Source organism: Rousettus aegyptiacus, unplaced genomic scaffold (genome assembly GCF_014176215.1).
Source record: "Rousettus aegyptiacus isolate mRouAeg1 unplaced genomic scaffold, mRouAeg1.p scaffold_m13_p_18, whole genome shotgun sequence".
NCBI classification, from domain to species: Eukaryota; Metazoa; Chordata; class Mammalia; order Chiroptera; family Pteropodidae; genus Rousettus; species Rousettus aegyptiacus.
The window spans coordinates 3859198-4002661 of NW_023416293.1; the positions used below are offsets into that span (position 1 = coordinate 3859198).

At 44.6% G+C, this 143464-nt stretch overlaps 3 protein-coding genes, 1 long non-coding RNA gene and 2 pseudogenes across 5 annotated transcripts; 3 read left to right on the forward strand and 3 right to left on the reverse strand.

The window, feature by feature from the left end:
- Positions 1-12248: 12248 nt before the first annotated feature.
- LOC118613493 lies at positions 12249-12414 on the reverse strand (annotated as a pseudogene).
- Positions 12415-17352: 4938 nt separating this feature from the next.
- LOC107517081 lies at positions 17353-25012 on the forward strand. Its single transcript, XR_001598440.2, has 3 exons — positions 17353-17805; positions 17883-17986; positions 23099-25012. It is a non-coding gene; the product is annotated as an uncharacterized LOC107517081 (long non-coding RNA).
- A 5557-nt stretch (positions 25013-30569) lies between these two features.
- PARP1 (poly(ADP-ribose) polymerase 1) lies at positions 30570-66868 on the forward strand. The gene is made up of 23 exons (XM_016157465.2): positions 30570-30868; positions 35206-35371; positions 39563-39678; positions 40999-41213; positions 42870-42969; positions 44693-44809; positions 45412-45588; positions 48273-48417; positions 49476-49616; positions 50318-50557; positions 50896-50964; positions 51209-51341; positions 53934-54129; positions 57794-57922; positions 59104-59187; positions 60622-60744; positions 61285-61413; positions 62819-62917; positions 63369-63521; positions 64490-64617; positions 65314-65375; positions 65907-66021; positions 66288-66868. Exons 1-23 carry the CDS (start codon positions 30749-30751, stop codon positions 66367-66369), a joined length of 3039 nt encoding a protein of 1012 aa, XP_016012951.2. The 5' UTR covers positions 30570-30748; the 3' UTR covers positions 66370-66868.
- A 24860-nt stretch (positions 66869-91728) lies between these two features.
- Positions 91729-137649, forward strand: LIN9 (lin-9 DREAM MuvB core complex component). Of its 2 annotated transcripts, XM_016157469.2 has the most exons (16): positions 91746-91866; positions 94205-94331; positions 98176-98208; positions 99624-99718; positions 101274-101378; positions 108878-109011; positions 110252-110377; positions 115181-115338; positions 118545-118678; positions 120138-120257; positions 120535-120636; positions 123137-123217; positions 133977-134102; positions 135234-135413; positions 135569-135666; positions 136125-137649. In XM_016157469.2, the coding sequence occupies exons 2-16, from the start codon at positions 94298-94300 to the stop codon at positions 136228-136230; spliced, it is 1632 nt and encodes a 543-aa protein (XP_016012955.2). In that variant the 5' UTR covers positions 91746-91866; positions 94205-94297; the 3' UTR covers positions 136231-137649. The 2 variants fall into 2 exon arrangements, with proteins under 2 accessions (XP_016012954.2, XP_016012955.2); XM_016157468.2 differs by lacking the exon at positions 94205-94331 and having other exon boundaries at positions 91729-91866.
- LOC118613404 lies at positions 101574-101692 on the reverse strand (annotated as a pseudogene).
- Positions 137650-140735: 3086 nt separating the features above from the next.
- MIXL1 (Mix paired-like homeobox) lies at positions 140736-143090 on the reverse strand. The gene is made up of 2 exons (XM_016157419.2): positions 142468-143090; positions 140736-141437 (listed from the first exon to the last, which is right to left on the reverse strand). The coding sequence occupies exons 1-2, from the start codon at positions 142873-142875 to the stop codon at positions 141132-141134; spliced, it is 714 nt and encodes a 237-aa protein (XP_016012905.2). The 5' UTR covers positions 142876-143090; the 3' UTR covers positions 140736-141131.
- Between the last annotated feature and the right edge of the window lie 374 nt (positions 143091-143464).

Consider the following 143464-nt stretch of genomic DNA (forward strand, 5'->3'; position numbering starts at 1 on the left):
AGAGCAGGAAGCTGCAGAGGGGACCGGGGCTTGAGCAAGTATTCCTGGAGAATCCATTCCCACTTTCTTGACCACAGCTTAAATATACAAAAGAGAAAAGTGTGGCATCTCAGAGTGGAATGCTGTCTTCTGTTTGAATTGGCACGTCCCACAGCCTAGTATGACCTCACAGTGGATTTTGTGATGTCGACTGTGCCTGAGACCCCCACATCCCATCAAGTGGAGCCCATCTCGCACCCACGCTCAATAGAACTGTGTGAATGTCCCCCTGGCCTCAACCCCTTTCTGGCTTTGGCTAGGGCCAGGGCTGAAAGTCACACTCTGAAGGTTGGGGACCACTGCTACCACTCCCTCCTCATCTTTTCTTTCCGCTGAAAGTCCCTGGATCTAGATATTCAGTCCAGCCACAGACTCAGAAAGAACAGAAGTCATGTTCCCTCAGGATATTCTGCGTAGAAGGAGGGGTTCAGCAGTATTTGCTGGCAATAGAATAAGAAAGTATATCTCAACAACCACGCTGTCCAATACAGCAGTCACGAGCCATAATGTCTATTTTAGTGAATTAAAATGAGGTACAATTTAAAATTTAATACTCATACTGGCCACATTTCTAGCACTAGGGAGCCACGTGTGGCTCCTGGCCACTGCATTGGCTAGGCAGAACATGAAATCGAACATTTCCATCGTCACAGAAAGTTCTAGTGGCCAGCAAGTCCACTCCTATGTTTATACCCTAGAGAAAGTTTCACACCTATGTTACAAAGAAACTAGAAGGATCCTTATAGCAAAATAATTTGTAATAACAAAACTCCGGAAACAGCCTAAATGTCCATCAGATGCATAGTGTATGGGCTACAGCAGAGATGAACAGCAGTTCTATATATTGGCAGGGACAAGATTCACATAATGTTAAATTTTTAAAAAGCTAGTCTCCATCAACAGACAACTGGACAAACGAAATGTGTTATATCTATACCATGAAATGTCATTCAGCGATAAAGAGGAATGCGGTACCAATATGTGCTACGACGCGTATGAACCTTGAAAATAGTCCACGAAGTGAAAGAAGTCAATCGCGAAAGACCATATATTGTCTCATTCTACTCAAATGAAAGGCGCGAATAGGCAAATTCTGTTGATTCCATCCTAGAGACAGAAAGTAAATTAGTGGTTGCTTAGGGCTGGGTAGAGGCTAAGGCTGGGGAGAGTGATAATTAGAGTTTGTTTCTGAGGTGATGAAAACGCTCTAAAAGTGACCGTGGTGATGGATGCACATATCCGTGAATGTACTAAAAAGCATTAAAATGTGCACTTTAAAGGGGTGAATTGTATGGTATGTGAATTCTATCTCAATAAAGCTGTTTTAAAATAAAATAAAATACTGATAAAGCAAATCGCAGAATAACATATGATATACAGTTGACCTTTGAACAACACAAGAGTTAAGGGCACTGACTAATACCCACCCCCCCCCACCCGTGTAGTCAAACATCCATGTAGAAATTTTAACTCTCCCCCCCCCCAATTTAACTACTAATAGCCTACTGTTGACTAGAAGCCTTACTGAGAACATAAACAGTCAATTCACACATTTTGTATATGTATTATACATTGTGTTCTTACGATAAGTAAGCTAGAGGGAAAAAAAAACATTAAGAAAATCATAAGGAAGAAAAAATACATTTACAACATGTATTTTAAAAAATCCACATATAAGTGGACCCATGCAGTTCGCACCCATATTGTTCAAGGGTCAACTGTAGTTCCGTTTATGGAGCAGTTGAAACAAAAACAAGACCAAATGACGTATTGTGTAGGATATATTATTTGGCAAAACTGTAGGGAAAACAAGGGCATGATAAACACAAAATCCATGAGAATGGCTGCCTCTGGGGCAGATGTAGTCATGGAAGTGGACGCAGAAGCCTTCGACCGTGCTGGGAATTACTGTTTCTTAAGCGAAGTGCCAGGTCACAGGTGTTTGATGACTCTGACTTCAGAACGTCAGCCAGCGGCAGTGATAACGTAGTTGTCGTTGCCTGAAAAATACCTTCACCGAGTTTTCGACTTTTATTTTCCTTTCGGTGTGTGCAAAAATTTCACGTGACATAAATCTAAGTCTGAAAGACCTCTTTCGATAAGTACAAAATAAAATAAAATAAAATAAAATAAAATAAAATAAAATAAAATAAAATAAAGTAAAATAAAATAAAATAAAATAAAACAAAATAAAATAAAAAGTCTAGGTGGCCAGAAGACTACAAAAGAGAGAGAAGAGAGACGCAAAAGCCAGCCGAGCCGAGTGAGACCGGAGATTTGGGAGGGGGTGATGAGGGCGGCCTTCCAGAGAATGCCGGGGATGGAATTAGGAAGGCATGAAAGGGGTGACCAGAAGGACAGCTGGGAATTATACTCGGATGCTCCTCAATGCCCTTCAAGAGATTCGAGGACATGGTGCAGTAATTACTCTTCCACTATTTACTCTCCGGTTTGTTTTTTGTTTAAGTGCTTCTTCAGACGTGACCCAGCTCCAAGGTCAGAACTGTGTTGTTGAGGCTTCTCCAGGGTTGCCTTGGGCAAGTGGCTTTTATTTAATATTGATTAATTTCTATCTGCCTCTTAGGAAAAAAATAATAATAATAAAGGACCTAAAGTGAAGCAAGTCCATTTAATCCCTCTGAATCTCATTGTCTTCATCTAACAAATTGGGCTCCTAAGGGCGAATGTCCAGGTGACCAGGTAACCAGATGAGGAGGCCGTGAAGATGAAATGAGAACCCAGGTCAAGCACCCGGGACCAAGCAAAGCCCCAGAGATGTGGGTTCCCGTCCTCCATAAATACCTGTCATTGTTTAGTGGAATCAATCAACATAACTGTTTAAAGGGAGATAATAGAGGTCGAAGTACCCTGAAAGCAAAAGCCCTCTGTAAGGGCTCGAGTTCTCCCTGTCTTTGTGATTGCTTTGACATGCTTTGCAGACATGAAGTTGACAAAGGAAATAACCACTCATACTAACAGCTTGTCCAAGAAATTTCAGGTATTTTATGCCTTTCCTGAAGCTCTAAAGGCTGGGAGAAAAGGAGAGTAGGAGGGAGGCATTTTAAGTCCCTGTCCCTTAAAGGTGGTGGCAGGGAGAGGGAGGGATGACTCATTGTTCTCTACCTCTACCTGAAAGGCCCAGGCTCAGGGAGGAGGGACCAGCAGGGTTCCCGTGGGCGGGACCTCAGCCCACCTATTTGGACTCAGGGAAGTTGAGGGCTCTCGGCGCCACTCAGCGCATCCTGACAGTCAGGACACCGAAGCTGTAATTACCAGCGTTTACTGTTAATAGTAAAGCAAGCCCATGGTCAAGGCTGCCAGGGTCCTGCCCCTCCATCTGCAGGCTGCTCTGTCAAATGGGGAACCAGGCAGAACCTGATGGCACCCTCACCATTGACCCAACAATGAACTTTCCTGGGAAAACGTCTCAACCCAGCTGACTGTCCAGTTGCGGTTCATCGAGCCGGTTGTGAAAACCGTCAGAGGCCCCTGGAGAGACACAGGTACCCGCCACCCCTTAACTGCCCTTTCTTTAGGGCCCAGGGTCCAAGACGCGTGTGAAATGAGGTCTCAAGTTGATCCGCACCCGGTGTGCATACGACTGGTGTAGTTCTGCACAGGCTTTAAGAGGCACTTCTATGTCTTCCCACCTACCCTCAAATCTCGCCCTCCCTCCGGGCCTAAGAAAAGCATGCTTTTGTCCCACGTGCCTGACAGCCTTTTGTGAATCCCGAGCCCGAATTCCCAAGTCACCTGAGGGGAGCGCAGCCTCGTTTGAACCTGTCACTGTTTCTTGCTCAATCGCCTCCCTAGCCACCTACACGTACCTGCTTTTAAAAATGCACTTAAGAAATTTCTCATTTTCTCCAGCGATTTCCTCTACTCCTTCTAATTGGACTTAATTTATATGACTTTTCTTAAGAGTCTGATGGGCCCAGAGTCAGGGTCTGGCCCAGGCCTGGCTCATCAGCACTCCGAGCTGCCCTTTTCCTGCCCGCGCGAGTCCGCGTTGCCCATGTCTGTGGTGGAGAATGGTGGCAGGCGGCAGGTGGGCCAGTGGGCAGCCCTGCCCTGACCCCACGCGCTCTCTTTCCACCAGCTGGGGGGGCGAGGGGGGCGGGGAGCAGAGCGGGGGAGAGGGCGGCGGGGGGCGGGGCGGGGCGGGGCGGACCTCGCTGATGCTCTCAGGGTGGGCGCTGCACAGCCAGCGTCTCATACTACACGCTCCCAGAACAGATAACATCATCTAACGAAACCCAAAGCTGAAATCGCCCAAGCCTTCCCCTGGAGCTCAGGGCATGGAAGAAAGATACCTCCCAGCTTGTTAAGCTGCCGTGCGTCAGCCGGAAGGGCCTGCGCGGGGCCTGAGTCGAGAGTTCCAGGGCAGAGCCTGCCCTGCCTGGGCCCATGGTCACACATCTTCCCTCTCCCGACCCCCGACCCCACCCTCGGGTTCAACGCGCTGCTGCGCCGCAGAAGCGCCGGCTCTGAGCCCCTGGAGAGGCTTCCGCGAGGATAACCATGATTGTCAAAATGAGATGATGGATGTGAGGCCGCTGAGAAGAAAATCGCCCGGCACAGGCGAGCTGCTGCTGTTAGGGGTGTCACTGCCATCATGAAGGTAAAATGCTCTGCAGGCCTGGAAGCTAGCAAGGGAGAAGTAAAAACAGCCCTAAGGTGCGCCATCCTCCTCCTGCAGCCCTAACACCGTCGGAAACGGAGAAGGCGGTTTTAGAGCTGGAATCTATACGTCCCTTTCCTGGTGCGGTCTGCTGTCCACAGTTCGCCCTCTGTACGCACGTGAGAGCTGATGGTGTCCTGGGCAGAGGAGTGCTGCTAACGAGCTCAGGCAGACGCCCTAGCCCAGGCCTCTGCTGAGAGCAGGGCACGGTCAAGGCCAGGAGGCTACTTTCTGCTTTGCAGAATCTTCCCTCCGCCCCTCAGATCCTTCTGTAAAACGGCTGCCTGCTGTACATGGACTCTCTGCCTCCCTCCTTGTAGGGCCTCTGGATAGCTCAGTAATCCCGTTCAGCCAGCGCCACCTGATGTGGCACCGTGGCCCAGTCCTCACCCTTCATGCCTCAGATCTGAAATGACAACTGCTCCCCCTTCCTCCAAGGCCTCCTGCCTTGAAGGCCAACAGGACAGGTGTTCTCAATGCCTCCGGCTCTGCTGAGAGACATCTGCAAAGAGCCGTCAAAACTGGCACGTTCAGGCTGTCCTCGGCCAGCTGTGTAGGAGCAGGTGTGGGAGTCAGAGCCTCGCCTCGGCCCCAGGAAAGCTGGAGGAGGCCACGGTCTGCTGCCCGCCTCCCAGGAGGGCGGGGGTGGGCACCGGCAGCCAGTGGGCATCCTTCGCTCTCTCCAGGAAGCGTTGCTGAAGTTCAGAGACCCTCCTCTTCATCCCCTCACTCAGCACAGTGGACATGATTTGGCCCCCCTCAGCTGAGGCAAAGCGGTGGGCCTGGCGAAGGCCAACCCTCGTTAGTCACTGTCCTTGATGTAATTAGTGGAAACCGACCAGAGGTAGACTTTTCAAATTACATTTGTTTCAGGATTGTTCGGCACAACCAAGATTATCCAGTCTACAATTTCTAAACTAACTTTTTTATTTAAAACAAACATGGTTTTTTGGAGTTGAGGTTAAAGGCCATGCATACCTTAACCTCTACGTAGGGGTCTAAGACAGTTCCTTAGTCACCTTGCAAAATGGACATTCTCTCCCCCTAGGAGCTGCTCAGCCCAACCCGTGGGTTGGATCCATTATGAAGACTTTCATCAGAGACTATGAGTTATATGCAAGATAGCACACTCGGTTACAGTGATCCCAGATGTGACAGCTGGATGTGCTGGCTCTGTCACTCCCACCTACCTGGTCGAAGGTTTTGTGGACATGCAAATTAGCCAGCCAAATACACTAATGCCGATAGGATGGCTTCATTAGGATGCAGGCAGCTTTCGTGTTGGTTTTGAGTCGTGATTCGTGCACTCTATACAGATATACCTTAGTCTCCCTTAGAACAGAACCAAAATTCTAAGGGCAGTTCTATTTCTTCTAGTTCTCAAACTGACTCTTCCCGACAAGCCCTTTAGTGAGTGGGGAATGAAACCAGACCTGAATCAGTTTTCCCCCCGGCTGAAGACGGATCTTATAAACATCTGGAGTGCAGGGAGCACATCTGTCTGGCTCCTGCACGCCTAGTGTCACATCCCCCGCAAACAACTGCACAGGGACGCAAAACGATTGGGGATTCTAACGGAAGTACGTGTCTTCTACCAGAATCCCATATGGTCTGGGCAAAGCTGGCCTAGAATGGACGGATCGTTGTAGCTTCTCCTCCTGCATCGTGATTGGTTTTCAAAAGGACACGTGACCCGATGGGAGCCAAACGTAGGCTTCCCTGGGGTTAATGTATGAACGCCGGGGGAGACGCTCCTTCACCTGGAGCGGCCACGCCGGGAGGATGTGAGTGCAGGGCAGCGATCCGCTCTAGTGCCTGAATGCAAATAATGCCAGCAGGGAAGAGCTGGGCCGGAGGGAAAGGGAGAGACAGATCATGAGAACCTTGTTGGAGCAACCGGCTGGATCTGGCTGTGCCTAAAGCGACAGCTACCCTGTCCTATAAGCACAGAGAATTTCTGTGTACGAGACACTTTGGTTTTTCTGTCAAACTCGGAAGTCCCGATAATATGATGATTGTGTATTCATGCTATATTTTCATATCTCCTTATGGTGTTCACAGAGACAGTGATTAATAAGTGAGCACTGGCCTGCTAATGAGGGATGCCGTACAGTAGCTGAAGTCTTTCCATGTTCACGTTGCCCACACAAGGCAGCTAAGCTAATTGCTGTGGAGCCACAGGACTGAGTTTCGTGGACTATAGGTTACCGCAGCTCCCACCCCTCTCTCTTGAAGAGAATACCTAGAAAATGTCCAAATGTCTCCTAGACAGTCTTATCACCTGTTCACTTAGCCATTGACACCTTGGTCAACCAGGTTTGTGTAGTCAGATAAAAAATAGAAAATTTTTTTTTGAATTAATCCACTCAGCTTGTTATCACAGTTACTATCACCTAGATACAATAGTCACAGTCATGATCATAATAATATTACATATTTATACTTAGCTACGTATTTTAATGTATTATCTGGTTATTCAGTTCGGGAGGTCCATATGTCCTTAATCCACCAGGAGTGACCAGGCCTTGGCAAACTGAATTAACTGAAGTTCCAAAGAAATTACTCAAGGAAACGGAATGATTATTTACTAATTTAGAATGAGAAATATGGCATTTAATATTTAATTGACAAGAAGATCAGAGAACTCACATTGTCCATTCTGAACATTACATTAAGAAGGTCATTGGTAAATTCGAAATGAAACTAATGGTCTTAGATAGTCACATTGTTTATTTTCATCAGACTGGAATAACCAGATGACTCATGCTTGTCCAGCGGTCAGATGGTCATTTCCACAGGTCAGAGCACCGTCTCCAACAGGCAGAACCACAGACTTGATAAAGAAATCCTTACATAGTCACATAGCAATTCCCTTCTCCACCTCCTTCTCTGCATATGCAAATTGTTTTCGTTGTTCAAGGCCAATTTCGACAAAAGACTAAGAATAGGGTCACCAAGAATGAGCCAGATCTAGAACCCATCTGTGGTGGAGACTGCTGATTGTTCACCCGACACCTGACAGAACTCTAATTTAGTTTGGTTGTCACGCTCTACCCTCGCAGGACCACATGCTTCAGGGGAAGTTGAACCTCTACCAGCATTAGGAGTAGCTCTGATTAATTTCAGGAATACTCTCATAGCCTTTGAAGTGATGGATTCCAGAAAGGGTATGTGACCTAACGTAAGCCCACCAGGCGCACGGCCTCTGGGAAGTTTGCTTCACATTTTTCCTGTGAACATTCTCCTGCTGGACCAGGAAGCTGAATTTGGGCTACTGTAATCTTGCACGAGGCTGAAGACAAAGCCAAGCACCCAGACAAAGGCTGAGAGAAACAGCCAGAGTTTCTGGAGGATGTCCACCCAGACATTCGCCCCACCCTAGGACCTGAGCAAGCAGGAAGATAGCTGTCTTTACGGTTTAAGTGAGCCGAGCTATGTTTATTGCTTGTAGCCACAGGCAACCTGGCTGAAACCTCCCCTCCTTTGAGAAATATTTGGAGAGACAGGCGTGTTTGTTTGGTATCCAAGGACAGAGCATAATAAGCTCATCTTCTTTAACAAAGTTATTTGATTAGACTCCAAACCAACCAAAACCCTCGCAACGAAATTCCTAATTAGCTAACTCATAAACTTTATTTCCTCCCATTTATAAAGGCTTTCTGAACTCAAGAGACAGAGAAAGGAGGATAAGGCGAGGTCATGAGACGAGTTTGTTTGAGAGTTTACATAGGGCAGCTTAGCCATTGGGTTGGACTATCACGCCAGCCTACGGGTGGCTCACAAATGACAGATTCGGGGAGCTCAAGGATGGGGCGGGTCTTCTCCAGGCCTGGGCTGGGGTTCTGCTGCTCTGTACAGGGTGAAATGAGGGGAGGTGGCAAAAATTACATTGTTCTAAAAAACTGGCCTAAGCCAGCCCCCATGGCACCCAGAGCCTCATCTCCCTGTCTCCCCAGATAAGACTGGTTCAACCTTTCTCGGAAACACAGAATCAGTCATAAGATATGAAAATTCCCCCAAAATACCTTTAAAATACTGTAATGCAGAATACAACTGAGAAACAGACGGGGTAAAACAAAGCCGGCTCCACAGTATATAGAAGCCAACTCTGGAAAGAAACTTTTGTTTCATTTCTTAAAAACATTACATGAGACTTTCTAGGACATTCAGCCAGAAGCTTCCCCCGATTCTACCATGACATGTGGCCTGGAAAAGAGAAGACAGAGAGGACACATTTGAACAGTGGCCTTGTAGACCAATTGCCGATTTGCTGTGTGGCCCCAGTGGGTAGGACTAAGCCCAGGACAGGATCCTCCCAAGCTTTCTTCTCTCAGCCTCTGCCATCTCCCCCAGACCACCTCCCAACACTCTGGCTGGGAAAACAGCTCCTTTGTGATTGGTATTCAGCAGGCAAAGTTATTGGTTCACACAACCATGGTAGATAGTAAAAATGGATTCCAGAGCAAAGTCTGAGGTGAGTCTTTGCCTGTGCCTTCCCGCCATCAAGGGAAAGGAGTTTACCTAATCGAGCAGAAGGTTCTTAAAGAGAGAGAGAAAGCAAGTGTGTTTATTCTTCAACGGTGAGAGGCAGCTTACCGAAGATTAGGGCCTTGGGTGAAGTGGATTCTCCTGCCTTGGGAACAGCCTCAGACAGGTGTAGACGCCACCATAATCCCTTTCTGCAACCTTCGTGGCCAGGTTGCGAGCTCTCCAGCGCTCCTCAGGCCCTGGCTGAGCCCCATCGACGGCCGCAGATGCACCGTGGCCACCAGAACAGCCCGCCTGGACCAGGGACAGTCCAGCTTTGGTTTGCAGGGGGGCAGGGGTTCTTGCTTGGTTTTGCTTTTGTTTCTAAAAGCCATTTTTCCTCCTTGTTCTTCTTGAAGACTAACGATTTCTTCTTTTAATTAAAACGTATACATGTTCGACTTTATTTTTCAACGCCAAGCAAGGAAAAATGGCAAAAAAAAAAAAAAAAAAAAAAAAAAGGAATTCTACCACCTGCCAACAACTAGAAATGAATGTAACAAGAATTGGGCCAGACCCTAAAACATAGTGAAGGACGTAAAGAAAGGCCGGGACCCGTGAAGTATTATGTCATGTCCTTGGATAGAAAGACTCATAACAATGAAAAATGCCGATTCTCCAAAATTTAATTTATAAATCTGATTTCATCCAATAAAAACATCACTCTTTTCTTTACCAGACAAGCTGACTATAAAGTTTCTATGGAAAAAAAAAAATCAATGAGAATATCTAGGAAAATACCGCAAAAGAAAACCAATGATGGGTGACCAGGCCTACCAGCTATTAAAACACGTCATAAAGTTTCAATAATTAAAACGACCTGAACAGACAGACCACTGGAACAGAAAAGAAAAATTTAAATAGGTCCCAAAATATAAGAATGTTGTATATGGTAAAAGAGGCCCTCGGATTGATGGGGAGAGAAGATGAACCATTTAATATGTAGAGCTGGGGAAACTAGGTTGTCACCTAGACTGGGAGTCATGCCTCACACAACGTGGCAGTGTAGACCAGGATGAATTCCAAACAGAGTCGATATTGAAATGTTTAAAGGAAAGAAAGTAAAGAGAAGAGAAGAAACCACAAAATTACATATCCCGGGCCCAGTTCATCCCCCACTCCCCCGCCCCCTGCTCCAGGCTCTCCCACACCTCCCCCCAACCCCCGGCCCCCGCCCCTGCCCCTCTCCCGGGCCTGGGCTCTTGCTTCATGAACAACACTGGCCGCTGGTGCCATGGCCTTGTTCCCTAAGAATGCCACTGTCTCCATTTCCAGGGTAAGGACTAGGCTCTGGCGACACGGTGACCCCACAGTAGGAGACAGCACTATGCCAAATAAGGACAACTCAGCCCAACACACGGAGCTTCTGATTCCTTCCTTGGTTCCAGATTTAGATAATCATGTAGGGTGTGAGATTCGACTGGCCAGAGAGACTAACACAACCCAGAAGTCCAGATCAACCACGTCGCTGGGGACCACCTTGGACTCGTGAGAGAAGAGAGATGGGAAAGGGCAGAGAGATCATGCCTCTCCCTTCCTCCCACAGGGGGCTTTTGGAGCGTGGTGGTAAAGGCCCTTTGGAGGTAAACTGCTCTATTTCTTTTGAAGCTGCAGCCAGCTTGACCACCTGGTACCTTGCATGTGCCTTCCTGCCTCCCCTTCCTCATAACCCTTTACCCGCCCTCTTGCTGTCCTGGGATTGCATCTCCCTAAAAACATTTTATAGCTTTGCCCCATACTGTGTTCTCTAAAGAATCTGAGCTAAGACATGAGAGAAGAAAGCAGGTAGACTCCCTTTATAATCTTGAAGCAAGACAGCCCTTTTATCTACAACTGAAATTCTAAGAGTCATAGAAAAGATTGACAAATTCATACACACACACACACACACACACACACACACAATCTTCTGCATGGCAAAGAATACTATAAGCTAAGTCAAAGGCAAAAAAAAGTAGGGGAAGTAATTGCAATTCCTATTTCAGACAGAGGGTCAGTCTTCCTAATATTTCAAGACCTAGAAATTAATAAAACAAAGACACAACTCAACAGAAAAGTGGGCAAAGGATATTAATAGACGGTTCACAGAAAAGGAAGTACAGATGGCTCTTGAGCATGTAAAAGATGATCAACCGCATACATAACAAAAATGCAAATTAAATCCTCAGCAAGAAATGCATTAAAAACGCTCATGACGATATTAGGAAGACAAATAACTCAATAAAAAATGAGAAAGAGATTTGAAAAGACACTTAAGGAAAGATTACAAATGGCCAATAAGCACATGAAAAGATACTCAATATCATTAATCACCAAGGAAATGCAAATGAAATCTACAATTAGATACCACTATATACCCACTAGAAGGGCTAAAATTTAAAAGACAGTAAGAAGTGGTGATGAAAATGCGTGAAGCTTTAAAAAAAGGAAAATGTGAAGCCGTTAGAACTGTTTGCTGATGGAAGCATGAAAAGACACAATGACTTTGGAAAGCAATTGGTTTGTTTCTTACGTAGTTAAACATATGTGTTTTATATTACTCAGAAACTTCACTTCTTAATAATTACTAATAAAAAAATTTTTTAAATGTGATCACAAAGAGGTGTATTTGTACATGAATGTGTAGAGCTGCTTTATCCATAATAGTCCCAAACTGTAAACATATGAATGTTTTTTCAACATATGAATAAGATACAAAACATCTGTTTAATGTAGTACCATCTTGCAATAAAAAGGAATGAGCTGTTGGTACAGGCAACGTCATGGATGAATCTCGAAATCATGCTGAGCAAAAGAAGCCAGTCACAAAAGTGTACATATTGCATGATTTCATTTCTATGAAATTCTAGAACAGGCAAACTGATAAATAATGATAAATATCGGAAGAGTGGTTTCCTGGGACAGGATGGGGAGGGTATTGATTAGCAAGGAGCAGAAGTGAGCCTTTTGGGGTGATGAAAATATTCTGTGTATTGATCGGGAGTGTTAGTTGCACAGATATATACCTTTGTCAAAACTGTTTGAAGTGTACAATGAATATGAGCTCATTTTATCAGATGAAAATTATAGCTCAATAAAGAAGATTTTAAAATCACATTGAGATACACTTTACCTATCAGACTGACAACATTCTGCACTTGATCTTAGCCAAAAGGCCGAGAAGCGATCAAAATTCTGAATTTTGTGTGTACGTGTCTGAGTATGTTTCAAAGAACAATCTTTTATTATTACCAGCAGGTGCAGCCTGCATGGGGTGGTGAGTACACAGGATTCAAGGTGCATGTGGTCTTTGAGGAGAAGGTGAGGATGGAAGGCTGGAAGGAGGGGCTGGGTGTGGAGGCCAGCTCCAAGCACTCTGCAGATGCACTTCTGGGAACGGGTAGAGGAATCATCCCAAGCAATTACCCTGTGCCAATAAGATTAAGAAATTCTTGGAACTCTAGCTGCCCATTACAGTTGATGTCCAATTTCTTCATCAGGCAGTCAAGGACACCAGCGTCCTTCCGGTTCTTTGTGAAGGCAGCCCAGTCCTGTATTCAAGAAGGTTAGGAACCACCTCTTGGAGAGATCGTATTTGTTATGGCCCTTTCCAGCAGACTTCTGGAAAACAGTGATCAGAGACTCCACATGGCCCTGTTGCGTTTCTGCAGGGCAGGACACTTTGGCTGTGTTAGATTGGGGTGAGGCGTGGAATGGCACGTTCTTAAAATTTCGAACATTTGATAACAAATTCTGTTGACAAAACTGCAGGGAAAAGGCACTCTTGGCTGTTCCTGGTGGTATTAGAAGTTAGTACAACATTTACGGAGGGCGGTTGGACAAATCAATCAAAATTACAACTTCACATACCCTTGGCCCCAGCAATGACACTTCTAAGGATTCGTCTTGCAGAAATACTGGTACATATGCAAAACAATGTGTGTGTGAGGATTTCGACTGCAACATCATTTGGAATGGCAAAACCTAAAGGCCCATCAGTAGGAGACTGTTTTTTAAAATTGCAGTATTATGACATTCAACATCAAGGACAGCTATAGTTGACCCTTGAACAATGTGGGGTTAGGGCCCCCCACTCCCCACTGCACAGTTGAAAATCCGAGTATAATGCTGATTCTCCCAAAATTTAACTGCTAATAGCCTGCGATTGACCAGAAGTCTTACCTACAATATAAATAATCGCTTAACACATATTTTGTATGTCGTATGTATTGTATACTATAGTCTTACAATAAAATAAGCTAGAAAAAAGAAAACGTTACTAAAAAAATCATAAGGAAGATAAAATATGTTTACAGTACTGTACACATTTGTTGGAAAAAAAAAAAATCCCCATACGAATGGACCCATGCAGTTCAAACCCATATTGTTCAAGGGTCAGCTGTGTATAAAAAAATGAGGTCATTCTTTGTATTGACAAGAGCTCCGAGATACATTGTTGGGTGAAAGAGGAAGGAACAGAGCAGTGTGTACGTGTAATTAAGCGGAGAAAATTAAAATATTTTTTCCACTTGCTTGTATATGCGTAAAAACTCTAGAAGTACAAGTTGTTATAATACAGGATAAACCAAAAGATATTATAATGAAAAGGGGGATGGGAGGGCTGGAAGGAAACTGGGCAGAAGGTGCTGGAAAGAAGGCTTCATCCTTCTTTACTTTTTCATGTGTTTTTAGGTTTGAGGTATATACTCAGAAAATTCAACAAAACTTATTTTTTTTTTTTTTTTTTATTTAGCAGTATAGAAACTACAAGCAAAAAGGAGGGAAGTTCTGAGTTGGGGGAAGGGGAGATAAAAGTCTCCAGCCTCATGGCACATCCGCTGCAAGGAACAGCGAGCATTCACATTAGGTGACCCCCCCCCCCCCGCCCCCGGGGCACACACCGCGAGAAGGGTTTGGTGGAGCTTCCCCGCCCCCTCGCAGGGAGGGGCGGGGCGGGGGGCGAGCCGGTGCGGTGCGGGCCCTCCCACCCAGCTCTCCCAGGCGGCTGGGGAGCCATCCGAGCGCTTTGGCGCGAAGAAGAGTCAAGCTCTGCTGGCTTGCCCTGTCCCATCTGTTACGCTCGGATGCCAGCCACCTGCAGAAACCCCTGTTATTTCTGCCGTTCCCCAGGGGCGTCTCAAGTCCTGGCTGCCATGTGCCAACTGCCACTCTTCCTCTCCGGGTGCGGGCAGGCTCAGCGACGGCTGCTGCTGGGGCCTTGGCTGACTCCTGACCGCGGTGACAGTGCGTTGTTTCTGCTTCTGGCGCCGTGCATCGCCCCCGCTGACTCTGCTGCTACTGCCCGTGTGTGGCTGAAACTCTGGACCACTCAGGCCGCCCTGGCTAGGTAGGCAGTGGTCTGTGGCCGTACAGGAAAGCCCATCCCCTTCTGGAATGTTTTCTAGAGATGTCCCAAAGCAGGCCTGCCTGTGTGACATCCGAGTTGAATCCCCGATACCCACTCCGCCCCAGCTGAATAGTCTAATCCGGTCCCAGTGATTCCATCCCAATGTCACATCTGGAGCTGCCGACAGTGAGGAGGACACACTAAGAGACGGCAAGAGCCCTGGAGTCAACCAGCTCCGGAGCCTGATCAGCTGTGGCCTTTTCTGTTACATGAAACAATAAAATATATTGTTTAGGTCATTTTGAGTTGAGGTTGTGTTTGAAGCGATCAGAAGTATCCTGATCGAATTTGTTGATTAGAGAATCTTAGTGAATATCGCTATTTCGCCCTCCTTGGTTCATGGAGAGCAGAACCAGTGGACATCCAGATGACACATCTCACACTGGGTGCACAGTCCCTCTCCCCTTGGACACCAGGAGGCCAGCCCAGGAGCACCCCCAGCTCGCAGGCGGATGGGAGGTCAGTTAACTGTGTTCTGGCCCAGTAGCTGCTATTGGGTCATGACCTCAGGTTTCTGAAATGGTGAAAAGGTAAAAGCTTTGGAGTTCTGACCTGCATTCCAATCTTATTTCTGTCATTTGCTGGTTCTAGACCTTCAGCAAATTGTTTGGTCTCCTAAAGCCTCCGTGTCTCACCTATAAAAGTGGAGAGAATATAATATCTATCTCAAAGAGTTTACCCATTCATTCATTCCCTCACTCCCTGAATGTTTTTTGAGCACTGCCTATGTGCCTTTGGCCTAAGCACCAGGATCTATCACTGAAAGTTAGACGAGACTTGGGGAAAAGGTGTGTTCAATGAATGCTGGCTTCTTGTTTTTCATTGAACTCAAGGAGCTGGAACCTCCTGGAGGTCAGCAGGCCACGTATGGGAAATTCAAGCCAGGCGCCCCTGTTCCCACAGGCCCACTGCCCCAACCAACAGCAGTGGGGCGACGCCCAGGAGATGCGGACTCGCTCCAGGGAGACAGATCAGTACCTGGGGGTTGGGGATGGGCGAAGAGACTGACCCACACCATCCTGCGGCCTCCAGACACCAGGGGGCACTGCCAGCCTTTGGCAGGGACAGCCACCAACCTGCAAGGCCCTGAGGGGTGCCAGAGCCAGACCCCATCTCCCCCCAGACCTACATTAGCTCCCTGAACCAGCAGTCCTGGTGGGACAGAGCAAGGTCTGCGAGACCAAAAACCCAACTTCCAGAGGACAAGCATCCTCCAGAGGCAGAAGAATTCTCCAAGACCTCGCACCAGCTCTGTTGTGCTCATAAAAGTGCAAATTCATAAAATTACTAAGAAGGGCCCCACCCGAGACCGCCTTTCTTGAGAATTATGGGAGCGAGGCCTGAGAATGTTCATTTTTACACCTCATCCTCAAGATTCTTCTAGACTCTAAAAATTGAGAATCACTGAAATCAGGCAATGAGTGCGGACAGCACGGGGCTGGACGATGGAATCTTCCCTCTCAGTCCCTCCTTTGCCATGGACTTCGCTTGGCTGGCACCTCTTCCCACCTACAGAGGGATACAGTGCCCAGCCAGCTTACCAAGCGAGGCCCTGAAAGGCCGCACGAGGTCATGTCCGCCGAGCCAGTGTGACCTGGCCCCTCGGGTCACCCTATCCCATGAATGGAACCACAGTCCTCTCACCTCAAGTCCCCACTGAAGAAGTGTTTTTTCCGTTCTCCCCTCCTTCCCATGGATCCTAATCGGGGGTTCACGATGGTCATGGAGGTAGTGACCTGGGTGCCGAGGGTGGGGTCAGGGCAAACCATGTGCCCATCTCCCTCTGTTGGGTTCCCATCCGGGCAAGGCACCTAGTTAATTCCACTTTCCCAAGGACTCAGGCAAAAAGGTAAAGGGCTGGTCCTGATCCTCAGGCCGCCAGCGGTGAGCCACAGGGCTCTCAATCTGGGCTCCATCCGGACCTCTGAGAAGAAACAGGATTCAACTGAGTGCATTCAAAGATCTAATTGGCTTTTTTAAGCAGTTTGTGATGGTGGCAGTATCTCAGCTAGCGACTAGGAGGGTATATAAAAGGGGAGGTTTTTCTCAGAAGTTAAGCAGGGTCAGGCCTGCTTAGTACTTGGATGAGAGACCACCAAGGCACACAGGGTATAGGTACATAAGACTTTTTTTTAAAAGGCGGGAGAGGGAGGTTTTCACAGGAAAAAGGGTGGGGCAAGGGAGCTATTAAGGGAGAGGGAGGTTTTCACAGGAAAAAGGGTGGGGCAAGGGAGCTATTAACAGAAGAAAGGATTATGTCGGGGCTCGGACAGCTTTTCTTTGGGGAAAGAGAAGAAGGGTTTTTTTTTTTAATCATGAGGATTGCCTCTTCTTTATATGGGGTCTGGGGAGGGCCCATGTGACAGATTACCTTACTGGTACCAGAAAATTCCAGCCTGGTTGATTAAGATTATGTTTCCGGGAGAGACTGAAACTGCAATTAGATCAAATATTAAATCTAGGTTTGGTGTCATGGGCTTTCAGATGCCGTTTTGGGCCTTTTTTTTTTTTCTTTTCCTTCAACACCTCGAGCCCCACCGAGCAGCCAGAGAAGAGGAAGGAGCAAAGAACAAGCGTGAGGGATCCCCAGAGAACACTTTACTACCCGTTAAATTAATTTTTCTCGGCAGATGTCTCCTTGAGCCTTATGAAAACCTGTTTGCATTTGATGGAATAGGGCAAATCGTTAAGGGAGGCTGATACTCCTGGGGGGCTTTGCCTCTGAAGGAAGAAGTGTGAGCTGCTCCCCAGGAGGACTCCCTAGCAACCGCCCTGGAGCTTGTGGCCACCGTTTGGTGCTCTGACTAGAGAGATGGGAGTCCCCAGCCCCACCCTTCTCAGTTCTGTGACAGAGCCTGGGGCTTGGCCAGACTTCACCCAGGGTCTCCTCCATCACTCTGAAAGGCTAGTTATTCTTAGCTTCCCCACCTGCCTCAAGGATAAACAATGCAGCCCCCTGCCAAGGGCTCTCCCAGGCTCTGGGCCCCCAGTGTTCCTCCCAGCGACAAGCCCTAAATGACAGAAGAAAAACCCCAGCTCTGTCCTCAGCTCCTGTTTGTCCCTTTGGAAGAAGACCAGAGCCATGAGACTCAGCTTCCTGGCCCAGACGAAGATGAAGATGTTGGGCAGAGTTCACTCCCTGAGCCCGAAGACATGCCCAGCCCCACCAGAGGTAAGCCAACAGTCCCAAACCAAAGCCTGCCCGTCCCTCTGGAAGGATAACCTAATTTGACTTCCATCCTGGTTCAGCACAGTCTCCAGCAAGGGCGGTGCCTTCATTAATACCCTGGAGTCTGGAGCCCACGGCCGCCTGCCAAGCCTCCAGCTAATTGGAAATGGATGATGGCCTCTGGGTAAGAGATAAATAAGCTTTAAAAGCAGCCCGAGGGCCTCGGGTCCTCACCCCAGGCTGTGTCCCCCTGACTCTGTGCCCTCCCGTCATACTGTACCCCTTCCTCTGGGGGTCCTGGTGCCCGAAAGGGGAGCGACCCCAACTCTACCCATCAGGTCCCCACCATCCAACCCCGGTGCAATTCCAGGATGTGCAGGGCAGCGTTAAATTCTTAACCAGAGGATGTGGATGGGCCCCTGCCTCATTTACAGGTGGATTTTTTTGTTTTACTCTCCATTATTTCAACAAATAAACCTTTTAAATACAGTCCAATCAAAGTAGTGATTCAATGTAACAATTAGCCAATCCAAACTTTGGCACATGTGCTGTGAAATGTGTAAGGGCGCCAAGCAAGGGCCATCAAACTCAGTGGTTCTTCTATTAGGGACGTTGCAAAAATCCCCCCAACACACGATTCCCTTTCATGTTGGGATGACCTCTGCCTTTGAAGAGGAATTTTCCACTCAAATGGCTACCCTTGTCATCGGCGCTCTGTTCTGTTTTTGTAAAACATGCTTGCTTGCTGTAATTGGCTCCCTGTCCTGTTTCTGTAAACACGCAGACCCACTCTCCCCTTAGGAATGCTCTGTATAGATAATAGATGTATTGCCTAGATACCGGTTTGAATTACCTGTAACCCGTAGCAACCCCTGGGGTCTGTAAATCAGCCTATGTCAACTATAACAACACGGGTATAAAAACAAAATCACCCCTGAGCTTGAGGCCCGGATTTTCAGAGCACTAGCTCTTCTGAGACCACTGGCGTCGTAAGCCTGAGTTCTCCAACCCTCTGGGTGCTGCTTGATTTCTCGCTAATCTGAGTTTTGCAAATTTTCTGCAACACCGTCCAAAACCAGAACTGGGGACCCCAAAAGGGATTGCTCTGGTGCGTTAGGATGATACCCCTGGTGAGGACCTGTGTTGGAGCATCCGACTGTCTGGTAAGTGGGAAATGCCTGTGGCCCAGGACACAGATGACCAGCGGCCACCCAAGGTGCCATCTATGATGGGGGAACAGAGCCAAGCACACCCGGGGCACCGGTCCCTAGGCCTGGCTCACCATCACCGCGCCTGCCCAGCTCTCCCACCGCACTGCTTGCGAGCTCCCAAGGACGGGGTGGCCATGTGGGCAGAATCTGTGGTCCTAGCTGATGTCCCCACTGGCCATTCCTGCACCAAGGCCCGGATACCCGTTCATGAAGGAGAGAGCCATCTTTCAAGATGGATCCCATTAAGAGCGAGTAGGCCACCCCCACGCTCCCTGCTCTCCCTGTGCCCCACAAGGATCCCCACCCCTCTGTAGTGAGCTGTGACTCCGCAAGGGTCATGATGGCAGCGCCGAGCCCCGCCCCGCCACTCCCCCACTCCCGGATGACAGCCTGGGCCACAGCATTCCCCATCTTGCCCTGTCCTCCACCCAAAGCCAGGGCTGCTGTTGAGGCTGCACTTGGTGGCATATGGAAAAAAATGACTTAGAGCTCCCAGGAACCCCTGCTTGTAAAAGTCCCAATTGTCATTGTCCTCAGGCCTGGGAGACAAGATCCTTATTCCTCAGGAAGGAATAGCCTGGCTCAGGCCCCGCAGGCAGCACCGAAACAGCCCACATTTATCTGACGAAGGGCATGCAGCCCACCTGAGAGGCCTGTACACCCATCACCCCAACCCCCAAGCAGCAGCCTCTGGGGGCAGCCTACCTGTGGTTTCCCCAACCCCTTCCAGTCTCCACACCTCAGACGGGTATCTTTTGTCCCAGCCTTCCAAAGAGGGGACTCACAGGAGGGTGACATGTGCCCCCCGGAACTCCCCCAAAGACTTCCTCCACCCCAGAGGCTTCTCTCAGAGAGAGACAGCCCTTATGAGCTTACGCTCCCCTCCGCTCCGCTCAGTCTCTACCCCACCCTGTGCTCCCTGGCCTCCCCGTCTTTCTGTCTTTCTCTCCAGGGACTGAGAGGGTCTCTGCCTTGGCTCTCGGCTGAATGATTGAACGCTCCAATTTATTTGCCAGGAGATGTCTTTGCAGCTCGGTCCTCAGTAACTGACAGGGCAGCAGCCTGCTGGGAGGCGTCTAATTCAGTGTTGAGAGGGCTCTGGGATGTGCTGCTGGAGATAAAACTGCTGTGAGGCTCGGAGCAGATCAAAGCCGGGAGAGGCCCAGAGGGAGGGAAGCTTCTGCTCCAGCTGGGGGTTGGGGGTGAGGGGGTGGCTAGCTCGGTGCTTCTCTGTGCTGGCTGTGCATTAGAATCATCGGAGGAGCTTTCGAAAATGATGCTTCCTGAGCCCCAGCCCAGACCAATTAAAGAGAGCACCAGGATTTTTAAAGAGCTTCCCCGGTGGTTCTAAAGATCACCCAGAGATGAGGTCGGCAGGATCAGCTACAGCTGCTGGCGGGGGAGAGAGAGGATGGGCGCACCCCGGGGCGAGGGGTGTCAGGCCCACCACACACCTCCCTTTTAAGGCCATGCAAATGTCTGACGCCAGGGGACAAGGCGACAGTTAAGTGTACCTGGCTCTAACGGTGGCCCTGCAAAGACCGGTGTTTCTGGAGGCAGAGTGGGAGCCCGTGCTGCTCAGATGCCCCGGAGAACACCACCACCCTGCCCTGTGTCTGCACCCCCGCCCCCACCCTGCAAATCCTCCCTGTTTACCCTCCAAATCCTCCCTGCTCACCCTCTAAATCCTCCCAGCTCAACTAGCACTGCCTATTAATACATAGCACCTACTGCATGCCAGGCCCTGGTTTCTGGAGTGGAAAGTGAGGGATGGTCCCCACCTGGAGCGTCTTGCAGGCCGAGGGACCTGGGTATCGCGGACAGTACAGAAAGTGCTTTGCGGGGAGAGGAGGGGGCTGACGGGTCTCGGAAATCAGTCAGGGGTCTGCCCAAGAGGGCTCGAGGTTTTCTGGGAGGGCGTGACCCTTGAGCCAAGTTTTAAGGGGCACTAGGTCTTCCCGGATGCTTTCTCAGACCCTCACAGCCTTGACAAGCATCTCCCTTTTCCCTGCGTGACCCCTGCATGCGGCCCCTTTTCTCCACCAGGTGTCGGGTAACGTATGTTTATGTGGCTGCACCTGTGAACAGAGGTGAGGCTTGGGTTTGGAAGATGCTGTTACCCACCTGGGTAACCCCAGGGCCTAGCACATCACCTGGCTCACAGTAGGTACCCAATGAACAGCTATCGAACTAAATATAAGCATGGCTCTCACATTTGTTGGGGAGGGAACAGCAAAGCTAGGGCCTTTCTCGTGGCCATATACTTAGGCCCCTCGGGACCCAGGCCCCACACTTCCCTGATGTCTGGACTTGGATGTGCTCCAAGCACTGATGGTAAGTTGAGATGAAGCAGAAGACGGTGCCTTCAGGGGATGTTCTGGAGCCCAGGCTGCTGGGAAGCCCTGAAGAAAGCCGGCAGCAGGGAGTGAGAAGGGCTGGGATACGCAGCTGTGGGCCTGGGGCCTGCGCGTGGGGTGAGGTAGGGTTCAGAGGCCCGGCCTGCAAGGAGATGAGGAGCCAAGAGCCTGCTAGCTCAGCCTCTCTAGAGGGAGTCTGGAGGACCAGGGCCAACCCCGCAAATGTGCTCCGGGGCTGTGCACAATTTACAGGATGGATAAGGGACAGGAGAGGGATGGGCGGGGCCTACAGGTGTTCTGTGAAGAAAAAAGGGAGAAAGGGGAAAGACAGCGCATATGGTACGTGGCAGATCTACGTGATGAGAGCTTCAAAGTGGAAGAGAGGAACGAGGCCCAAGGCCATTGGAATAACTTGAACGGCCCCTGCGGCCAGCATAAGGCCCAGGTCCCCCTCATGGGACAAGCCTGCCGGGGCTTCTATATTTCTCTCAGCAGGGCGGGAGGTGTTTAAGGATCACCTGGGATTTTTTTCAAAATACACTGGCTCAGACCCAACCGTCCCAGAGATTTTGATCTGGACAGGGAAGGGCTGGAGATATGTATGTGGCGGGGGGGGCGGGGGGATAAAGGAAATCAATACATGTAAAGAGCTTAGGGGGGCTCACATATGCACTCTGTAAATGTTAGCTATTTTATTCATTATTATCCAGAAAGTATATATTATCTACTTTGTGGAGCACCGGAAATATTGATACTGATAAGCCAACACCTCTGCCCTCACAGATTTTATGGTTTGTAGAGGAAGAGGTTTAAACTAGTAGATTCAAAGGGTGCTATCTCCAATCCATCACGGAGGCCTGCCTTCCCCTAAATCCAGCCACTTGTCTCCATCCTCACCGCCTCTCTCTTACCACGATGGCTCAGAGTCTCATTTTCTCTGCCTGGAGCCTTATCACAGAGGGATTGTCGAAAGACACACCTTCCTCCTCTCCTGCCACTTCCCGAATCTCTCCCAGGGCATGCTGCCAGCAGACAAAACAAGACAGCAAAATGGGATGGATTAGATCTCACGGCTTTCTTTCATTGACATCACACCTAGCTGGGTGTTTCCAGTGATGCGTGTGCAGGGTGTGTATGTATGTTGCACACCATCTAGTGGACAACAAGGCAACTTATTTCCAGGCTATGGAGTGAACTCCCAAAGCACTGGGCAAACTTCTTAGTATCCAAGATTTAGTTAGTACATTGTCAGATTTTAAAAGCTAACATCGCTCTTGACCTCGCTTATAAGGTAAAAAAGTGGTAAAGGCAATTTACAGCCTGTAGCTACCCTGTCGATCACTGTACTAGGTATAGAGTTTCAAAAATGAGCCAAATAAATATTGCAATTGTCCTCAGGGATTGTCAAGTTAGACAGGAAAGCCAGCTGCGTGAGCTGATTAGTACAAAACAAGATTCAGCACGCGGCTGAGAAGAGTATGTGAGTTTGGACGAGGCTCTGGGCATCTTTGAGAGAAGGCCTCTTCGGGCATGTCCCCAGGGCACAGTCCCTGGTTCTGGAGAGGGGCCTTGCTCTGCATGCCCTATCTGTGGTATAATCCAGGTGACCAAGCCTTTCTTGGGTGGGCCTGGCTTCTCGAGGCTGAATTGTCACAGACCTGCTCATTGCCACGTCCTCATACCCTGACCCACACTTTCACCTCCTAATTAGAGAATGCCTCTTTGCAGAACGCCAGCCCTGGACTCATAAATTCATCGTGCTCCTGTTGGGACAGCGTGGGGACTGGAACGGCTGTGCTCTGTCCTAATCTGCTGCCCAGCAGCTGGGTGACCTTTGGAACATTTCATGATATCCGGCCTCAGCCAGCAATCCAGGATGTCAGACACAACTCCAAGATCCCTCCCTGTTTGGAAAATCAGGAGGTTTTGTTGCACGTTGTTATATTCCGGGGAATTAAATTCGACGCAATTATTTCTTAAAAAGTCAAATAAGAAACCACACCATAATAGGGTCCTACTGTAATTAAAAAAAAAAGTAAATCTTAAAACATTAAATTGTGTGTATTTAGTTCTAACAAAAAGTCCTGCCTCTGAAATTGTAGAGGAAGGAGAATCACAGGATTTCGATGCTACTTTTTGAAAAAAGTTATTGAGAAATAAATCATAATGGTGGAAAAGTGCCTCTGTGGAAATACGGTTAGGAAATCTGCAGTCTGCTTAGAATTATGTAACGATTTCCAAAACAGCTCTGTGTCATTAACACAAAGATGCCCAACTGGATCATAATGTCACTGTGATTTGGTAAAGCAATTTCCATCTTGAACCGGTGAGCTATCTGTAGCTTTGTTCTCTTCCCTTTCCTCCTGTATGTGTTTTATTAAAAAGAACAAAGGACCAAAATAAGATCAGCCCAGTCACTAAAAGAACAAGGACAAAAAATCTTCAAACCAGAAGCCAGGGAATGAAAGTCTGCGTTTCTCACGGCTTTGCTCGCTCACACTGGAGAAATCAACTCGTCGCCAGCGCCGAAGCTCCCGGGTCAGCCCCAGGTCTTCGGACCAAGCTGCGATCTTGCGAGTGTCTCCAGCCATCATGGCAAAGCCCCGTTCTCGACAGAAAAGCTGCACTCGGGACAATTGCGTGGGTTTCGAAGGGAACAGAATTTTCTGAGGCAATTGTGAGTTTCTTCATGTCAACCTTGTGTCTTAAAATAATCGGGCTTATGGGCTCGGTGAGAAGTGCGTGCAGGAGAAACTGACCTCCGTGGGCAGAATGGTGACAGCAGTGCACGAGGCGGGGACTCAATCCGCACCACCGAGCTGAGCTGACGGCAGTGCAGACTAACGGGCTCTGCTCTCCACTGCGCCCCACTGGACTCGCCCAGCTTTTGAGGGCAAGGCCCAGCTTTTGTGACATATTTTTATAGGCATTCATGCATGCGTGCATTCATTCATTCATTCATTCAACAAACGTGCGTAAGTGCCTACTATGTGCCAGGTACCAGGCTAAGAGTTAAGGACACAAAAGAATTCATGTGCCGAAACTGTCCTAGATTGCTAAGCGGGAGGGCTGTGTTTTTCGTGCGTTCACTCATTCATCCATTCGCAGGGCACAGGGGTGTAAACTGAGTAAAGCTCCCAAGTAGCTAGTGCCAGTGCTCAAAGAATGCCCAGCACGGTAGAAAATGCTGCCATCATGGAGAGGGCCGCGGCAAGGGGCAGCCTTCTATTAATCGGGATGGGGGAAAAAAAGGGAGTTTTACGGAAAGTAACCTTAGAAGGTGATCTGATTGTAAATTCCTGGCTGAGCAGGTCATGGTGGGTGGTCCCACTCCAGGTCTGTAACTTCTTCAGAGCGAGGCTTTAAGCCAGCCCTGCCTGTTGTTCTTGTGCATCTAGGTTAACACACCTCTGAGATGCCACAGGTAATGACCCCTGGAAGCAGGTATTAACCCTCAGGAGAGCATATAATCTGATTAATCTATCCCATAACTCAGTCCTTGCCTTGCTTCCTCCCACCTTCACGCCATCTTCCTTACGTCCCTGCCTTAATTTCAACTGCATAAAAGAAGCTGCAAAACTGTTATTTTCTCCAGAGCAGCTGAGATCTTGCTTCCCGGCATGTGTCATCAGTTTGGCTCAAATAAACCCATAAAAATTCTCTACAGGTTTGGATGTTTCTTACGTCAACATCCAGCTGTTTTTTCTCAACTGCCTGTCCCAGGTGTCCCTTTGGAATAATCTACATTCAAGCATTGTCCATCACTCAAAAAGCTTGGTTACCCCTTTTTAAGATGCAGCCTACAAAAGATGCCCTGCTCAGCACTCCAGAGAACCAAAGAGACTCTTGGGGGGAAAGGGCAGGACCTCGACCTCAGCTTCTGACTGATTATAATGGTTCCATCTGAGGTCCATGGACAACGATGGCCTTGAGGGCCCCAAAGACACCAGGGCTCAGATCCTTGGGGGAGGGGTGCCAGTTCCAGTAAGACTGTGGCATTCCTTCTGAACCAAACAGCTAGAATCTCCTGGTCATACCCTGTCTGCCTCTCTGGCCCTCACAAGGACTGTGTGTTCACGGTGCTCCTTCAGCTCACACCGCACACCTTCCTCTTGCGTGAGGCTTAGGAGGCAGCCCTCCAAGTGAGGAGGGGGCCCTCGAGTCGCCCACGCAGCCATATTTATGCCTGCTCTGGGCATCAGGGGCACAGCACTGAAAAAGAACGAGACACATAGAACCCCGGCCGCTCACTTTCTGGGGTAGTCACCAAAATGTTAATAGAATAAGTCTGCAGGCATCTTTTGTTCTTCCTCAAACTGGAAGTAATATGGTTTGGTTTGCTTTTTACAGGCTGCAGGTATCACTTATATAATCAGGAAAAGAAAATCGAGGCTGCTGTTTATGTTATGTGTGTGTGTTTCAAAGAAAAACAAGAAAAGGAGAGCTAGGCCATGTGTGGTGGAGGCAGCCATGGAAACTGAGCCTTCTCTGCCTCTCACATCTCACAGACCCCAGGCTTCAACCGCCCACCACAGTCTCCCTTAATTATTTCTTCCTTCATTATGCAAGAGCATTTTTTTCTCTAATCTCACTCTGTTAATAAACCAGGCAACATAATGTATGGTAAAGAGCATTTGGAAGTTAAGAGCAAACAGGGAAATAAAGTAAGACATGTTTACAGCAGTAACGAAAAAGAACCTACGAAGCTTAGAATAAACATTGTGGGGAATATTTTTAAATGGGCAAAAAGGTAGTGAAGAAATTCACAGAAGAAGAAATTGAGATAGCCAATGAAATATAAAAACCAACAAATGAAAGTACAATATATATACAAAATCTGAAGATTATGGCCAAAGCTTAATTCGAGATAAAGTGGATAGCCTTAAATACACACTGAAAAATAATAAAAATAAATGACAACTCAAGGAAGGAAGTGGAGGTAGATAAAGAACTGCCATCTTTTGCTCTGTATACTTCGTCTTATCTAAATCATGTCTGCCCAAAAGAAACGTGAGGCAAGACACATATGTAACTTTGAATTTTTATTAGCCGCATTTAAAAAGTCAAAAAAAACCCATAAAAATTAATTTTAATAATATATTTGGTTTAACCCAATATTTAACCCATTTAACCCAAGGTTTCCAAAATAGTATCATTTCAACATAGAATCAATATAAAGAAATTACTAATAAGATATTTAACTTTTTTTCAGGCTAAGTTTTTCAAAATCCAATGTGCATTTATACTTACAGCCCATCTCAATTCAAACTCGTCACTCAGGAGTGCTCAGTGGTCAGATTGCTAGGGAGGGGAGGGGGGGCGGGGAGGGGCGGGGAGGGTGCCTGCCATGCCGCGAGGGAGCCCAGACCACATGGAGAGGCCATGATACACCTATCATGGTGTTGCAGGTGACATACTAGCCAAGAGTCAGCTGCAGCCACTAAGGAAGCCTTTGCGATGACTCCATCCACCTCTGACTGAAACCACCTGAGTGAGAACCACCTACCTGAGCCCAGTCAACTCCCAGAAACACAATGGGTAACATTATAAACGATATTTGTGTTTTTCGCCATATAGTTTTGAGTGATCGGCTATGCAGCAATAGATACCTACGACAGGGAAGTAGCAAGAGGTGGCGGACGGTAACAGAATACCCGTTAAATAAGCAGCCTCCACTCGGCCCCAGCCAATACTTGCCATGTGAGAATGAAAGGGCAAATGTTCCCACGTTTCAACATTTTTCAAGTAAAAACAGACATCCAGAATTATATGAGAAATGTCCAGGTTTTGAAATGTTGGCAAATCGTTCAAAACCATTTTAAACCTGTTCGAGACAGTAATGTGGGTCAAATTGGGTTTTGGAGCCATGGGTAGTCTCTGGTTAGATGAGGTGGAGTGACCCTTGTCTGCCTCCTTCTCTTGGTACCTCCCTCAGCCCCATCTACACGGTCGTAGTGAAGCCCCGTGTTTTTACATGACCGTACCTCTGATAAAACTGGCCCATGAATCAGTTTTATCAGAATTCTTACCTGGAATGTCTTAAGCGAAATTGAAGAAAAAAGACGGCACCTCCCCCCGCCCCCAACCCCGGCCATAGGAGCCATAAGAGATAGAGGTCAAAAAATGACAGACTTTGGGAGAGGACGGGGGAGGCAGATGAAGCAAAGGGGGTCAAAATATAGAGGGGGAGGGGGAGAGTGAAGTCGGTAAAGGGGATCAAATATATGGTGACTGAAGGAAACTGGACTTTGGGTGGTAAACACACAATAGAATATACAGATGTCAAATTCTAATGCACACCTGAAAATTATATATAATTGTATTAACCAATGTTACCCCAATCAACTTAATTAAAAAGTAATTTAAAAGAGAGAAAAAAAATAAAAGAAATGGCAGCCTTGATCCCTGTGGTATATGACACAAGCCAGTGTCCTACGAGACAGAAAGATGTTCCAAACAGAGAGGCAGAGGCAAGCAGCAGAGGGGGTCGCAGAGGCAGCGGAGCCCCTGGACCCCGTCCTCTCTCCAGCCCATCAGTATTTTCGTCCTTTCCATAGTTTGGTCCATTCTTCCTCCTGTTCTATGAGATTCCCCAGTATCCTGCCCCCCCCCCCAACTCCCCTGGGGGCTCATCTTCTTTCAAGCTGAGTTTCTGTCACATGTAACCAAAAACAGAGAGTTTTAAGGAGGGTAGAAATCACGATCAAATTTATATTTTAAAAAGGTAACTTTGGTGGAGGGAGACAGATGGGGTAAAAGGGGTCAAATATGTGGTGACAGAAAGAAATTTAACTATGAGCGGTGAACACAATGCGAGATATATATATATATGCCTTCCTGTTGAAATGTGTACCTGAAAGTTACTGGATTTCATTAACCAATGTCACCATAATAATAAACAAACAAACAAACAAAGTAACTTCGGCAATGGCTGCGTTGGAACAGGCGGAGGAGAATAACACCGAGGGAGAGGAATCCTCAGGCGGAACAGAGGCTTAATGACCGAGGGATGAGCAAGTCACTAGACCTTTCTGGGTTCATGTTCTTATCTGAAAACTGGGATTGAAAAATATCTACCTGGAGACACTCCTGAGGCAAGTGGGAGCTGGCGGGCACTGGGCAACTCTGTGCCTCACTGCGGAAACATAACGAAACACGGCCAAAGGGGACCCTAAGGGGCCGAGAGGTAAAATGTCATCAGTGGCCTTCTGCGTACATTTGCCAGAAGGAGCCCAGGAGGAAGCGTCCAGGTGGTTCAGTCAACTTCTCAGGATGTTCTTCGAAATGCTCTGAAATGTGGAGAGCCTCGTCTGCTAAAAACAAAGGAAGCTGGAGCCACAACAAGAGGGGACAAGGCCCCTGGAAAAGGATAATGATGACGTGCCTCCCTCCTAAAGCAGGAACGAAAAGGAGTCCAGGGATTCCAACGCACCCGAACGACCTCCTTCGGCCTTGTTCTTGTGTTCTTCGTATCACCCGAAAATCAAAGGCGATCCTGGCTTGTCTGCTGGCGAGGAACCGTGAGCAACAGTGCGACAGATGGCAAGCAGCCTGAAAGGAAGGCTGTTCAGCCGAAGGAAAAGTACCAAAAAGATCTTGCTGCATCTTCGGCTAGTGCAAAACTGATGAGGAAGGCGGAAAGAAACCACTGAAGTCAGAACATCAGGATTCAGTGATGGATTGGATATTGCACAGAAGAGCAAAGGAGTCAGGTTGACTCCAGGTGTTTGACTGAAGCAATGCAGAGAACCGTGAACCATTTCCTGACATGGGAAGCGGCAGGGGAGGTTTTGGACGTCACTGGAGAAGCATATGAGACAGTCAAACAGAAATATTGAGAAAGCAATAGGGTATCCCTGGCTCTCCTTAGGGGTCCAGGGCAGGAATTCTTAACCTCTGTGTGCATGCAGTCAGGACCCCCTTATCAGTCCAATGAAGTCTGTGGTCCTCTAATGCAAAGGTAGCTTCCCGTTACACCATCAAGCAAACTCTTCCAGAAGTCACAAAACAGAAAGCCTCCCAGACCAACTTAAGATGCATGAATTACGGGATTTATTTAAATCTGTTTGAAATACCTGCTTTCAACCTCCTGAAGCAAGAAGGAACAACACGGGGTAGAAAACACACACAGGACAGGATAGAGGCGTGGCAGAAGGACCGCACCATCTAAACCCCAAGTTACGCAATGTTCAGATGTTCAGCTCTCCCTGCTGCATCCGCCAGCCGCACTGATAGCAGGGTTACAAACACCAGAGCTGAGGATGCTCAAGGCTACCCGACAGAGAGTACTGGAGCCAACTCACAGCGACCTATCAGAGCGACACAGGGACAAGTACGGCTGGCCACAGATGTAGCTCACTCACCCATCGGCCTGCCGAATAGAAACGCGTTTCTATCTGCAATTTTTGGGCAGACCATATGGGAGCCAGAATGGGATCATAATATTACCACCAGTGAGTGGCCATTTAAGGATGACATAGTTGTCAACCCAGAGGTGGAATGATCATGCGTTTTGATTGGATTACTAAGTAAAATTCTTTCATTTGTTCCACTTACCACATTTACCTTCAACATATGTAACACGTAACTTACTTAGAATTCCTTCCTATATCTCACAACTTAACTGCCTACTCAACAGCCAGCCATGTCTCTTACGCTACTAGCTTTCCTCTGCTCTGTGCTTAACATGTTTGGTGTGTTTCGTTCATTGTTTATTTTTCTTGTCCTCTACAGCGGAACTGTAGTCTCAAATACAGCACGCTCCGTTATAATGTTTTTACGAACAGAATAAAATGTATAGGACGAAAAAGCCGGTTATAAAAATATATAGTTTTACAGTAAATAACAAGATCCAGTAGCGGCAGGTCTTTTAATTACCACAATGGGGCAAGTAGTGATGAGCTTCACGACATTGAGCCCTCTCCACCTGGCCGGCCTCCGAGAAGGGAGGACACGCTTATCAAAAGGGCAAAAGTAGTTGGGAGAGCATGTAAGCCTTCCAGGGGACAAGTGGTTAAAGAGGTGGCGGCTGGCCCCCTCCAGAGCGACTGCCGCCGGGCAGGCCTCGGTGCGAGCAGGCGCTAGAGCCGCAGGCACTGGGGAAGCACCGCCCTCCGCGGCCGGCAGGGGGCGCGCGCGCCGGCGGCCCCGCCCCGCGAACGCGTGCGCCGGGGGCGTTCCCGCCGCCAGGCATCAGCAATCTATCCGGGAGCGGCGGGTGGTCGGCGCGGCGTGCTCGGCGGCTGCTCTGGGCGTTCGGGTGCCTGCGGGGAGCGGACTGACGGACGGACGCACGCACGCGCGGGGCGGCGAGGCGACGGCGGCGGGTCTCCAGGTGGCGGCGTCGGGCTCTCGCAGCTGCAGCGGCACAAGGAGAGTATGGCGGAGTCCTCGGACAAGCTCTACCGAGTGGAGTACGCCAAGAGTGGTCGCGCCTCCTGCAAGAAATGCAGCGAGAGCATCCCCAAGGACTCGCTCCGGATGGCCATCATGGTGCAGGTGCGGGCGGCGGGGCCGCTTTGTGCGCGGCGGGGCTTCCGTGTCCGGCAGGGGTGGGGGGAGGGCTTGCCGAGAGCCGCGGGCCGGGCCGGCCGTTCAGGGTCCGCGCGGGGTCTGTGGCCGCTGCTGCTCCCCGTCCGGCCCGCCGCGTGCACCTTCCGGAAGGTTTTGCTGATTTTGCAGGAAAAGCCCGGGAAATACGGTCTGAAGCTGGTGGTGTCTTCTTCTTTGTAAAAATAAGAAATCACTTCTGTTACCGTTCGCCCCAGGGGAAGATACGTGTGCGTAGTCTTTTGAGGCTCTGCTGATTTTGACCTACCTTTTTCTGGAAGATTTTTGTCCTACATTGATGATGGCGACCGGCATGCGAGAATTTTTTGAAACCTATTTTTGGGTGACACTTCAACACCCGCTCACCCTCATTTTTTTAAAAAAATTACATATGCAAAACAGTGTAATTCGCTATCATTTCCGTTCAGTGCATTCACTTCTTTCCTGATTTGTGGTCTAAAATAACATTCCCCTAAACTTTCCAGATTCATACTCTTTTTTTTCTTGACTCATTTTCAGCTATCCCGTTTGAGCAAGAATGGCTTGAGGGGTGGGGGGCTCCTCATCGGGACTTCTGGACAGATTTGGAGAATCTCCCTTTCGGGTCCCCTGAGGCTTAGAGGATGCCATGGGGGTGTTGGAGTGCTCTGTGAGGTGTGTCCCAAAGCCCCTGCCAGGCGGGCACCTGCCTCTTCCATCTCCTGTGTAATCTTGATTCTCACTTCCCCTGTCTCCCCACCTCCAATATAAAGCTGTCTATTGTCCAAGTTTAGTGCTCTTGGTTAACAGAACTTGATTTTCCTCCCTGCGGTGAGGCAGTACTGTGTTTTAGGAATGACTGGGGAGTCCGCACTGGATTTTCAGTACTTAATGGGGTGGAGGGGAGTGGGTGCCAAGTAGTCAGATTATCTCATTTACTGACAAGGCAGGGACCAGGGCGGTCTTGTTATCCTCAATACCAAGTGCAGAGCGCTTATTCATTCAGTAAACACAGGCACTGTGTTGGGTACTAGGTGCACAAAGACTGCACCCCTGGGAGCTTCCCGTTAAGTTAAAGGGAAAATGAGCGGTGACCATTGCTGTCCAGGGGTACGTGCTACCGTTGGAGCTGTGTCCTAGGCAGTGTGCCGAGGTTGGGAGCTTGGGTTCCGAGTCATCACCGTAGTGGCAGGAAGTCCAGGGTGGAATAGGGGACATGGCCTGCCATCTGAAGGACCTCATCTCCCACTGGGTGTCTTTGAGCTTTCCCCTGGACGTCTGGGCTGCTAATCTTCTTCCAGAACTTCCTCGTCGGGCAGGGGCTGTCACCCGGGGTCCATGGGATGTGGATGGAAGGTCTGTGCGTTGAGATGAGAACAGATTGACATCTGCATTTTCACTGACCTCTAGGTAAAAATCATTATTTTCTCAAATTATGAGTGTAAGCCACAAAGGCATGTTAGCGGTATTTGCAATTTTTGTCATCAATGTTAATTACAGATATTTTCATATGACTTTATATTTGTTGGGAATTTCTCTATCATTTAGGCTCATCACTGCTTCGAAATTACAGTAGTTGTTACAGTAGGTGCTAGATCTTATTTTATGCTTTTAGCTCATGGGTTATTGTATTCCTGTAAGCGTTTTAACTGGTTTCCTTTGTGAGACTGTCTTTTGTCGAGTATTTTTGAATGTTATTCCATGGAAGGTTCTTACCTTAGGCTTCACCAGACAGCCGAAGAGGACCCTGTCCTTTGGAGAAAGGCAGGTTACCTAACAGCCATGAGGCGAGGACAGTGAGGAATAAAGAGGGCTAGGTCTGGGGGTGTCTGGGGTGCCTCCATTGAGGCTTATCCTGAACCAAATAAAGTTTAACATTCTGGGCCCTCTTTTGGCATACTTGATAGTGAAGGAAATTTTTTTTTATTATTAAAAGTGTGTTTTCCTGTCATTGTACTTAGGGAGTAGATTTTTAATTCCGATGGTAGGCTGAGCTGGTGGGGGCCTGAAAGAAAGAAGCCATTCTTTTCCCACTGGGGTTTAAAAACCATTTACATTTGTATGGGAGGATTGTTCTCTAAGTATCAACTACCTGATACTTCAGCTGGTTGTGCCTGGGGGCAGCCTTGAGGGAATGGACTGGGAGGCGGGTGTGGCGGGCCATTGTGTTCTTCTGTCTTGGCAGGGTGAGGGGCCGCACATCCGGTCACCAATCAACTCTCCTTGGGTTGGCTGGGCAATAGAGCGTGGCTGGGTGAGGACCCCGGGGTGGGGTGGTGCTCAGTAAGTGCACAAAGATTCTGCTGCTTGCCTGAGCCATGCAGCTGCCAGAGTCTTGTGACCTCGATCTAGTTCCCTGCCTTGTCATTCTCAGTCTTAAGTTCTAAAGGAAAGCCCTGCTTTGGTCAAGGGCTCCTTTCTCTTTGAGGGATGGGATGAGGGGGGCACTTACAGTCCCCCAAGCTTGTGCTGTGAGTATGCTTTTGGGCAGCACCCCTCAGATGCCTGGCACTGCATGGGTAGCTGGGGACACAGCACCCAGACCAAGGTTGAAGGGGCAGGTGCGAGGCCCTGGCAGAGCCAGGAAGACATGGCACAGCCACGAATTCCATTGTGGGGTGAAGCCACTGAGTCTCATGCTCCCCCCTTTGCATGAGCGGGTCCCGAGCATTGCAGAGGAGGGTAGACGAGGGGTGCCGAGGCAGGGAGAGCCAGGTGGAGGCCTCTGCAGATGTAACAAGATAGCCAGATGCTTCAAGGAGGTGTCTGCTGCCTTGGCTGAAGTTTGAGCCAGAACACGAGTCTGCTCTGGAATGCCGTTTGTCGTCTGGTTTGGGGGGCACCCCTTTTCCATAGCAGGGGCATTCCGCAAACACCCTGAGCGTCCCGTCTGAGTAGATGTTGCCAGGTGCTGGCGAGACAGGCATTGATCAAACAGTCAACCAGATGGGTCATTCTTAACCGGGTAGCTGTGGGGGGCTCTAGGGGGACCTGAGCAAGTGCTGGGGAGTGTTCTGGGCTACGGGAGCAGGTGCCATCAGCCCTGGCTGCTGGATGCCGAGGCGTCCTGGAGGTGCCCCGGCCGGACCTTACGTTTCTATTAAATCTAGAAAGAGGCCTTGACCCTGCTTTTTCAGACTTTCCCCGCCCCACAGCTCCATCCTTCACGTTCTGTGCGGTGTCCACCTCTGATGCCGGCGTCACGGTTTCATTCCATCCGCGCGGCGGCCAGCTTCATGTTCCGTGCACGCAGGTGTTCGGGGCCTCCTGGTCTTCGGCAGAACCGTTCATGTATTTTTTAGTAGCTCTTCCTGCCCAGCAGTGTAGTGGAAGGAATCGTGTTGGAGCTGAGTCACTTGCTGCCGGCGTGGACGTCTCCCACCCGGGCCTCTGTGACAGGGGGGTGCTGCTTCCCACCCAGAAGCAGTCGTGGGTGCCAGGGACCAAGTACATGTCAGTGTTCATCCCACTCCGCCAGTCGCTGTCACCTCCACTCTGTAGAGCCTGGGAGCGCCTGGCTCTGTCACAGTGAAAGGCCTGATGCTGCCAAGTTGGTACCCACTCAAGCGTGAGGCTTCAAAGGAAAGAAAACTGGTGTGGGGGAACCACCTCTCCCACGCAGCCCCGCTGCCCGTGCCGGCTTCGGGAAGTGGCGCCTCCTGAAGGCCGTGAGCAAGCTGTCTAGCCGCAGGCCGGGAGCGGGGCCCTCGCTGGCCTGCCTCCCCCACCCGCGCTCTTTCATCGCCCCGCGTGGCAGTTGGCGCGTTCCGCTCACTCCAGTGTGGCCGCTGGGAGCCTGCCACTGCTTTTCGGCTCATTACCTGGGACTCATTCCTCGTTACCTGAACCGCAGAGGCGCTTCCAGACCCCTCTCTGGGCCTGACTCCCGGCCAGACACTGCGCGGTGAGGACTCAGGACGGGCGTCTGGTGTGCATTTTACTATCTCTGAGGTGGAGCATGTCACCGGAATGTGGTGGCATGTGGCTAAAAGGTACACGGGCAGAACCTGGTTCAAAAACAGTACCGTCCCCGCGAGGGTCCTGTGTCCTGAGGGCACGGGCTCACTCGGCAGCAGCAGGTGGAGCTTCCGCAGCCAGAGGGGCGGGTCCTGAGGCGTGTGTGTGTGTGTGTCCAGGCTGCTGGTTTTCATCCATTCGTGGCCCTCCACAGGCCACGTGGCTCGTCCGTCCTCGCTTCACAGTTAAGGAAACACGGGTTTGGTGCGTTGTTTCGCTGCTGAGCGCTGGGCTCCACGCCGAGTGGGAGGCCGATGCTCATTCACCCCTCTCTCTGATTCGCATCCTAGTCTCCCATGTTCGACGGCAAAGTCCCACACTGGTACCACTTCTCCTGCTTCTGGAAGGTCGGCCACTCCATCTGGCACCCCGACGTTGAGGTGGATGGGTTCTCTGAGCTCCGGTGGGATGACCAGCAGAAAGTTAAGAAGACTGCGGAGGCTGGAGGGGTGACAGGTGCGTACACACAGAGGCGGCACAGGTGTCACCCCTCAACCCCATAGCTTCCAGGGGGCCTTTTCCAAGGGAGCAGAAAACATCCTTCGGCTCACCCCTCCTCGTTTCCGACATGTGCGTACGGACGGCAAGGTGCCCACGTTACGTTAGCCGCACCTCATCCACCCCGCTTCGTCCTGTTGCAGGATTATTTCTCAAGATGCCTGAAACGTGGCCTTTAGATGTGTTGTTGTTGTGATAGACTTTATTTTTTTTTCCAGCAGTTTTAAGTTCACAGCAACAGAGAGGGTTCCCGTGGACCCCCCGCCCCACCCTCAACAGCCCCACCTGACGGTGCATCCATCACAGTCGATAAACCTACATTGGCACATAGTCATCACCCGAAGTCCATAGTGTACATTAGGGTTCACTCACGGCGTCGCACGTTCTGTGGCTTTGAACAAATGCACAGTGACATGGGTCCACCATTATAAAGTATTTTCACTGCCCTGAAATGCTTCCCTGTCCCACCCGTTCATCCTCCTGCTCCTCTGACCCCTGGCCACCGCTGATCTTTACTGACTCCATAGCTTCACCTTTCAGAATGTCATGGAGTTAGAATCACACACTATTTCGCCTTTCCAGATTGTCTTATTCCACTTAGTAACAAGCATATAATGTTCTGGCATGTCTTTTCATGGTTTGATAACTTAATCCTCTTTAGTGCTACATAGTACTTCATTGTCTGGATGTCTCGTGGTTTGTTTATCCATTCACCTGCCAAGGAACGTTTTGGTTGCTTTTGAGTTTGGGCAATTATGAAGAAGCTGATAGAAACATCCACGTTTTCCCCTTATTTGGGTAAATACCAAGGAGCATGACTGCTGGATCTTTTGGTCAGAGTATGTTAAGTTTTGTAAGAAGCCGCCACGCTGTCTTCCAAAGTAGCTGCACCATTCGGCATGCCCGCCAGCAGTGAGCTAGCTCCGTGCTCCGCCTCTCGCCAGCATTCATCCTCAGTGGTTTGGCCCTTCTGATAGGTACGCAGTGGTATCTTGTTTTAATCTGCAGTTCCCTAATGCCATGTGTGGAGCATCCTCCCAGGTGTTTTTGCCTTCCGTGTATCTTCTTTGGTGAGGAGACCGTTCAGATATTTTCCCCATTTTTTAATCAGGTTTTATTGAGTTGTAAGGATTTTTTTGTAAATTTTGGAATCCTTTATCAAATATGTTTTTTGCAGATATAGTCTCCCCAGTCTGTGCCTTTCTTTCTTTCTCTTGACGTTGTCTTTTCACGGTGCAAAAGTTTTCAGTTTCGGTGAAGTCCAGCTTATCGATTATTTTTCCATGGATTTTGTCTGGTGTCGTGTCTGAAAAGTCATCATCATAGCCAAGCTCATCTAGATTTTCTTCTGCATTATCTTCTAGGAGTTTTATACCTTGGGGTTTTGCATTTAAGTCTGTGATCTATTTGAGTTAAATTTTTTTGCATGCAGCTTGATCATTTTTTCCAGCACCACCTGTTGAAAAGGTATCTGTTCTCCATCGTATTGCCTTTGCTCCTTTGAAACGTCAGTTGACTATATTCATGTGGGTATATTTCTGGGCTCTCTTCTCCTCTGTTTATCAATTTGTATATTTCCATTACCACAGTCTTGATTACTGTAACTTCATAGTAAATCTTGAAGTCAGGGAGTGTCAGTCCTCTGACTCTTCAATATTCTGTTGACTCTTCTGGATCTTTTGCTTCTCAATTTCGTCAGTTTGTCAGTATCCACAAACTTACCTTGCTGGGATGCCTTTAAATTTTAAATAGTCAGGTTTTTTTTTTAATCACTCTTTGAAAGACAACTTCCAAGACTGCATTCTCATTTCTCTGCCTTCTTAGATGACCCAGTTTAACCTGTTCTTGTGACTGTAGGCTGTTGATAGGAACAAAGCTATTTGTGCCAGTGTTAAACCGTTTTATCTATCTGCCTGTTCTTTTAACTGTCAGTGTGTTTGTCTCCAGCTGCTTCTGATCTGCTGGAAACTGAGAGATCTGAAACATAGCTCAGAATTGCGAATAAAAACAGTAAATTAGCAAACTAAGGGTCCGAAGAGTGAACATCAGTTACAGCAGAGGGACAATGTAATGATTTTTCTTGTTTTGTGGTTATTTTCCCTTTTGTGTTCAAGATAATGGGGATTATCCTTTTAGGGACCCAGATAGGTTATATCTAGCTATAATTTTATGTATTATATAATTTTATAATATGAAAAGGCATAGTAACTTTGCTGTTAACGTGTTTCCTTTGTGAAGCCATCATAAGTTATAAAGTTACGTTTCTGTCAACTAATTGTCCAAGGATTTTTTTTTTTTGTCCAAAGAGCCTAACAATATATTTAGATACACAAAAGTTGAAATCATCCTAGATCTTGTAAGTCAGAAATAACTATCATTGACATTGTGGGGTGTCTCCGTAGGAAATTATTTTGTATTTGGATATCGATTCATATATGTGTATGTTTTCTTTCCTGAAGAAATGGGACTCTTCCCCGAGTGTTACTTTTTTTTTAAATGCTCAGTTGCTTTTTTGGAGGTAAAATACACGTAACAGCATTTACCGTCTTACCCATTTTTGAGTGCACAGTTCGGTGGCATTAAGTACGTTCACATTGTTGTGATACCATCACCGCCATCCACCCCCAGAACTTTTACGTCTCCTCAAACCGGGACCCTGTCCCCATTCAACAGTAACTCCCCGTTGTTCCAACCCCCACCCCAGTCCCTGGTAACCGCTCTGATTCCTGTCTGTGAACTTGTCTACTCTAGGTAGCGTGTGTACGTGGAATCGTATAATATTTGCCCTTTTGCGTCTGGCCGTTTCATTCAGCATAATGTCTTCAACAAAGCTCACGCGTAGCATGTGTCAGCATTTCCTTTTCAAAGCTGACTAATGTTCCGTTGTACGTGTATGTCACATTTTGTTCTATCCATTCATCAGTGAACGTTTGAGGTCGTTTGTACCTTTTGGCAAACGGTAAATGATGCTGCTGTGAACATTGGTGCACAAAAATCTGTTCCAGACCCTGCTTTCTGTTCTCTTATGTATGTATTGGGAAGCGGAATTGCTGGATCATGTAATTCTGTGTTTAATTTTTTTGTGTGACTGCCATACTGTGTTCCACAGCAGCTGCCCCGTTTTGCCTCCCCACCAGCAATACACAAGGTTTTCATGTCTCCAGGTCCTTATCAACTTTTGTTTTCTGGGAGGGTTTTTGTTTTGTTTTGTTTTGTTTTGTTTTAGTAATACCCATCCAGTTGGTTTGAAATGGTATCTTATTATGGTTTTGATTTGTGTTTCCCCAGTTAATTAGTGCTATTGACCTACGTATTGCATAGATACGTTTTATATATTAACCTTGTGCTGTGCAAATTTGCTAAATTCACTTAATGGTACTTGTAGCTTTTTTGTATATTTCTAAGGATATCTTATATGTATAATAATCATGTCATTCTGCAAATAGAGATGCCTTTACTTGTTCTTTTCTAAACCTTTCATCTCTTTTTCTTGCCTTAATGTCTTACTAGAACCTCTAATACAGGGTTGACTAGAAGTGGTGAGAAAAGACAACTTTGTCTTATTCCTGATTATAGGAGAGAAATACTCAGCCTTGGAATTTATTTCTAGATAGGAAAAGACTCTTAACTTTTATCCCAGATACTTAGCCACTTATCCTCAGGATTCTTTGTTGAATGATTCAGCCTTACCCTACTAACTAGAAATGCCACCTTTACCACTTATTTAATCTTACACGTTCCCGTTAATTCCACATTTAACTTCGATAACTAAAAGTATAATGGAGATTAGAAAGCAGAGTTAGAATTGAGTACATCGCAAGGCTTTTGTAGTAAGCACTTAATAAGTACTTTCCAAAGTGTGGGAGGGGGCTCCAGAGGACACGGAGAGAGGTGGAAGCCAAGATGACCACCAGCTAACACTGTGCTGTTCCTGAGACTGTCTGAGGAAGGTTTTGATTTTATTGCCAGAAAAGAAGCTCTGTTAACCGGCCTCCGTGGTTAGGAACAGGATAGGTTAGGTGAGCCAGACGTAGTTGCCCCAAACACAAGCTGTCCTAGAGGACGAACCCTGGGGGCGGGGAAGGCAGGACAGGGCCCGCAGCTGCACCGAGGCTGCTGAGGGGACCGTCACTGTGTTCGCTTCTTCAGGCAAAGGCCAAGATGGCACTGGCAGCAAGACGGAGAAGACCCTGGGCGACTTTGCAGCAGAGTACGCCAAGTCCAACAGGAGCACGTGCAAGGGCTGTATGGAGAAGATAGAAAAGGTGAGAATTTAGGGGTTCAGATATCGGGCTCTATGGAGTTTTTACATTGGATGTCGTTGGAGATCTCAAAAGAAGAGACAAAATGGGACTTTAAATGCTACCTCAACACTAGTGGTTGGAAAAAAGCGAAGGTCTCAGTAGAGACAAGAGGTGACAGTGGCTTTTCTTCCGGACAGTCTGGCTGTAATTACTCACAGCCAAGTCCTCGTTTGCATAGCTGCAGCACTCCTCAGACTTGGGGGTCTGGAAAGCGCTTCCACGGGGGTCGTGTCTGGGCGCAGCAGTGGCTGGGAAGCTGTCATCTATTTGATGGCAGCATTAGGCTTAAGGCGCGGGTATGTTCCCTAATGAGAACCTCCGGGCTTGTGCTTCCTTAGAGGAACTTCATCAACCACCCTTTCCTGTTCTGTCCCTGAAGATTGACAGCTGGTTGGGTGGGCGGGAGCAGGGCACAAGGGTGAGGGGCAGTCCTGTCCCTGCAGCCTTGTCACCACTCTCTGGTCTTCTGCGAACATTCCGTTTGATTAGTTGAAGGCACCGATTGGAGGTTCCTGCCTCCTCAGAGCCTCGTACTGGGAGCTGAAGTGAGTCGGTGGGATGTAGAAAGGAAACCGTGACCTTGCTAGACCCTCTCCAGCTGCAGATTGGAGGCAAGCGTTAAGGGTCCGAGGGGAATGTCAGAAGCTCTGTGCTGTTCAGCGTTGCGTGGCCTGAGACGGAGTTTCACGTAGTGCCAGCTCCCCTTGTTCTGGGTCACCTGCATCTGGGGCTCGCAGGCACGGAGCCGTCCCGGGAGTGTCAGGCCTGGAGCTGTGAACCCGGACGAGTGGCAGGACGAGGTCCTGGCCTGTGGGGTTATTATTAGAGGATTCATACGTGTGAGCAGACCGAAGAGGTGGGGGACACAGAACATGCCGGCTGGGATCGGGAGCCGCTCTGGCTCCCGATTATGTCCCAGGTGACGTGCGAGGCCGCAGCTCCACCCCAGCGTGCTGCGCGAGGTGTTCCGGTGCCCACTGTGGGTCCACAGAACATCCCTAACCAAGCCAGTGTCATCACTTCCTCAACTTGCCCAGGCAGGCAGGTAGGTAAGCAGTTGGAGTTGGCCCCATTTAAAATAGAGGTGCTGGGGCCCAAAGGTAACACACAATCCCTGGGGGCATAAAAGCTGAAACCTCCGCGCAGCCCTTGCATTGCCTCTAGCCTGGACCTGAGGCTCCTTATGGGCTGGAACAGCCTGGTTTTGTCACCCCTGTGCTCCTGATGGCTCATCATGGCCTTTCTCGTTTCCCTTGGCACCACATTTGGTTTTTCCTGCAGGGCCAGATGCGCCTGTCTAAGAAGATGCTGGATCCGGAGAAGCCCCAGCTGGGCATGATCGACCGCTGGTACCACCCGTCCTGTTTTGTTCAGAGGAGAGAGGAGCTGGGCTTCCGGCCCGAGTACAGCGCCAGCCAGCTCAAGGGTTTCGGCCTGCTCACCCCCGAGGATAAGGAAGCCCTGAAGAAGCAGCTCCCGGGAGTCAAGGGCGAAGGGTGGGTGCAGGGCCGCGGGCGGGGCGTTGCAAAGGGGTTCAGTGAGGGGCTTGATGGAGAGAGGCCCAGAGGCCCCACAGATTCCATGCCACTCCCACGTTTCTTCTTACCCACCATGAGAAAGCCAGGGGTGCAGACCAGGGGGCGGTGACTGCTGAGCCCCGCATCCCCCACCCCCACCCCCCGCCGCTGCTGAAGCCGAGGTCGGCAGGGAAGGGCTGCGGGACGCGCCTGGCGGTCTGTTCCGCTTCCAGCCTGAGCTCGGGGGCCGGCGGAGTGTGTGAGCCCCGCGACAGCCCTCGGGGGGGCATCAGACACCGCTGCCCTGACCTGTCTGAGCAGTCCCCTTGCCCCCCACGTCAGCCACGTTTCCTCTGGCCCCCACGTGACCCGGTTTACGTCCCCGTGGCCGCCTCCTGTGTGGCATGTTCCTTCGTGTCAGAGTGGCGCTGGCAGAGTCGTGACCGTTTTCACATGGAGACAGTGGGTGAGACATCACCTGATTCAGAGTTTAGAATGGCGCGGGCTTCACATGGTCATGTGCGGACGGCCGGGGCGGGAGGACCTGTCAGGGACTTACCCGGAGTCCACGACTGACTCCTGTTTTCCCTCTGCCGGACCTTTGGCCCAGTCTAGCGTTGCTTGGTAACACACACGTGGAGGGAGCCATGCTCCTCGGGCAGTGACTGCCGCGTTAGGGTCAGGGTGACCCTGGTGTCATCGAGCAGCTGTCACGCCTTATTTCAGTTCATAGTTCATGCACAGCACGTGCGGCTGTGGAATGTATGAGAAAACTGGGAAATCGGGCTCACGGGTTGAAACGCCAGGGCGTTGCGGCGTGTGGTACAGGTGTAGGAGTGCGTAGGTCACGCGTGTGCCGTGACAGCCGCCAGGGTTGCTGGCGCACTTGTGGGTGCCGGGCGCGGTGTTCAGCGCTCGATGTGGGACGTTTTGTTCAGCCGTCACTGCAGTTCCATAAAGGAACTGGTGTTATTTTCCATGTTTTCACGGATGAGGAAAAGTGTGAGACTTTGGAGAACTCTGGTCAGTGTGACGGCTGCAACAGAGTCTTAACCGCTGTGGCTTTCCAGTCCCGTTTCTAAGGGCTGCCCGTGACCCTCAGTGCCCTCAGATCAGCGATGACACTGCTGAACTTGGTTAGCAGTGTTTGCTGAGGCAGACCGGTGAGCACTGCCCAGGCCGTCACTTCTCGTGTGGGCCTCAAATGGCAATGCAGCTCGCCTCCGAGGACGGCCTCGGCCGCGTTTCAGAGTCGAGGGCTGCACCCCTGGGTCTGTGCTTTATCTTCCTGCCCCTCAGCTGCAGGCTGGTGTCTAGCGTTGCTCCTGTCAGAACCTTTCAGGCCACCTCGTTTGTGCCAAAAGGCGCACGGGGTTTCTCATATCACATGGAGCCTGAGCCCTGGGTCCTGGGTTGTTCCAAGCCCTGGGGCAACTCCCGAGCCCCGTCCTTGGCAGCAGAGTACGTTCTGACATGGGCGACGCCGGTGCAAACGCTGCCTGAGCGGACAGCGGGCTCCTGCGTGGGAAGTGGGTGTGAGCAGGGCCTAGCAGAGAGGAGTCGAGAACACAGGAAGATACCCAAGGCGCTGAGTTGCCGAGTTTTGGTGACTGATTCTCACATCCTGCCTTTCAGAAAGAGAAAAGGCGATGAGGTGGACGGAATGGACCAAGTGGCCAAGAAGAAATCAAAAAAAGAAAAAGACAAGGATAGTAAGCTCGAAAAGGCCCTCAAGGTGAGTTCTGAGCTGTGCGTCTCATTTCGCCATTGTCTCAGTTCTCTGTCCTCATTCTGGAAGAAAGTTCAAGGAGGTGAGCAAGACTTTCAAGAATTCCCGGATCGACAGCTGCTGTTTAATAGCATGGTTTTTTTCCCCAGGTGGTTTTCCTTCCCCCTTCCCCCAAAAAAACTTCTTATTTAAAGGAGAACTCACATTGGGTTCCAGGCGCCGGGCGAGCAGCCAGGCTGAGGCAGGAACTGAGCCATCTGTCCCTCACCAGCCTCACGCTGAGGTGGCAGAGTCAAGCTTCAGCCACAGGACACGTCACTGCATCCTGGGCCCGTAGGGTCACTCGCACATATCGGAAACTGAATGTTAAGTTCAAGGATGCCAAGGTTCGTAGCATAGACAAATGCCTTCAAGAGCTGAGATTGTTGCAGATTTTTTTTAATGGAGATCTCGTTTAAGAACCAGAAATGTCAGAAGTCATTGACCAGAGAGATTCATCACTGTGTTGACTGCATTTGCATTGAAGCGAAGTGAAAATTATTAATCAGAAAAATGCTAGGTGTTCAGGGACCTAGGGTTGAATAGTCAGCCTCCTGGGAACATGATTTCCATGGGCCATCTGCTTGGCTCTTATGTGAGTCTTTAATTTTTGCCAGCGGTATAAAAATTAGAAGCAATTTTTGGTCTGGTTCCCCTTGATAGGAAAGACAAAATTTTCTGTGGTTGCCCTTTGCAAAAAACGTGTCCGTCGTGCGCCGGAGCTGGCTGCAGGCGAGCCAAGGAGCCGCTTCGCATTCGCTTTTCAGTGGCTTTGGCCCGACCCTGTCTCTGCTCCAGCGTAGTCAGATAAAAAGAAAGTCAGCGATCGGAGTGCTCCCAGCCCTCCTCCCCGTGCACTGTCTCCGCTGGCTTCCCGTCCCTGGCCGGTCCCGCCTTCCTGCAGCCGCCCGCCATTAGACTTCGTCTTCGTGCTCCCTCACACGCATGGCCCGTGGCCCCGCGCACGGCGCTGTGGGGGGGGGGGCGTCGTTGAGAGGAACCTTACCACAGAGCTGGGACACTGCCTTGAATGCGTGCGATGCAGCTTTGCCCACTTGGCGCTGAAAGCGGCCCCGTGGCGTTGACATCGGTAGGGCTGGCATTTTTACCTCTGTTTTGCGGGGATGGGGTCTGAGGCCGAGGTGTGAATGACTTGCCCCCGGCCCTGGCTTTAACTAACATGGGGAGCTGGCGCCTTCCCTGCAAGGTAGTCATGAGAATAAATGAAACTTGAAAAATGACCCACGACGAGTAGGCACTGCATAGATGTTACCGTAGAGATTTAAAACTTCATTTTCAAAAGAGCTTGAATCCAGTCCTGCACGAGACTGAGTATGATACACACTGAGGAGATCGGGGTGTTCGGGCCTCACCCCCGCGGCTTTCAGACCAGACGACAGCCCCGCCCGCCTCCCCGAGCTGCCGGCTGTTGGGCTGGTAGGCCTGGGCTTCCAGCTCTTGTCTGTGTCTCCTGGGGTTGGTTTCTCCCGGGGCCCTGGCGCCTGGGCCGCGGCCTTCCCCGCTCCCCTCAGTGGCCCCCCACCTTCCGCGGTGTTCTCTGGGAGACTGCGACCCGGGCCACAAGAGGATGTCCTTGGAGATGCAGCGGGACAGGGTGGGAGCCCCTCCCCCGGGTGGGTTTCCTGCTTTGGGAAGAGCTGGTCCCTCAGAGGCTGGGTCTCCTCTGTAGGCCCAGAACGAGCTGATCTGGAACATCAAGGACGAGCTGAAGAAAACGTGTTCCACCAATGACCTCAAAGAGCTGCTCATCGCCAACCAGCAGCAGGTGCCCTCCGGGGAGTCGGCGGTGAGCTGCCTTTGTGTTAAGTGAGGCGCGGGAGGCGGCCGGGCGGTCGTGGATGACGGTCCTCACAGGCTGAGGCTGGCCCTCCGATCGAACACCTGCTGGTATTAACTGGGAGGAGTGAAGTTCCATAGTTGTGTTGCATGGTCATCACCATTGTGGTCACCGTTTCCCAGTGTCAGGCTCTCCCGGGCCCTTCCAGACCCTTCCAGACATCTTCCATGTGTTCACCCTTGTAGTGAGGGCTGAGTGGGCCTGTATTTGCCTCGCATATTCATGCCACGTTGGCCCGAGGGGCTCGCGCTGCTGCCTTTTGCCCGGACTCCCTCCCGAGACCGCTTCCCCAGCAGGCCCTTCCCTGCCCTCTCTGGGGAGAGGTTGGCCCTGTTCCTTGTGCAGAAAGGGTGGGTGCTCTGGCTCTCCCTGTGTGGAGCATAAGTACAAAATCCCAAGCTGCAGCCATCAGCCAGCCGCCCGCATGGCGGCAGCCTCGGGGCGAGCCCGCGCTTCTGTTCCGTGAGTGAAGTCTGCAGCTTCTCCATCCCGCATGGTAACTTCCTGTAGCTGCCCCCTTCCTTTCTGACCTGTTCCTCCACTGGCTTCAGATCTTGGACCGAGTAGCCGATGGCATAGTGTTCGGAGCCCTGCTTCCTTGCGAGGAATGCTCAGGCCAGCTGGTCTTTAAGAGCGATGCTTATTACTGTACTGGGGATGTCACCGCCTGGACCAAATGTATGGTCAAGACACAGACACCCAACCGGAAGGAGTGGGTAACCCCAAAGGTAAGTGGGGGGGTGGGTCCTGGGATCTGTTGTCAGGAAAACGTGGTCACCCTGGTCTTGTCCACACTCCAGGTCACCAGCACTGCAATGCAGTGTTCCTCAGAGTCCTTTACAGTCAGTTCAGCCTCGTAATCAGAAAATAGAATGAGGTGATTGGTTCTCTGTATTTACAAACTACACAAATGTAGAACCAGAGCGTTTCTGGCTGGAGTTACAGGTTTGGTGTAATATCATTTTGCTTGCAAAGACCATGAATTATGTTTGTTTGTCAAGTGCTTACTTTATTATACGCACTGTTCCGAGCACAGGGGACATAATGGTGAGTAAATGGATGATAATTGCTGCCTTTAAAGTTGGAGGGTTTTTCTTAAGGATATCTGCTTGCCTTACTGGTAGAGAGGGGGTTGGGTTCGGAGTTCAGGTATCTCCTATTATCGGTCTTTTTTCAGTAGAGGTACACATTGGATTCTTAGGATGTAAGAAAATCTCAGTTGAGGAGCCTCTTTTGGAGCTGCGCTGGTGGGGGGCTGACAGTGGCTTTAGGGAGCTGGCCCCTAGAAGGACTCGGCCTGCACCCCCAGACTCAGCTTGCGGTGGTGCCCAGCTGCGTGGGGCAGAGTAGTGGCCGCCACTTGCTAGGACTTGGGGTTCAATCTCCATTGAGTTCTCTCTTCCTGTGCTGCCTCCTGGGGGCGAGCAGTCGGAGCAGTGGCACCCAGTAGGCACCCAGTAACTGTCACTGACTCAGCGTGTCGAACTGCACTGCATTCTCCCGCTGGCCCTCCGGCCCGGCCCACTCAGCCCCTGCCGCCTCTGCTCACAGCCGTAGCTACACGCCCTCGCGCCCAGCCCCTTCTCTGTGCTGCTTCTCGAGCGGCGGCACTGAAACAGATTTAGCCCCGTCATTTCCCCCACTCTTAAAATCTCAGTGAATGCTGCAGGGATATTTTCTCAGGTTTTCTGAGTGTACAAATGTTACAAAACCTTTCGTGGCGTTTGTTTTCCTCCTACCGTCTTCGGGAAAATAATGGGTTAGTGACGTGAAGTGTCACGTACTTCACGTGCCAGTCGCTCAGCTCCCGTCCCTGCAAGACTTCCCAGGTCAACAGCGTGCAGCGTGCTTGCTGCCCGTGCGGATTTACTGGTTCGCAGGCGCCATGCAGTGGCCGTGCTGCCCGCAGGGGCCTGGCGCCCAGAATCGGGATTGGCCCCTTCACTCGACTCCCTCCACCCCCGGTGCCCTCCGCGATCTGGCTGTGTTGGCCTCGTGCGGTCTCTCTCTCTGCCACCCTTTTCTTCTCTGTTACTGTTCTCACCACTCCCACCGCACACGCACACGCACACGCACACGCACACACCCCATCTCTCCCACCCCCCCTTAATCATTACACTCCCAGCAACGGGGCACTGACTACCTCGGGTCCTCAGCAAACCACGATGCCTTTGCCCGGACAGCCCCCCGCTTTTTCACCTCCTGGCCAGCTTAGCAGGTCACGGCCTCCAAGGGGCCTTCCCAGCGTTCCCAGCCTTGCATTGCCTTAGCGTGGCTCAGGTTTAGAACTAGCCTGTGTTAAAGCTCGCTTTTATACACCTGGCTATCAGTCAAGGTCGAACCTCTTTCTCAAGGGTAGAAACTCTTCAAGTTCTGACGTGTGGCACGTTAGGTGCTCAGCGTATGTTGGACGCGATCTGCTCCCTCATCCAGCAGGCGTTCATGGAACATGGACGTGGCCCGGAGGGCTGTGTCATGAATGGATGCAGCCTTAGGTGCGTAGGAGCCGTGGCAGTCCCTGAAGCCGTGTACGCTAGCGCCCCTCATTCGTCGGGGGGCAGCCCCAGCGGATGCCTGAAACCGCAAAGAGAACCAGACGCCGGCCATGCGGGTCCTCAGAGCAGGCGTACTGTCCGATAACCGAGGCGGCTGCTAAGTGACCTGTGGGCGGGCGGCGTATACCGTGTGGGTGATTCACGTCCCTGCGCGATTCATCACCTACTCAGAGTTTAAAACTTAAGGGTTGTTTCTTTCTGGAATTCTCCATTTAATCTTTTTGGACAGAGTTTGACCCCAAGTAAATGAAACCTCAGAAAGCAAAACCGTGGATAAGGGACGCTCTGTCTCATGTTTGTCGAGCGACCACTTAGAGCGCAGCCCCTCGTGAATCACCTGGGATGAAGGGGCCTGTGCTGATGGCGACGGCGTTGAACACCACCTGCGGCCGGGCGGTCTGCGTCCCTGTCCCCTTCTGCAGAGGGGAGGGAATTGCCCTGGTTTTTTTTGGGGGGGGGGATGCTAATCTTTCTCCCAGTGTGTGAGTCTTTCGGTCATGGAACGGGCACGTGACAGCACAGAGGCCTGCTGACGCCTGAGGGCGACAGCTCGGGAGTAAGGCCTGGGTGTTACGTTCCAGCTGCGGTTCGCTGACCGTATCTGATTTTTTTTTAAGCGAGACATTTTTATCTGAAAGCATGCATAGTACCAGCTGTATTATAAATGGGGGAGCGCTGGAAACAAGTGCGGTATCCTCAGTGCTGGATTTCATGCTAGGATTTTCATGTTTTCTTATGTTCTTTCTTGTGAGAAGGAAAAAGAGATTTTGTAATGTGGACCAGAGAATCCTCTTTGCTCTATCAGGTGGTTATTTCAAGGGAAAACTCGTTTCTTAACTGAAACTTAAATTCTTTAGGAATTCCGAGAAATCTCGTACCTCAAGAAATTGAAGGTCAAAAAGCAGGACCGCATATTCCCGCCAGACGCCAGCGCCCCGGTGGCGGCGGCACCGCCCGCCTCGGCCTCTGCGCCCACGACTGTGAACTCACCCGCCCCACCAGGTAGAGCCCCAGGCCCCGGCGGCTGGGGTGGGCTCGGGCCTGGCTCTTAGGGGGAGCAGGGTGTCCTTCTGAGTTCTCTGTTGCTAAATCTGTGGGGACGCTCTGCCCCGCCCCCCAGGCTGGGAGGGGGGCTCCAAGGAAAGGCCAGGTAGGCAGCCTTAGCCTTACCTGGAAAGGCCTCCAGTGTATCCTGCCTGACCGCCCCGCAGAGCATCTATCAGGTCTCGATTTCCTGCCTCCGGGCAGCCCTGCACCCCGCAGTCTCCCTGAGCCCGATGTGCTGCTGGGTCTCTTGCACACAGAGACTCGCTGTAGATGTTGCCAAGGAAGCTACTGGTCGGTCGGTATTACTGAGAAACACTCCACGCCGACAAAGACAGTGAAATGAATTTGTTTTTGTCACCAGAAGAGACCCACTGCCTCGTGTTCTCAGGGACGCTGGGGCCTTGCAGGACTTCTCCCTGCGGCTCCTCTCGTTCTGGGGACATGTAACCACCAGCCACCAGCAAGGCACACCCCTCTTATGGTGCTTTCTGGCCTGGGGTCAGTGCTGGACGCCTCAAATGACACTTCTTTTTGCCTAGAATCCGTTAGCTCACCATGATCAAAGCTTTGAGCGACTGTCATGGACAAGTCTAATTTTTTTAATGAGGTTGACTAATAAAGAATCGCATAAAAATCTTCAGTTCGTTTTTAGACGCGAGATGGGAGACGAGTAATTAAAGTAATTTGGAGATCCGGTGACCTGCCCTTTGGCTTCCCATCCCCCTGCCAGCTTCCTGGTCCCTCATCCCCACACACAGCCTTTCTGTACCAGGGATGAGGGCAGCATCTCAGGTGGCAGTCTGCTGTCGTGACCACTGCTTTCCCGCCAGCCTTTTACTTCCGCTTTCACAGACTTCCCTCGGGAGAAGCGATGAAGGGGGAGTGCCGAGGCCGTCCAGGGGCCCTGCCGCCTGCTCCGGCCTTTCCCTGGGCGCTTGTCGCCTGGCTTCCTGCTCCTCCCCGCCCCTTCCTGGCTAGCAGTCCTGCCTCACAGTTCTGTTCTTCCATCCCAGATAAGCCATTGTCCAACATGAAGATCCTGACTCTTGGGAAACTGTCCCGGAACAAGGAGGAAGTGAAGGCCACGATCGAGAAACTCGGGGGGAAGTTGACAGGGACAGTCAACAAGGCGTCCCTGTGCATCAGTACCAAAAGTGAGTTGCAGTGTATTTGTAAAGCTGAGGCGACGCTGTCTCTTGCGATTGCGATGAGAATTAGGTGAAATGCGTAACACAGTGTCTGACGCACAAGCAGCACTCAGAACACGAGCCTCTTACGAGCATCGTTGCTGTGGTCCTGTGTGGAGGGAAGCCCGCATCCGCACCTTACGTTGCTGCTCCGCGTGGTAGCGCGTCCTCACGCATCTTCTGGTCCCCACTTACGGCTAGGCTGCTCTCCTCACCTAGCGCTCTTCCACAGGATGCTGCCAAAGCAAAAGTTCACAGGCTCAGTACAGGAAGTTTGGGAAATGCAGTTAAACAAAGGTAAATAGATTTCTTGGCAGGGTTATTATACTGACGCCCATTGCAAGTCTCCAAGACCAGAGAAGTCGTATGTAGCATTTTCCATGTGTATTTGACCTCGGGACTCTGTGGAAGGCCTGTTAACATCTCATTCTGTCGAGGGCTTTAGAGAAGGTGGCCCTAACTCACCTTACCGTGGAAAAAGGAGAACGTTGCCAATAAGAAGTTGTCAAGACGCCCGAAGGCACTGGATTTGGGAGGAAAGGGTTGCTGAGGGGGAAGAGGGTTCGGAAGTACTTAGTGCGTACGACTCAAGTAATTTGAGATTCGAGTTTAATTTTAAGCTTAGCGTTCAGGTTTTTCTTTCTCTTTTGTCTTTCCGATTTGAACAGAGGAGGTGGAAAAGATGAATAAGAAGATGGAGGAGGTGAAGGAGGGCAACGTTCGCGTCGTGTCCGAGGACTTCCTCCAGGACGTCGCCGCCTCCGCCAGGAGCCTTCAGGAGTTGCTGTCAGCCCACATCTTGTCCCCCTGGGGCGCCGAGGTGAAGGCGGAGCCTGTCGAAGTTGTGGCCCCAAAAGCGAAGTCGGCCGTGGTCTCCAAGAAGAGCAAGGGCCCCATCAAGGAGGAAGGTGAGGCCCCGAGCTGCCCGTCCCGGGGGGCTGAGAGCCAGGGACCCCAGTGGCCCCATTCTGCCGTGGGTCATGGCTGGCCCAGGTGGCCGGGTCCACCTTTGTGGTGCCGCTCTCTTTGTGACCCTGAAGTGGCCTGTCGAATGCTGCCCGGGCCACTTTTGTCAGTCTCGTTTTCCCTGGGCCCCGAATGACAGTGCTTTGGGGTGGCAGGAGGCAGCGCACAGATGTCACGTTGGCATGTGATGTGAGTGAAAAATGACCCACTTGCTTCCTACCTTCCCCCCCCCCGCTTTTTTTTTTTAATTTAATGTTTATGTTGTTCTGTTCCTTCCAAGGAGTCAATAAATCTGAAAAGAAAATGAAATTAACTCTTAAAGGAGGAGCCGCTGTCGATCCTGATTCTGGTGAGCAACGTGAATGCTGTGAGCAGAGCGGGGCCGCCCTCGCCTGCGCCGATCAAGAAATGGGGTGGCAGCGGGGCCCAGCTCTGCCCTGCTGCCAGGGCTCCCCCAGTCCTGGCACACTCACCTCTTGTGGGGAACCTCCCGAAGGTGGTGTTAGGGTAGCCAGGCGGTGTGGACCTTCTCCCTGAGCCCACCGGCCCCCTTGCGGGGTGGAAACGGTAGGACCCCTGCCTCCCTGCGACAGGTCTGGAACACTCTGCACACGTCTTGGAGAAAGGCGGAAAGGTCTTCAGCGCCACCCTTGGCCTGGTGGACATCGTGAAAGGCACCAACTCCTATTACAAGCTGCAGCTCCTGGAGGATGACAACGAGAGCAGGTGTGCTGGGCATGGAGGGTGTTGGCGGGAGCCGTGCCCCGTGGCAGGTGCGGGCCTGTGTGCGCCGTGCTGGAGGGTGTTGGCGGGAGCCGGGCTCCGTGGCAGGTGCGGCCTGTGTGCGCCGTGCTGGAGGGTGTTGGCGGGAGCCGGGCTCCGTGGCAGGTGCGGCCTGTGTGTGCCGTGCTGGAGGGTGTTGGCGGGAGCCGGGCTCCGTGGCAGGTGCGGCCTGTGTGCGCCGTGCTGGAGGGTGTTGGCGGGCGCCGGGCTCCGTGGCAGGTGCGGGCCTGTGTGCGCCGTGCTGGAGGGTGTTGGCGGGAGCCGGGCTCTGTGGCAGGTGCGGCCTGTGTGCGCCGTGCTGGAGGGTGTTGGCGGGAGCCGGGCTCCGTGGCAGGTGCGGGCCTGTGTGCGCCGTGCTGGAGGGTGTTGGCGGGAGCCGGGCTCCGTGGCAGGTGCGGCCTGTGTGCGCCGTGATGGAGGGTGTTGGCGGGAGCCGTGCCCCGTGGCAGGTGCGGGCCTGTGTGCGCCGTGCTGGAGGGTGTTGGCGGGAGCCGGGCTCCGTGGCAGGTGCGGGCCTGTGTGCGCCGTGCTGGAGGGTGTTGGCGGGAGCCGGGCTCTGTGGCAGGTGCGGCCTGTGTGCGCCGTGCTGGAGGGTGTTGGCGGGAGCCGGGCTCCGTGGCAGGTGCGGCCTGTGTGTGCCGTGCTGGTAGCCTCACGGCGCCCGCGTTTCCCACTCCCGGGGGTTTCGTCCCCTCCCACAGAACACAGGGTGTAACGAGGCCTCTCATGGCGGGGGACCACCAGACAGCCTCGCGCGGACGCGTTGACACATAATCTGCCCCCTTGTAGCCACTCGAAGGTCTAGATTTTCTGATAGATGCTTTTATACCGGTTTTAAAATTTCTAAAGCAAAGTTTGGCAAGAACTAAACTTACTCTTTAATATTACTTTAAACTTCCTAGTTACTAAAGATGTTCGAGTTTGACTTTTTTGGGTTTTTTGTTTGTTTTTAACCTGGTGGAGCTAGGCAGGGGCCAATTCTGGGGTGCTGAGGGGCCGAGGGTCTGGACTGGCTTTAATCATCCTCCCCTGATTGTCCCAACATGGAATGCAAGCTACGTGTAGGTAGAAAGGTGTGTGGAAGGAACTCTTATTGAAATCTAATGGTGAAAAACCAACTTTTTTAACCTGGTGGAGCTAGGCAGGGGCCAGTTTAAAGAATTATCTTCATATGTTCAACTTGACCTTTTTAGTGTATGAGATCAGTTACCTATCGGAACTCCAAAGATCCAAAAAGCTTTACTAGTTGAAAGGCAGACGCCTGTGATGATAACTCCCTGGGAGCCCCGGGGAGCGGCAGTCAGCACCTGGTCAGCCACGCGGGCCTCAGTGTGTAAGCACAGTCACAGCTCAGGTTCTTCCCACCTCTTCAGCTTCTCACCAAACCTGTCACTTAAAAAGTGACCTTCAGAGGTGACCCTAAAGGAGTACAAAGTATCTGGTTGGCTACTTAAAATTTCCGAAGAAGTGAACCATATCTGTTGTTTTGTTTACTCTTGACAGAGACTCGAAAGTCAAAAAATGGTTTCTTGCTTAGTAAAATATACCTTCCAAAAGCTAGACGTATATTGTACTGAGGAAGAGGAGGTAGGATTTTTGGAGAAATGTACAGTGTCATAGTCTGTTAAATGATAGGCAATGAGAATAAAAATTTCCACCACCAACAGAAAAGGAATTCTAATGGCGATCGTGGTGTGTGCGTTTTCCTGTAGGCCTAAGATGTACTGGTCTTTAGAGTGAAAAGGTGATGAGGGCTGTTCGGGCCTGATGTTTCCGTATGGTGTCTTCCAAATACTTCAGGAGGAAAACTCCAGCAGAGTATGAATTTATACGTCTCTGGGCAATAGCCCAGGAAAATAGCAGGAAGCCCCAAATTTTTACCTTTAAAATGCGTAAGCCTTGTATTTGGGTTTCTGATATACTTATTGTGATGTAAAATTTAACTTATGCATTACTTCCACTAAGAAAAATTAACTTGCCTAGAGCTAGGCAGCACAGCAACTAGGGTACCAAGATGTGTGCCCTAAATTGAGATGGAAACAAAACTATGGCGTGGGTCACCCTGAGTGCCACAGTCTCACCCCGTCCCATTCCATCGCATCTCGGCTTCTGATCTGAACCAAAAGTTCTTCGTTGTCTTAAACACATGACTTACAAATGATTCTTGCTGTATTTCTTCGGGGAGCGAAAGTAGGTGTTTTTATCTAAAGGTCTGTAGACTCAGGCTTTTCCTCAAGCTTGGCTACCAGCTGCAAGCGTAAGCTGTTCTTTGGCACTTTGGTAATCTGGTCGCCAACATGACTTGGAAGGGCATTCTCTAGTTACTTTAAATTTATAACACTCAGTGTCATAAAAAGTAAAGCGAAGGTCTTTTACTGTAATACCGGTTCCTTTCGTTCCTCTCTCAGTCAGCATCATTTTGGGATGTTCGGGATTCTTTCTCACCCAAGTAGAACGTCACGGAAGGGAAACCCACCCTGAAATGGGACCAGCTGACCCACAGATTTGTGTCCGATGCTCCCCTTCCACACACAGGTACTGGATATTCAGATCCTGGGGCCGCGTGGGCACGACGATCGGTAGTAACAAACTGGAGCAGGTGCCGTCCAGAGAGGATGCCGTCGACCTCTTCATAAAACTGTACGAAGAGAAAACCGGGAATGCCTGGCTCTCCGAAAACTTCACAAAGTATCCCAAAAAATTCTACCCCCTGGAGATTGACTATGGCCAGGTAATCACTTAACGGTCTTATACCATCTAGTTCTAATAAAAGGAAGGGACCACCATAGTCTTTTAAAAACTTGCCATGGATCGGATGACATCACTGGTGAATGCTACCAAATGTTTAAAGAATTAATACAGGTCCTTCACGAACTCTTCCAAAAGATAGAAAATGAAGGAATACTTTCCAACTGATCATATGAAGCCAGTGTTACCTTGATATTAAAAGGAAAGCTAAATACCATTATCCCTCTGACTAGAGGTGGGAAACCCTGAACAAAGTACTAGCAAACTAAATCTAACAGCACGTAGGGGTCGTACACTGGTACTGAGCTGGATCCATCCCAGGAATGCAAGGTTGGTTCAACATGCAAACATCCATCAGTGTAATATTAAACATGTGAGTAGAATAAAGGTTAAAAGCACACAGTCATCCTAAGTAGATACCAGAAAAAGCGTTTAATAAAATTCAACATCTTTCATGAATAAAATCCACATCACGAAGTATGAGAATGGGTCTTAAGGTAGTAGCATTTTAAGACCCTCAAGGAAGCACAGTCCTTGAACACAATAAGGAGTCATTGATGGATTCCAGATGAGGCTTCTTATCTGAACCTGTTTCAGCACGAGCATGTGACCTGGTTTATCGTCAAGATAGAATTACAGTGACTTGATGTGTTCTAGGTCACAGGTTTTTTATGTGTTTTTGTTGAGGTATAATAGATATGTGCCTGCATGTTATTAATTTCAGATGTACAGTGTAAGGATTCGCTATTTGTATATATTGCAGAGTCACCACATTAAGTCTAGTTAACATCCATCACCACACTTAGATACAGATATTTTTTTCTTGCGATGAGAATTTTTAAGGTCTGCTGTCGGCAACTTTCAAATATGTAACTTGGTACTTTGAACGTTTGTTAACACCGTGCTGTCCGTCACATCCCCATGGCTTGCTCGTTCTATAAGTGGATGTTTATGTCTTCTGAACCGCTTTACCCATCCCGCTCACCTCACCCCTTCCTGCCCGTGGCAACTACCAGCCTCTTATCTGAGTCCATGGGCTTATTTTAGCGTTTTAGGGTTTTTCCCTTGGTGTTTTGGTTTTTGTTTCTTGTTTTTTTTTAGAGTCCACATGTCAGCGAGATTATACAGTATTTGTCTTTCTGTGAGTTATTTCACTTAACATGATGCACTCAGGGTCCATCTGTGTTAAAAATGGCAAGATATTGTTTATAGCTGCATAATATCCCGTGTGTGTATAGTGTATTTTCTTTATTCTCTCATCTCTCGGTAGATACATAGCTTGTCTCCATGTCTCGGCTATTGATTATAATGCTGCTACGAACATGGGATACAGTATGTATATCTTCAAATTAGTGTTTTCTTTCTCTTACGCTAAATATCCAGAAGTGGAATTGCTGGATCATGCGATAGTTCTACCTTTAATTCATTCAGCAGCCTCCATGCTGTTTGCCGTAGTGGCTGCACCAGTTTGCAGTCCCAGCAGCAGAGCTCAAGGCTTCCCTTTCCGCCACGTCCTCACCAGCACTCGTTCTTTCTTTCTTTTTTGATTTTTGATAATAGCCACTCTTAACAGGTGTGATGTGATGTCTCATTGTGGTTTTGATTTGCAATTCCCTGGTGATTAGTTATGGATCTCTTGGTCATTTGTATGCCTTTGGACCAATGGCCATTCAAGTCCTCTCTGCCCATTTTTTTAAATCAGATTGGTGTTGTGGGGTTTTTTGTTTTTTTTTTTTTGCTGTTGAGTTGTATGACTCTGTATGTATTTTAGATATTAGCTCCTTATCAGATACATGCTCTGCAAATATTTTCTTCCATTCAGTAGGTAACCTTTTCATTTTTGTGGTGATATCTTTTGCTGTGCAGATAGGTCAGTTTTTATTCTCAAATTATTTCCTAATAATATCCTAAAATTATGTATATTTGTACCTTGGCTATATCCCTACATATTAACAGACAGTTGTCTTCTGGCTGATATTTTTGTGGCCATTTGTTTTGACAAATGCTTGCCTTGTTTTTCTATGAAATCTTGTTACTTTTATAATCAAGGGAAAACACAAATTTATTTTGCAGAAGGAAAGACTAATGGGTGGGTACAGGTTTTAATTCTAAATCTTTGAGGACTAGCATGTCTCACAGGGAGGACTCTCTGGTTTACAGATAATAAATATATGTGACCATTTACACATGCATTTTAGTAGCTACATTTTAAAAAGCAAAAAACAGTTAATAGTAATTTATTTAACCCACTATATCCAAAATAATTATTTCAACACATCAATATTGACAAAATTATTGAGATATTTTACCTTTTTTTTTTTTTTAACTAAATCTTTGAAATCTGGTATATTTTTAGCCCCTACACACATCTCAATTTAAACTGGCTACATTTCCAAACCAGTGGCTATTGTATTAACCTGAATTGATCTAGAGCATATCCTGAGGCCGTACAGAATTCCACCTTGTGGATGGCCATAATTCATAATTTAACAAACAACACAACACCTCACCCCATTAGGGAGTTAGATTATTTGACATAATGATGCTGCTATACGTATAAATATCTGTACTTCTACGATTATTGCCATTGGAGCTAGAGTTAGTCACAGCATACGTGCGTTTAAATTTAAGCTTTTTGATACTTGAAGAGTTTGCCCTCCAGTGAAGTCGTAAGCAGAGGGTGAGCGCGCGTTTAAGACTCGGTGTTTCGGCGTTAAGGGTAGATCCGCCACGAGGCTGACAGCAGAAGCTGTGAGCGCTGGCACAGCCCGGTTCCCCTCTGCAGCTTGGTTAAGCCAAGCAGATCTCAGGGTCAAAGGCTCGTGCCAGTCACCTCCACTCCGAGCAAACATCAAACACTGTTAGTTGCTAAGGACACTTCGATGGGCAGCATGCAGCCCCTGCCCTCGTGGGATTCGAAAGTGAGAAGAGTTGAGGCATTTCCAATACAGTGTGCCCTTGACTTAGCCTGGATTGTCCACCTAGCGAGGGTTACGTCTTGTGCTATTAGTTTATTAGGAAGTACAATCCCAGGGAGCAGGGGCGAGTGTGGGGGGGGGGGCGTTAGGGGAGGGAGGATGGGGATTAATGCTAAGATGTGCCTCAGGGTGCCTGGCAGGAACCGGAGCTGGTCGCCTGATCCTTTGGGACTACAGAGAAGGCTGTAAACTTAGTTCGTACAGTTGGCCCTGGGGTGAGGCAGTGCAGGAGAAGTGGGGGAGCGTTTGTCCAGTGTCCCCGTGGGCGAAGGTTCGCTCTCATAGCGGCGCAGCACTTCTGGGTCGGGCACGAGTAGGCACTGGGCCGGTTTCCAGGCGCGGCTCCAGCAGCCCCGGGGTGGGAGGCAGTGAGGGTGCTGGGAGGAGCACGAGTGCCTGCAGGTCAGCCTGTCCCGAGCTGGGTGCTGCGCTGGCAGCTGGAATAAGAATCTGGAGCAGCCAGGAGGACTTGGGGTACGTAGGAAGTGTCTGGTCCCTCTGCAAACTCACACACGCTCCTCTGGCGACAGCTACCCCAACCTTGCCGATTGACGCTCAGCCCTTCTGCACGCCGGCCTGTGTCTTTTACCTGCAGCTCGAACCCCTACCACCAGAACCACTTTGGATTGTTTCACTGGGTCTCTTACTGATACTCTTTTTTCCCTGAAGGATGAGGAGGCTGTAAAGAAGCTGACGGTAAACCCTGGCACCAAGTCCAAGCTCCCCAAGCCAGTGCAGGAGCTCATTAAGATGATCTTTGACGTGGAAAGCATGAAGAAGGCCATGGTGGAGTACGAGGTACTGCACTTAGTTGTTTGATCGTGAGCACTGGCTGGAGGCGCTGAGCTGGGGCCGGGTCCGTGGCCGGTGTCGTTGGATGCCGGTGTCTCTACTCATCCCTCATCCTGAGACAGGTGCAGGTGTGCCGAGGCCTGGAGTGCTTCCTCTTGGCCAAGGGTCATTGGACTCGCTGTGAAATTTTGGGCATGTTATAGAGAGCTTCCCCTGAGCCCCCAGGCCCCCTTGCAGCTTTCTCTTTCTGGCCGCCATGATAGCATCTGTATACATGATTCTGTGGCCCAACCGAACGGCCGGCCAGAGTTGTCCTGGCAAGTCCAGGATGTGGCCCACTTCCAGGAAAAGAACAGCAGCAATCAGCAAAAGAGACAGACGTGCAGACAACTGACACTTGTTCATCAGATAAATTCACACCAGCTGTTTTTAAGAAGAGGTCGGGCTCGGGGCTGGGCGGGGTGGGGGTGATGGCGGTGGGGTTAGTGCTGCTCCTCCCTGCTCCGGGCGGAGTGGCGGGGACAGCGAGCTGAGCGTTTCCTGTTTGCTCTGTACCTTGCCTCCCCTCTTCCCCAGCCCCAGAGCCCAGAAGCTTCAGGCTGCTGTGAACAAGGAGCAGGGACCAGTGTCGAGGGCAAGAGTTGCGGATCAGCCTTGCGCATTCTGCCGCTTCTCTGAAGGCTTTGCTCCCTCCCTGCTCCTTCCCAGGTCCTTCAGGAGGCCACCCCAGCCTTGGGGCACAGGGAGCAAACCCGAGTGGTACAAACCACTGGCCGCCTCTTCCTCTTCATCCCCGCGTCGCCGTGTGGAGCTCAGCCTGGCAGGACGCTCAGGGCCCAACCGTGTTAGACAGCCATGTCGAATGACATCCTTTTTGAAAATGGCCCGGGCTTGTGCTGGGCGGTGCATTTCACAGTGAGCGCAGGGGTGTGAGAGCCGTGGTCGGCTTACCCTGCGGTACATAAAGTGAGCGAGAATCTTCTCTCCCAGGCTCTGCACAGACCCTGCAGAGGCGTGGGACTGCAGAGTCTGCAGAGGTGGGTCCCTGGGTCTCCCCAGGAAGACCAGGCGGCCCAGGAGGGGATGCTTCTTTCGGGGGCCTAGGAGGCCTGAGGAGTTCTTGGTCCAGCTCTTCGTTGTCACTCTGCACAGTGCCTGGCCTTCAAGGGGATCCCCTGTCTCCACAGATTGACCTCCAGAAGATGCCCTTGGGGAAGCTGAGCAAAAGGCAGATCCAGGCCGCATACTCCATCCTCAGCGAGGTCCAGCAGGTAAGCGAGGGGCAGGCCCCTCCTCTGTCCCAGCTGCCCCTTGGGTCTCGGGCCAACCTCTCGTCCTGGGGGTGTGGCAGTACATTTACTCAGGGTTAGTGAAATAGACATACGAAGCCACAATTCATGATGATTTCTATTTTTTTCAATCCAACAAGTGTGACAGGTCCCTGACCCTTGTGAAAGATAGTCACAAAACTAATGAATTCGTGTTTTCAGTGATCGGATGTGTAATAAATTCCCTATAAATTTGATGAGGAATTCAGCTCTCTTGCCTCATAAATGTCCTGATTTTATTTTGTGTATTAAGATAGGCCAAATTTATTTTGCCATAACCAGGAAATCGTCAAATAGAAAACTAAATAATGCCTTACTTCCGTTCACGTTCATTCCGTATCAGCTTTTCTACAAGGTCCCCATCCCTGGAGCCTTTCAGACTTGGGCCCAGAGGGTTCCGCTTGCGTTTGGGATGGGGTGCAGGCTTGGCTCGTGAAAGAAGAAAAGTATGCAGGAGGCCAGAGCGGGGCCAGGAAGGTGGACTTCCCGGCTGCTGCTGGAGAAGAGGCCCCGAAATGTAGCAGTGGATCCACCTAGCGCTGGTCCGAGCAGCCGCCGCTTTGCGTGTGGCCCGCCAGCTGGGTGTGAAAGGCTTTCTTCAGCCACAGTCCTTCCTGTCCCGGACGCCCAGGCAGAGGGGCCGGGCGGTGTCCCCGCCCCCCGCACCGCGCAGACCGCAGCGGGCAGCAGCCTCAGCATCTGGAGAAGCGGGTGTCCCAGGGGGAAGCAGCCTCGGGGCTCTGGGCCTGCAGGGTGTCGACTCGCCACCCTCTGCCATGCCAGGGCGTCTGCCGAGTGCGTCGCCCCGTCGCCCAGCCCCTGCGTCTCCGCGCACTTGTCGAGCACCTGCGCATAGAGAGCACCGAATGGCACTGTGGCAGGAAGGGGAGGTTAGCCCTTCTGGCCCTGGCCACCTGGACCTCCGGGTGCAGTAAAAATTAATTTCCTGCTTTAAAGATGAAGTTCAGCGGACGGAAGGGAGCCAGACTGAATTTTATAGCAATGAGGTTTTTTCCCTTGTAACAACTTATTATGAAAAGCTTTCAAACATAAAAAAGTTCCCATGATCTCACCCCATAGATGCCGCATTCACGTTGTGCGTAGCGATGGGGGTTTTATGAGTCCGTAACTGCACTGCTTCTTACACAGATGAGATTTTATGTGGGAAACAGATTGCGCGCTGGGCCGTGCAGCGTGGGGGTGGGGAGCTGCCGCTTCAGGGCAGCCTGACGTGAGCAGGACCGTGGCCTCGTGGGCGTCTCCCCGTGCACACGCGGGGCCACCTCGGGACTCCCCTTCTGGAGGAGAAAGCCCGGCCCGGTGCCGAGGCCTCGGCGCTGCACCTCAGCCTGCGCCCCTCTGTCCCCTCCCCTAAAGGCGGTGTCCCAGGGCAGCAGCGACGCCCAGATTTTGGATCTCTCGAATCGCTTCTACACCCTGATCCCCCACGACTTCGGGATGAAGAAGCCTCCGCTCCTGAACAATGCAGACAGCGTGAAGGTAGCAGGTGTCCAGGAGGGAGCTGCTGGCCCGCTGGCCGTGGTCCTGGCTGGGGGGTGCCGCCGCCCCCCCCCCCCCGTGCCTGCCCCTCCACGTCACGGTCTTTGCGGGAAGGGGCCAGTGCTGGGAGGGCCACTGTCCTGCCATCATTTCAAAATGGGGTTTCTGCCCACGTCGGTGGAGCCAGAGCACGGGCAGAGCAGGCAGTGTCCCCCCATGGCCCCCGCCTCACAGGGGAGCCAGCCGCAGGTCCCCACCTGACACCAGTGCGTATGAGAGGGAAGACGGGCCTCAGCGCCTCAGCACAGCCCCGCGGCTTCTGCCTCCCCCCCCCCCCCCCCCCCGCAAGGAGCAGTCCCTCCTCAGCATTCCCAGAAATCCTCAGCGGTGTTCGCTATGGCACGTCGGTGATGCACTGTCCCCGACCAGTCGGGAGGCCCCTCCTTCACTGTCCGTGTGGGCCATCACCTGCCTGTGTGTTTTCTGTGCCAGAGTGGCGAGTCGTTTTCCCTCGCTCCAGGTTGTCCTCTGTCTCTCCAGGCCAAGGTGGAAATGCTGGACAACTTGCTGGACATCGAGGTGGCCTACAGCTTGCTCAGGTCTGGCTCTGAGGATAGCAGCAAGGACCCCATCGACGTCAACTATGAGAAGCTCAAAACTGACATTAAGGTAACAGGGCCGGCCCCTTCCACAGCGTCCCGGCCACCCAGGCCAAGAGCCCTGGGCTGTCCTGCAGCTTGACTGTGCGCCAGGGTCTCCAAAGAGCTTCCGGACTGCGGTGGCCCGGGAACCGGCTCTTCTGTCAGGTCCCGGGTGCTGCTGCTGCTGATCTTTGGGGATCCACAGCGTTCGCCCTGTAAACAGCACCTTGTTTGTGCACCAGGCTCCCCAGCCAGGGCCTCGGTTTGGTTTGGAGACTGGTTTTTGGGGAGCCTTACGGAAAGGTTTTTTTAAATGTGGAAATGATCTGTTTTTGGAGACTGTTGTGGCATGAACCCCGGAGAGTTTGCTCCTGGTACCCCTTTTCAGAAGTGGAAGTGTCTCATGGTGGCTTTAATAAAAACACGTGCCAGGGTTTGTATTCTCTAGCTGAAGCCGCTGTGTTGGTGCAACAGTCCTTGAACTTCAGTGTTCTGGAGGTTCGAGCAGAAATCACCCTGCCTAGGCCAAACCCTCCTCCTCCTGTGCCCTGACCTTGAGCCGGGTCTCGCCTGCCACATGCCTCGCTCCTCAGCCCCTGCACCCCTCCCCGTGGTGTCACAGGGTTCAGGGGCGCTGGGGTCTGGTGAGCCTGGTGTGGCGTTTACACCCCTAAAAAGAGCCTTTGCTTCTTGCTTAGGACAAAGCATAGGTCTGAGGGTCTGAGCAGGTAAGACACCAGGTCACATGCCCCTGGGGCACCTGAGATGGGACGGCCATCGGCACGGTTCTCTGTGCAGGGGCTGTCATTCTCCCCATTTACAGTTTTGAAGCCTTTTAATTAAGAGTCTGGGGAAGAGCAGAATTCCTGGATTTCCTGAACTCTGGGTAAACAATGAAAATACAAGAGAGCACACATAGCTTTTCCCATGACACACTCATGTGCGTTTTGCACAGATTACATTAATTAGTCGGCAGGTAGTAGTGGATGCTCTAAGACACAGTGTGCCTAGCCCTGAGGATTCAAGAGATGGAGCCTCTATCCCCAGCCGCAGAGCCCCTAAGGTTAATTGGATCTCTGCCTCTTTTAATTGCAAGTCTTGGCCGTGGGGTGTCTCTTGGCCCATGCATTTTAAGGCCTTGAACTGGAATGTTACCTGGGAGCCAGCTCTGTTCTGGGGGCTCTCTGTCTACAGTGAGCCCCAGGTTTCTAGTTTCCTGCTATCCCAAAGAAGCCAATGCCCAAGCGAGTGGGACCGCTGACCCGGGACCTCCCCGGACACGGGGCCTGGGACACAGGCTCTCAGTCCTGCCTGGGCTTCCACGAGGGCTGTGGTGTGATCTGTGTGTCAGCCGAGCCTGCGACTGTCCTTCCTGCCTCTGTGTGGTCTCCCGGGGTCTCCCGTGCTCTAACTCCGAGACACCCTTCTCCCAGGTGGTGGACAGAGATTCCGAGGAAGCCAAGATCATCAGGAAATACGTCAAGAACACTCATGCGACCACACACAATGCGTATGACTTGAAAGTCATCGATGTGAGACTCTGTTTTTCCTCTGTCCCCTTCTGTCCTGTTGGCTCTTCCTGGTCCTTCCTCCAGCCTGGGTAGGAGAGAGCAGTTTACTGCTTGACGTGATCAAAGGAAGCGATTTCATTTATTAAGCAAAAAACCAGTAGTCTCGTGGTTTGGGGTGGCTTTATTCTGTTTTAAAGGATATTTCTTATCCCAAAACCTGGTTTTAGAGTCGGGGGTCCAAAATGAAATGCCTCAGGTGTGCACCTGCTACACCTAGTATTTATTGGAGTCGCTAGTTTGTGCTAGATGGGCCCTCGACGGGGCAGGCCGCTCCATCGTGGCTGAAACACCTTACATGCTCCAAGCTCTAGGGACAACCAGTCAGTTCTCCTGTGTCTGGTCAGATCCCCGGGTTAACCAGAGTCACAGATGGCTTCCTTGGTCTCTCTCGTTTGTTTAACATCCCCACCAGATCTTTAAGATCGAGCGCGAAGGGGAGAGCCAGCGCTACAAGCCGTTCAAGCAGATGCATAACCGAAGGCTGCTGTGGCACGGGTCCAGGACCACCAACTTTGCTGGAATCCTGTCCCAGGGTCTCCGGATCGCCCCGCCCGAAGCGCCTGTGGTACGTGCCTGGCCTGGGGAGTGCGGGGTGGGCAGTGCCGGTCTCTGCACTTGGCTCCGTAAAGAGCTTTGTAGATGCTCAGGTGAGAGCTGCCCCGGTGAATAAGGGGTCTTGTTTAAAGCTGCGGGTGTCGTCTCGGCTGTGGCTGACAGGTGGCCAGACGTCCCTCTCCAGGCCCTGGGCACAGCCCTCAGGCAGTGTCTGCGCCCTCATTCTCCCAGCCCAAACCCCACGGTGGTGGTGGTGCGGCTGCACCTGTCAGGCGTAGTTTCTGGAACAGAAGAGGTGTCCAGGCCGTGCTGGGAGTGCTGGCTGGGATGTTGACGTGCACAGAATGGACTTTGGCCACGGGCCAAGCTGAGTTCCCATCTGCCTCCACCACTTCCCAGCCGGGTAACCGCTGTGGGCTCCGGTGTCTTCCTCGGGAAAATGCAGCAATAAATTGTTGGGCTACAGAAGAGGCCAGCTGGACAGGAAATTGGCGGGGGTCTCCCACGCCTCTCGTTTTACAGTTGAGGAAAGCGGAGAGGGAAGAGGTTCAATGATCTAGTGCTGCGCAGGAGCACGTGATCTGGGCAAATAACCGCTCAGGACCTTTTATTACTTTTTTTTCACTTAAAAAAAAAAGTAATAAAAATAGTAGCCGACATTGATCGGGTGTTTACATGTGCCAGGCGCTAGTTTAAGCAGCATTTATTAACTCATTTAATCTTCACAACAGCCCAGTCAGGTTCTTTCCCCCAGTCGAGAGAAGAAAGTGGGGTCCAGAGAGGTTAAATACTTATTGTGGCCTCAGTATCTGGGATCCGAGCAGCCCGAGTCAGGAACTAAGGCCTCAGCGCCCCGGCCAGGGGCCTTGGGGGGATGGAAGTGGCCATTACTGCCCTTGGCGCGGTGTCTGGCTCACAGTCGGCGCGCGCGGAGAATCGGTCAGAAGGTCTTCACCTGTCCCCTCTCCACCCCTGCAGACCGGCTACATGTTCGGTAAAGGCATCTATTTCGCCGACATGGTCTCCAAGAGTGCCAACTACTGCCACACGTTTCAGGGAGACCCAGTAGGCTTGATCCTGTTGGGAGAGGTTGCCCTTGGAAACATGTGAGTGCACCTGGCTTTGGGGCTGGTGGCGCTTGATGGGGATGGGAGGGGTAGGCTGTGGGAAGGAGAGCTCCCCTTGGTTGGGAGCGGACTCTGAAAATTCCCCTCCACAATTACAGGACCCTCCAATTAGGCGGTGGGTGGCAGAAGCCAGTTCCTAAGTTAAGGGAACGAGCAGGATGCGGGGGTGCCTCGCCACCCCAAGGACGGGAGCACGGCCAGGCCGCGGGGCCCGGTAGGGCCCGTTCTTCCTGGGGCCTGGCAGGCAGAGGTTGACTTGCACAGAGGATGGTCACCTTGAGGCCCAGCTCATGCCAAACTGGAGTCTTAATCCCAGTTGCCAGTACCCCACATCGGTCCTGTCGACTGTAACCCAAAGGTCAGAGTGACGTGATAGCCTGGGGCCTGCGGGTCGTGGGCTGGACGGAAGCCTCCGGAGCGGCCGGCCACAGCTCCACACAGGACCGGTCCTCGAAAGGCCCCAGAGCAGCGGTCACTGGCACAGACTCTGTTCAGAAAGAGCTGCACCTCCGGTTTCGGGAGCCGGAGCGGCGGGGGGCGCCCAGCAGTGACCGCGGCTGGGGTTCTCTTTTGTCTGCCTCCTCCTCTCCCTTGACCTTGTTCTGAGAATCAGACTGTTGGTTGGAGAGCCCCGTGTCCCTAAAGGCTCCTCTAAGACTGTCCCCTCTTGAACAGGTATGAACTGAAGCATGCTTCGCACATCAGCAAGTTACCCAAGGGCAAGCACAGTGTCAAAGGTAATGTGTCCGGGAGGGAGCTCTCTTTCCGCGTTCCTGTGGCCAGCTGTTAAACAGCTGGAGGGCCACGAAAAACCGTTTGACTCTGTGGCTGCAGCTAGGGTCACAGATGCCACCGAGGGTCTTGGTTTGTGCACCGGTAATCAGGTGCGTTGGGTTTTAACCTGACTCTCAGCTCCAGCACTGAGGGACCTCTGTGGATCGAGTGGCATCTGGAGCATCTTAGATTGCTGGAGGTCATAGCACCTGCTGAGTCAGTCCCACCTGGCTGGTTGACATCACTGCTTTGGAATTCTGCTCAGGAGAAACAGGGTCCTGGGATGGAGGTCCTGGGGGTGTTCCTGTTCTTGTTAAAATCAGTTAAGGCTGGTGCCTTGGGAGCTTTATGTATAACCTGCAGCTTATGCAGCGTATGGAATTTATGTATTTTTAAAATGAACTCTCAGACCTAACAGGAAGGATCTCGTCTCCCTGGGGCATCTTCAACATCCGTCCTCACAGGCCGTCTCACTCGTGCCTTCTGTTTTGCAGGTCTGGGCAAAACCACCCCTGACCCTTCCGCCAGCATTACTCTGGACGGTGTAGAGGTTCCTCTGGGGACCGGGGTTCCGTCTGGCGTGAATGACACCTGCCTGCTGTATAACGAGTATCCTTGCACAAAGGGCAGTCCCGGGGCTGTCGCGTCCCTTCCTGCGACCGGTCAGCCCCCGGACTGGTGCGAGACTGTCCTGTAACAGGTCTCACAGCGTAGTTCCCCCGTGGTCTCTGCCGGTGCCGGCTGAGGGACCTGGCGCCCCACGTGGATACGCGCAGTTTCAGGGGTGCGAGCAGTGCCCAGCATTCTGCCCTCCTGGGGGCAGCACGCGCACCCCGTCGTGAAACCGTTCGTTCCTTGACACGCTTCCCCTCCAGGTACATCGTCTACGACATTGCTCAGGTAAATCTGAAGTACCTGCTGAAGCTGAAGTTCAACTTCAAGACGTCCCTGTGGTGAGCTGGGAGGTGCGGCCGAGCCGCAGCCTGCCGTGCTCCGCGCTGACCTCCGCTGGCTTGCCGAGGGGTCAGGGGTCATTCCTTCACCGGATCTCCTCAGAAAGATTTGAACTTTGGTCACATGTTAAATGATTTTTCCCAACTTCTCAGATCTGTTGTTTGTGTTGGTTTTGGGGGGGGGCGGGGCAGATGTTTGGGGATTTTTTTTTTTTCCTGCCAGCCCTAACCCTGGTAGGTACAACTGATAGAGAAAAAGTTGGGGAGAGCTTGGGGATTTGGGGGGGGGTTGGGGTTTTTTTGTTGTTTTTTTGTTTTGGCCTAGACTAGTTCTGTGGAAAGAACCAAGCCACGTTAGAACTTCTGCCTTACTGGTTTCCCCAGGGAAGAAAAAAATAATCTTCACCCTTATTTCTAAGTGTTCATCTTTAGTTTTGGTTTTTGGAAAAATGTTAAACATTTATTTTGATGTAAAAATAAAAACTAATTTCATACTATTTAAATTTTCTTTTTTATTTTGCCTTTATTAGCGCCTTTTTGGCTTTTTTTTCTCGTGATGGGGTGCGGGGAGACCAACTTCTCGTACTTGCCAGCAAAAGGCCTTTCCCTTTCCAGAGACACTTGAATGTGGAAACTCGGAATATGTAGTACAGTAAATTAAAAGTTGCATTTGAAATTCTCAACCTTCCTCTGAGCGCTTTTATCTTCCAAGTTTACGTCGCCAATACACCCAAAGGCTGATGGTAATTCTCAATTAATGTGGAGATGACTTCTGTACTTACATACCGTGTGCTTGGTCCCATTCTGACTACCGCTCTGGTTAATCATCACAGTGCAAGGTCCACAGAGGCCACAGGGGCTTGTGTGTGCCTGTGTCTGTGAAACCCCAGGACATGTCAGGCGGCAAACGGGACATCTGAGTGGCAGAAAAGCAGACACCAGACATGGGAAGACGCTCTGCCAGCTTATCAGTTACACTGGTGTGACCCTCTGCTGTGTGGAGCCGTATGCCACGTACACGTAAAGTATTGGCTCACGCTGCTGCCGTAGGTTTGAGAATGACAATTAAATGTTTACATTTAAGTTCACCGAAAGCCAGGGTAGTATCGTATGACTCTTTTGACCTTTTACAGATGGAGAAAAGGAAGTGTGGGCCGGAAGGTAGAGTCACAGGCAAGAGAAGGCAGCAACATGAACTGTCGTCTCAAACTCAAGTTTCCCTGGATGTTTTGGTGAGGAAGACAAAAGACGGGCACCATTCAAGATAGAAGAGAAGGAAAATACTGAAGGTTTCCTGCGTTGGGCCACGTTTCAGTGATTATAACAACAGGTGTGATTTCTGTCCTAAAGGAGCTATGTTTGTGACTTCACGCTGTTAATAAGCTGAGGGCCATACAAACCCAAGTTAAGGTGTTAGATTTCAGAGAAATGCAGCAAATCAGTAACCCTGGAGTCCCCGTCGTTTTCAGCGTCCTTGATGAAAATCCTTAGCTCCTTGCACCAGCGGCCTCCTCTCCTGATTAGCCACATTCAGTAAGGCTCTCAGGCTCCCTGGATCCTGAATACTCTATTCATTTTTTTTATCAACACAGAAAAAGGCAGTAACCCTCACAGTACCTGATTAAGCAAAGTATTTTTAGGTTTGAGTGATTGCTTAATGGGCTCCCTGTAATCAAAACTGATTTCTTTCTTAAAGAGAGATGAATATTTCTGACTCCATATATTTCTTCTAAAAGAGGGAAGCTAACAAATTATGTTTCAATATTCGGGTTTTCTTCCTTTATTTTAAAGAAATTCGAGTCCTGTCTCACGGTGCCAACTGAAATGCGTGCAGTTAATGGACAAGTTTTTTTAAACAGCGAGCCGGAGGAGCGAAAGTGCACCCCGCAGCCTGAGCTGCCCCTCTCAGCTCTGTGACTGGAGTGCCCTTGGCCGGCAGCAGCTGCTCCCTGGCCGTCCTGGGCTCACATCTCAGGCCCCTCCAGCCCGCACAGCGGCCGGCGCACGTGGTATTGAGCTCACTGAGGTGCCGCGCATCACCCCAGCCTCAGCCCGTGGATCTTGCCTTGGCAGTTAGTCTTGCTGCACCTCTGCTGGGGCCGCCTTTGGAGGTGGGAGGCAGCTCCTTCGGCATCCCAGAGCGCTAATGTGAGGCTGCGGGACGTCGCCTCGGGGTGAACCTCAGAGCAAGCACTGTGCTCAGAGCCCCGGATGGATCCAGTGGGGCGCCATCCCCACCCCTGGCAGACGGCGCGTGCTCTGTGCGTCAAATAGTCACCTCGCGAGGCTGCGAGGTGTCTCGTCCTGGCCTCCAGAAACCTCACATCTTCTCACTTGAGATCTGAATGTCAGGAATGGTTCATCTTCTACCTGTTGGGCCAGTTTTATGGCACCGATGTCACTCAGGTGCCTTAAGAATTTCATATTTCCCAAAATGGTGTCCCTTTCCTTTAAATTCAATGTTTCAGCTCCCAAATGCTCTGGGATTGGTTTGTTTTTTGTTTTCATTTTAAGGAATGGTGTTTCCATCACTTCTTCAGGCCGGGCCTTTCTCATGATGACTCATTGGGGTTCATGGCTGGTTTCGGGAGGTCTGGCACGCTGAGAGGCGGCACCCCACCGGCCACCCCACTTCTGCCGTTTAATCTCTGCCTGGAAGATTTGCCCATTTTTCTGGCTTACGAGAGCGGCGCGTTTTCCCTTTGTTTACTTGTCTCTAAAGTGGGTAGTCGAGGTTATAAGAAGAGGTCGCTGCTTTTGAAAAGGAAGGAAATGTGGTCTGTAACAATTTCTCTTCAGTGACCTGGCCCACCACGAGCCGAGAGGGCAGTGCGGGTGTTGGGGTCACCCGGGCGTTCGCTCTGTGTGCCGGGAACGTGCAGTGTGCTTATCCACCCCAGTCGTGTCCTGCGCAGCCTTGCATCCGGTCAGAGGTCTCATTTCACAGAAAGGAGGTCGGCGTTGGGGTCGCGCCCATGAGTTACATGGTTTTGCCACACATCCCATAACCCGGATGAGGCCTCATTGAGAGGTGGAGTGGCTCCTCACTGTGCCAGTGTGAGTCAACACCCTGATCTTCTGGAGTCCAGCATGTGTGTTAAATCAGAGACCAGTGTAAGTCACTCTCCCCCAGACGCAGGCTTCGTGGGTCCGGGAGCCAAGCAGTGGAGTGGGGGTCGCTTCCGTCACCGCATCTGATACACCCACTCAGAACTTTTGCTTCCCGTCCTGGAGCTCTGCTGGGCTGGAGGTCCAAGGCCCTGACGGAGACCCGTCTCCTCCAGGGACACAGCAGTGGTTCCACTGAGTCGGAAGACGAGGCCACCACCTGGCACTTTGGGGCTCCTCAATGACCACGTCCCCCCACTTGCAGAGAAAAGCGTTGCTCTGCCGGCTGCAGTGACTGATTACCAAGAGGAAATTGGGGCGCTGCACCGTGGAGGCAGGGACGGTGTCTGCAACCCGGGGTCCTCGGGAGCACCTCTGAGTGCTGCCGCGTGCCACAGCGGAGGCTTGGGAGGGGCTGGTCAGCGGCCTGCAGCGGTAAGAGGACTGTCGAGGATTCAGACCCTCAGCAGGGAACGTCCGGAGCACTTAACCAGGCAGAGGACTGTCATCAGCTCAAGTTCTGAGTGAGGGCAGAAAAAAAGAGGACTCAATACAGAAGCAGAAAGTTACAGGTAGCAACTCTGGTTTTGTGACCATTGGTGACAACAGGGCCTGAAGCAACGAGTTAAGAGTCCATGGACAACAGGCCTCACTCGCGCAAGTCTAGGGGTGGTGACGAGGGATTAGAACGGCCGGAAACAGGAAACTAGACTCTTGATTTTGGAGGATCTATGAACGCGCAGGTTATATTTATCCCCCAGATTCCCCACTCTGTACTGTAAAGGATTGTGAACTCAGGGGTACTGTCGCCCCCCTCTGGAGAACCAGTGATAGGCTCAGCGTAGGGGAAATAGATCAGAGCCCGAAGGAGAGAACCCTTATGTTCCCAGGGTGAACTGAGCCAGGGCTCCCACTGTCAGACCCTTTCAGCCAAGCCTCAGGCTGCAGAAGGATGAATCAAGCCATTCTGAGTCCCCGAAATCTTTTGATATCTACCCTTGAGTCGTTTTGAGAAAAGCTCATCCCTGTAAAGTACTTAGCCTAGTTCTTGGCCTTGATGCATCCTCAATCTCAGCCATGGCTGAAATCCCAGGCAATGGTTTTGCTGGGGTAGGAGCCCAAACAGGGAGTTCCTGGTCAGAAAAGGAGAACCAGCGATCGGGACAAAGAAGATCCTGGGCTGAGGAGGGAGCTGTCGGACAGTCCGGGGAGGAAGAGCCCAAGATTATGCAGGTGCCCTAATGCCCCTTCAGTCTGAGAAACTTGACCATGACACTGGCCTTCCCTCAGTGTGGCTTCGTCCTCCCGTTCCTCCCCGTCATCCAGCTTGACCGAAGGGATCAGACTCTCCAATACTGTCCCCCCAGGCCCAGCCCCACTTCCAGGGAGGCCTGCTGAGGCTCAGAATGGCCTGGCTGCTGTCTCAGCAGATGGCCAGGCTAATTTTAGCCATGTGGTACTCAACCCAGGGCCCAGGCGGGGCTTTTTATATTTGAATAAGCCAGTGTGCAACTTGGGTTCGGAGCCAAACACAAAGCTTTGAGTTGTGATCTCTGCGAGTGCCTAGCACTGTACAAGTATTCCAGAAATATGATTTTTTTAAAAAATTTTGTTTCTCTGAACCAACAAGACCCCAAACCAGAGAACCAGCGGGCAATCAAGCCTGTGAGTGCTGGAGACGAGCCAGGAGACGGCGTTGACAGAAAGCCATGAGAAGCAGATGGCGACACCAGCTCCTGCCTTGATAACGAGCAGGTGGCAGAGCCTCAGTGTCCAGGGCACACTGACCTCTCAGTGCTCTCTTTGTCAACATGAGTGAGTAAAGCCAGGCCCTTAGCTTCCCGGTGCGTCCTCTGAACCACTTCTAGTGAATGGTCTGCATTTTGATGCTGTGGAGGGAATGTGATCAGAAAGAAATGAACCACAGACGCCAGCAAGAAGCTCCTGACAACCTGGTATGAAGTAAGATGTGGAAACTGAGGCTCGCAGAAGTAGGAGACTCCAAGGTCCTAACGCGAGTTACGATGGGGCAGGTTGATAGCCTGCGTTTTCTACACGACGTGTCTAACTCATCACCACCACGCACGCGCGCGCGCGCGCGCGCACACACACACACACACACACACACACACACAAGGATTGCCATTCATACAGATTATCCCAGAAAGTTGAGAGAGAACTCACTGGGGCCTGGAGACCTGTGTTCCAGCCTACTTTTGCTGTTGTCTAGACCAATGAGCCGTCGAAGGAAGTCGAGGACCAGAGAAGACATCAATAGAATGAGACCAGACTGTAGTTCATGGCTTCCCAAGCTGGGTGCATTAACTCTTAGAAGATGCTCGATGGTCATCAGAGCATCTTTCAGCTACAAGAAAAGGAAAGCCAAACCAACGGCAGCTCCATCAGTAAGGACACGTGTGACCTCTCGTCAAGGAGTGGCAGTGGCAGGACTGGTTAGTTGGCTCGGCATTTCTCTCGGTCTTCCCTTTAGGGCGCCAGGACTCCTAGCTTGAACGTCCAAAGGCCGGAAAGGAGGAGAGAGTTATCCCCTCATGCTTCTCTCTGTACCAGAAAGAAAAGCTCCATCGCTCCCAGTAGACCAGTCTCACTGGCCAATGTTGGGGCCACGTGCCAGTGCCCCGGCTGCAAGGGAGCTTGGATGGATGTGGAATAAATATCTGGTGTCTTCTGCCTGTTTAGAGGATGGTGGGCTCTGCCAGCAAGGACCAGGGGGGGGTCAAGAATGGCGGCTGTGTGCATGTCACTCCCTGGGAAGTATACGCAGAAGTTTAGGCAGAGGCACACTTTTTTCTGAGTACTGGGTCCGTAGAAGGTGTCAGATTTTCGGCGGTCCCTGAGTGCAAGGACTTTCAGAACCACAGCCACAGAGAATCACTAAGCCTCCCTCAGCTGCTCTGACATTCTGTGATTTCTGTGAAGATGCAAACCATCACAGAAATAGCAACCCCTGCCCAGAATAGTTGCAATGGCGGTGCTCACGGCTCGCTCACAGATAGTCGGGCTTCGATGACACTACTGAGGTCACTATCAGACACCCCGGGACAGCTAAGCTCTTCTTTTCCTCCTTAGCTTGGTTTTTTTTTTGCTGTGAACCCCAGTGACCTTGGCCAGAGGATGGTCCTGCCCCACTTGTCTGGAGTCAAAATCCTTTGCCTGATTGGTTACTGGATTCCGGTTGTACTGGTGTTGATCTCAGTCCTCCCCGTGGTGGTACCTGAAACACCTGGGAACAGCTCGCAATTGGCTGTGACGGTCTCTAAGGACATCTCCCAGGCCCACAGGCTGGTCTCGGGCACCCCCAGTGCAGGCACCATTCCAGGCAAGCCCTAGCTTGACAAAACTCACCTACAGTATTCGAACAAGCACAACTTGCAGTCAAAGCCATTGATTGTTCGCCTCCTGTCCTTTAAAGATTGTTCAGTGAGGGAATCTTTTTCCTGCCACTGGAAGAAAATTCTGCGGGCAGGCGCTGTGACTCTTCCACTCTATAAAAGAAGGGGTTTTTTTTATACCCCACGGTGACTCTAAGATCCAGTTTCAACTCAGCAGTTGGAATGCCCAGTGTAAGATAACAATGACCTCTTTGAACTTGATTTACAGTAACATGGCCTGTGGCTCAGATGAGCAGGCCGGAGGCCTGGGGTGGCAGAGACAGAGCTGCTCTCTCTGCTCCCCAGCCTCTCCCCTTCTGTCTGCTCCTAGCCCGTTTCAGGTCCCCAGGGAGGTAAGGGGGGCGAAGGCTGGGGAAGGAGAAGGGTCTGCCTCACACTGGCACTTGATCGATCAGGCTCCAGCAGGTGTGACGCTGGCTCTTTCTTAGGTTGCTTTCATCAGCTTTTCAGAGGATCCTTTCTGGGCCCCTCAGACCCGACAGGTGCATGTCGATCGTGATCACCTCTGCGGGTCTTGGCACTCAGGCAGGCGTTCGCCTCCAGCTTCCTGCTGCCAGACTCCCCCCACCCCGTGGGCAGCCCCAACAGGACCCAAGAGGACCCCTCGCTGCACTCCCCCTGGTCACCCACACCTGGTCTATGCGTCCTTTGCCCCGACCGTCCCTAGCAGCATGTCCAATCCCAATGCAATGGCGCTTTCGACCTCTCCTGCCAAGCAGTCAGGCCTGTGTCCTTCCGGGTGGGAGACAGACCTTGGCCCGCACGCCCCAGCTGAGGGGTCACAGATAAACCCTCCAAGGAGGCAAGCCACCCCCTGCCCCTTTGTAGGTGAAGGGGGCGGGCTCTTGGCACAGCTTTCTTCTGAAACGGCCTTCTCACGAAACGCTCTCTCCCCACACAGTGACCCCTTTACGCCCCTGGCATGGCCGAGGGCTCCGAGAGTCACAGAAGCTTCCCATGCCATTTCCTTTTCATACCTATTATATTCTGAAGTCTCAGTCAGCCTTCCACCTTGACAGGCCCTGGGTGCCCTCAGCCCAAGACAGGAGGCACTGTGGCCAGGACACATGGGCACCTCGGGGTGGCTTCCTGCTGGTGCCTCCTCACCAAGGCGGTCACCTGCTGGCTCCTCACTGTGGCACAGGCGAGGGCTGGTCATCTCCAAGAAGCCCTGGCCTGTTACCTCCAGGACGCATGCCCGAAAGACTGCTGCTGGCCTCTCTTTCTAAGAAAAAAGTGGGGTGTAACTGCCCACTCTCCAGGGGCACCCATCTTTCTGCCTGAACGACTTCCAGAGGAATGGCTGCCTCTTCTGACTGGGAAGCTCGGTTTCAACAGAGGAAAAGATCCCCTAAGTCAGAGGAGGACGCTGAGGGGCAGGAATCGGCGAGCTCTGCTGGCTGGTTCAGAATGAGAGAACTGTGGAACAGGGGGCTCCTCTGTGAGACCTCGTAAGGTTCTGGAACCTTGAGAACGTCCCCACGTTGGCCCTGACCATTAGCAGTTAGTGATCTGCTCCCATGTTGCTTAGCGGGAAAACTTCAAATGAAGGAGGGTCTATGTGTTTGTCACAGGGCAGCGGGGCAGGCTGGGCCCCACTCCTCAGCCCTCCGGAAGCGGAGGGGTGAAGGCCGGGCCGGGCCTCCCTCGGGGGGAGGAAGGCTGAGTGGAACACCCAGGCTCTCCCCTGGGTCCTTTTCTTTCATGCTTGGTGACAAACGGTGCCTGCTGTTTAGGGGCGGTGGGTGAGCCCCCACTGGAAGGTCACACGCAAGTTTGGTTTCCCATGAGCTCCACAGGGTGTCTACAGTACCTGCTTCCCGAGGAGTCAGCTTATGGCTCATTTTCCTCACTGCCTTCGTGCCACCAACTCTGTCCCCTTCCATGCTGGGAGGATTGGTGGAGGGACGCCCCTCTGACAGACGGATGCCACTTGCCAGCACCTCCCATTGAAACGCAGATCTCTCAGGAAGGGGACGATGGGGCCTGAGCCTGGCTGTCCTCTTCACAGTCCTGCTTCTTCCAGAGGTGACCAAAGGGGCGGCAAAAAGTAAAATTGGCACTTCGAGGCTAAGAAAAACACCTGGACCCTGTCTTAAAAATCCTCCACGTTGCCAGTCTTTCGCCCCTAGCACTCTGCTGAAGCATTGCAAGGGCAGCTAACCGAGTCCGTTAGAGTTCATCCCCTTTGATCCGTCAAAGCACTAGACTCAGAAGGCCACTTCATATCCAGAAGCTTGCAAACACTTCCCTCAGTGGTTTGAAAACAAAATGATTACCAAGAAACGATTTTGCAGAAAGTCTTGAAAAACATTCAGGTGGAAAAATTAAATATAATTCTGTTCTTTCTTATTCCAAGGAACCTTCTTGGAACCGCCATCTTGGGAATTATATTTAATAGAAAGAAAATAAATGAATGGACTAAAATTAATTAAGGAGTCAAGGAGTCGGCGAATGAATCCGAGCGCCTCTCTTACCTTTATTGTCTGCCCTCCGTTTTCTCCAACTAGACAATAAGAGCTACCTTTACCTGCAACGTGATCTGCAGACTTTATCTCACAGTAAGGGAGGTCTCAACACCTCAGCCAGTCTTTCTCTTGAAATGGAGTCTCGACCCCAATCCATAAATAGCAGTGGCTCGGCGCCTACGTTCTGCTTTAGGAAGAAATAAAGTCACACAGTAAATTGCAAGGACTTGGTTGGGATCAAAAGCCCAGAAGGAGGTGAGGAAAGATAAGACTGTGACAGAGGTGGGATCCTGCGATGGCGGTGGTTTTGCCAGTTTTTCCCTGTCCTTGCAGATTTCCTGATCATAGGTTATTAGATTCTACCTGTTAGAGCTGGAAGGAAGCTTATGGGGCATTGTTATTAAGTTTATTGAGGCGACATTGGGAAGACATTGGCTAAGTTTTAAGTGTTCGATTCTGTAATTCGTCATCTGTACACTGCACCGCATGTTCACCGCCCAAAGCCGCCTCTTTCCGTCACCTTCTGTTGAACCCACGTTACCCTCTTCATCCTCCCCTACTCCCTCCTTCCCCTCTGGTAAGCACCCTTCTGTTGTCTATGAGTTTGTTTGTTTTGTTTATTGATGCTTTCGGTTTTATATCCCGCATACGAGTGAAATCATACGGTTCCCAACTTTTTCCATTCAGCTTATTTCACTTAGCATGATATTCTCAAGATCCATCCATGTTGTTGCAAACGGCAGTATTTCAGCCTTTCTTATGGCTGAGTAGTATTCTATTATATGTATGTACCCCATCTTCTTTATCCAATCATCCATCAAAGGACATTTAGGTGTTTCCATGTCTTGGCTATTATAAATAATGCTGCAGTGAACATAAGGGTACATATATCTTTACGAATAAATGTTTTAAAATTTTCAGGTAGATGCCCAGAAGAGGGATTGCTGGGTTGTATGGTAGGTCGTTCTGTTCTTAATTTTTTGAGGAACCTGTCTTCCATAATAGCTGTGCCAGTTTACATTCCCACCAGGAGTGTATGTGTGAAACCTCAACTTTGATGTGTAAAATTTTGTTGTATATGGCTGTGTCGGCTTTAAAATATGTCCACAAATTCTTTGATAATTCTCCCCTCAAACAATGGAAGCTAATTCCTCTGCCTTTCATTGTAGGCTGTATTCAGTGACTCGCTTCTAGCAAAAAGGCCATAAAAGCATGTGGCTTCCTCCTTGCCCTCTTTCTCAGGACTTTCACTCTGAGAGAAAACTGCTGCCATGTTGTGAGCCATCTCAGGAGAGGATCCTCCAAACCCAGTCGTGCCTTGAGGTCAGGGTTTGCCACCCTCGGCACTATTAACATTTGGGGCTGGGTAATTGTCGTTGTGGGGGTCTCTTCTTTTTGTACATTGTAGGAAGTTTAACAGCATCTCTGGCCTCTGCTCAGTGGATGCCAATAACACACACGCCCCAAAAGCGATCATCGAAAATCTCTAGACATTGCCAAATGTCCCCCGGGAGGGCAAAGTCACCCCTAATTGAGAGCCACTGCTTTAGATGACTGACACCCTGGTCAACATCTTGACTTTAACTCTAGGAATTAGAACTGCTACTGAATTCCTGACCCACAAAACTGAGAGGTAATAAGCCACTAAGTTTTTTGGGGGGGTGATTTATTATGTAGCAATAAATAATCAATTCAAAGGGCACGTGACATTTCAGAGGAGAAGAAGGGTTCTTACCTTTCTTCAGGTTCTCAGGGGACATCTGACCCTAAAAGGTTTAAGAACCCTGGATCTAGTCCGGCCTCCTGGGCAATGTAAACACCCTTTCCACAGCATCTGTGAATGTTGGTCAGTCACTGGAAAAATTCGAGCAGCGTGTTTGGCTATTTCCAGGAATCCTACCTCACTAGATGACTCAGTTCATTACCTGTATGGCTGGTGACCTGTGTTTTTTTTTTTTTTCAGATGTTCTTCTGAGCTCTTCAATCTCTATCGAAATTTAGCTTTTCTGTGCCTTTTTGTAAAATGTGGCTTCACGTATACGGGACATTGGTCAGACATTTTATAGTTTATGAAATAATCCCCCCGATCGCTCCCGTCTTCTGCCTGGCTCTACCCACAGCCGTCGCCTTCTGCCTGGCTCTACCCACAGCCGTCGCCTTCCCGCTGTCTGCTCCCCCTCGGCCGTGCTCCCCATGCCCATGACCCTCTGTCGGCTACTGGTGTGTCCTCCTTTAACCCTCCTTCACTTCCTCCCAGCCACCCCAGCCCCTCCCCTCTGGCCATCGCCCTGCCGTCCTCCATATTTGTGGGTCCGTTTTCAATTCGTTTGTTCTTTCTGTTCCTTAGATTCCACATATCGGTGAAATCATATGGTATTTACCTTTCTCTGTCTGACTTATTCGCTCAGCATAATCACCTCTAGGTCCATTCACGTCATTGCAAATGATAGGATTTCATTTTTTTTTTAATGGCTGAGTAATATTCCATTGTATATGCCTTGGTTTTATTTGTAAGACTCTTGTTAACTAATGCACTAATTCCAGTTAGCAAAAGAGAGTGCATGTTCTGTTTAGCACTTCTGGAAATGAGAATGTCAGGTAAGTCAGTTCTGTGAATGGTCCCTGCTGGCAGAGGTCCGCGCTTGAATGAAGGTCATCGGCAATGGCCCATTGCTTGTCCTTTCTCTCCAAATCCCCTGAGGTGCTTTACTTGATTTCTTCCTGTCCATCAGTTCCCTTGATTGCAGTGATGCTTATGATTTCCTTCCTCAAGTCAGAGGACGCCCATCGATCCCTACTTACCTGTTAATCCTCCCTTCCTGGACTGCTTCCTTGAAGGCCTCTTTAGTCTCTATTGAAATCCAGCATGATACTTTTCCCTTGCTACCTTGAAGTAAGTCCAGCCCTATAACTTCTAAAAAGGCATAAAAATTTAACATAATGATTAAACTTTTTAGATGCCTTCTACTGTCTTTGGCTACCCCTGATAATTTTGATCAGCTATCAAAAGCAATTTATATGGTCACCTGTGTGTTTCTGCCTTTTAGACTGAGGTCCTGATGGGCAGGATCCATGTCCTGTTTATCTTTGTATCCTTCAGGCCTCCATGTACAGTTAGTGAGACTGTACGTTGTCCAAAGGCGCCTGACATGGGGCTGAATAAGGGCTGGAATTCACCCAGCTCCCCCCGGATCCAGCTCTGTGCCTTGGGGTCACATCTGCCCAGAGGACGTGTACTTTTCCTGTTTTCTCTGATCCGTTTACTGATTCCCTAGTAGCGCCCTTTGATTTCTCATCTCCTGGGCATTGCAGGAGCCCAATAAGTGCTGGTCAAAAGAGGAAAGGAATTGATGAAAGAATGAATGGACATACTTTGCTTTCAGTGGCGGTGAGTGGATGAGACGGACACTATTTTCTTTTTTTGCCAGCCCAACAATCGTTCCCCTCCTTCCTGGCTCCATTTTTTTTTTTCTGGTACCCACCCCTCTCCTCCCACGCCTACCCTCCCACCCCCACCCCCGGACTCTGAGTAAATTCTGAAGAGTCTAAGCCAGTAGTTTTCAGTCTTGGCTATACATTAGCATCACCTATGGAGACTTAAAAAAATCTTTATGTCCAGGACACATCCTAGATCAATTCTCCAGGCGATTCCTCATACACGTGGCACCTGGTCGATAGCTTGACACCACTAGTCTAAGCCAGTCGCTGTGGTTCCATTCCCCTTGCTGGCACATTAGTGAGGAAAGAGCACGGGGCCCAGTGCTGACCAATGAGGCATGAAGGGAAGTCTGCCAAGGGCTTCTGGGAGAGAGGTCCTCACCGATAAGAAGTAGAAGAGGTAGCCTTGCGCTGTCTGGATGCTTAGATGTGCTGTAACCCTCAGGTGCCATGAGAGGAGCGCTCTCCCAGGACAAGCTGATGTGCTGAGGAAGGCAGGGTGAGGAGGGAGAGGGGACCCAGGGCCCTGATAACCTCCCCAAACAGCTGCACAGCCCGCAGCTGCCCTCCTCCAGGAGTCTCATTACCCAAGGTGATAGCATTTCTTTACTGTTCCAAGTCATTCGGGTGAGGGTGTTCTGTTACTTAGAAAAATATAACTGACATGGCTATGAATTCTCAATACAAAAGGCCCTCAGTACAAACAGGACTTGGAAAAGATCTTCCTTATTGGAGGGAAGAGTCAATGACTCTGCGTGTGTGTGTGCGTGCGTGTGCGTGCGTGTGTGTGTGTGTTCATGTGTCCCCTCCTAACAAACAGTAACACGTGAAGAGCAAATGCAACAGCATGTGAGGGCAGAGGAGGAGATGGACCTAAAAAGCCAAGCGCTAAATATAGAAAAAAAGCCATACACAATGTTGGGGGGGAAATGACACTTTACAAGAGGAATTAGAATGATATAGGAGGAAATTTAAAAAGAGAAGGAGCTAAACAACTTTGAGAAGTTAAAATAGCTGATAACTGATGGAGATAGAATATGGTTTGCTGAGCATAGAGGCCCAGGAAACGGGTTAGAATTAAAGCACCACGGTAATAGGAGAAAGAGCAAGTTTTAGGAGCAGGGGTGGGAGCCAGCGAATGCACAAACAGTAATTACATACCTGGTCTGCGTTTGCTCACACAGGTGACACAGTAAGTCCAGAAACGCTTGCAACCAAAACACAAGGTTTTCTTTCAAAAGGCAGTTGGAGAGCACTCTGTCCTGCACGTAATGGATATTGGTTGAATCAACTGGCGAAGTGGTCGATCGCGAAGCAAACTGTTGGGTCAGGACCACTGTGTCTTTGGAGTATGGAGAAAAGAAAATGGGCACATTACCTAGAGTGATTCCGGAAGGGACCGTGGACTACAGGATGCGGGTCTTGAAATTTACGGAGGATTTATTTGGGTGTAGAAAGCTCGAGAGCCTTAATGACATCATGGCGGGCAAATTCTCAATGAAGGGTCCCTGGGAATTGATTCAGGCCAGCTAATTCCTATTATTGTGCTCGAGAGACAAGGACATGATTGACGCCATAGAATTCGGTGTGTGACTAATTGTGTTTAATTTGAAAAATGCAAAGTATTTCATTCAAACAGAAAAATGTGTGAGCTCAAAAGTGACTCATATAATCCTTGTACCGCTCTTTTCGATAGCAGCAGGGTTATTTTCTTTCTTTTTTTTTTTTCAATTAATAAATGAGCACCATGTAGAAGCTTAACTGAAGGCCGCTGCCGCTGTGAGGCTTTGTGGTCATGTCGCTGAGAAATCAGAGCCGTCACGATCGCTCTGCGGTCAGAAGCTGCCTGCCTCTGTCACTTGCTAGCTGTGCGGTCAGAAGCTGCCTGCCTCTGTCACTTGCTAGCTGTGTCTTAAACTCTTAGAACATCAATAAAATGAGGAGAGCAATGGTGTCTCTCTTGAAAGGTATGAAAATTAACCGAGAAAAGTGCAGGTAGTATTAACTAATGAGTAGTATGTAAGGGATATTATGTAAATGTTAACTACTAGTTATTATATAAGTGTAAAATAACAGTTACTACAGGCATGCAAAATAGTCTAAGGGCTAAAATCAAGTAGTCCAGAAAGAAGAAAAAATGAAACAATAATTACCAAATAATAATCTAATAACCAAACTAGTACTATTAACATTTTTGGTATATTTCCCTTCGGTCTTTTTTTCTAGATAAAATATTTTGGTTGTAACCCTACTGTATGTAGAATTTTGCAATTTGGTTTTCTGGAAGGAATTTCTTAAAACCCACCACCTTCACATTGCTCTACAGTATATTCTAAAGTTTGTCCAGTTACAGTCTTCTGAGATCTTTCTTGTTTATAATGCTTTTCATTTTGCGGAAATGACCATGTTTTGGGGACTCTGAAATGAGGGCAGCGGGCACCACCTGACTCAACTTTACATTTTCAGCTTCAAGCAAGTGTCTGACATCATGATAGGACTGAGGAAACATTGGCTAAATGAATGAATAAGTAAATGAGTTAACTGGGATATAGGTTACTTGAAGCTCATTAAAGACTAAAGAGATAATTTCAAAGTCAGCCTGCTTTGTTCTGAATTAGATATTCTCATTCTTTCTCTTCCTCCCTCCCAACTCCTTCTTCCCTTCTTCCCACACCTCCATTGCTGCTTATGCGCATGTGGCAAAACAGAATTAAGTCTAGATTATGACACTCATTTTTACACGACCTTGACTCTTTTCCCTAAAATAGACATTTGGGGTAATAACCAGGGACACACTATAGAGATCAGAAGCCCGATTTGGCATCCTCAGCCAGTACTTACAAACCATGCCATTTCACACCTTTTTTCCTGATCCTGGAGTCCATTTCCCACCTGCATTGACTAGATGAATCATCCTTTAAGACTCAGCTCAAGCATGGTCCAAACCAGAAGCCTTTTCTGACCCCAGGTACACACCCCCCTCCAACCCTGCACTGTGCCCATTGGATTCTATGTTTATCACATTCTGCCTGTTCATTTATGTCTCCCCCAGTGGATTAAAAACCTAAAGCAGGCAGGGACTTTTCTATTCTCAGTGCCTTGTACGTAGCTGATGCTCAACACATGTTCTGTGAATGAAAATAGTTGTGATCTTGGGCAAGTTATTAAAACTTCCTGAACCTCAGTCGCTTCATCTATGAGGTGATGATAATAATGAGATGATGGATGTGAGTATACTTAATATAAAATGTGAATTAGCTCCTGAAAGATGGGAACTTCTGTTACATAGTACCAGCATCGCCTGGATCCAAAATAACTATCCTCCTCTCAGTGGTATTCACTGAGGGGGCAAGAATGTCAGGCAGATACCTGAAACAGATAAGACCAGAGAGGAGACTTATATGTTGAATAATACAATTAGCCACCATTATAGTAGGTATAAGGCAGATACTGCGTGAGATGCCTAAAGTAGCTTATTTTTCTATTTTCATTATAACCCAATAAGGTAGGTTAAATTATAATTATGACTGAGCATGAGAAAACTGAGGCACGTAGAGGTAAAGTCACTTGTGTAAGGTGACCATGGCAATCTGTTAGACTGATGGCTACCAATGAACCATGCCTCTCGGTGTGTATACTCCCTTCATCTTGCATCTAAGCTGACCCATGACTCACTTTAACTAATAGAATGTTGCAGACATGAACACCAGACCGTTTCTAGGCCTAAGCCTCAAGAGGCCGAGTAGCTGCTTCTGCTCTTGGAAGCCCTGAGATACCAAGTAAGAAATTTGGCTACTCTGCTGGAGAGGTTCGGTGGGGAGGTTACCTGGAGGAGCAAAGACCCTAAGCCTCCATGAAGAAAGAGAGAAGCTTTCTCATAATTTGAGAATCAAATGGGTTACAATATAATTTTACTTATTTCTACTAGAAACATCCACGTAAGAGCTTCAGTTCTGAATTATAAAGGACCAGATGGAAGATCGTCATTCTACTATATCGATAAACTGAGACTGACTGGCTTAGCTGCTCATTTGAAAGCAGGTGTATCTATCTATCTAGGCTACAGTGAATAATAAATATGGTTATTATTTATTCAAGGATGAATATGATTATCCAAAAGTAAAATAGAGATCTGACACATTTGAGAAAAAGTAAGCTCAAAGAAAACAAAGTAGGGTTTACTTGAGCTGTCTTTTTAAATTTTAGTCACTAATCAAGTATTTTAAAAATATAAATACTAAAGGCCAAAGGAGGGTAGGCTGCCATCAACAGGGCATGTTAGTACCTGAAATGTTTAAAATATTAGTTATTGAAGGGGCTTTGGTTTCTAGCCATGACAGAGTAACAGGTACCATACCTGTTCTCCTGTTGTAAAGAAACTGAACAAAACAGATGAAATTAGATACAACAATGTTCTTAGACATTGTACAATAGGCCTCACAAAAACTGTGATCCTTGAGAAGGAAAGGGAAATAAATGAGCCCAAGGATCACCTAGGCTTTCCGCCTGAAGATACTTCCCCTTCTGCTATGGTGCAGGAAGATATAACCTAAGCAGAGCGGCAGTTTGACTGAGTCGAAGGACAGATCGGTTTCAGGAGGCTAAAGTGGCGAGACTTTGCAAGAGAGAGTAACAGAGAGAAAGGAGCCTGAAGAAAGAGCCCAAGAAATCGGCGCAGGGATCCCTTCGAGTCTTATCTAACATGAAACATGTCTATCTAACATGAAATCTGCAAAGCCGGGCAAAAAAATAACCATAGGGAAATGTAAGGGGGACGATTCCCAGGGCTCACACTGTGTGGAAAGACGTTTGAGTTCCGTCTTAGTCCATCCGTGCTGCGATAACGACACACCATAGACCGGGTGGCTTACAAAGGACAGAAATTTAGTTTGCAGCTCTGGAAGCCGGAAGGTCCAAGAGCAAGGTACCAGCAGATCTGGTGTAGGGTGAGGGCCCGCTTCCTGGCTCACAGATGGCTGTCTTCTCTCCATGTCCGTAGGTGGCAGAAGGAAAAGTATTCCAGGAAAAGTGTTCAAAAGTGGCCCCCAACTCTTGCGTGCCCCCCGTTTAGCTCTCTAGTCTTACCTCTTGCCATATCTTAAACTCTCCAGCCATCCTGAACTACTTAAAGTTCCTGGAATTAAAGTCACGTTCTTTCTCACCTCTGAGCCTTTGCCCATGACCCTCTGCCAACCATACTACTTTCTCTTTCTACTGGTCTCCCTAACTTCTCATCCTTCAAGTCTCAGTTAAAACTACTTCCCTGAGAAACCTTTCTTGATCCCCACCCCGCACAAGCACGCACATGCACTGCATGCATCCTGTCCTCAACCCTATGGTAACATTCATCACACTACTGTAATTGCCTATAGTATTTTGGCTGTGTCTTCCATCAGACCATAAAATCTGTAAGGGTAGGCACTGCATTACATTGAATTTTGCCTAATGCTTGCCACAGAGTAGGTAAATATTTGTTGACCAACTAGTGGATACTTGTATCCAATTAAATTGCTTAGAATATTGGGGGTTAAGATGAGAAAGCAAAATCAATGATTATCCAATCTTAACACATGCATGTCTTGAAGGGACAGTCTTTCTGGGTCCACGAATCCACTGTATTGAGTCATCCATCTTTCTGTTTTGAGCAGCTCTGATGATAAGGCATTCCTCCTTGGGTTGCTCCCCTCGTTGATGTCCCCCAATTCGTTTAAGAAATTCTGGAAAATTATTTAGTACATTCATGTGTGGGCGGAATATGTATCTCTACTTTCCCTCCCTCGGGATAATCTAGCATAACTTTTTCATAGTTCATTACCCAATTTAAGAGGTTGCTGTTACTCCTTAGGGCAGTGGTCCTCAACCTTTTTGACACCACAGACCAGTTTCATGGAAGATGATTTTTCCACGGACTGGAGGGGGATGGTTTTGGGATGATTTAAGTGCATTACATTTGTTGTGCACTTTATTTTTATTACTATTACAGTGTAATGAAGTAATTATACAACTCGCCATATTTGCAGAATTAGTGGGAGCCCTGAGCTTGTTTTCATGCAGCTAGACAGTCCCATCCGGGGGTGACAGGAGACAGTGACTCCTGAGGTGTGTTGTTTATGCCCAGTCCACTCTGAAATCTCGTTTTGTTGCCGTAACTGCAGAAAACCCTGCTTCACAAAGATACGATGTTGGAAATAGAAGCAGATTTTTCAGTGCTTTTGTGACAATCTCGGGAAATTCCATCTTGACTTTAATCCAGATTGTACAGAGATTTGAAGTCGTCTCAGATATACCTGTAAGGCCACCGTCATTTTGTGACCTCAAGCAGTTGATCCTCTTCTAGCATGCACAAAGTCGATTCACCTGGCTCATTCACAAATGGGTCACGAATCCATTCCTTCCCAGTTTGGGGGTCTTTCATGGTTGGGAAGTAATGTTCAAGCTCTTTTCCAAGCTGAGATAGGTGATCGTGCACCAGCTGAGAGAAAGAAGGTGCTGACTCTGTCTCTTTCAAAATCTCCGCTAATGTTCGAAACATGTCAAAAATCCCAGGGTTCACTCATCACCCACATAATTCCAGTTTGGCTTTGAATGCGGCCACTTTATCTGCTGACTTAAACACAGTCGTCATTCTCCCCTGAAATGACCAATTGAGTTGGTTAAGCAGGTTGAATATGTCACACAAATAAGCAAGTTTTGTGACCCATTCCATGTCACTGAAATGTGCTGCCAGTGGTGACTGTTTTTCTAAAAGAAATCTCTGGAGAGGCTCTCGTAACTCAAGAATGTCTGGCCAGTGATCTGCCTTTAGAAAGCCATCTCGCTTCTGTGTATGAGAGCAGACGCGTGTGCTCTGTGTCCAGCTCTTCACAGAGCTGTGCGAACAGATGTGAATTGAGGGCATGTACTTTAATGTGATTGATAACTTTAATCACATCCTGCAAAATGTTGTTAAGTTCAGGTGACATTTTCCGGCTAGCCAGCATTCATCTATGGATGACACAGTGCATAGATAGACTCACATTCAGAAGTGACCTCATTGACCCGCGCGGTGAAACCAGAAAGCTATCCAGTCGTGGCAGCCACTCCATCCGTGCATGTCCCAACACGAAATGACCGGGTCAGTTTTCCTGATATGTAATCAGCCGAAGACTTGAATAGTTCTGTAGCTGTGCCGTAGGTTGGCAGCAAAAGTGCACATAACATATCCTCATGCACATCCTCCTGAAAAATAGATCGCACAGAAACAAGCATTGTTGCCTTGTTGTCAACATCGGTAGATTGGTCAACCTGGATTGTGTACCATGGTGACTCATTAATCCTAACAATTGTGTCTCAATATCCTCTGCTAGCTTGTCAGTTCGTCCAGTTATGGTGCTAGCTGAGAGGAACAGGTGCCACCTGTGAACTGCAGCCTCTCCTAAAAGCTCACGACACGTGTCCTTAGCAGCAGGCAGGATCAACCCTTCACCCATAGTGAAGGGCTTTAGCAATGCGGTTTAGCCACTAAGAATGATGCTCTCAGCGCAGACACATCTGACAAAGTGGTGGCCTTCGATAATTGCTTCTGTTCTTTGTGTTTACGTTTTTTGCCTTTTGAAAAACTCCAAAGGTTTGTCTTTTAATGCAGGATGCTTGGTCCCTGTGTGGCAAAGCAGTGTCGAAGGGTTCATGGCTTCGTTGGATAGCCGGTCACCACACATTACACAAAGCAGGCGTGGAGAATGTGAATCACCTTTTGCAATGAACCCATAATATAAGCAGAACTCACAGTGTTTTCTTTTAAAGGCAGCTCTCTTTTCATTGGCAGTCTTAGAGTCTTTTGCTGTCTCGTCGTTGGGTCTTTCCCCCTTTTCAAAGAAGCTCTCCAGTGCGTTTTGGCTAGGGTTAGCTTCTGGACTTACTAAAACTGTGACTGAGACAAGTGTACAGTGCAGAAAAGAGATGCAGACGGAAGCAGTAAATAAAATAATGGGCACCACGGGTGGACTAAAATAAGTGTCGGATTCTGACTTAAAGCCTGCCACCAGATGCAGCTGTACAATTGAAGTACATCAACTCACCTGCCACTATAAAGCCTGCCACCAGAGGCAGCTTAATTGTCACTTGCCACTCACTGATAAAGGTTTTGATATGAGCCTGCAAGCAATTAATTTATTATGGTCTCTGTGCAGTCAGACCTCTCTGCTAATGTTAATCTGTATCTGCAGCCGCTCCCCAGCGCTAGCATCACCGCCTCAGCTCCACCTCAGATCCTCAGGCATTAGATTCTCATAGGAGCATCATAAACTGCACATGCGAGGGATCTAAGTTGCATGCTCCTTATGAGAATCTAATGCCTGGGGATGTGAGGTGGAGCTGAGGCGGTGATGCTAGCACTGGGGAGCGGCTACAGATACAGATGAAGCTTCATTTGTTGGCTGATCACTCACCTCCTGCTGTGCGGCCCAGTTCCTAACAGGCCACAGACTGCTAAAGGTCCATGGCCCAGTGGTTAAGGACCCTTCCCTTAAAGAAAGTAGGGTTCTTCCTTAACTTTGGCTTCCTTTGGCAGACTGAAAAACAAAGAGACTCCATAAATAACCTGGGATACACCAGTAAGTTCTGCCGAGCATAGTCTTTCGAGGTCTACTAACAACATTTAGATTCTTCTGGGTACAATTTAGGGAAACGAGATATAGAAAAGAGTGGCAGGGAGCTGGTGTCTATGTGCAAGGATGTGGGCCGATATTTTACATAAGTGCTTTCATTTAATTCTCACTATAGCACTAGGAAATAGGTTTAATGATCCCCTCCTCTTCTTCTTCTTTTTTTTTAACCAAATGATACTTTTACCTGGATCTCAGGAGGAACAGGTATTTGATGACTCTCTTAGGCATTATCTGAAAGAAACAGCATCAGTCAAGAATTCGCTTTGCATCTTCCTGTAGCCACTGGGGTCCACAGGAAAAACAGCTTCTCTTTCTAGCATAGTTTGCAGAATATTAAGTAGACTATTTGGCAGAAAAGACAGAGTGGAAAGGAAGGCAGTTTGATACTGGTCTTTTATTTGTACTTATCATTTAAAATGGCCCTGAAGAGTGCCTTTGACTTTGCATCTTCCTTATGTGGCTTGGAAAAGGATTCTGTAAAAAGTGACTAACGAAGATTTTAGATCAAGACAAAACCCAAAAAGTCTGAAAATAAGATTTTTCTTTCAATGGCTTAATTGGGATATAACTCACACACCATACAATTCACCTATTTAAAATGTAAAATCGAATGATTTTTAGTATATGCACTTAGTTGTGCAGCCATCACCACGATCAATTTCTGAACACTTCCTCCAGTTCAAAAAGAAATCCTGTACCCGTTAGCAGTTACTCCCACTTGCTCCCTAACCTCCAACCAGCACCACCAGCGCTACGCAGCCACTAATGCATTTTCTGTCTGTATGGATATTTCACTGAGTATAATGTCCTCAAAGTTTCATCCATGTTGTATGTAGCATGTATCAGAATTTTCTTCTTTTTTAAGGCTGAATAATATTCCATTGTATGTATATACCACATTTTGCACATCCATTCACCCACTGATGGACATTTGGATTACTTCTACCTCTTGATTGTTGTGAATAATGCTGCTATGAACATGGGCGTACAAATATCTCAGGACCCTCTTCTTTTGGGTATATACAGGCACACTTTGTTTTATTGTGCTCCACTTTATTGTGCTTCACAGATATTGCATTTTTTTTTTGACAAACTGAAGGCAAGACCTTCCATCAGCAAAAAGATCACATCTTGCTTTACTGCGATGCTCGTTTTATTGCAGTGGTCTGGGACTGAACCCGCAATATCTCCGAGGTATGTCTGTACTCAGAAGTGGAATTGCTAGATCATACGGTGAGTCTATGTTTAATTTTTTTGAGGAACTATCATATTGGCTGCACTATTTTACATTCCTACCAGTCGTGGACAAGAGGTTCAGATTTTTCACAACTTTGCCAACACTTGTTATTATCTGCCTTTCTGATTATAGCCATCCCAGTAGATTTGAAGAGATATCTCAATGTGGTGTTTCATTTTTTAATTGAAGAAATGACTTAAATTCCCCCTTCAACTTCCCCCCGCCCCCCTCAATGTGGTTTTGATTTGCCTTTCAAATTTGAAATGATTGATGTTGTTGAGCATCTTTTCATGCACTTATTGATTTATTATATATATTTCTGGAGCCTTTGCCCATCTTTGAATTGGATTATCTTTTTATTATCAAGTTGTAAGACTTCTTCATATATTTTGGATATAAGTCCCTCATCAGATATATGATTTGCAAATATTTTCTCCTGTTCTGAAGGTTGTCTTCTTGTAGTCTTGAAAATGTCCTTTGAAGCACACAAGTTCCCACAGAAATAACTCAATATTTGATAAATGGGCCATAAAACTGGAAATGATCAAACCCAATATACCTAAAACGTGGCTATTTATTTTTCTTGACATATTTTTATTTAGATTTTTTTATCTCGACTAAATGTCATTGTCCAAATTTTAGTTGTTTTTTTTTTTTAGGTAGTCAATGGCTCTTATACAGTCATGTCATTTTAAATTAGAATAAACAAGTTAAGATTTAACAACCTAAGATGGATGCGTTTGTTATCCTTGTCTCACAGAGGGAGAAAATGAGGCACCCACAGTGGGCCAGATTCCTGATTCTATCACCTGGTCAGTGTTGTCCTCGAACAAGTTACCAGGTTGTTGGGAGAACCAAGTAAGACTATGATTATAAAACCTCTTCCATAAATATCCAATAAAGAACCTCACTGAAAATATTGAGTGCCTCGTTTGCAGTCACAGATAATAAGTGGTAGGTTATGTGGCTGGGATGCAGCCTCAGGCTTGAGCGTGAGGAAGACTCGTTTAGGGGTTTTGTTTAAAATGCAGATGATCGGAAGAAGGGCCTAAAAATACTGATTGACAGCAGAGCTGCTGCTGTTGTTTGAAAACTTCCTTAAGATAAAACCTGTTTGCCTTGGTCTACTGATACTTTGACTATGGGTTACAGTCACAAAATTTGTAACTTCTTACTCCCCTAACCTGTTTGTTTCTATTCTTTAATTTTCAGAGCGCTGTCCTTTTCTTCAATCTAAATTGATAGTGTCCTACCCACTATGCTCACGACAGAGATGAGCCGTTTTCATCTTAAAAGGTAGATCAGAATGAGTTCAGAAGGCACAGGAGGGGTTAAGTTAGCTATGAAAGAAGGATTACTTTGTATAACTGATTTTTAAAACATCGTCTCTGCTCACATCCTGCTCCGGCTCTTACCCCAGGGAGTGGCAGCACCCAGGTATCCAAGGCACATAGTTAGCATTGCCAGTGGTATTCCCTATTCTGAAGTGGTGGTAACAATAGCTATCATTTGAGCCAAAAATGTGTCCTAGAAACTATTACAAGGTTTTTACATCCATCAACTCATTTAATCCTCAAAACACCTTATGATATGCATTTTACACGTGAGAAACTGAGGCACAGAGAATTAAGTTAAACAAACTTGCCCGAGGTTCTACAACTAGCAACCAGAATCCCAACCAAGCCATAAGGCTCCAGAGTCCACACTCTGAACAGCTGGGGTAGCTAGTGTAGACATCTCCCTTCTTTCTCTGGCCTGCTTGCCCTAACGACTTCCTCCAGACTGTTTTCCAGGACTCTCATCTTATCTCAGGCCAATCCATTGCGCACATTTTCCGTTCTACAACACAAATGGAAACGTGCCACCCCCAGTATTTAAAACCGGAAGTCTCCACTACTCCAGGGCTCTAGCAAGTTCAGCTCCTCATCCTGTGCTGGCCTCTGGGTACTGCTCTGTCCTTGTCTGTCTACCACCTTCTAACTTTTCAGTTCTTGGAATCCACCCATGTTGTATTTTCATTGCTTAACCATCCAGTCCCCCTCAAACTCCATAAATTCCTGAAGCTCATTAAAGGACTGGAGCTCAGTAACATTTGCTTAATGAATTGTTGAAAAGCGACAGCGGTTTATTACTGGACAGCGCTACAGGCAGGAATGAGGCCCGGCTTCTTTGAAACCTGGATGAACTCTCATCCAGTGTGCTCACGACATTTTGATCAGGGTACTTCATCATCTTGTGATGCCACTGCTGATTTTTGACATCTGCACCAAGCCTCCTGTTACTGGTTTTGTAATTATCCCCCAGCTCACTACACAGTCTAGAGCCCAATGGAAGGAAGGGCTGAGCAGAACAGTTCTTGAGCTGCCCACCTGAATGACTAACTTCGTGACCTCTCAAGGTCTGTCTTCCAGGCTCCCTGGGCAGGAGGGTGACCTCGACCGGGACCCCGAGTCCTGGACCTACGAGCGGTGGGGCTGCGGCCTGAGCCCTCCTCCCCGCTCCCTCCCTGGGCTTTCCGAAGAAGGGAACAGGATGGCGACGCCGAAGAAACGTGGGTTTGGAGCGCCGTGAAAAATCGGCTTCGAGTATCAGCCCCCCTCGGGCAACGCGACCCGTCGCCAAGGGCTTCTTTCCCCGCGCCGGGCCCACAGGTGCCGCCTCCCCGCCCCGCCTCGGCCCGCCCGGGCCTCCCTCCCACCTCCTTCCCTCCCCGTCCCCACTCGGAACAAACAGCCTGCAGCTCCCGCAGCTGCAGCGCGGGCCGCGGGCCGCGCGCCGGGAGCGAGCCCCAGAGGGGGCGGGCGGCGCGGGCGGGGAGCGGGGCGCGCGGGACGCGGGAGCTGGCGCGGCCCCCCCACCCCCCACCCCGCGCTCCGGCGCCGGGCCCGGGCAGGGGCGGCGCGCGACGGGCCTCTCGGCGCGGCCTCCCCGCCTCCTCGCTGCGGCCGGGCCGGGGGCGGCGGGGCGCGGCGCGGCCCCGCGGAGCAGCCGCGGCCCGCCCGGCCCGCCGCGGCCGGCCGGGGCGGGCGCGACGCGACGCGACGCGACGCGGAGCCGCGGGGCAGCGAGCGCCGCATTCGAACCTCCCTCGCAAAGACAGTCTCCGCCCCACAATGCACCGCGGCGGGCAGCCTTTGAAAAAGCGGCGCGGCTCGTTCAAGATGGCGGAGCTCGACCAGTTGCCTGACGAGAGTGAGTAGCACCTCCAAGCACCTTCCCCTCCCCGCCGGCCGCCTGCCCCTGGGCGGCCCTGGCCGGGACGGGCGGCCCTGCCCGCCGCACGGCGAGCGGGCCGACTGCCAGCGCCACCGTGGTCCCCTAGTCCTCCCACCCCGGGGTTGCCGCCGCGTCGCCGCCTTTGTTATGGTGTCTGTGTTGGTTTCTGGGGTTGCGGGAGCGCCAGGGCCGGAAACCGAAAGCCCGGGGGCCCAACCTGTGCGGGGCGGCGGCGGCGGCGGCCGCCCTGGCCCGATTCGCGCCCCCGGCCCAGGCGGGCGAGGACGGGCCCCCGGCCGCGGGGACTGCCCCGGCCGCCTGCACCGCGCGCCCGGCGCCCAGCGGCGCCCGGCGGGGTTATGTAACTCGCCTGCCCCGGGGCTGGGGAGGGCTCGGGCTGGGGCGGGGTGGTCACAGCCCCTGTCTGGCCCAGCCTCTGAGCTTGTCCTGTCACAGTTTCTTGCCTCTACAGGCACTTGTGATCGTCACTGTCACCCCCCCCCCCACCCCCGTGTGTCCACCCCTGGAAGTATTTCCGTGTCAGAGGGCTGGCCCCTTCCCATGGGACCACAGGTGGCTGTGGACCTTTCCAGAGAAAATCCAGACTGGGTACACAAGTGTGCAGGTGGCCCCTGTCCCACCAACGTCCTTCTGTGCGAATGTGTCTTAAGAATCATGGGGTACCTTCATCCGTGGATGTGGCTGTCACAGCATGCACTTACGGTGCCCTTGCTGACACTCACCCCAGTGCACTGCCCCCCTTACCCGTGTTTACACACCCTGCCATCTCAGACAGGTATGCTCACTTGTGTTTAGCAAGGAAAACCACTAATTCCATAGTTTAAGCACTGTGGAACTTAATACCGTAATTTACAATGTTGTATAAAGTATATTAAAAGGCAGATGTTTTAGTTAGTTACAGAGAGGTCCTGATCCACACTCACTTCATTCAGTTTATGTATTTATATTACTTCTGAGAGTTTCAATATAACCGAAACAAAAGGTCAGTCACTGTTAAATCTATCAATGATTAAATTTGCAAGAGGCAAATAGTTTCAAAATGACAGCCAATTCTGTTTTCTTTCTGGGGTCATATACTCTTAATGTGTTATAAAATTAAAATAAAAGTTCAAGTTGCCAGACTGGTGAAAAGTTCTATTAAAAGAGTTTGCAAGTTTAAATTTGCTCCAGACCAGTGCTAAGTTCCAATAGAACTTTCTCAGTGATGGAAATGTTCTATTTTGCCACGTCCAATACGGAAGCCAGTAGCCACATGTGGCTGTGGAACTCTTCAGATGTGGCTATGGTGACTGAGGAACTGAATTTCAATTTTATTTAATTTTCATTCATTTAAACTTAAATAGTTACATGTAGCTAGTGGCTGCTGTATTGGACAGGGCACACTGCAGACTACCTGGGAATTTTAGTGTTTTCATGTGAGGAATATAGTTGATTGTGGTTTAGGATGCTCCCAAATAAGGGTAGGCCTACTAAGCACAACGTGCTTGTCATCTGAAAATCCTTGCTACCTTTATCATAAAGACGTTTTATCACTTCTTAGGAGTCACAACCACTAGAGCTATTATTTTGGTCACTGTAGTCATTCTGTTGAAATGAGAGGTGTTTTAAGTGGCTTTCTTACAGCTGTCATTTGGAACATTTACTCATCATCATTAAACATTTATCGAATACTTACAATGCATCTTTGTGGACTTGAGACTCATACTAGGGTTCAAATTCCAGCTACACTCTCAAACTAACATTTGTATTACTTTGTGACATCTCTGGTACCTTGGGTGTTTGGGGCCCTGCATGTGTGTTTGTGTGGTATATGTCTTGTTTAGCTAGATCACAGCTTATTAAAAGCAGGGATTGCCTTACCTGGTTTGTCACAAAGTGCCACAGATCAGATATACATAAATACTTGATTTATATGGGACTGAACGTAGAATAAGAGGCATTGTTAATGAAACTGGAGCAGAGTCTTGAAAAGGGAAAGCGATTTCAGTTTGATACTAGAAATAGCAGTATGTTTCTTTGCCAGTTTTAGCCAAGGTGGCTAGCTAATAAATTAGACAATAGCCAGTGTAACATTATCCAAAATAAAAGCTACCATTTATTGAGTCTTAGTATAAACCACCTGCTGTATGAAACATACTGTATACATTTGCTAATTTAGTCCTCATTTCAATAGAGGTAAGTACTCTTATTAGTTTGATTTTGTATGTGAGGAAACTGAGGCTATCTTCAGCCCAGATCTTTCCTCTGAGCTCCTGTTCTTGATATCTCTTGCCTATTTCACATCTCCTCTTAGATGCCTGAGGCCCCTCAAACTTCACCGGTTCAAGATCTACCTAATAATTCCACCCCAGGACAGAGATACTTCCAGTGGCTCCTGTCTTAATGAATGGCTTCACTGTGCATTCAGCTGAAACCTAGAGGTTATCTTTGGGAGTTCTCCCTTTTTATTTTGCTTTCCATATTTAAGCCTTAGTCTCTTAAGTCTTGTAACTTTTACCTTTAAAAAAAAAATTCTACCTACTTCTCACCACCACCCTGGTCATACCTCTACCTTGCACTAATTACTTCAGCCTGTCAATCCACTGACCTACCCCCAACCCCCACCCCCATCCCCCCTCCACACAGCTGGAGAGATCCTTTTAAAATGTATATATGTCATCCTGCTGTTTAAAATGCTTTAGCAGCTGGAAGACCCTTCATTGTCTGGCCGCTCCCGACCTCTCCAGCTTCATTTTATACCACTCTTCCTCTCACTCTATCCCTTAGGTGCTAAATTGGACCTTTTTCATTCCTTACACTCGCGGGGCTTTTTTTTTTTTTTTTTTTGCAGGGCCTTTGCACCTGCTCTTCTCTCTACCTAGAACATTCTTCCTGGCCCTCACTCACTTTCTGCTTATCCTTTAGATCCCATTTTAAGCTTCTTCAGAGAGCTATTTTCTGTCCTCCTTGACAAAGATTCCTTCTTATTAAATCTTTTCATACCACTATGTAACTTCTTATTGGCAGCTGTCACAGTTGCAGCTTTACTTTCGTAAGTGTGTTTGGTTAGCTCTGGTTAGAAGATGCGCTATGGAAGGTCCTGTTTCTGTTTTGTTCCTGCTTGCATTCCAGTGCCATGTATAACACCTGGCTTCTCTGACCTTCATACCTCCCATCTCTCGCTAGCTGCTCCCCGAGCACAGTGCCCTTCCCTCTGCCTCCCATCTTATGCCTTGACTGTGCTAACTTTTCTACCTCAGGGCTTTTTTACCCATTGTTTTCTCCGTTCAGACTCATTGCTTTGACCTCTTGCTCTCTCTTGGCTAGTTCCTTCCAGATGTTACTTCATCAAGAGAAGCCTTTCCTAACTTCCCTGTGTAAGGTAATTCCCCCAAACTGAGATCACCTTGTTTATTTCCTTTATAACAACTGCCAGGAGTGTAGTTATCATTTTATGCTCTTATCGCGGTCTCCTCCCGCTAGAGTGCAAACTCCCTGAGAGCAGAGACTTTGCTTACCTTTTCCTCAGATAACACAGTCCCTAGAATAGCGCTATGTTCAGGCACTTAGTGAATATTTGTTGAATGAACATACCCTGTTAGAGCAGGATTCTAACTTCATCAAATTTACATGCCTGTAAAATCCATGTTCTTAATTTAATAGTTTTTTTTAATTGATCAACATAATGCTGGCAACACAATATAAAAATTAGTCATGTGCTATGTGCATTGTTCTTTAAGCACTTTTACATAAATTAACTCATTTTATCCCCGTTTTACAAATGAAGAACCAGCAGCACAGAGAGATTAAGTAATTTGCTTAAGATACCACAGCAAGAATATGGCAGAACCAAGATTCAAACACAGCTAGTCTTAATCTGCAGCTCACACCTCTACCTTCAGATCTCTGCTCAGATACTACCTTTCGTAAAGCTGATCATGAACACCTTACCGGAAAACAGTCTCCCCTTCACCAACCCTACCCACATTCCCTCTCCTTATTATCCTGCGTTAGTTTCTTCAGGTCGTGCTTATCATCACTTGATGTGTGCGTTGGTCTCTCCCCCTCAGTAGAATGTCATTCCTCGAGAGCAGGAACATTGGCTGTTTTGCCGCCGACCCACCCCCAGTGCGGAGAGCAGGGACTGGGATGCAGTCAGCACTTTATGCGTACTGAGTGAATAAATGGTCACTACTTTTCCTCAAACAAATCGTACTTCTCCTGGTAGCTGCATGGATATGTGCCTGTCTATTACTGCTGTTTCACAGTCGTGTTGCATTGTTTGAGGTTTTTTAGCAAGACTTTACAGCTTCTCCCCCTGACTTCTCTCCCCACAAATTTACTGCCTAAGGTCATTAAACTTCACTTACAATACAGAAGCTCCTAAGGTGTTCTGTTAACCATTCTCCATGTCTAGGCGAGAGGATAGAGTGAAAGCAAGGGTGGCTTGATGTTGATGGGTTATCTATTCCATAAGCCACTCATACTGCCCTGTGGCGGAAAAATCAATTGAGGTTTAAGTATCTGAGATGTGTAGAAATGTTTCATAGCCAGAATTGCAATACTTTATCTGTTGCTTCTCATTTAAAGTTTGTTCTCCATTTATATGAGTTATAAATCATTGCTGCTTTTATTAAACACCAAGGAGAATTTATCTTCAGTGATTTTTGTACTAAGTTTATGTTCTTCTCTATTCCCTGAGGTCATCTTTTATTTATTGATTTTTATGTTTTGTGTGATGTCATGATGGACTGGCTCCTTAAAGATGTTTACATACATTTAGAACATCCCATTTAAAAATTTGTCTTTTTCTTGATGCAAGTAACTGACCAGCCTTTCAAATAACTTCACTATTGCCTGCTCTTAGATTAAATTCAAACATAAATGGATGTCACAGTAACTGAGGTGAGAAGTAACTGGTTATGAAGTAAAACAAATTTGAAAATGAGGAATGATAAATAATATTGGACTGTAGTAAAAGAAAAAGTATTCTAAACAGTTTTTTAAATTTTAAAGAGGGAGATTTGCCCATCTCTAATTCTTCGAACAATTTCTACTTTGGAGCATAGAAAGGGTTTTTTTCATGTTCATTTTTTTTAAGTCAAGATATAATTGACATATAACATTGTATTAGTTTCAGATATATAACGTAATGATTTGATACATGTACATACTGCAGAATTATTACAATAAGTCTAGCTAACACCCATCACACATAATTAAAATTTTTTTCGTGTGATGAGAACTTTTTAAGATCTACTGTTTTAGCAACTTTCAGATGTTTAATACATTATTGTTAGCAATAGTCACGAACATCTCCTGGACATATTTGTCTTATAACTGGAAATTCATACCTTTTCACCTGTTTCTCCCTCCCCCACCTCTGGCACCCCACCAATCTGTTCTCTTTATCTAAGTTGTTGTTTTTTTCCCAGATGCCACATACAAGGGAGAGAGATCTTCCTTTATTGTTTTTCAAATGGATTGGACTTCCTTACAATGTACATATACAATTCAGAGATTTTCAATTTAGTGCTCTCCCTTTCTTATAAAAATGTCTTTTTCTATTCATATCTTCCTACTTCCCCGCACCTATGGACCCCTTTCTTTTATTCGCAGTAGTAGCCCAGTGTTTCCCAAAGTGAGCCTGAGGGTTACCTCCAACAGAATCCCCTGAGAACCTTAATTAATTGTATTATAGATTCTGTATGTATGAGGAGCTTCCCAGTTATTCTAATATACACTAACGTTTGTTTTAGTCAGTGAAGCCCTCTACCTAACTGCGAGCCCCTCTTGGCTGTTCCGAACTCCCTTTCGCAGCTTGATGTTAAGTGTCGCACACACCTGCCTTCTGGACCTCCCAGGAACTTACCGACTGCTCTGACAGTCCCTGAATCATTTCCATTTTCTGTTGTCTTCACTCTGTTGCCACTTCTGATCAAATGTCAGCTCCCTTTCTCTTTTCCTTCTCCAGCACCAGCTCACTTCTGGATGAGGATCCAAAATTCTTTCCCTGCTCTTCCTTCTTCTCTACATTTTTTTCTCTTGGAAATGTCTCCAGTTCTCACAACTTCAATAAGACTCCCAAATGTCTTTCTCCAGTTCTTTACTTTATCTGAGTTCCGGTCTATAGCTTCAATTGTCTACTAGTTATTTCTAATTGCACTTCCCACCAGCATTTCAAACTCAACATTGCTAAAACTAAATGGATCACTTCTACCCCTAAACCAAGCTTTTTTTCTTTCACTTTGATTATCCAAATAATATTATTTGTTTTAATTGCAGGCTCTTCAGCAAAAGCCCTTGTCAGTTTAAAAGGTAAGAATCATAGCATGATCGTTTAGGTATGACATAAACTAGAAATTTAATTCATGAAAGTAATTTGGATATAGTGGGGTTTTTTTTTCTACATTATGATTCATTATTGATTTTTACTGATGATAATTTTAAATTCATATGCTGTTATAGGAGAATTGGTCCTTGGCTGTTAGAAATTATTAAGAAAATTTTCCCCTAGAATTACTAATTAAAGAACTAACTATAATATTTCACACAGATCTTTACATAAATGGATTTTACATAAATAGATTTACATACATATATTTAAAGCATCTATTAAACAATAGTGCTGAGCTGTATTTTTGCATAATAGTTTATTTTTTATGAATCCCGCTTTCTAAATAATCAAGTCTTTTAAAATAAAAGAATGATAGTAATTTTCTTTTTCTGAGAAAAAAGTTAGGTGTGCTCTTTGGTCTTGTTATTTCTTTCTATAAGTACATTAGACCAACCCTCTTAATATAATATATTTTGAAATTTTACCTCTTGAGCAAGATTCTTTGTAAGTAAATTTGGAGTGAAGCTAGATATTCTTAAGGGTTCATTAGTACTTCTAGTTTATGAAACTACTGTGTTGTGCTTTGGATTGGTGATTTACCAAATTAAATTCTTCTGGCTTGAGAACAGTTATCTTCCAGAATTATCCCGATTTCTTTGCCTACCAAGATGAACCCCATCCTACCTCTTTTCTTTTGTATGTATTAAAATATACATCTGAAAATTTTTCCTGTTTTCCCCCCCAATATTAGAATCATTTTTCATTTTAAAAAATATATATAGCTGATAAATTTTCTATAGAAAAAAATTACAAAATGCTGATAAGCAACTAGAAGGAAACAAAAATAACTATGTTGGGTATATTCATCCCAGTTTTCTATGTCTCATTATATAAACACATCCTTTTCATAAAAATTAAACTCACCCTTTATTTTCATAATATATCTAATTGATTGAATCTTTTCTGTTGCATACAACTCTGAAGATATTTTTTTGAATTAAGGAAAATAGAAATGCAACATTTCATTTTTAGATATCAGGAGTTTCATATCTTGAAGCAGAAAACGTTTAGAAATATGCTCTAAATACGAGATTAGAAGGAGCTTTTTTCATTGCCCTTCTTTCAATCAGATTATACTTATGGGGTAATTCTTGGTGAATTAGAATAAAGGAATTATTAAAAATCAAAAATAAAGAAGCCACACATGTTTTAACAAGAAAATGTAATACTTTGAAGATGCATTACTTTGTCAGAGAGTTTAAAAAAATTATGATCATTGTATTTTTTTCATATTGGTAAATATTTCAGATATTGCTGTTATTAAAAAGGCAATGTTCACAGTATGAAATCCTTTGACCTCAACTTAAATCTTATTAGCAATAATTATTTATTACAGAGGGAAGCTTATCTAACACATGGAATGAAAAGTTCAGTTCTTTACAAAAGACACCTGTTTGGAAAGGCAGGAATACAAGCTCTGCTGTGGAAATGGTAAGGAATTAGTTTGTTACACTTTAGAGAATATGATAGCTAAATTGTCTGTATTGTCATGTGCAAATTCTTACAGGACAGTAAAAAAATTTCCAGGATTTTTTCCCAACTCCAAGCATTTGAGTCTTTAGATGTCATTGAGCAGTATTTGATCATATTTAGATAAATAATTTGTAGCCTATGATAATCTGGTCATCATTAAGCATTTGTTAAGTAATTGCAGTTTCTTTAAATAGGCAAAGACAAAAAAAACTCCAACAACCCCAAATCATATTTTTTTAGTATATGTGCTGCTGAAGTGACCACCAAATCATACATTTTTTTAGAATGTAAGAAATTTTACATAGCTCTTATTCTCTACAAAAAGGTATATAAATAAATGGTAAGATATTGAAAGATCTTGTGTGGTAAGATATTAAAATCTTTTATAGGTCAAGTGTAAGTGCATTTAGGGGTGAGAAATAGAGATAAGCTTATAGTTATACAAATGATAAGCTTATAGTTATAACAAATGATTTTGGGGGCCTCTGCTTCTCCCCTGCCCAGCCAGGTAGCTAGGAGGTTTTAGAGGTCAGTCATGAAACAAATCTGGACCTGAGATAAACAGCAGTGGTCTGGACGGCTGGCCACAATGCAAGTGCAGGACTTTTCACACTATATCCGTTCTATCACCATCATTCTCTTCCTCCTGTCAGGGGAAGGGACTTCCTGGCAGGGCTATGGAGTGTTGGGACTCTCAGTGGGTTTAACTTAAGAGATCCATAGCCTTGAACCAATTGGATGCTGCCTATATGTGGTTAGCCCCCCCTCTCCACCTGCCTCCCTTCCATTTAGGCATGAAGCTCTATCTTGAATGATGGAGAAAAGACTTGAGAAAGGATGTGGATACTATTAGGATATTATTTCTGTCCTCTGCAAATGAAGCCTCTGAATTTAGGATGAACTGTAAACATTTTCATATTAGAGACTGTTAAGTATATGAAGTTTTTTGTGTACTTAAAAATTCTTTAGTTCTATACATATTTATCAAGTATCTGTTAAAGGTATCTTGTATTTTTATTTACAAATGTACATTCACTTAACAATTTTTGAGAGCAAATATAGTGTAATATTATATACATTTAGATTTACCTACAGTAAATCTACAGTGATTTAGTAACTTTGTCCCAGCCCAGCCCTATGCAACAGATGTTTCATGAGATACACCCAGTTGGTATTAATGCAGACATTAACACAATGAGAACTGGAATTTCCAGAACTTATTTTCCTATCTTCACCATTCCAGGCTGCCAGTGTACTAAAGGAGACCTGGATTCTAGTTTAGTTATCAGCTAGGTGTTCTGTTTGTAAACAGATTGCATAAAGTTGTATCTTACCACTTTCTAAATATACGATTACTTATATTTGACTTTGTGTACTTTGTATTACCCATACTTCATCCTTCTATACTTCTGATAATCCAGAGTTAGCTAGATTGTTCCAAGTATAGAATTATATTTTGGAACAAAGATGGGAAGTGTTCAGCCTTTTCATTAAATAAAAAATTTTGTCATAGCCTTTCAGAAATTCAAAACGAAGTCGACTCTTTTCTGATGAAGATGACAGACAAATAAATACAAGGTCACCTAAAAGAAACCAGAGGGTTGCAATGGTTCCACAGGTATGTGTGCACTGAAATTTTGTTTTCATGTGAAAGGAAGTGAGCAGTTGCTCAGAGTAATACCATTTATATTTATTCTTTTACATTTTAAATAACAAGTTCTTTAAATTGGTGCTCCAGTTCAGCTCCTATTTTACATACCTAGAAAAGGCCATTATTTTATCGATGGATTTTATTTATTTTTTTATTTTTTTATGCCTACAGCACTTGGTATTCCTAGGTGGTCTCCTATCCAAGTACTCACCAGGCCCAATCCTGCTTAGCTTCCGAGATTAGACGAGATCGGGCACATTCAGGGTGGTATGGCCATATACTTTATTGATAGACTTTAAACCAAAGTAGAAACCCAGTCCTCAGTCTTACAAATGCACACTTTTCTTTTAAGCATGGACATAGCAGACATTATATAAATGAATTGGGCAATATGGAATGAGTTTGGAGTTTTGCATGGGACTGAGAGGAGAGCTCTACTTTTATCACTGAGGGGAGGATGTTGAAGACTCCTTTATCCAGAAGAGGAAAATATGTAGCATGAAATCATATCTCCTTTTTCATTTTTTGCATCTTTTTCAAGTCATAGTGGACACATAAGGATCAAAGGAATGAATGAAAATTGGATAAAGAAATATTTAAGAATAATGTAATCCTTATCAAATTTTTGATAGTCCCTACTTCCCTTTCATTTTTTTCAAAAGGGTTATGAGATTTTCTAGTAGAATGGGTCATAGTAGAGGGGATTTTCTTAACCGAGGAAGGATTAGGCACCAAATAAAGTTATGACCAGCAATATACCCTACCAAAAATAATTTTTTTAAAAACCCCAAAAGCTCTTACGTATCTTTATAATAATTTCAAATAGTAAAATATGTTCATATTCTATAAAATGAACAAAAAAGTAGTTTGAACTTTTTTAACAGCAAGGACAAATGTACATAAGCATGTAAAATTCAGTTTTAAAAAGTGGAAACTAATAATAACATGCATTGCTTAACTTGGTAGGTATTGCATACAGAGTTGAATAAATATCAGAAATAGTTAAATAACTCTTGCATTGACTTTAGAAGAGCTATGTTATTAGGATAATTTGAATGACTGTTTAGATTTTTTAAATTTTCAAATGTGGATTTAAAAAAAATTTGTCCCCCCTCCTACTATTTATTCGGAAAATTTTCAAGCATGCAGAAAACCCTGGTCTTTATGACTACAAAACCGTCCTGCCCCAGCTCTATCCACTGCCTTCCTCCCTAGGCACCTCATTCTTTCTAGGACTATTTTACAAAGTCCTTTCTACTTTTGGGCAACACAGAGCAAACATAAGACAAACATAATATGAGACGACTTCTGAGTTTTCTCTTTTCTTGACTTAACATGCCTAGTTCTTTCAATATTTATTTACATGGCATGGCTTGTTCCCTTACTCTCCTAGTCACATCCCCTAAATCTGTTGTATTCTGTGTGTTTCTTTAAACCTCACAGTCTAGAGCTGAAAAATTAGCAAAAATCAACTTCCATTGATTTCTTAGTATACAGTACATCCTGTTCTAAACATTTCATACATATTGCATTGATTTACTCTTCAGCAATGCCAATGATATAGGTAACTACTATGTCATTTCCCATTTTTCAGATGAAAGAACAGACACAGAGAAGTGTCTTGCTAGGAAGTGAAGGCTGGTACTAAAATGGCAGGACTCCAGAGCCCGGCTTTTGTTTATTTGTTTGTTTGTTTGTTTGTTTTAACAGCTTTATTGAGATGTAATTCACATGTCATACCATTCACCTATTTAAAGTGCACAATTCAGTGGTTTTAATATATGCACAGTTGAGCAATTATCATCACCACCAATTTTAGAATGTTTTCATCACTCCAAAAGAAACCCTGTACCCAGTAGCAGTCACTTTCCATTTTCCATGGTTTGAATAAACCCTTAGATGTGTAATTGCTACAGTAAGAAAATTTAAACTTTGAAATATACTACCAAAAAGTCTGTTTATAAAAGTTGTAATAAGTTATATTTCCACTAACAATTTGAATATATTTCCTCACGCTCAACAAGGGATCTTTAATACAGTTTTATATCCAGTGATCTAAAAATACCTCATTAAAATATCTGGTAAATAACTCAGTGGAAAGAAAAATAGCACTTTTTCTGATAATAATTTTATAATAGTTTGTGTTTGTGCTTAACAACTCCCAGTATACAAAAATTTTTTTACTTTAAAAAGTTAATTTTTTAAGTACAACGTGGTATCTTGACCTGTATTCTGGTACAGAAAAAAGGCATTAGTGGAAAAACTGGAGAAATCCAAATAAAGTCTGCAGTTTAGTTTATTTATAGTACTGTACTAATGTTAATTTCTTGGGTTTGATAAACCATGGTTATATAAGATATTAACATTAGGAAAAGCTAAGTGAAGGGCATATGAGAACTTTGTACTATCTTTACCACTTTTCTATAAATCTATAATTTTTCCAAAGTAAAAAGTTTATAATAAAAAAAAGTTAATTTAACCTATACCTACTCTCCAGGTCTACTTCTCTCATCCACTGGTAACCACTGTGATTAGCTTGATGATTCTTTTTGACCTTTTTAACACTTCTAAGACTATTTATAGAAAATATTTGATATTGTTTAATATATATAGTTTAGAAATTACTTTTATAGAATCATTTTCATGACATTGTAGCATACATCATTCTATAATTTTTTTTTTTTTTCACTGAAAAGTCTGTTTTTGAGATCTGGCCATGCTGATTGATTTAGTTGGCTGGCTAACTGGTTGAAAAGGAAAGGGAGGGGAGAGTAGGGGAGGGGAGTGGAGAGGCAGAAGAAAAGAAAGAAGGAAATTCTGGCTTCAATATTTCATTTTTTTTTACTGTTATAGTTTTCAATTTTATGATGCCATAATTTATTTACAAATTCTCCTATTTATGGGCATTTAAGTGGTTTCCAAGTTTTTACTATTACAAGCAATGCTATAATGAACCCCAGGCATGCCTAAAATGTGGAATTGCTGAATCATAGGATATGCACATCTAAAAATTTTTAAGTGGTGCCAAATTATTCTCCAAGGATATTATACTGGTTTATACTTTCTACCAACATTGTATTATAGTGCCTGTTTTTTCAAATGCTTGCCAACTCAGTATATAATCAAACATCCAAATTTTTCTAATCTAATAATAGCATCTCACTTGTTTAGTTGACATTTCATCTATGAGTGATGTTGAGATACTTTTCATATATATTTAAAAACTATTATTTTCCTTTCCTCTAAACTGTTATTTATTTTTTCCCATTTTCTATTAGATTGTGGTTGTTTTCTTATTAGCTTGTAATAATTTTGTATGTATTAAGACTATTAGCCTTTGGCTGTTTATATCAGTTGTACTTTTTTTCAGAGTCTGTAGTTTGTCTTCTGACTTTGTTTCTGCATTTTTCACCTGCAGGATTGAAAAAAGTTTTAAGAGTCAAATATAACTGTCTTTTCTCTTTACGAGTTCTTGAGTTTATGCTCAGAAAGACCATCCCTAATCTAAAATTTATAGTTTGGGAATTTTGTCATATTTCTTATTTTAATGTTTAAAATGTTAATCCATCTGAATTTATTTTATAGTAAGGAATGAGGTAAGACTGCAACCTAATTTTTTTCCAGAGAACTCCTAGTTTGTTCTGGTAACATTTATTGAGTAATCCATCATTTATACATTGATTTAAAATGCTGCCTACATCACAAACTAATATCCTGTATATATTTGGGATTATTTCTAGATTTTCTGTCTCTTTGTATCCTCTATGTCTCTATTGTACTAGTGTCAAATTGTTTTAATGTGGCTTTATATTGTGTGTTAATGTCTCGTAAGACATTATTAACTGTTCTTTTTCTAGATTTTCCTAAGTGTTCTTGCACATTTTTTTCCATATAAACTTTAGATTCAGCCTAAGAAAAAAAATCTTAATGGAAGTTTTATTGGTATTGCACTGATATTATAAATTGATTTATGGGGTTTGACATTTGTAACATTGAGACTACCTATTCCAAGAACTGGTTGTAATTTCACTTATTCAAGCCTTAATGCCCCTCTATAGATGGAAATATTTTTTTACATGTCAATCTCACACATTTCTTAAGCGTATTCCTAAAGTATTTTTCTTGTCATTTTTGCTGTCATCAACAAGATATTTTTTCTGTTTTATTGTTTAACCAGTTCTCATTAACATATAGAAAAGAGTGATTTTTTTAAGATACTTATTTTTGTACATCAACTTTGTATTCACCCATTTTCTTAAATTATTTTATTATTTGTAATAGTTATAGTTAACTTCAGTTTTCTGGGGCGGTCATATCACCTGCAAACAATGATAGTTTTGTTTTCTCCTTGCAGTTTTATTCCTCTTATCCAATTGGCTAAAACCATCAAAACAACATTAAAAAATTAGAGGTGATGGTCAACATCTTTGTCATATTTATCACTTTAATGAGAATGTTTTTAATATTTTAACATTGAATACGATGCTAACTTTTGGATTAGAATAGGGAGAAATGTGTTCTATAGAGTAAGAAAGTATCCCCCATTGATTTTTATGTTCTAACTAAAGATTTGTCAATTTTGTTGACCTTTTCAAAGAACTTTTAATTCCATTGATTTTTCTATATTGTTTTTCTGTTTTCTATTTCATTTATTTTTGCTCTACGATTTATTATTTTTTTCCTTCTGTTTGCTTTGGGTTTTCTTTGCCTTGTGTGCTTAGTATCTTAAAGTGGAAGGATAGGTTATTTATTTGTGATCTTCTTTTCTAATATAGACATTTATCCTATAAATTAAATTTGCCTCCAAGTATTACTTTAGCCATATTATTCAACTTTTGGCATATTGCGTTTTTTCTATTGCATTAAGATTTGTTTTAATGCATATCGAATTTTATCATATGTCTTTAGCATCAGTGAAGGTGATCATATGATTTTTATTGCTTTGATTTATTGATGATGAGTTACATCAACAGTTTTTTAATACTGGACCATCCTTGCATTTTTGATATAAATTCCATTTGATTATGTTGTGCTCTTTTGATGTTCGTAATGGTATTTATCTGGTAACATTCTTTTTAGAAAAAGCTTTTTTTCAACTGAGATATTTTGTATTGCTTTCAAGTATATTTCATATTTGTATATATTGCAAAATGATCATTACAGTAAGTCTAGGTAACATCTGTCAGCACAGTTACAAAAAAAGTTTTTCTTATAATGAAAACTTTTAAAATCTCTCTTAATAACTTTTAAATATGTAATACAGTATTATTAACTATAGTAACGGTGCTATATATTACATCTCCATGACTTATTTATTTTGTAAGTGGAATTTTCTACATTTTGACCCATTTTGCCCATCCCCCACCTCCTGCCTATAGCAACCACCAATATGTTCTCTGTATCTATGAGTTTGGTTTTGAGGGTTTTTTTTTTTTTTAATTTTAGATTACACATATTAATGAGATCATTAGAGTGTTTGTCTTTCTCTGTCTAATTTATTTCACTTAGCATAATACCCTCAAAGTTTATTCATGTTGTTGCAAATAGCCAAGATTTCATTCTTTTTTTATGGTTAAATAATAGACCATTGTGTGTGTGTGTGTGTGTGTGCGCGCGCGCGCGCGCACATATACATATATGTATATATACACCACACTTTCTTTATTCTTTCATCCATTGATAGAGACTTAAGTTGCTTCCATGTCTTGGCTATTGAAATAATACTGCAGTGAACATGGGAGTACAAATATCTTTTCGAGATATGATTTTGTTTCTTTCAGATAAATACCCAGAAGTGGAATTGCTGGATCATGTGGTAGTCCTATTTTTAATTTTTTGAGAAACCCTTGTACTGTCTTCCACAGTGCCTGCAGCAATTTACATTCCCATCAGCGGTGCACAAGGGTTCCCCTTTTCTTCACATCCTCGCCAGCACTTTTTATTTCTTGTCTTTTTGATAATAGCCGTTTCAGTAGGTATGATGTGATATCTCATTGTGGTTTTGATTTGCATTTCCCTGACACTTAGTGATATTAACATCTTTTCTTGTACCTGTGGGCCTTCCAGATGTCGTCTTTGGAAAAAATGTTTTCAGATACTGTGCTCATTTTTTAATCAGATTGTTTGTTTTTTCCTGTTGAGTTGTGTAAGTTCTTTATGTATTTTAGATATTAATTTCTTTTCAGATAATATGACTTGGAAATGTTTTCTCCCATTCTGCCAATTGCTTTTTCATTTTGTTGACCGTTTCTTTTGCTGTGCAGAGCTTTTTAGTTTGATGTGGCCCTACTTGTTAATTTTTGCTTTTGATACCTTTGCTTTTCAGTGTCAAATCCAAAAAATCATCACCTAGACTATTGTCAAGGAGCTTACTGCCCATCTTTTATTCTGGGAGTTTTGTGGTTTCAGGTTTTACATTCAAGTCTTGAATGCATTTTGAGTTAGTTTTTGTGAATGGTACAAGATAGTGGTCCAGTTTCATTCTTTTCCATGTGTCTGTCCAGTTTTCCCAAAACCAGTTTTTGAAGAGACTGTACTTTCTTCATTTGTATATTCTTGGCCCCTTTGTCATAAATTAATTGACCACGTGTGGGTTTATATTTGGGCTCTCTCTTCCATTCATTTGATCTATGTATCTGTTTTTGTGCCAATATCCTTCTGTTTTGATATTACTGTGGTTTCGTAATGTAGTTTGAAATCAGGGGGTATAATACCTCCAGCTTTGGGTATTTGGGATCTTTTGTAGTTTCATACTAATTTTGGGATTGCTTGTTCTATTTTTCTGTGAAAAATACAATTGGAATTTTAATAGAGATTGCATCAAATCTCTAGATTGATTGTTTTGGGTAATATGGACATTTTAACAATATTAATTATTACAATTTATAAGCAGAAAATATTTCCAAGCATTTTAAAAATTCATAGGTATGAGTGATATTTTCTGAGCTTTTATTTCACTATACTTTGGCAAATTTTATTATCTGTGTTGTGTTGTCTTTATAACACAACAGTGATTTGAAACATTTAATAGCATTGGGGCTCTGGTTTGATGCAGAATTCTCTGGTGAAATCTTCTGGGCCTAGTGCTTGCTTGCATGTTTTCTCTTACTCTCTCAATAGTAGCTGAGTTCTTACTGGTTTTTTTCTGGCCCAGGAACTCTAAAAATATTTCTAACAGGTATCTTCTTCTAGCATACCTTAATAGAAATTGTACTGAAGTGCAAACATGGTGGGGGCAAATATTTCACATTCCTTACCAGAGTATGTTATGAAACTGGAGACTTTAACTTTGTCAGAATTAATTAGAATGTTTATTGGTTAAATAATAACAAAAAGTACCATGTCCTATGTTGTTGAATCTTTTTGAGTACTTAACCATAATTTACCTTTTTACAAATATATTCAGTGTGATAGATGCGCATTTTTATTTAATGGAACTGTTGTTAATCTCTTTTTTTATTGTATAGAAATTTACAGCAACAATGTCAACACCAGATAAGAAAGCTTCACAGAAGATTGGTTTTCGGTTACGTAACCTTCTCAAGCTACCCAAAGCACATAAATGGTGCATTTATGAGTGGTTCTACTCAAATATAGATAAGTATGTATCATGGCTCATATCACAAATATTACTTGAACCAAAAATTTAAGTTTTTCAAACATACAGCCTTTTCTCTAAGTTTTATTTATTTATTTTCCTAAATTCCTTTTTCTGTTCCTCGTTCTGGTTTAATCCATTTTCATTTCTCATGGTTCTTCCCCATTCCTTCTTTTGGGAAAAGAGCTGTTACACATTTTTGTGAAAAATAAAATGAAATATAATTTCTGTATTATAATTTATAAAGACTGTGGAGTGGAGGTACCCTAAAACGAAGCACCAATTTTTGCAATGAATAAAACTTGTTTTATAAATCTTGAAATTTTAAGTGCTGGTATCATAGTAGAGAAACAGTTGATTCAATGAGATTTTTAGGGTAGTCTTTCTCTTTGGGGGAGAATATTTACATATTTTAGTTATATGTAAATATTGAAATAGAACATTAAGAGATTTGGGTTAAATCCAATTATTCAACAACAGAAGTTACTGAGGAAAAATTCTGACTTCTGATCCATCTTAATTTAATCTAATCCATGCCAGTTGTTGGTGTTTACTTTGCCAGTTACTTATCTTTACCTTCCTTCTCTGCTTTCCAAACCATTGCCTACTCTGAAGCTTGTAACTCTCATGAACATTCATATTTAATAAGCCCAAGATATTCAGGTATCATTCATTGCTAAGACTGGTTCCTGGTTGCCCAAACTCATGAATGAAATCATTTTATTTTTGTCCGCAGATTTTCCTTAGGTTTAGCAGTGTTCTCAGGGTACCCTAGTGTGATCTGAGTTCTTCTGGAATTCTTAAGAATTAATATGACCTTATAGAATCCTCCAGTTTTCCAAAACCGATTTAATTTTAAAGAGGATTCCTTGGTGATGGTATTACCTTTAGGACAGATATTTTGTAGCTAACATTGTCTGTCCTCCCCAGATATAATGCCAGTGCCAGGATAGCCTCCCAGAGGATATACTCCTGTCAGAGATTTAACAACAGTCAGTGTCTCCTGGACACCTCAGGCACAGACAGTATTGCCTGAGTAACTTTTTTACACATTGTTTCACAAATGCCAATGATTTAGTTTAGTTTTAGCACTTCGAGTGTGTGTACCTATTGTGTGTTTTGAGTTGAAGTGAAAGTTTGGCATTTTGTTTGGTATTGAAAATCATAATGCATGTTTTGAATTTTATGTCTCTTAAGTAACACATTGTATATTAACCATTAAAATACTATTTCTATTTTATAGACCACTCTTTGAAGGTGATAATGACTTCTGTGTATGTCTAAAGGAATCTTTTCCTAATTTGAAAACAAGAAAATTAACAAGAGTAGAATGGGGAAAAATCAGGCGACTTATGGGAAAACCACGGAGGTAAAAACAATGTTTTTGTTTAAAATAAAATCAGTAAGTTGGTATTGTGACTACATTGATTTTTTTTAAGCTTCCAAAGGACAAGTACCAACACATAACTTTTCAGAATAATTAATTATATGTTAAATATATCTTGTTAACCAACTTTTATACTTATACATCTTATAAGCAGTCTCATTTTTGTTCACATCACAAACTTTGACTATAATTTTGTTGTATATAATTATAGCCAATTATGTCCCAAAAATATTTAAAAATGCACTAAAAAATATTTAATGAAGCTGTAAAATTGTACACACATTGTTATCTTTTGTGAAACTTTTTATCACCTCAAGAGCCTTCTCACAAAAAAGAAAAAGCTTTCTCACAAGTGTATATTTTACTTTATATCAAAACAGAAATTAGGTGAATCTATGTAATATCTAATTACTTTCCGAGAATTGCTTTTCATGTGAAATGACTTTTCCAGTGTCATCCTACTTTCCAACACATCACAAAACCTTATATTACTTTTGAGTAGAATCTTGAAATGTATTAAAGAATTTGATCGTTAATTCTCATAGTACGTGTATCTGCCTAATAAAAGCGTGGAGAAGATTTTAAATAATGGGAAATAGTCAAGGAAGGCCTAGAAGTATAAAGTGACGCGAACAAGTAGAAATGGAATTTAGTTTTCATGATTTCTGGAGATAGTGATGAAATGCAAGGATAAATTTTAATTGAACTGATAATAGTTCGTTTTATTCCTTGTATTTAATGGTGACTTTGCTGATGATGTTTTTAATATTTCCCTCATTTACAAGAACAATTAAAATTTTATGTGTTAGTGTGTTTCATACTGGTAATATATGGCCTTTGATAATTACTTTAGGCAGTTTTGGGATTTTTTGGATATAAGATGTGTTTAAGCTAATTGAGCTGCACTGTTTTTAATTATTGTCCATCAGAATGAGATATTAGCCACTATTTATTTTAGTGATGTAATTTTGTAGTTTGTTTAAGAGTATCATTATTATATTTCTATTTTTAATTTATCCTCAATTACCTAACCATAATATTGCTTAATCTTATAGTCCTTTACTTCATCAAAGCTAGTTAACAGTTAAAAATCTTTATTTTCAATGACAGTTTGTAGTTTTCTTCTCTTGAGGAAGTCCAGGTATAATACAAATTATTGATACAATAAACTTTTAAAATATCCTTTAAAAAAAAGAGAGATAAAATACCAGGAAGGAACTTAACAGGAAATGTGTAGGATACAGAAGAAGAAATGCAAAGACATACATGATCTTGGATAAGACTCAAAATCCGAAATTAATCTATAAATTAAAATCAATCTTAATAAAAATATTAGGCCTTTTTTTTTTTTAACTAGATAAACAAGTTCTAAAATTCACATTTAAAAGAGGGGAAATCAAGCAGGAAAATCCAGGAAAATTCTGAAGAAGCAAAGTGGTAAAGGGAGACTACATTGATCAGATATTAAAATGGATTATAAAGTGCTCATAATAAAAACAGTATGGTGGTGGTGCATGAATAGAAGGATGAATGAAAAAGGAGAAAAAGTCCAGGTAGAATCACTAAATTCTATGGGAATTTAGTACATGACAACAGTGGTTGCATCTCAAATACATAGGGGAGAATAGGGTTAAATTATTCATTTAATGGATATCGAGATCACTGTTTAGCAATCTAGAGAAACAAGTTGATTTCAAACCTCACACCTTATACCAGGAAAAATTTGAAAAGGTTCAGAGATTTAAATATTTTCAAAATAAAACAGTGAAACTACTAGAGGAACCTACAGGAGAGTTTCACTTAATCTTGAATTGGAAAAGGTCTAACGAGCCCGAAAGCTGGGAACCAAAAAAGAAAATATCAGTAGATTTGTTTTCACTAAAAATAAGAACATTAAGCAGCAGACAAGCGCATAGACACAGACAGCGTGGTGGTTACCAGGGGGAAAGAAGGATGGGGGGACGAAGAGGGTAAAGGGGACCAGATACGTGGTGACAGATTAGACTTCGGGCGGTGAGCACATACACAGTACGATGTACAGGTGACAGAATGGTACGCTCGAAACTTACATAATGTAGTAACCAATGTCCCCAATAAATGTAATAAAAAATAATAATAATATTCAAAACACGGGGGTGGGGAAACATTTTGCATTGCCCCCCCCAAATAAAACCATAAGCAAAGTTGAAAGGCAGTTGAAATACTTATTATAACTTTTATCACAAAGAGCTAATTCTCTAATGTGTAAAGAACTCCTACGAATCATCAAGAAAAAGACAAAATAACCCATAATAGAAATGATTATAAAGAGACAGTTTGTAGGAAATAAATGGCTCAACTAAATATATGAAGAGTTCAGCCTTACCCATAAGGAGAAATGCAAAAACAAAATGCCGAGATACATTTTTTAATGTATCTCAACTTAAGTTGGCTGTGGTGTGGTGAAATGGTCATTCTTGCTAGTGAGAATTTAAATTTATAAAATTTCTATGGAGGATGATTTGGTAATATCTATCAAATTTACAAATTTCAATACACTTCGACCTAGTACTTCTATAAATTTACATCACAGAAGTACTTGTACATAGGTGAAATGACAGGTACAAGTTATTTAGTAGGAAAAGATTGGCAACAACTTAATGTCCATTAATAGAAGAATGGTTAAAATATGACACCTCAAATATCTAAAATTTTTTAAGACTAAGCATATTAAGCACTGGTGAGGATATGGGGTAACAGGAACTCTTATACACTTCAAATGAGACTATAAAATGCTACAACCACTTTTGAAAACTGTTTGGCAGGGTTTTTTTTTTTTTTAAGGCTTAATTTTTGTAGAGTAGTTTTAGGATCACAACAAAATTGAGAGGAAGGTACAGAGATTTCTCATATATCCCCTGCTCCCACACATACATAGCCTCCCCAGTTATCAATATCCACCATCACAGTGGTGTACAGTTATGACAGGCGATGAACCTATATCAACATATAATCACCCAAAGTCCATATTTTACATTAGGCTTCACTCCTGGTGTTGTACATTCTCTGGGTTTTGACAAATGTATAATGACATATTCCACTATTATAATATCATACCGAGTATTGTTACTGCCCTAAAAATCCTCTGTGCTCCACCTATTTATCCCTCCCCCTTCTACCCAATCCTGGCAACTACTGGTCTTATTATCTCCATAGTTTTGCATTTTCAGAATGTCACATATTAAAATCATATGCAGCCTTTTCAGATTGGCTTCTTTCACTTAGTAATATGTATGTCAGGTTACTCCATGTTTTTTGCACATTCTTTTTGTCACTGAGTAATGTTTCATTATCTGGATATACCATGGTTTATCCATTCACTGTCTGAAGGACATCTCATTTGCTTCCAAGTTTTGGCAAGGATGAATAAAACTGCTATAAACATCCATGTGCAGATTTTAGTGTGGACATCAACTCATCTGGGTAAATACCAAGGAGTATTTTTGATAGATCATATGGTAAGAGTATGTTTAGTTTTTTAAGAAACCACCAAACTGTTTTCCAAAGTGGCTGTACTATTTTGCATTCCCACCAGCAGGGAATGAGAGTTCCTATTGCTCCACATCCTTGCCAGCATTTGATGTTGTCAGTGTTTCAGATGTTGGCTGTTAGGTATGTAGTGGTGTGCTGTTTCATTTGTATTTCCCTAATGACATATGACGTGGAGAATCTTTTCGTATGTTTATTTTCCATCTGTTTACCTTCTTTGGTGATACTAGGCTTCTTTGGTTTTTAAAAGGTTAAACACACTGACCATATGACCCAGCCATTCCACCCATAGGTATTGACTTCAAAGAAATTAAAGCATGTGATACAAAAACATAAACACAAATGTTCATGTCAACTTCGTTGTATTTGTAATAGTCCCAAACCGGGAACAATCCAAACATCCACTAGCAGATGAATGGATAAACAAATTGTGACATAGCTATAGAATAGAATACTGTTCTACAATAAAAAGGATTAAACCACTGATATTTGCAATATGAATGAATCTTAGAATAACTATGCTGACTGAGAGAAGTCTAACAAAAGAGTACATACTAGATGACTTCATTTATATAAAATTTTAGAAGATAGAAGTGATAATGACAGAAAGCAACATAGTGATTGCTAGGGAAATGAGGGTATAAAAGTGGGAGGAATGCAAAGTAGGAAAGGCACAAAGAAACTTCCGGGGGGGGGGGGTAATTGATGCCTTTATGTGTCCATTATCCTGACTGTAGTGATGGGTTTATGGATATATGTTTTGTGGCATGAAACCTATGTTTAAATATCTTTGGTTCATCATAGAATTTGAAAATAAAAGTAAAGTAGACCCTAAAAAGAAGATTAAATTCAGTATTTATACTTAAACATTTACACAATGGCATGTCTCATCTTTCTAATTCCTATAGTAGTATGCTCACTGGGTGACAGGGAAAATGTCATGTTCTTCTGAATAGAGTATTACAATTGCACTTTGTCCTTATGAGAAGACTTGGGATCCAGATGCAGTTATGTTAAAGGATGGTGAACAAATCTTTCTGCTTCATAGGAAGGCATAATCTAGACTTGCTTACATATCTTTGAGGCCTTGTTTTTAAAAATATTTAAAGGCAACTTTGAAAGGAAACGATTTCTAAGAACCCATTTTTAAATAATGTATTCAAAAGAATGAGATGAAGAGCAAACAATGAGATAGATGGTCTGACTTGAAGTTTTTGTGTAGGATAGTTATCATGTGATTTTCGTAATTTATTCTAGATGTTCTTCTGCATTTTTTGAGGAAGAGAGATCAGCATTAAAACAGAAACGGCAGAAAATAAGGCTCCTACAACAAAGGAAAGTGGCGGATCTTACACAATTCAAAGATCTCCCAGATGAGATTCCTTTGCCCCTGGTTATTGGAACAAAAGTTACAGGTAAGTGAAGATAAAGTTGTTAATATTTTGACTTATAATTTTACACCAAGATAACCTCTCTTAGAGATATGGCTTTTAAATTTAGAAAGCTTAAACTATAGCAATATACTATAGAGGGTTACTGTTTCTTCATCTATGAAGTCTGTTTTTTAAAGTAACTGGAAAAAAGGTATACTAGATCAAAACAATGTCAAATACAAACTGCCACAAGATGGAATTTTAAATTCACTGGTATGAGTATATGGCTTAATATTATTTAAATTTAAAAAAATTTAAATTATTCTTTTGCTTCCATATCATTTATTTTCTTTTTCTAACCTCTCTTACTCGAATAGTCCACAAATACCATTGCTCTTATGATCTTTGAGTCTAGAAATAGTCCATTGTAATGACTGAGTAAAACTAAATTATTCACTAGGTAGTTTGCTTAAAATTTTGTAAGGGTATAAATTTTGTCAATTGATAAATGTGATTCTATGTATTCACTTCAGTTATAACATAGAGGGAAAGTACTACCAAAACCTCAAGTTTAATCTTCGATAATTTGACAAACTAAAGTTACAACTTATATAGTACAGCTGAGTAGGTAGGTTAGTAATTGTACCAAAAGGGTTTGGGAAATGGTTGGATTAATTAGGGAGTTTTTCCGGTGGAAGGGAGCCTTAGATTTTGCGTGTTACCAGACTCCCTTAGTATTCCCCTCCCATTCACATAGTTTTCCGGTTAGCCAGGGATTGATGGAGGGCTTGCTTATTTCAGCCCTTTCATGGCCGTCTACTCTCCAGAATCCCCCTGTCAAATTTCTGCTGTTCGGCCGCTCACGTCAGCCAGGACTACACATTGGGCTTACGAAGTTTTGGGTTTTTCTTGCTCTTTTTTGATCAATTTCACCACTTTTAACTGGCCAAGTCACAGGTTTTTATTCCACTGGTCCACATCTAGCCTTCCCCCTCTGGCAGCAATACTGCTGGTTTTCATGACCAGCTGTCCACTAGGAAAACCGTTCTCACCAGCCAAGCTGGTAGTGATGGTGGGGGAGTGAACAGCTTGATGCTTAACAGGCCGCTGACGTCCCCTGTCCTTAGCTGACGCTCTACCAGTTTTTCAACACTACACATTTCTTAAATGTTTTAGGCCTTTGGACCATTTCTCTTCCCCCAAAATGGTTGTCTTTGACAGTCTTGTACAAGCTTATACTTGTCTTTTGCAGAGAAGAATCACAAATCTCTTCACACTGCCATAACTGGAAGTCCTTTTCTATATTTATGTTTTATTCAACTTTATTTCTTACCTATATCTTCTATATACTGGTTTACTTTTAATTGATCTATCAAGAACTGAAAATATTTTAGTCTCCTACAATTATGTATTTTTAATCAATTGATTTTTTAAAGTTTTGCATTGAATATTTATGTTCTATTAAAATGATAACTGTGTATTGTACTTTTTTTCCATATAAAATGTGTTACTTTGCCTAGTTTAATGCCTTAAATGTTATTGTTCTTATATTTTTCACTCATGTGAGGTGTTTGCTTGGATTTTTCCCGATGTTATTTCAGACTGGATTTAAATAATAGTGACAAGAATTCATTTGCATGAAGGGCCCTCAAGACTGCCCCAGGTTTGCTGATTCACTAGAACGATTCAGGGGAAAAAAGGAATGTAGGGCAGAAGTTCAGAGGAAACCAGGTGCAAGCTTGCCCGAGTCCCCTCCCTAGAGCGTCACGTCATACTTGCTTAATTTCTCCAGCAACAAGTTGTAATAACACTTGTGAAGTGTTGTTATCAAAGTAACTCATTAGATACTCAGTACCCAAGGGTTTTATTAGGGTGGTCATGCGGGCGCCGTTACATAGCACATACTGGAATTCCAGGCTCCTCGGAAGAAAGCAGGTGTACAACATAAATGACATTTTTTTCACATACAACCTTGGCACAGAAAACCACTTTTATTAGTATTGGAACTGTGGGAACACTCTGAATTCAAGTTCCCAGATGCCAACCCTAAGGCAGGCCTTTCTAAGGATAGCAGTCTCAGGCCTGGTATATTCATTCTTTTCTTCACAGCATCCCTCTCTTTTTTTTTTCCTTTTTAAACAATTAAACTTATGGAGTGACATTGATTAATAAAATTGTATAGGGTTCAAGTGTACAATTCTGTAAGTCACCCCCTGTGTATTTCATTGTGTGTTCACCACTCAAAGTCAAGTCTCCTTCTGTTACCGTATAGTCAACTCCCTTTACCCTCTTCTAATTCCCCTCACTCCCCTGTCCCACCATGCGTTGCTTGTGTCTATGAGTTTTTGTTTGTCTTATTTGTTCATTTGTTGCTTTCAGTTTTATATCTCACGCATAAGTGAAATTGTATGGTTCTTAACTTTTTCCATCTGACATTTTTCTTAGCATGATATTCTAAAGATCCATCTGTGTTGTGGCAAATGGCAGTATTTCATCTTTTCTTATGGCTCAGCAATATTCCAGTATATATAAGTACTACATCTTCTTTATCCAATCGTCTATCAAAGGACATTTTGGTTATTTCTATGTCTTGATCACCGTGAATAATGCCACAATGAACATAGGGATACATATAGCTTTATAAAAAATGTTTTCAAATTTTTGGGATATAGATACGCAGAAGAGGGACTGCTGGGTCATATGGTAGCTCTGTTCTTAATTTTTTGAGGAAATTCATAGTGTTTTCCATAGCAGCTGTACCAATTTACATTCCTACCAGCAATGTATGAGGGTTTCTTTTTCCCCACATCCTCTCCAACATATATTATTACTTGTCTTGTTGATAATAGCTCTTCTAACTGGTATGAGATGGTATCTCATTGTGGTTTTTTTAGTTGAATTGCATCTTTGTTTCACACTTAATATAAAGACCAAAGTTCTTTTGACTTTTTTTTTTTTTTTTTTTTTTGCAATTCAGGGTTTGAAACAGTGATTTAAAAATATTTTCCTTTTAATTTGGTAGATACATGATTTCATTCATGTATTAAAATAAGGTTCATCATTTATAGTTTCTTGTTTCAAATATTTTTTGTTTCTCTAAATCGAAATAGTGTATACTTTTTTTGAAACTATAATAGACAATAATACCATACTTTCCTACATTTTAAATTACATGCTTGAGCAGTTTTATATTTGACAATTCTTTGTATCTTCCAAACATCATGATGCCTTATTGGTTCTTTTCTCAGCACGGTTGCGTGGTGTTCACGATGGTCTGTTCACTGGACAAATAGATGCTGTAGACACTCTCAATGCTACTTATAGAGTAACTTTTGATAGGACAGGGCTTGGAACCCATACTATCCCTGACTACGAAGTTCTTGTAAGTATTTCTTAATATATTTGTATATTATGCCTACTAAATATGATATGTAGAACGTTTTTAGAGATTGTTCTTTATGACAGAATCAAGATTTCAGGTCACAGAGGAAGAGATCCTTAAGGGTTTCAGGTCCTGCCTACTGGCCCCCTGGAGCACAGCTGTACTTAAGACTTCCACATTTTTCAGAAGCTAGCATTTCTGTATTGCACCTCTGTGTGACAGAACTGATCATTCCTGACAGTATAATCTTGGAAAATAAGCTACACACACTTTTATTTCAGCTGTTTTGTTGAAGTATAATCCTCTTGCAAAATAATTTTAAAAATATGAAGTAACATTTTGCACTTTACAGTTTGTTCTCTGATTTTATCCTCAGAATTATGCAGGGTAGATGTTAATTATACCCACTTTTTGTATGACGAAACTGAGACATAAATAATCATAAATTAAGTGATTTATTCAATGCTCTAAAGCTGGTTTCTTACCAGGCTGAGACTAGAATTCAGCTCTTTTGAATTTCTAATACAATCCATTAAGCTGCTGGACCATTATTTCATGATCATGTTTGATTTAGCAATGTCATGGATATTATATAGTTTTCTAATAAGTTAAAATAACTTATTTTATAAAGAACAAATATAACTCTGCAACCTAATTAAGTTTTTAAAAAGTGAATAATGAGCTCTTTACAACAAAATTATTTGCCTCTAAGCATTATGGAAATTAAATTGTTCACATTTAACCTCCTTTTTTTCATTTCTTTGTTATAAACTTGATTTTAAAGGTTTATGAACTTAAAATTAAAGATCGAAATTTCTTTATCTCCTTAGTACAAAAATAGAAGATTCTTCCTTTTCTAATATGTACTTTTTAAAAACTAAAATTCTCTGTTTATCGTAAGGATATCCTTATCAAACATAATTTTTAGAGAGGAGAAATAAGAGAGGAAGAAAATTTGGACTAACTATAGAGCAGAGTATACCAACTTTAAGTTTTTTTATTTAAGGGTGAAATCTTTCAACCTCCCCTTTCAAAAAAGGAAAATTTCTTTTCTGTTTCATCAATGTAATTTCCTTTATGAGATCACCCAAATATTTTTCTCTGGCCAGATAAGAGTTGACTTTAATTATAGTAGGTAATCTTCAGGTAGTTTTTAACACACAAACAACCAAGGGTGGCCATAGAATAATGTTAATCTTTGATTCTCTGTTTTGATCCTTTGGTCTTTTTTTTTTTTTTTTAATTCTTCCGTTTTGTGGGTTTGACCTTTTGGTAGCAAAGTAGTATTTTCATACTCTGACTTAAGTTCTAGCCCTTTGATCTTTGTAGGATAATATATTCTATGATACATCAAAGCATATGAGCTAGTGTCTATCTCACGCTGAAATATAATGTATATAAGGCTAAAAATTATTGGTAGAACTCTACAAGTTTTGTGGACTTTTCTCTTTTCCCAAAGAGTAATGAGCCTCATGAGACAATGCCAATTGCTGCCTTTGGACAAAAACAGCGGCCTTCTCGATTTTTTATGACTCCACCACGGTTACATTATACTCCTCCTCTCCAGTCACCAATTACGGTAATATTTTTTAAATGTCATCAGTAATTTAAATGATTGTTATCGATGTGAACTGTGTTCTCATGAAATACACATCTATTACAGCAACTTCAGGAGATGCCCACATTATTTTGAGTTGTCAGATTTTAAATAGATAAATAGTTGCTTCAACTCCTGGAAATACTTTCCTTTTTGTAGGATGTTTAATAGAATATTAATTATAATAGAATTTGCTTTTTTATCTAAATGTAAGATACTTCCCTTTGAATAGTTAAATAATTTTCTTTTATTCCCACAGGATAATGATCCTTTATTAGGACAGTCACCTTGGAGAAATAAAATTTCTGGCTCTGACACTGAAACATTAGGTGGTTTTCCAGTAGAGTTCCTTATCCAAGTGGTAAGAATTTCTCTGAGTATCTTGGCTGTTTGTTAAAAAACTCAATGTCTTTTGTGTTATTAATGTTGAAAGTTTTTCTAGGACCACATATTTTAAAATATTTCATTATTTTATTAATTTTAAGAATGCTATTATTTCCAGCAAAGCTTGACAATAAAAGTTAGTCAAAAAAGACTTAGAGGTCTTTTTTGTTGGGTTTTTCTTGGGTTCGGTTCTTATTAAGTTTGAATCATAGTCAAATAATGTTTGATTTGTTTCTTTTCCTTTTTTGAAAAGGAAAACTACTTTGGCTTGGGATAGAGTATAAATTAAAAAGTTTATATATTATTTTATGTAGCATAATTTATTAAAACATTCAGTGTTACCTTTTGCAGTTGATGTTATTTCAAAGAAAAGTTTTGTCATCTGTGTACATGTATATAGCATTTTGTATTCTTCAGTCACGTTATTACATTTCCTTTTTATTTTCTATAAAAATATAGAATTTTATTGTGCCTTTTGGCTTCCAAAGGTAGATAAGATATTTTTATATGAAAAGTTGAAATTATGAAAAAAGCCAAGGCTTATACTTTTCACAAATAGGACACTTGGTTTTTAAAGAAATCCTTTCTTTAAATAGTGAAAGTGAAAACAAAGTTAACATGCCATATTTGTAGGTGTGTGTCTATGAGAGAAAGAGAGAGAGAGCGAGAAGGAGGGAGGGAGGGAGGGATCCACTGGCAGAGGGATCCAGAAGCTGTGTGCGTACTGCACTACTTTGAAGTATTGACATTTTTATTGATTTTTAGATATTTGATATTAGTGCTGTGTAAAGCTTAGTTAAAGACCTACTTGCATTACTATTTTAAGCTGAGAGGTAAAAATAGAAGTCCTTTTGATATATTTGTCTTTTGTAATATGTAAGGTTTTATGAAACTCAGGTTTGTTCTTGTTAATATTAAGCCTTGAAGTAAATAGATATGTAGATGGATATGTTTTTATCTTTGTCCTAATATTTTTTCTTATTAAAAATACACAATATTAAAATTTTTTGCAAGTTTCATAATTCATAGTTTATAGCGAATTTTCTTTTTGAGGGAAATTTTTATTCCTGGGATTAGGGATTTTGAGGAATCTAAAAGGATGGATCCACTTTCTTGGGACTCAGTTTTGAAAAGAAACAAACAATGATTTTTCTATCAAAAACAAGCAACACAAAACTGAAACAGATACGAAAGAACTGTGGCCTTTATCTCATCTTTTATTGCTTCCAACACTAAAAAAATCATACAAATTTCTGTAAAAACTCAGCAATGTAGAGGAAAAAAGAGAGCAGTCCAGAGCTCTAGGCCTACTGAGCACCAGGTAAAAGTCTGTGTGAACAAGTACATAACGTATCTCACCAGACCTGTACCAACTTAGGTCATTATTTTATAATTTTTTATATCGAGAATTTAAAGCATATAAGCACACAATTGTGTAATGCACTTCTGCGTACCCATCATCTGGCGTAATAGTATCAACACTCCTAGCCAGTCCTGTTTCATCTTTACGCCCACCTACTTTCTCCCTTTTGTATTGTTTGGAAGCAGATACCAGACATCATATCATGTACCTGTAAATATGTTATCATGTATCTCTAAGAGATAAGGGCTCTTTAAAAAAAAAAAAAAAAAGAAGCAGCAGCATAACTAGAATACCATTATTACACCTAAAAATTTAAATGTCTTAATATTATCAAATATCTAATCAATATTCAAATTTTTCAGTCGTCTCTGAAATGCTGAATGTTCTTTTTCCCCATATAACATATTTGTTGAAGAAACTGGGTTATTTGTCCATAGAGTCACCCACAATCTGTTTCCCGATAGGAGACTGATACTATTTTATTTTTTTTTTTATATGTTTTCTGCCACTGATTATCAGTGCCTAAATCCATTCATTCACTAGGATTATAAAAAAGGTGTTATTCTATCATTCCTTCTCCATTTATTAACTGAACTAATTTTATAAAGAAAAATTTCCCCTAATCTGTTACTTGGTTACCTAATGGTATAGTTTGTATGGGAAAGGCAAGATAAATGCTTGATGTTTTGTTTTCCAGGTTATAAAATAATGAGTTTTGGTTACTAGCATTCTCTAACAATGGTTAATTTTTTTAAGGCAGCAATATGAACTCATGGATTTTAACGTATTTGTGCTTTAGACCATTGTAGTTAGTATTCTTTTTTTTTTTTTTTTCCTTCGTAGTTAGTATTCTTATTGGTCCACAAATTGTCCCAGAGAAAGCTTGTTCAATTTGGCTTCTTAGTCCTTTTGACATGTCTTGGTTGCAGTGGACTTTAAATAATATTTTCATATCAGCTAATCAAATATATAAAATAAAAAGCCTATGCTATATTTATATTGAAACACTAAAATCTGCTGCTAAAATATCTTAGTGAAAAATTGGAAATTTGATGTCTAACTGATTTACTTAAATGCCTCTATTTGTTCCAAAACATCTCTTCTTTCTCTGTAGACCAAACTATCAAAAATTCTCATGATTAAAAAGGAACATATCAAGAAATTAAGAGAAATGAATACAGAAGCAGAAAAATTGGTAAGGATTCTTTTTTCTTTGCTTGTCTAATTATAAAATAGTGGGGGCTTCTATATCCAAGGATTTTTAAATATTTTATGGAAGACAACCTTGAGATTTTTAGCTCTTCATTTGCTATTATTGTCTCTTGTTACACTGAATGCATGCTAAGTAAATTGGCAATGCAATACAGTTTATTACCCCAGACCTCATTGTGCCATTGACTGTACAGTTAAACAGGATTAATGGATATATTAGGTTCTTTGACAGTTTGCATGAGTGTAGAATCTCTAGCATTGGTGCCTCTAACTAAGGAAGCTATATTAACAGAGGTTATTAGAAGTTATTCAGAATAAATAAATCAAGAAATATGTAAGTTGGGATCTTCAGCTTATTTTGACAGAGTTCATATCCTATTTTATTAGTCTAATGAGTCCAGAAATATGAGACTCAATTTTATTCCTAGGAGAGAATTATCAGAGTTTTTTTAAAAATGTAGAAAATACTTAAAAGTTTTGAAATGTATCGAAAGTCATAACTTGCTTATAGATTTATAGGATGGCAAATAGGTTTCATCTCAAGTGCCATCTCCAATTGATTGGAAATGGCTGCATGTCAGTAGGAAAATAAGGGAGAGCCCAGTGACCGGATTCAGGGGGACAAAGTGCTATAGCTAATTACCAGTCTGTCCTAAGTGTAGGAGTCGGGAGTCGTGGCATTAGTCATCTCTGGTATGGTACTAATGGGTAGGTGTGGGTAAACAGCTGGACAAGTAGGTACCTAGCTACATGGGGGAAAATCCTCTTTTAGGGTTAGAGGTTTTTTTTGTTTTTTGTTTTAACCTGAACATGACTGAATTATCTAATTTGAACTCATCATTTTATGGAATGGGAAACTGAAGACCAAAAATATCAAGGGATCTCAGTCTAAGATTATACTGCTATTTAACGATACAGATAGGAGAACAGGCTTCGTGGCCCTGATTTAACTCATTTAGGCACGATATGAAATTAGTATTACCAGAGGTACAGGCATCAAGGATTGAAAAAATTAGCCATGACATATTGCCATTATATAACCTAAACATTAAAATATATGCATTCGCTTCTTTCCTACTGAACTTTAATTCTTATCTTGGTTTCCATTAGTTTTACTTCTCACCTTTATTCTATGCCTTTTCAATGTTCCCCCACTATATTTCCTTTGATTATTTCATCATCTCTTTCATATTTATGCATAGTCAAATTACTTCACTTTCATATCACTAGTGGCAAGGATATTTCTCTGTGGCTAGGATCCATACCTTAAATTACTGGGCTTGCCTTAGCTTGGTCAGTGTTACCTGCTTTTAAATAGAGGCCTATTTTGATATTGGCTTGGCTTCTTGACATTTGAGAGCTTTGTAGAAGTCTAGTTGGTTTGATATATTTTATTATTTGTTTTGTTTTATTTGTGATTAATAATAATTTCCATTAGAAAAATTATAAAACTTTAATGAGGAAAACAATTCTTTATAAACCCTCCCTAATAGAGAAATATTATTTAGTTTAGCATATGCTGTAAGTATGTTTATATATTTGGCACATGGATTCTTCCTGTATGCATATACTATCATATGTGGTTTTGAAAATTATTTTCTAACAAAAATGGAATTATGTTATTATATATTGACTTATCTCAGTCTTTTAAAATTCCTATATTGTACTATCAAATAATCAATTAATAGGTATTTGGGTCATTTCCATTATTTTATTAAAATAGTGCTATAGAAAATATCCTTGTCCATATAGTTTTGTGTATTTGTATCTATTTGTAAGATAATTGTTAGAAAGTAGAATTACTAAGTCAAAGTATATAAACACTTTAAAGACTTATTGAAACTTCTAGTTTAAATTGGTAGACTAAACACGTTTTCTTACTATTCCTTACAATTCCACACACAAAAAAAGTACAAGAGAAATAAATAAAATAGACAGTAGTCTACTTATTAACAATGTATGAAAGATTTAAATTTTTTTCTGACATGTTGTTGCATGAAACAAAAAACCATGGCCAAACGCTGCATGTTAGAACCCTGCAGAGGCTCCAGTCTCAGAGTTGCAAATATGATGGAGTGCAGAAGTGAAATGCAGTATTTAAAAAGGAATTGATTCAGTGTCTGTTACATTTCCTTCATTCCAGTGACAAAACTCAAATATGACATCTACCCAAGTTAAAAGGAGAAAATGAAACAGACACTCCTCTAAAGAATTCGAACATACCATTTGGGAAAAAGTAAGGCTTCTTCTGCTTTTGGTAATGATAGACTAGGTAATTTGGATTAACTTTCCTAATCCAAATAGTTGAGAACTATTTCTTCTGGCATAAAATATAAAAGTAAACTGCTTGAAGTCCCTGGAGTATTAACAAGGCATTAAAGAGTTATAGGGATAGATCTGAAAATAAGTAAACTCAGAAGGGGGAACCTGGCATTTTGTGTTTCTTTTATGCTCAGGGGCTTTGGCAAATTTCAGAAAAGGTGACATAGAAGTGGAGTAGCATTCTTGAAAGGTTTACAAGGGTGAGGAGGACAAAAATTAGAGCCCAGAAACCCAACAAGGGTTGGGGGAAGCTGCCAAACCTTTTATGCTATGGGTTGGAACCCAAAAAACAACACTGGCCTAGTTTTAAATCATCTCATCTCTGAAACTGAATTAAGATGATTATGGAAATGTAGAGCCTTAAGCAGCCCACCAGAAGTAAATATAAGTCTTCTTAGAGGCATATAACTCATACTGGGTCTCAAATTGTTTCTATACTTTTTAATATACAGTGTCTGAGACTCAATTTTAATTCCCAGATAACCCTAACAAAAACAAAAGAAAGTAGACAAATGGCAGACTCCAGATAATGGAATTTTTAGGCATAGATTTTAAATGCTTAATTTGTTTAAAGAGATTAGAAAAACTTGAGAATTTTAAGAGAGAACTGGAAACAACAAAAGGACCAAATGAAAACTCTAGAAATAAACTATAGCAATCAAAATTAAGAACTCAGTTGGTAGATACAACCACAGTAGATTATGAACAGCTAAAGAAAGAGCTAGTAAATGAAAATAGATCAAAAGAAAATGGAGAGAAAAATGAATGGAAAATACAGAAGTGGAATAACAGAAGGAGAAGAGAGAGAATGGGACAGGACTATGTTGAGGAATAATGACTGAGAACATTCTAAACTGTCAAAAAAAAACAAAACACAGACCACAGGTTCACAGATTTAAGAAGCCCTGTGAATCCCAGTGGGATAAAAAATAATGACTCCTAGGCACATCAGAGTAAAACTCTAAGGTTCCTATTTAAATAATAATAAAAGATGAATAACAAGTAAATTGGGGATGTGAGTGGAAGATTGAAACAGTAAACATTGTTTCGTCAGTCCAGAAGCCAAGGAAGGAAAGGAAAGATGCCACCAGACAGGTGGGACACGTGGCAGGGGGCAGTGAGACGGTGGATTTAAATGTGAATATAGCAGTAACGGATCTAAGTGGACTAAATTTTTCGAGTTAAAAAAGCAAAAATTGTCAAACTGGCTGAAAAGTAAAACCCAACTCTGATATATACAAGAGACACATTTAATATAAAAAGACCCTGAAAGGATAAAGTTTTAAATGTATGAAAAGATACACACGGTGTTTTAAAATAACAACAGAAGGTCTTATAGCTATATTAATATCTGATGGTAAAATTTAAGCCAACAAATATGACAGGATATAAAACTGTGTTTCCTAATGATGAAAGGTTTAATTCACCAGATAGTATTGGTTATAAAGAGATGTGCTTCCTGATGATGAAAGGTTTAATTTCAAAACTTATAATTTGAAATTTATATGTTCCTAATAACTTAGCCTTCAGATATATAAAGCAAAAATTGGCAAAACTCAAAGAAAAAGAAAAAAGACAAACTTACTAGTGTAGTGGGACAGTTTTGATAGCCCTCTTAGTAACTGATAAAAACAAATAAAAAATCAACTAGTATATAGATTTGCAAAACAACACTTAACAAACTTGATTTCATTGGCATGTGTACAGTATTATACCTGACAACTGCAGTATACTTTTCATTTCAAGCCCACATAGAATATTTACAAAAATTATATATTGGTCCTGAATCATATTTCAACAAATTTCAAGATGATTAGTGTTCTCTAGAATGTTCTCTGATCACAGTGCAAATAAGCTTAGAAGTTAATAATAAAAGTATAAAAACTCTCATGCTTGAAAAATTTTTAATGTAGCGCTAATGAACTGTTGGTCAAAGAATAAATTATAAAGGAGACTGAAAATGTCTTGAATGGTGTTGAAAATTATATACATCAAAACTTTGAGATGCAACCGTGCCTATTTTGAAATAAAAGAACATGTTCAAATTGAAGAAAGACTGAAAAATCAGCAAGTTATCTATCCCAAGGAGTTAGAGTAAGAACAACGAATTAAATCCAAAGAGAAAAGAAATAGAAAACAAATCTGAAATAGGGATGATTAATAAAGTTAGAACTGGTGCATATGGAATTTACAAAGAATATAGAACATTGGTCTGGTAAAATGTCCTGGAATTTTGGAAAACTTAACTGTTTATCTCTACCCAGCAAAAGCAAACTAAAGCCAAAGCATGTAGTCAAAATCTGAAATTAAGTTCAAATTTTCTATTTGTAAAGTGAAGGGGGAAAATTATGTTAAAATACTTCAGTTATGATACAACAAGGACGGATTTCTCAGTCTTACACCAGAGAAGTTTCTGTCAAGTTCATTCGGAGTCAAAACTTTGAGCTACCATTTCTTGGTCAATTATATAGTACATTAAAGTCCATGAAAGTCTGTCTAAGACTATTAATTGCAGTATGCTTTTTCTATTTTGGATTATTAAAATAATTTTAAAATACACATACAGCATTCAAAAAGAAATTAATAGTGCACATGGAATTTATTAAAATAAATTTGAATTGCCTCAGCAGTATATAAAAGTAGATACTGAACTAATAGTCTCAATCTCTCATAATTGCTTTCCACCTTGAAAATTTGTCTTGTCCTACATGGACATTAATAGTTAAGAGTAAGAAAGGGGATTTATCTCTGAGAGTTCTTTTACCCATTTTTAAAATACTATATTAGTGGTTCTGGGAAACTCTCTGCTCCTTCCCTCTCTCATATCCACCACTGTGAAAGTTTATTTTCTTGCCCTGAATTTACTATCAAAATTGTCCTCTTGTTAGTCCTCTTTTATTTTGGGGATTATGGCTCTCTGCAGAAATATGCTCACCAGTTAACCAATCTTCAAAATAGAATTCATGTTGTGTGTCACAGTCAACATGTATGTGACAGTAAAGCAACCAGTTGATTCTAGGATTGATAGAAAACCATGCTTAATTATAGTAACATTTTTTAAAGGGCAGAGTTTTCTTGATAACACTTTTATTGAGATGTTATCAACATACCATACAATTCCCCCATCTACAGTAATTGAACAGTTCAGTGACTTTTAGTTTACAGTTCAGTTCACAGGTTGTGCAGCCATTGTGACAATCAGTTTTAGAGCATTTTCATTGTTCTCAAAAGAAATCCTGTACCTTTTAGCAGTCACTCCTCATTTCCTCTCCAGTACCACCCACCTCACCTAGGCAACCACTAATCTAATTTCTGTCTGCCTAGATATTTAATGAAAATGGAATCATGCAATATGTGATCCTAGAAAATCTAAAGGACTCTGCAGACAAATTATTAGAATTAACAAGTGAGTTTAGTAAAGTAGCTGGATTTAAGGTCACTTTTTTACAGAAAGCAGTTGTTTCTATATCAGCAAATAGAAAAGGAAGTTTCAAAAAATACTATTTAAAATTATGTGTCTTAATATAAACATGTTATATTAAATTTGCATATAGTAAATTATTTAATGTTGAGAGAAATTAGAGAAGACTTAAAAGAGAAATAAGTCCACAATTTTAGATACAATATTTTTAACATTTAAGGGTAAGAACTTTTAAAATTAGATAAATAGAATATAAAAAGCAATATTCATAAAGGAAAAGATTAATAAATTGAACTACATTGAAATTAACCTCTGTTCATTAAAAATATAACTACAGGGAAATGAACACAAACTACAGAATGGAAGGAAATATTTACAGCATACAGAACTGACAAAAAGCTTGCATCCAGAATATATAAAAAAAACTGTCAATCAATAGGAAAAAGATCTGCAGCCTAATAGAAAACAGGAAAAAAATTGAACAGATTCTTTAAAAAGTATATTCAAATGTGCAAAAAAAACTATTTTGAAAAAGATATCCAGCTTAATTAGTAATCAGAGAAATGCAGATTAATGCCACAGTGTAATACCACTCATACCTTCTGAAGTGACTAATATTCAGACTTACAGTGTCAAAGATTGGCAAAGATGTGAAGTAGCCAGACTTTCTTATGCCATCACTTTGGGAAACTTGCTCTATCGACTAAAGCTAAGTACATATACCTAAGTACAAGTCGTCATAGCAGCACTATTCATATTGGCCAAAAACTAGAAGCAACCTAAATGCCCGATAACGAATAGAGCTGTAGAATGGGTGAATATATCATATTTATACAAAAGAATACTATATAGCAATGAATGAATTAACTACAGATATACGTAAGTGTGGATGAATCTCATAAATTTAATGTTAACTGAAAGAAGCCAGAAATAAATATATACTGTATGATTGCATTTTATATAAAGTTCAAAAACTATAATGTGTGATGTCAGGGTAATGGTTACTTTGGAGAGAAAAGAGAGAAATAATTGTAAAATGACATCGGAGAGCTTCTAGGGTGCTAACCATGTTCTATTGTTTGATCTAGGTGGGTTTATTCCATTATTATTTTCTTCAACTTTGTTGAGCTATAATTGATGTACAGTAAACTGTACCTACTTAAAATGTACAGTTTGGTTAGATATATGTGTACATGCATATCTACCTATGCACTGGTGAAACCACTTGCAAGCTAGATTACAAATATTTCTATTTTCTACCCTCCCCGCCATATTTCCCCAAGCCCTTTGTAATTTATCCCTCCCTCTACCCCAGGCTCCAGGCAACCACTGATCTGCCTTCTGTCATTATAGTTTGCATTTTTTAGAATTTATACAAAAGAAAGTACAGTAAATACTCTTTTTTGCCTGGTTTCTTTCATTCAGTAGAACAGTTTTGATTTATCCACTTGGCTGTATGCTTCAAAGTTTACACAACATTGTTTCTTTTTTGTTTTATTCTGTCATAATGAGAATATATTCATGTAATAAATAATTTTCAATTTATTTTAAAAGATCCTTGTCCCTTAAGCCATTTTTGTTCTATGGTATAAGTCCCCTTACAGTTCTTCATCCTCTCCTCTGGATTAAAATGTGGAGCCCAGATCGGATATAATGTTCCAGGTTAGGTCAGACTCTAATACTTACTCCAGTGGGACGGTTATTATCCAGTCGCTGGGCACCATCTACTTGTAGTTTAGATTGATATTAGCCATATCACAGTAATGGCTTATATAACTTCATGGCCAGCTAAAACCCACACAACCCTTACACGTGAACTACTAAATCTGGTATTTTCCATCTTATCCCCTATAAGCATGTCTTCGTATAGAACGTTTGTCTTCAGCATCACTTTATAAGCCACAAAAGAGAATCATTCATTAGTTATTACACCTTGTTTTTGACTAAAAGTTGTATTAGGTGTAAGTTATTTCATGATTCAACTAATACCTGACTTCATGCCTCATGATATTCATGCAGACCTAAGTCAGCATCTTATTTTAGCATTTTTAAATTATATATATAAAACCTGAATATATTACCAAAAATTACTGTTCTTATCGAATTTAATGTGTATTTTTTCTTCTATTTTTGTACATATGAGTACCTATAGAATGTATACTATTGGGTTTTTTAGGGTAGTGGCACATTTTTAAAATAAATATTATACTAAGTAACATTCTGCTCCATTTTACAACATCAGTAAACGTAGATCATTCTTTCCAATCCTAAATACTATAAGATTATTAAATTGTTGCCAATCATGGGTAAAAAAATCACTCATTGACTTATTTTACATATCTAAGGCTACTAGTGGAACATATTATAGTACAGAAAATTTTTAATTGTAATGTGCTCAAATATATCAATATTTTCCCTCTTCTAATTTTTTTGTATTTTGTTAAAAATAGTTTTTCTACCCCTTGTTCATATTCTTTATGTGTTTTCTTATAATAGTTTTATAGTTGTTTTTTGTTTAAATCTTCAATCCATCCTATAATTACTTTTATAAATGTGAGCAGAGATCTGACTTTATTTTTTCCTAAATAGTTAATAGTCCCAATTTAGTAATAGTTCATCTTTCCTCACTGATTTGAAAGGGCAACTTTATTATAGTCTAAATTCTCATTATGTACACACACACACACACACACACACACACACACACACACACACAGTGCCAGATACATGGGAATTTAATGTACATTAGAGACAGCCTGCTACCCTGTTCCATTGATATATTTGTCTCCCATGCCAGTACCACACAGTTTAGTCTGACATCTACCAATACAAGTTCCCTGTTTGTCCTCCCTTTTCAAAACTGTTTTGCTTATTCTTGTACATTTATTTCTCCGTATTAATACTTCATAGTATGAATATTTAAAAACATAAGGGAAAACATTTGTCATTCTTGAGGATATTCAGATGTGCTGAAGACTTTGAAAAGAGTTTAAAAAAAGAGGGCTCCAAAAGTATTTTGAGAGGTTGGGAGATAAAACCAGATGATAATTTTGTAGGGGATGATATCCATTTTGTTTGAAGGTTTTTTTTAATAGTTTATTAGTCACTTTATTTTATTAACTAAGGTATTAGCCATCTCCCAACTTTGTACATTTTGATGTGTGTATATAAAGTCCCTATATGTTTTCATTTAAATAACTCATAAAAATGTTGAACACAAAAGTTGCGGATGAAGGTTTTTGGCACCTCTCAGTTCTGTGCAAGATGACACAGAGCCTTTGATTTTGATTTTGATTAACTAGTCCTGAGTCTGCCAACTTATACCCTTGGTCTCAAGAAAAGACTTGATCAGGTGCTTAAATTCAACACTATGTCCTCAGTAATCTCCAGTCCAACCCAACAGGGATATGAAGTTGAATTCACCATGTCCTGTTTATCCTTGCCTTCTATACAATATTAATCTTTTAGATAGTGCAGTGGGCTTAACTCCACACAAACTGAGGCTTAGGAAGAGAAAACAATTGAGGAAGCACCAGTGGTAAACTAAGAGTAGTGTGTCCTGGATATGATTCCAGGCTTGTATAGAACTTATCCCTTGCTTATTCTCCCTATGAAATCCTCTCCTCGCCTCCTCTTTCATTGCATCAGATCCATAGCAGCAGAGGAATTCTTACCCATGCAGTCTGGCTTTACCCATGCAGTCTGGCTTCACATCCTGCATGCTTACCACTTACTGGCTGTGGTAGGTGGGCCTCCGCGTTCTCATATGTAAAATGGAAATAATAATCATAGTTCCCTTCTCATGGGGTTGTTGCAAGGATTCAGTGAGACCCCATTAAACACTGAGAATAGTGCCTGGCACCATAGTTGTAGTCAAAACATGTTATCCATCTTCATCATCATCATCATTAAGTCATTAACACAATACATTTAACTTTCTTTGGCCTCAGTTTTCCCATTTGTAAAATGACAAGTTTGCATTAGATGATTTCTAAGGTTTCTGTTAGCTCAAACAATTATAATCCATGTTTTAGTGCTCAAGTAAGTAGTTTATCCCTATACAGTCTAGGTATACTTTCCTTCCTTAACTATGCTTCCTAGAAGAAGCAGTTGGGCTTCCCCAGTACACGACGATCTGCTTTCTCAGAAATCTTGTGAAAAAAGAAATGTGGTTAACTTTGGCTTGACTGGAGAAGTCTCATTGCAGCGTTTGTAGCTGGAATGGAATGTAAAGTGTAATTTATTGGAGATACAGTAAAAAGGGGAAAGAAATTGGAATCAAAGTGCATTTACACTTATTGGTAGGAAACAAATGTGGAATGACGGCAATGATGGTAACAGTTCATGTTTATGGAGCATTTTCTTTGTGGGAGGGAGTATGCTAGCATGGATTATTTCACTTAATCTTTGCCATCATCTCATTAGGTATATGTTCTTATCCCCATTTTATAGATGAGAACACTAAAGCACAGATTGATTAAGGAACTTGTTTAAGGTCAAACAGCTAGTAGGTGATAGAGTTGGCATTTGAACATATACAATCTGATTCTAGCACCCATGTTCTTAATCATTACACTGTGTTGAATCCACTCCAGATGGAGAATCAATTGAGTTTAAATAACTAGAACACTTCAAATGAGTACATACAGTTTTTTTACTGACCTTTTATTTTGAAAAATGACAAATTTATGAAAAAATTGAAAGACTAACATAAGGAACTTGTATATAGAATCAACAATTTGCTTCATTTACTTTCTCCATGTAAGACATCCTTTTTTAAAAAAATAAATGACAGACATTATGATGCTCCTAAGAACAAAGACAATCCCCTAAATAACAATACATAATACTGTTATCACACATGGGAAGTATAACACTGAACATAGACAATTTCAATAACCTTTAGTTTATTTTAGAGAAATCAAATCTCCTATTAGATAATTGAAATTGCACTACTCAAGAAAACCCTTATCAAAATCTGATATTTTTTTCTGCTCAGAAGTCATATTCCATGCCCATCGGCATTGAATTTCAGCGGAGTTATGCAACAATTGTTCTAGAGCTTGAACAGCTGAACAAAGACCTCAACAAAGTTTTGCACAAAGTTCAACAGTACTGCTACGAGGTAGGTAATTTGCATGAATTTCTCTTGAGAGGCTATGCCTTCTACTCTTTTATTTGAAGCTTAATGCTGTTACCTTTACATTTTAGAAAATCCAAACTAAACCAGTGTCTTTTTAAGGTGAGACAAATAGCAGGGGAGTAGTAAGGTGATAGATTTAAATGTAAATATATCAAGAAAAAACAACAGTTGGCAACCATCTTGGTAATAATTGGTAAAGGCAAGAATTATCAGTAGATGCCAAAACTGGTGGGTAAAAAAGTTTGATGATGAACAGAATCTTTACATAGCCACAAAATATATCTTCAGGAATACTTATTAATTACAAGGGGAGAAATCCATTACTGTGGGGAAATCTGGCAGGCACTCAGCTACCTTAACCAAGTGATCAAAGATAATGTCACCAGTAGTGCCTCCTAATCATATAAACCGAGAATAACTCAGCATCACTTTTGTGATATTCCTGCCAAAACTGCATAATCTCAGGCTGATTATGAGGAAACAGACACACCCCCAATGATGGATATGATATGAAATAATTGGCTGGTACTTTTCAAAAATAGCAAAGTCATGAAAGACTGCAGAACTGTTATAGAATAAAGGACTCTAAAGAGATATGACAACCAAAATGTATTCAGGGGGAAAATAGCTATGTGTAAGACATTATTGAGTCAGTTGATGAAATTTGAATATGGACTTAGAAAATGATACTGTGTCAATGTTAAATTTCCTGATTGTAATAATTGCACTATCATGTAAGAGAATATCTTATACTTAAGAAATACAAACTGGAGTATTTAGGGATAAAGAGTATAAGGCAAAAGAATTATGTACATACACAAACAGAAAGAGATCAAATGTTAAATGGAATATGCCATAAACAGTGAATCTGGGTGACAGGTTATTTGGAGTTTTTTTTCCCCCCAGAAGTTTGAAATTACATCAAAATTAAAAGTTACCAAAAATATAAAACAATAAAAACACTTATAGGAGAAAAAAACTGAGGTCGAGTGAGCATCATTTTTGTTATGAATGCTAGTTTTGTAAAAATCCAAATCTGAAAACAGGGCAAACACAAAGGACTGATCACGGCCCTGTGAATGTCCATCTTATGTTTCAACCATCTTTACTCAGCTTGCTCCAGACCAGGGGCTCCAACCTGCAGATCAGCCAACAGATATGAGACGGAGGTGTGAGGAAGAAGCACAGGAAATTGTTCGGCATGCAAACTCCTCGACAGGACAGCCCTGTGTTGAAAATGAAAATCTGACAGACTTAATCTCCAGGCTTACAGCTATTTTACTACAAATTAAGGTAAATATCAGAGAAAATACTTTTTGATTTTGACATCTAAACAACCTATGCTAATTTGTTGCTAAACATTTATAACCCACAGATTATGTCAGGTATTTTTTGTCTGTATTTGAACTATATAATTCAATTAAATTTTGAAATATTTCTTCCTTTAGTGTCTAGCAGAAGGAGGAGACCTGAATTCCTTTGAATTCAAATCACTTACAGATTCATTAAATGATATCAAGAGTACAATAGATGCTTCTAATATCAGGTAATTCATTAGATGTATCCTAATTATTTTTATATTAAATTCATAGTAATTTCAGTCCAAGTTTTAAGAATTATGCACATTCATGAAATATTTTTATAATTTGTATTCTTTAAATAAATTATAAAAAAGCTTTTTCAGTTATATCCTGTCTATTGATAAAATAGGAACTTCACATGTATTTTTTATATAAAAGAATCAGAAGACGTAGTAGGGTTTAGAAATAGAGCTGCTCCCATCAGAGAGAGGTTCACCCAGCCCTCCGTGGCTCCTTGCTGCTTTCGAGCATACTTTTCAGTTACCACTGCCATGGAATTAGGGTTAATGTAAAGGGGAGATTTATTCCTTCCCTAGGGTCATCATCTTAGCTATTTTCTAACTAAAATTCACCTCTTCCTTTTTCAGAAATTGTTTTCAATTTTGTGAAATAAAGCAGTTAACCATGTTTCTTTTTTCTTTAGTTGCTTTCAGAATAATGTAGAAATCCATGTTGCACATATTCAGAGCGGCCTGAGCCAGATGGGAAACTTACATGCCTTTGCAGCAAATAACACCAACAGAGACTGAGTACATTTAATTATTCCAACTGCATAGGACATTGTGTTTGAGAAGTTCTCTCCCTTTATATAGGCTTCCAACACCAAATAACCTAACTCCTGGAAAACAAGGGAAATTTAAATCTCCAAATAAGGCATTTTAATATACTGTACTGCTTCTTAAACCAGCATTGCTGACCAGCATTATATTTATTTTTCTTTTATTATTCAGCTGCAGTAGCATTGCTTGTGTTACATATGATTATTAGCAAGTATTTTTAAACTGAAAATGTCGGAACATAATATAATTTCATGGAACAATATGTTGACCTTTTTTTTTAATGTGCATGAATTCAACCCAACACATGCAAACAAATGCAGTGAAGAACATGAAGAAACATGGTCTTTTTGTACATATGAGAGGCAATGTGGAAATTCCATCTAGAAAATGACAACTCTGGTTCATTTAGTTGATCATCATCTCAGTCTTCAAAAGATAACATCATGAGATATGGGAAGTCCTATTTTGAAGGAAGGCACTGGAATATAGATGGGAAATATGGACTTAACAAGTATATATGCTATATACTTGAAATGTGACATGGATCTGTAGATCATTTTATAATAAATATTTTAATTTATCATAATTTATAAAAGAAACCTTTGCTTTATCTGTTGAAAGGAAATTAAGGAGCAAGAAAAAACATTACTTGCAAGATGCTAAATTTCAGCAAGTGGATTTGGCATGTCTTTTCCCTTCAATTCAGGGCAAAAAGTGCTATTGTTATGAGATTTATTAAAAAAAAAAGACTAATAACACACTATTTTCATATTTTTTTGTTTATTTGCACAACTTTTGAACCAGGTTGCTGGTTAAAATCCAACAGTACACAATTTATAAAGTAAAAAGATTTTATATAAGGAAAATAAAGTAAAATAACCAGTGCTGTGAAATGCAGAAAAAAGGTTTGTATTTGGTTGTGGTTTTGTTTTTAGGGTTTTTGTTTTTTTGTTTTTTTTTTTTTTAGTTTTTTCTTTGTTTGTTTATTTTTTTAAGAAGAACCCTGCCTAAAAGGTTAATCTTGTAAAAAGTGTGTATTTGGAATTTTCTTTGTTTTAATATAGAATATTATATAAAGTCAAAATATAATAAATTGTTTTCAGATTTGGAGTTTAAGATATAGCTGTAGAAGTGGCTTTGATTCTTTTAGATGTCTCATAAAATGAGGCTTTTTATATGTTAATGTATAATAAAACTGAAACAAGATTATTTTCCATTGGAAATTTTTGTATAGTTTAAAAATGCTTCCATATTCTTTGTTGATATTGTGCCACTGCAAAACTTTAGTGCAGAGTTTATATTTAGCTAAACTGTTATGTTAATTAAGAAATGCATAAATCTTTTATTCTTAATATTTGTAATTCTAAATAAATTGATCTATGAAAATCATTATTGTTTACATTTTCATTTAATTAATAGAAGTTGATAAGTATTCTTCTATTTAAGACGTTTTAAAGAACTGTAATTTCTACTTAATTTTATTTTTAGGGGAAACAGTACATATTAATTACCAAGTCATTCTGAATTACAATATCATTCAATGTAAGTTACTTGGCTTACTAGAAACATCGTGAAAGGTTGATTTTAATATATTCTGCCTAGAATTAGGTAAGCATTTTTTACTTTTTTTAATTTAAATTTTACATTAAGGCTTATCACACTTAAATTATACCTCATTTTGCACATATTTAATTAAGCACTATCCTTGTCTTTTAGTGCCATCATGTGTTGATGGCAGGAACTGCGTGTAAGGATATCTGAATTTTATTTATTTATGAGAGAAGAAATCAGTGTAATTCAAAGTAGTCATTTGGGGTCCACTGTACATTAACTTGAATGATGTTTACACTGCTTAGCACTTTTGTAGAGCTCTAAAGAAATCTGTCAAAGCCAGATTGAGCTAAGAAGCAAGCACATAGTGTGTTAGGTGGGTTTGGTTCTGAATTGCTTTAAGTTAATTTAAAAATCATATTCACTTACTACCATTGAAAACCTACCAAGATCTACCCATCAAGTTTTTTCTCTTGAATTCATGCACCTTTCTCCATCTTCACTGTTACTATTCTCAGCCCAGGTGCCATCATCACTAGCCTGGTACTGCAATCATCTACTAACATCCCCAGGATCCACATAGCCCTCCTCAAATGCAGCCATCATAAGTGATATTTTTTAAATGCAGAATTGATCATTTATCCCATCTAAAGTCTTTTGGCTCTCAGGACAAATTCAGAACTCTTTTACAAGGCCTGCCAAGCCACATATGGTCTGGCCTTCCCTACCAATGTCTCCCTCCTGCTCCATACTCCACAGGGCCTTTGCACATGCGGTTTCCTCCGTGTTCCCTCTCCACGTCACCATGGCAACTCCTCCTCATCCTACAGATCTTACCTTCAGCATCATGTTTTCAGAGCTTCCCTTGACGACAACACATCGTCTCCAGTTGCTCACGTGCCTCTCCTTTCAGCACTGTCACATTTGCAATTTCATATTTTTTGTTTTGTGTCCATACTGCCTTCTTTGCTCAGTGAGGGGAAGGACTGTTTCTGCTTTTCTCACTATTTTATTTCCAGGTCCTGATAAAGTAGCTGTTCACAGGCACAAATATTTGTGGAATGAATGAAGAAATAAGAGTTTCAAAAGAGCTTTTAGCAATATTAGTGTCACTGAAATAAAAGTATGGTCTTCCATGATGATCACTTTGAAAGATGAAACTTTACTCACTTGGATGTAGAAATTCTGACTGAGGAGTTGCCTTTAAACCTGTCACATTATCATTAGTCCAGACTAAAAAGGCCAGGCCAGCCCAGTACAGGAGGCATTATGCGGTGGTGGATAAATGGCTGGGCTGAGTTAGTACTAGGTTTGAGTCCTGGCTGTCATTTATTAGCTGTGTGATTGTGAACCACTACTGAAGTTTCTCGATCTTTAAAGCAGTTGTGAGGACTAAACATACAATGCCTGCAACTTAGCAGTTAGGACCTTTTAAGAATTTGAGAGAGGTATAGACTACTGTTCTTAGAAGATCCTGCAACTTTTAAAAATGAAAAAGGCAACAAGATTTGTTGATTTTTAAATTGTTCCTTGGGAAAAACAATTTAACACAATATAAATGCAGTCATACAATTAATAAGCTAATTACGAGATTTACTTTTAAATGTGATCCTTAGCGGACTGTAAGTTTAAGGTGTTATATGTCTTTCAGTCTTTTGAATTTATTTGTATTATCTCCTTTGGCTATGTCACAAGTCTAAATGCAAAGGAAGCTCTCTGAGACCTGGCCATCCCCACAAACGCTGAGCACAATGTTTGACACATAGTAAGTACTTAAAATGATAATAGCTAACATTCATCATCTCATTTTTGGTTTCAGACAGTTTTCAAGGGTTTAGAAATCAAGTCTGCTACTAAAGCATGAACTATGTCCTGATGGCTTTTAGCAGTAGATTTGCTACTCTGAAAAGTGCAAGCCATTTGAGTAACACCTCTATGAAAATTAGGGCAGCTAGCACGTATGATCTCTATGACATTCAGCATGGCCCAGACTCTCCCAGTATCCATCGAACATGAGTCCTGGCCAGGGCTTCTCAGGATCCTTCCCCATAGCACCATTTGCAAAGAACCCTCACCCCTGGTTACCTCACATGGCTTCCTTTGGCCCTCAGAAGTTTTAAAACACTCAAAATATCAAAATAACTTATCTCTGGCTAACTTAGGAACAGCAATTCACTTACATTCTTAATGTAAAAATTGGGAAAAATAAATCTCCCAAAGCCAAAAGGCTGTGACTAAACTTTGAACAAGCCAAAGATATGCTTTTACCTAAGTTGAATTTCTCAGCACAGTGGCCTGCTGATAAAAATTACTGACTATAAATGACATTTGCACAAACTTTTTTTTTTTTTAGAAATGTTTTTCATGGCCACATAACGTGTACTGAGCAATTGTGAAACAAAGTGTGATACTAAGTGCTGTCTAACAGACAATTCACTTAAATAGAATTACAGTGAAACATTTGTGGAAAACATTTAATAATTCAGTAAAGTTGGACAGAAGTACAGCAACAAGTGCTAAGGGTAATGTTGGAGTGATTGTGAAGTAACAGATACAAAATCAGGATTAGACAAAGTTTCAGACTTCAGCAAGAAGTGGGTCTCCAGTGTTTTGAAAGAGAGAGGTATTTGGTTGGTTCCAAAACTGAAAGGAATGGCTTTGAGACTGAGGCATAACTTGTGGATGGGAGATCTTAGATCTTTATAACTACCCTGTCGGTTATCTGGGAGGGTAATTTGGTAGCCAGAGTAATTTTTTAAAAGTTGAGAAGCTAGAAGCAGAGAGCCCTCGAAATGACCTGGATGCAGTCATCGGAACTGGTACTGAGTTGATAGCAAGCCAAATTTAAAAAGTAGTCAATCTTGGTGACAGGATGAGGATTGAAGGAGCTGGGTTAGAGTTTCAGGTTATTTGGAGGAAGCATGAGAAGATGGCAGCTGCCAAGGACAAGGGGAAACTGGGTCAAGCCGAGAAGTTCTTGTGAAGATGATAACGAGTTCTGAAAAACGAGTCTGAAAAATAAGAAACGGACTGGCAAGAAGGAGCAGGGATGGAGACCAAACTGAATGTGCAGATCTGGAGCCGGCACAGGTAAACACGAATGCCAGCACTCCTAGGGGCGTATGCGACAATAAGAGCTGGGCTTGGGTAAAGGTTCACAGGGGAGGAAGCTTCACGGCGGAGAGATGACCGTCAAAACCATCATCAAAGTTAGCATAGATGTGTCCTTAAAACGGAAACCAGAAAGGACAATATTCTTATGTGTGTCTCCCTGGCTGTCAGTCATGGCTCCTCTGAGCTTATCTGGAATTCTAGAATCCTCAAGAGTTACCAAAGGCAGAAAAGATGTGTTCCTCCCATGAGTCCAGCTTCGAACCAATGTCTTCAGAGAGAGGAGAATAGGTTTCAAAATTCTGGCCCTGGGAGCTAGGGTCAGAGCTGCCCCCTCCAGCCCTGTTGGGGTCTGGCAGGCAGTTCACATCTACCTCGAGAGGCAGCAAGGGCTTCAGACATTTCCCTTCGGTTCCATGAGCCGCGTGATGGACGAGGAGCGCCGGCCCTGCTGAAGGCTGACAGGACTTGCCACTCTGACGCCGCGACTTGGCACGCCTGTTCTGGAACCACACCTGGAAGGGGGGCACAGAAAAGCTGCTTTTGGCTGGAGTCTTTATGACCGTTACCTTCACGGTTCCCAACAAGTTCCAGTTTAACATACGCTGCCTTCCTGCTCCAGACAGAACCGTCTAATTTTCAGAAAGCACTTGGGCCAGCGGTCAGAAGTGCAGGGCACCCGGCGCGCTCTGCCTCACCATTCCCAGGTGCAAAACGGGAATCTTGCCTTGTTCCACCTAAGCGATGAATAGGGACTTTGGCAATAAAAAATGAGATCACAGAAATACAAACACTTCCGATTTGAGAGGAAATGTTACTATGCTTAAAGATGATAGGTGTTAAAATAATTTAGGAAAATGCTTTTTAAAAGCACATATACTCCCTTGTCAAACTAATCAAGCAGGTATTTTGCTTAGTGGATTTCACTCCCGTCGACAATGTTTTTATTTTTATTTTTTGCTATTTCCCAACAAACGCTGAAGGTGTCCTGCTGAGGAAGCCTCTGTGCCAGCTGTTAAAACTGACATGTTTTCCACCAGGGATGCAGAGAAACGAGTCCACTCGCTCCCAGGGTTCGAATGAGGCTCCTACTGAAAACCGCGCTTGGACTCAGACCAGGGCGCTACAGACTAACAGGCCCAGGGGTAACTCGGTGAGCCAGCCCTGCGCCCTGTCCCCTACCATCCACCAGGGGAAACCCTAACTGCGCCTCCTGTCTCTTCTTCCTGGATAAGGAAAAAATGTGAAAATACACTCATCACCTTCTGGCTGGGATTTACTTTCTGACCATTTCAAGGGGACCGGCCAGCCTACTTGGAGACGCCCTTATGCTTAACAAGAGACCAAGCTATTTAATTTAAAAAGCCCGATGCACTAGGCACTGATATTGTCCCTACTCTAAACAGCCTGGGACACTGAGGCTCAACTTGCTGAAGGTCAAGCCAGCGGGCGCCCGGCTGCTGCCCTGGGAATCCGCGCTGCCGAGGCCGGCGCCTCCGCTCGGGGCGCACGGGCGACCGCGCGGGGCCGCGGCGGGCCGCTCACCTGGATCCTGGACTCGGGGAGCAGGGTAAGCGCGGCCAGGCGCTCGCGCAGGTGGATGTCGGGGTACATGGTCCGGCGGAAGACGAGCTCCAGCAGCTGCAGCTGCTCCGGGCTGAACGACGTGCGCTTGCGGCGCTGCGACGCAGACGGGGCGGCCGCGCCTTTGGGGGGCGCCGGCGGGCCCAGGCCGGCGGGGGGTGGCGGGGCCGGCCCGGGGCCCCTTCCGAGGAAGCCGGCGAAGGTGGCCGGGGCGCCACACTCCGGGCTGGGGCCCGAGGGGTTCGTGGGGAGCAGCGTGGCGGCGGGGCTCGGGGGCGGCAGGAGCGCCCCGCCTGCGTGCGCGGGCGGGTACACGGGGAACACGGCCCTGTCCCCGAACTGGAGCTGGCGGGACCCTGCCGCGGCCATCGCTACCCAACCCCAGTGCGCCGCCGGGAGAGGCACGGAGTCGAGATATACGGACCCCCGGGCCGAGGGAGGGGGCCCGGGGTGCCGGCGCGATCAAAGGTTTGGACAGGGGGAGGCCCGTGGCCCTTCGGGGTGCGAGCCCGCCCCCGCCCCGCCAGACGCCGGTGGGGAATAATCGCTTCCGCTGACCGTGGGATGCAGGGAGGGAGGCGTGAACTTGGGACCAGGCCCCCTCCCGCCCCCTCCTCTGTCCATCCGCCCCGCCAGCGCCGCCAGCCCCGCCACTGCAATCCACATCCTCTAGATGCTCGGGGAGGGGAGGCTGGAGCGCCCCGGGTGCGTGGGTGGGGTGAGGGCACAGCCACCGCTGCCCGCCCCTCGGGTCAGGTCGCCCACTCCGCGCAGGCCAGCCCCTCTCCAGCCCCAGCTCGCCTTGTCCGCTGCTGTCTCGACTGTCGTCATCAAAGGCATTTATTTACCGCCCCCCGCTATGTGCTAGACCCTGTACCAGGTTGGTCAAACAGCCCAGCCCCTGACCTCCGCAAGCCTCCCTGACACATCCTGAATCAGAAGGAGGGGGCGCAGACAA

Bases quoted from the DNA above. Each gene is read 5' to 3' on its own strand.
- MIXL1 (XM_016157419.2), bottom strand. From the start codon at position 142,875: ATGGCCGCGGCAGGGTCCCGCCAGCTCCAGTTCGGGGACAGGGCCGTG. The intron at 141,438-142,467 runs GTGAGCGGCCCG...CCCCCCTTCCAG, and splicing joins TCCCCGAGTCCAGGATCCAG to GTGTGGTTCCAGAACAGGCG.
- LIN9 (XM_016157468.2), top strand. From the start codon at position 91,788: ATGCACCGCGGCGGGCAGCCTTTGAAAAAGCGGCGCGGCTCGTTCAAG. The intron at 115,339-118,544 runs GTAAGTGAAGAT...TTCTTTTCTCAG, and splicing joins TATTGGAACAAAAGTTACAG to CACGGTTGCGTGGTGTTCAC. The intron at 120,637-123,136 runs GTAAGAATTTCT...CTTTCTCTGTAG, and splicing joins TAGAGTTCCTTATCCAAGTG to ACCAAACTATCAAAAATTCT.
- PARP1 (XM_016157465.2), top strand. From the start codon at position 30,749: ATGGCGGAGTCCTCGGACAAGCTCTACCGAGTGGAGTACGCCAAGAGT. The intron at 41,214-42,869 runs GTGGGTGCAGGG...CCTGCCTTTCAG, and splicing joins CCGGGAGTCAAGGGCGAAGG to AAAGAGAAAAGGCGATGAGG. The intron at 62,918-63,368 runs GTGAGACTCTGT...CATCCCCACCAG, and splicing joins ATGACTTGAAAGTCATCGAT to ATCTTTAAGATCGAGCGCGA.